Source organism: Oncorhynchus clarkii, chromosome 13 (assembly GCF_045791955.1).
Source record: "Oncorhynchus clarkii lewisi isolate Uvic-CL-2024 chromosome 13, UVic_Ocla_1.0, whole genome shotgun sequence".
Taxonomy (NCBI): Eukaryota; Metazoa; Chordata; class Actinopteri; order Salmoniformes; family Salmonidae; genus Oncorhynchus; species Oncorhynchus clarkii.
Window position 1 is genome coordinate 57793913 of NC_092159.1, and position 137086 is coordinate 57930998.

At 42.8% G+C, this 137086-nt stretch overlaps 3 protein-coding genes across 5 annotated transcripts in view; all 3 read right to left on the reverse strand.

The window, feature by feature from the left end:
• Positions 1-18034, reverse strand: part of LOC139423602 (cell surface glycoprotein 1-like) — a 29480-nt gene extending 11446 nt beyond the window's left edge. Inside the window, exons 1-2 of the mRNA XM_071175188.1 lie at positions 17961-18034; positions 11191-11332 (exon numbers count right to left, since the gene is read on the reverse strand). Of these exons, the coding sequence (XP_071031289.1) occupies positions 11191-11332; positions 17961-18034 (216 nt within the window). The remainder of the gene's footprint in view (positions 1-11190; positions 11333-17960) is intronic.
• Positions 18035-41214: 23180 nt separating this feature from the next.
• Positions 41215-106862, reverse strand: LOC139365161 (E3 ubiquitin-protein ligase rnf213-alpha-like). Its single transcript, XM_071102598.1, has 67 exons — positions 106731-106862; positions 105447-105568; positions 103057-103217; positions 101854-102750; positions 100472-100665; positions 98648-98818; positions 98252-98454; positions 97743-98032; positions 96889-97148; positions 96205-96414; positions 94441-94633; positions 93215-93270; positions 92942-93119; positions 92120-92287; positions 91910-92008; positions 91698-91820; positions 90052-90235; positions 87201-87374; positions 86779-86931; positions 86009-86628; positions 85360-85519; positions 84911-85128; positions 84652-84789; positions 84251-84415; positions 82795-84079; positions 82489-82670; positions 82197-82352; positions 78478-82095; positions 78117-78241; positions 77901-78014; positions 77683-77807; positions 77420-77542; positions 77236-77300; positions 76151-76304; positions 75672-75813; positions 75271-75462; positions 74851-74981; positions 73455-73612; positions 73033-73245; positions 72253-72440; positions 71854-71974; positions 69245-69345; positions 68733-68915; positions 67806-67975; positions 67618-67720; positions 67392-67506; positions 65836-66043; positions 65091-65287; positions 64662-64784; positions 63379-63489; positions 62375-62617; positions 61728-61803; positions 61583-61617; positions 61364-61464; positions 60916-61072; positions 59183-59357; positions 58837-58931; positions 58229-58480; positions 57656-57788; positions 57253-57336; positions 56906-57086; positions 56088-56289; positions 54895-54972; positions 54524-54721; positions 51995-52084; positions 51516-51694; positions 41215-42781 (listed from the first exon to the last, which is right to left on the reverse strand). Exons 2-67 carry the CDS (start codon positions 105547-105549, stop codon positions 42628-42630), a joined length of 15954 nt encoding a protein of 5317 aa, XP_070958699.1. The 5' UTR covers positions 105550-105568; positions 106731-106862; the 3' UTR covers positions 41215-42627.
• A 2807-nt stretch (positions 106863-109669) lies between these two features.
• On the reverse strand, positions 109670-116925 carry LOC139424071 (B-cell receptor CD22-like). 3 transcript variants are annotated; one of them, XR_011635901.1, is made up of 13 exons: positions 116572-116925; positions 114362-114724; positions 114011-114256; positions 113660-113926; positions 113253-113364; positions 113108-113153; positions 111912-112045; positions 111772-111816; positions 111630-111671; positions 111320-111379; positions 111163-111218; positions 110789-110978; positions 109893-110462 (listed from the first exon to the last, which is right to left on the reverse strand). XR_011635901.1 is itself a non-coding variant. In XM_071175764.1 (12 exons), the coding sequence occupies exons 1-11, from the start codon at positions 116633-116635 to the stop codon at positions 111203-111205; spliced, it is 1395 nt and encodes a 464-aa protein (XP_071031865.1). In that variant the 5' UTR covers positions 116636-116925; the 3' UTR covers positions 109891-110978; positions 111163-111202. The 3 variants fall into 3 exon arrangements, 2 of the variants coding, with proteins under 2 accessions (XP_071031866.1, XP_071031865.1); XM_071175764.1 differs by having other exon boundaries at positions 109891-110978; XM_071175765.1 differs by lacking the exon at positions 111163-111218 and having other exon boundaries at positions 109670-110978.
• Positions 116926-137086: the final 20161 nt, after the last annotated feature.

Sequence of the window (137086 nt, forward strand, 5' to 3'; positions counted from 1 at the left end):
CTACCTCTCTCGGTGCCTCACTACCTCTCTCAGTGCCTCACTACCTCTCTCAGTGCCTCTCTCAGTGCCTCACTACCTCTCTCGGTGCCTCACTACCACTACTCGGTGCCTCACTACCACTCTCGGTGCCTCACTACCTCTCTCGGTGCCTCTCTACCTCTCTCGGTGCCTCACTACCTCTCTCGGTGCCTCACTACCTCTCTCGGTGCCTCACTACCTCTCTCGGTGCCTCACTACCTCTCTCGGTGCCTCACTACCTCTCTCAGTGCCTCACTACCTCTCTCGGTACCTCACTACCTCTCTCAGTGCCTCTCTACCTCTCTCAGTGCCTCACAGCATCACCGCTTCTATGCTTACCTCAACGACTGCATCGCTGCGTCTCTGCCTGCCTCCTTCCGTGTCTCTCTCTCTCTCTACAGTACTTCCCTGTCTGCCTTACTGTCATGGAGGTGGGAGTGTTGAGGTAGAGCAGACAGAGGACTGGATCTAGATGTAATAACACGATACAGGGTCAGGGGATCAGGATGGACTCAGGAGGGGAACATATACATGTTTTGTGATAGCAGATAAGATAATTTCTGTGCAGTGAGAATATAATGCTAATAATAGAATGTAATAGAATATAACAGACAAGTGATGTCTGCTGGACAGAGATATGTTGTATCTAAACCCATTAAAACCTCACAGGGTGAATTGTGTTGCAGAGAGCAGATTGTTAATTTTCCCTGGTTATATTCCGTGGCTTGGGAGACCAGCAGAAGCCACTTCTGTTTCAGCACCTTATAAAAATATTACTCTGAGTCAACGGCCTTGAAACAGAGTGTTCCAAACTTTTCCCCTTCGCAAACAAAATACAATCCTGATGAATGTGCAATGGGGGGAGAATCAGAGGAAGAATGTTGGCCCCAACAATTATATCCAGTGACTGTGGGGTTCTTTCACAAAACAAGACAGAGCGAGAGAGGCGGCGGCTTCTCAAACGTTGTAAAATGTAACACCCCCTGACACAGCAACCCTGCGCTGCTCGGATGCTTCTTATTGTTATTTGGGAAATGCTAGACATATTTCTGCAGCTTCTCCTCTTACCATAACAAGGCCAATTCAATATGGTGCTATTATTGCCGTGTGGAGTGCAGGGCGGCAAGGGCCAGAGCTGTCTGCCGGTTGCAGACGGTCTGGTATTGAAATTCAGGTGTTCATAATGAAACTGGTGTGAAGTGGGGGTTAAGGTTTCATAGCCAGGGCTGGCCAGGGTTTAGGCAGCAAGCCCCTCCACCTGGCCTGTTTTGTAATTACACAACCACCGTAGACAGCAGCGAGCAGAGGGCTAAATGGGAGAAAGTCCTTGATCTGAAGGATATCATTTGTTTTTGATATACTGTTTATGGTTGTGTTACACTCCTCAGTCTTATCAGTGTTCTACCGTGCGCAGGCCATGCCAGGCCAGGCCAGGGCAGGGCAGGGCAGGCCAGGCCAGGCCAGGGCAGGGCAGGGCAGGGCAGGCCAGGGCAGGGCAGGGCAGGGCAGGGCAGGGCAGGGCAGGGCAGGCCAGGGCAGGGCAGGCCAGGCCAGGGCAGGGCAGGGCAGGCCAGGGCAGGGCAGGCCAGGGCAGGGCAGGGCAGGGCAGGCCAGGGCAGGTCAGGGCAGGCCAGGCCAGGGCAGGGCAGGGCAGGCCAGGGCAGGCCAGGCCAGGGCAGGGCAGGGCAGGGCAGGGCAGGCCAGGGCAGGGCAGGCCAGGGCAGGCCAGGCCAGGGCAGGGCAGGGCAGGGCAGGGCAGGCCAGGCAGGCCAGGGCAGGGCAGGGCAGGGCAGGGCAGGGCAGGGCAGGCCAGGGCAGGGCAGGGCAGGCAGGGCAGGGCAGGCAGGGCAGCATTGTGTGTTGACAAATGGTTATGGAGTAAGAAATAATTCAACAATATGTCAAATGTAATATTTGAACATTGATTTTGATCCCTTCATGGCCTAGGAGTTAGTTCAGAGGTACATGTCCTGTTGGCAATAACTTGATGAGACAACAGAGCACAATGCATCAGAACGTATTTGTAATACAGGCCTTTGTAACGACAATCATGACTTCCCAATCATTTTTACTTTTCGAGAGAACAATGGCAAAGAAAAGACAATCTACAAAGCAATATGAATTAAAGCAATCAATGCAGGGCTGGAATTGTTTTTCTTTTTTCCATGAAAAATGTACTCACTCTGAAACGCTGTGCCTCCCATAATCCATTATGGTATGTTCCCACTTAACTAGTAAATGCATTTTCTCATCCTATATCTAATAGAACAACATGGCAACGCGGCTCTTCATTTCTTCATTGTGCTTAGAGGGCAGCCCAAGTGTTGAGCGCTAAGGAGAAGTGCATAACCTTAAGCTAATATAATTCACAGATGTGGTGTATTGGCTTTTGGTGTGGTTTTAGTGCTCAGAGGCTAGAACATAATGCATGCTGGGAGACCTGAGAATCTTGACACCGCAACTAAAAGCAACCTCTCCCCTTACCGTCTCCTTACCTCACACCACCCTGACCTAGATACATTTCTGATGATGTCGTAATTAAAATACTCATTTGATAATAATGTAATAACAGAAGCACCCTGGAGGGTGTTTTTAAAGAAACATTTATCCAGACTGCCAGTAAAGCGTGTGTAATTCCCCATAGAGAATACAGTAGCTTATGTCGGTGTGTTTTTGGGGGGCTCCGGACCTTTTCAGGGGACGAATTTCATACGGTAATCATTCACATTTTCACTCCCCATTGGCAGGGCTGGCGTCGACCACCCAGTGGATGATATTGGATCCCTAAGGACATTGGTATTCGAAGGGTTAAGTTGGAAGCACTTCCCAGATCACTGAACTCAGTCCTGAAGTAGGCTATGGGTTGGTGTTTGTAAGGTTGAATTATATATATTTTTTTACAGGCCGTTCTTTTGAAGATTTAGAAGTGGTCTTTTGTTTTCATTGTCGAGGGGTGAGCTAACGGCAGCTCCACTAGCTTCAGGTAGGAGATGGCTCTGGTTAATGGGCATATAACCCTCTAATATATATGAAAGCGGAGCAATGTCGAAGGCAGGCTGATGACCAAGCTTGTAACCAACTTAAGTCATTTCTTATTTGCCCTGGAACACAAAAAGCAGCAGATGACATGTACATGACACTACTTAAAGGGATAGTTAACCCAAATTACAAAATGACACATTGGTTTCCTTACCATGTACACAGTCTATGGACGAGATATGGCAGAAATCCGTGCTCTGGTTTAGTTTCCCTGGCACTGGTTCCACACGCTAACGTTTTAGCATTTGTAGCACAAATCCCATTCAAGCCGTGGAACGGATAATAGGTTTTTCACGTATGTTCAAATCATCTACAGTATAAGAGACTTTGTTGAGCTTCACAATCAATTTCAGATACTTTTGGATGATTTGGACATGATGCGCGAAAATGTAATGCCAATATCGGTCCCATGACTTGAATGGGATTTGTGCCACTAATGCTAAAATGTTAGCATGTGGGAAAAGTAGTAGGGAAACTAAACCAAAGCATGAATTACTGTAATACGTTGTCCATAGACTGCTTACAGGGTAAGGACATTTGGGGTCACTATCACTTTAACGTCCATATGTTGGCCAATCCTTATTTTTGGGTGGGGGTACTGTCAGCTGAGTGAGCTTTGCTGTTAAAGCTGTTTTTGGAGCTGTTAAATCTCTATTCACAAACAATGTAAATGGGATGGGTTGTCATTGTCCTTGGCTTCTGTCTGTTTTCTCAGAGCGTGTGATGCTTGTGATGATCGGCTGATGTGACCCCAATAAACCAAGCCAAACCCATCTCATCAGACAAAGCTGAAGGACACTACTCTGATTGTTTTGTTCAGAGAAGGCTAATAGTGCCATCTAGTGGTCCCAACTCACCCTGCAGTTAGTTCACAGGGACAACAGTCTTCCTTTTGATATAGAAAAAAACATGTCATCATGAGAGGTTTGTGAGTAATGTGATTTCATGAGATTTACAAAATATCTATGCATGGATATAAAAATGACTGCCACACACTCATTGAGGGTTGTTCTTTTTCCATGAAAGAAGAGCTGGTGATGGTGGGCAGCTCAATGTTCTGTCTTGAACATTGGCAAGATAGAGACAGAGTCCCTTCACCCATGCCAGCTGTATCTCAATGATGCCAGTCCATTTTTTTTACCAAAGCATCAATCTTTACTCCGCGGTCACACACAACCGCTCCATCAATATCATTAGGTGCCCCCCGATTCCGTGTTGCATTTTCAGCCCTAATTTATTCTCATCAAGGGGACGAAGACAATGAAGCGCAGGGCATCCATTTTGTTTCCTTTGTTTGCAAATTGTTTCAGGCCTTTTGTGAGGATCCGTGCGGCCGCTCTGCTCTAAAGACCACAGAAGTGGAAGGGAGAGGGATTGAGCTTGTTCACTGAGCCTTGGTCATCAAGGCCTGAGCGCTGTAGATCACGCCTCACACACCATTGTGGGGGTGTTTGTTCCATGTGCTCCCTCAGCGGGGCTCGCTAATGAACATGGGGGGGCGGTGGCGAGGGTGGCGGGGAAAGATGTCGACCGAACTCACTGACAGGTTTGGCACACTGACAAGAACTGAACGGGGCAAGGCTGCATGCCTTTGCATGGGGCATCATGGACATCCTGCACTGTCTCTCTGTCATTCCACAAGTCATATAGAAAACCTTACAGCTGAATATTCATAACGGCGACTTTGTGAATAGTAGGCAGACTATAGACCCCCTGGCATGGACTATAAGACTATAGACCCCCTGGCATGGACTATAAGACTATAGACGGCCTGGCATGGACTATAAGACTATAGACGGCCTGGCATGGACTATAAGACTATAGACGGCCTGGCATGGACTATAAGACTATAGACCCCCTGGCATGGACTATAAGACTATAGACCCCCTGGCACGGACTATAAGACTATAGACGGCCTGGCATGGACTATATGACAATAGACATCCTGGCATGGACTATAAGACTATAGACCCCCTGGCATGGACTATATGACTATAGACAGCCTGGCATGGACTATAAGACTATAGACCCCCTGGCATGGACTATAAGACTATAGACCCCTGGCATGGACTATAAGACTATAGACGGCCTGGCATGGACTATATGACTATAGACAGCCTGGCATGGACTATAAGACTATAGACGGCCTGGCATGGACTATAAGACTATAGACGGCCTGGCATGGACTATAAGACTATAGACGGCCTGGCATGGACTATAAGACTATAGACCCCTAGCATGGACTATAAGACTATAGACCCCCTGGCATGGACTATATGACAATAGACATCCTGGCATGGACTATATGACAATAGACCCCCTGGCATGGACTATAAGACTATAGACCCCCTGGCATGGACTATATGACTATAGAGCCCCTGGCATGGACTATAAGACTATAGACAGCCTGGCATGGACTATAAGACTATAGACAGCCTGGCATGGACTATAAGACTATAGACAGCCTGGCATGGACTATAAGACTATAGACCCCTGGCATGGATTATATGACTATAGACCCCCTGGCATGGACTATATGACTATAGATCCCCTGGCATGGACTATAAGACTATAGACAGCCTGGCATGGACTATAAGACTATAGACAGCCTGGCATGGACTATATGACTATAGACAGCCTGGCATGGACTATAAGACTATAGACCCCCTGGCATGGACTATAAGACTATAGACAGCCTGGCATGGACTATATGACTATAGACCCCCTGGCATGGACTATATGACTATAGACCCCCTGGCATGGACTATAAGACTATAGACCCCCTGGCATGGACTATAAGACTATAGACAGCCTGGCATGGACTATAAGACTATAGACCCCCTGGCATGGACTATAAGACTATAGACCCCCTGGCATGGACTATAAGACTATAGACCCCCTGGCATGGACTATAAGACTATAGACAGCCTGGCATGGACTATAAGACTATAGACCCCCTGGCATGGACTATAAGACTATAGACAGCCTGGCATGGACTATAAGACTATAGACCCCCTGGCATGGACTATATGACTATAGACCCCCTGGCATGGACTATATGACTATAGACCCCCTGGCATGGACTATAAAACTATAGACAGCCTGGCATGGACTATATGACTATAGACCCCCTGGCATGGACTATATGACTATAGACCCCCTGGCATGGACTATATGACTATAGACCCCCTGGCATGGACTATATGACTATAGACCCCCTGGCATGGACTATATGACTATAGACCCCCTGGCATGGACTATAAAACTATAGACAGCCTGGCATGGACTATAAAACTATAGACAGCCTGGCATGGACTATAAGACTATAGACGGCCTGGCATGGACTATAAGACTATAGACGGCCTGGCATGGACTATAAGACTATAGACGGCCTGGCATGGACTATAAGACTATAGACCCCCTGGCATGGACTATAAGACTATAGAACGTCTGGCATGGAAAGTCCTGACCCTATGTTTTTTGCCATGATATAGACAAACCTCTATAGTGATGTTAACCCCCCACTGTTACAATGATATAATTAAACAGCCAAACCTCTATAGTGATGTTAACCCCCACTGTTACAATGATATAAACAGCCAAACCTCTATAGTGATGTTAACCCCCACTGTTACAATGATATAAACAGCCAAACCTCTATAGTGATGTTAACCCCCACTGTTACAATGATATAAACAGCCAAACCTCTATAGTGATGTTAACCCCCACTGTTACAATGATATAAACAGCCAAACCTCTATAGTGATGTTAAACCCCACTGTTACAATGATATAAACAGCCAAACCTCTATAGTGATGTTAACCCCCACTGTTACAATGATATAAACAGCCAAACCTCTATAGTGATGTTAACCCCCACTGTTACAATGATATAAACAGCCAAACCTCTATAGTGATGTTAACCCCCACTGTTACAATGATATAAACAGCCAAACCTCTATAGTGATGTTAACCCCCACTGTTACAATGATATAAACAGCCAAACCTCTATAGTGATGTTAACCCCCACTGTTACAATGATATAAACAGCCAAACCTCTATAGTGATGTTAACCCCCACTGTTACAATGATATAAACAGCCAAACCTCTATAGTGATGTTAACCCCCCACTGTTACAATGATATAAACAGCCAAACCTCTATAGTGATGTTAACCCCCACTGTTACAATGATATAAACAGCCAAACCTCTATAGTGATGTTAACCCCCACTGTTACAATGATATAAACAGCCAAACCTCTATAGTGATGTTAACCCCCACTGTTACAATGATATAAACAGCCAAACCTCTATAGTGATGTTAACCCCCACTGTTACAATGATATAAACAGCCAAACCTCTATAGTGATGTTAACCCCCACTGTTACAATGATATAAACAGCCAAACCTCTATAGTGATGTTAACCCCCACTGTTACAATGATATAAACAGCCAAACCTCTATAGTGATGTTAACCCCCACTGTTACAATGATATAAACAGCCAAACCTCTATAGTGATGTTAACCCCCACTGTTACAATGATATAATTAAACAGCCAAACCTCTATAGTGATGTTAACCCCCACTTTTACAATGATATAAACAGCCAAACCTCTATAGTGATGTTAACCCCCACTGTTACAATGATATAAACAGCCAAACCTCTATAGTGATGTTAACCCCCACTGTTACAATGATATAAACAGCCAAACCTCTATAGTGATGTTAACCCCCACTGTTACAATGATATAAACAGCCAAACCTCTATAGTGATGTTAACCCCCACTGTTACAATGATATAATTAAACAGCCAAACCTCTATAATGATGTTAACCCCCACTGTTACAATGATATAAACAGCCAAACCTCTATAGTGATGTTAACCCCCACTGTTACAATGATTTACACAGCAAAACCTATTTAGTGATGTTAACCCCCACTGTTACAATGATATAAACAGCCAAACCTCTATAGTGATGTTAACCCCCACTGTTACAATGATATAAACAGCCAAACCTCTATAGTGATGTTAACCCCCACTGTTACAATGATATAAACAGCCAAACCTCTATAGTGATGTTAACCCCCACTGTTACAATGATATAAACAGCCAAACCTCTATAGTGATGTTAACCCCCCACTGTTACAATGATATAAACAGCCAAACCTCTATAGTGATGTTAACCCCCACTGTTACAATGATATAAACAGCCAAACCTCTATAGTGATGTTAACCCCCACTGTTACAATGATATAAACAGCCAAACCTCTATAGTGATGTTAACCCCCACTGTTACAATGATATAAACAGCCAAACCTCTATAGTGATGTTTATCTCCCACTGTGTTAAATTCAACACCTTAAAGTGAAACCATCTGAAAAAGTAAAACATGTACACTTAACCCAACCAAGACCGTGGGTGTTGAACATGTACACTTAACCCAACCAAGACTGTGGGTGTTGAACATGTACACTTAACCCAACCAAGACTGTGGGTGTTGAACATGTACACTTAACCCAAACAAGACTGTGGGTGTTGAACATGTACACTTAACCCAACCAAGACTGTGGGTGTTGAACATGTACACTTAACCCAACCAAGACCATGGGTGTTGAAAATGTACACTTAACCCAACCAAGACCGTGGGTGTTGAACATGTACACTTAACCCAACCAAGACTGTGGGTGTTGAACATGTACACTTAACCCAACCAAGACTGTGGGTGTTGAACATGTACACTTAACCCAACCAAGACTGTGGGTGTTGAACATGTACACTTAACCCAACCAAGACTGTGGGTGTTGAACATGTACACTTAACCCAACCAAGACCGTGGGTGTTGAACATGTACACTTAACCCAACCAAGACTGTGGGTGTTGAACATGTACACTTAACCCAACCAAGACTGTGGGTGTTGAACATGTACACTTAACCCAACCAAGACCATGGGTGTTGAAAATGTACACTTAACCCAACCAAGACTGTGGGTGTTGAACATGTACACTTAACCCAACCAAGACCGTGGGTGTTGAACATGTACACTTAACCCAACCAAGACTGTGGGTGTTGAACATGTACACTTAACCCAACCAAGACCGTGGGTGTTGAACATGTACACTTAACCCAACCAAGACTGTGGGTGTTGAACATGTACACTTAACCCAACCAAGACCGTGGGTGTTGAACATGTACACTTAACCCAACCAAGACTGTGGGTGTTGAACATGTACACTTAACCCAACCAAGACTGTGGGTGTTGAACATGTAACACTTTAAAAGTGCCAGTCATTTAATCTAGAACACTGTAACTTATGTTTAAAGTGTAAGGCTCCTAAGGGGGTGTTTGGGGGTAGAAATTATGTTTGAGTATCATTATCCAATTGATTTATGCTTGATACACACAGGAAACTGTTGAGCGTGAAAAACCCAGCAATGTTGCAGTTCTTGACACACTCCAACCCGTGCGCCCTGCACCCACTACCATACCCGGTTCTGAATGGCACACATACTGTACACAATCCACGTCTTAATTGTCTCAAGACATAAAAATCGTTCTTTAACCTATCTAATACCCTTCATTGACACAGATTGAAGTGGATTTAACAAGTGACATCAATAAGAGATCATAGCTTTCACCTGGATTCACCTGATCAGTCGATGCCATGGAAAGATGTTTTGTACAATCTCTTATTGATGTCACTTGATTCAAATTGCTCCTCTTAAGCATACATTTTCCATATGCCTCAAGTCAAAACACAGGCAACATACTCTCTATTTATTTATTTTGAACACCGTCACACATTTTTACAAGTAAATACATTATATCTAGTCATGTTAATTTACATCATATTTGTTGAAGTAAAATATCTGTGCTCATAGGTCGAACTGAAGAATTTTAAATATGGAAAACAGAAATGGGCATGTAGACATGGTCAAATGTACCACAACCTGTTTGCATCTCAGACAGATGGTAAACAAAGGGAACAAACAGAAACCACAAAATGGAAGAAAGAAACTCATACCCTATGACTCATCTTGAGTGCAAGAGAAGGCAGTTTATCTAAGAGTAAGAGTTTTGTATTTTTCATTGGTGTTTCCTGTGGTCCTGCCTTCACTGTGTAATTACTTGTTCTTGTCATGTAGGGGGCTCCCTTGAAAAATATACCTTCTTCTCAATGGGACTCCCCGCCTAAATAAAATAAATCAAATCAAATATTATTCCTTAATGGTCCAATGCAGCCGTTTTTTAAATCTCAATATCAAATCATTTCTGGCTAAAAATGAAGTACCTTACCGTGATGGTTTTCAATTAAAATGATCAAAAAGAAAAAACTTCTCAATCAACAATTTTGCTAAATTAAATTAATGCTAAATTAAACTGTGATAGTGGAACTGGCACCTTCCCTCAAAATTCAGTTTAGCTCGACATGCCCTATGTTACAAAAATATAAACGCTAAAGGGATAGTTCACTCATATAAAAAAAACTTGGTTTCCTTCCCTTGTATTAATGAACAAGATAAGACCGCAATCCACACTTTGCTTACCTGGCAACTGTCTGTAAATGCTGTTTAGCATTTTAGTCCAAAGACCAATGCCAGTCCATAGCAGAGATAGTTACGTGTTTTGAGTCCAAATCTTCCCAAGAGTCTATAATGTATTGTGTGTAGTTGACTAAAGTTACTATAAGATAAGATGATTTGGACATAAACTGTGAAAAATGCTAATATCCAGGACTGTATTGGTTGTTGGACTGATGACCAGGTAAAAAACAAACAAATACAAGGTAAATAAGTTACAGAATGGATTACTGTCTTACCTTAACCATAGACTGCTTACAGGGTAGAGAAACCATTGTGCAATTGTGTAATTTGGGTGAACTATCCCTTTAACGTATCTTAATGACTATGTTTCGTATTTTGTTAACTTAGTATAATTCCTCATGGCTTCAATGATTTTACAGCCTGATGGGCATTGAGCCAAATATCAGCTGCCCTCTGTCGGAAAATAACCTGACCGATGCCCAGGTTTAAAGTGGTGCCGAACATGTAGAGAGAGATTACTGTGTACAAGGTTTTATCGTCAAAGTATGTTGAGGAAAGAACGTTGCTAAAGTAATGAATGAAAATCCACACTGCTGTAAAGAAGAAGAGAATTCCCTGCAGGATACCGGCGATGGTGACCCTCATCTGACTGTGCAGTCGGGGAGAGGAGAAGGGGCTGCCGATCTCTTTCATGCTCTTCATGTGTCTGTGCAGGTAGCACATCGTGGCACAGCTTGACCCCACCATCACACAGAGGCAAAAAAAGATGTAGATCATTTCCAAAAACAGACTTGCAGTCGATGTGTCAAGCAGGACATCTTTTAGAAAGGCAGCATCATCTTTTGTAGTGGCATAAGTTGATGTGAAACCTGTGCTATTAGTAGGCCCCTCTCCTGAGGAATAAAATTCTCCTGCAGCCCTCACAGCAAATTGAAACACAAAGAACATCCCGTCTCCAAATAGGCCCCAATAGATGATGCGTTTGATGTTCCTCTTCACCCGGGTGAAGAGAGCTCGCTGGGCAGGGACGATCTGGGTGTAGTAGAAGAAATTCAGCCATACAGATGTTGACATGCTGGTTGATGCCATGTACATCATTGTTAGATAAGAAGCAGAGTAAATCTCAGAACTGGCAGAGACCATCCACAAGCATTGTGCTGCAATGAGAGAGACCAGGTAGACAGTGGTACAGAATACCATAGATCCCAGCAGTAACTTCATGGGCTGTTTGAGTCCCTCTCTGCCATGCGGTGGACAGAGCATGCAGAAAGCAAAAAATATGTTTGCAAAGATGTTTAGTATGGTGAGTGGTCCGTTGACTATTTTCACAGACAAGTCGTCCATCGTTATACGTGTCATTTTTGAAGAGGTTTAAGTGTGCAGGGATTGCTTATCTTCTCTCAGCGTCTGGTGTTCAAATGCTGTACACCCCGTCCCAGCCAGTTGTCTGACACACCAGGAAAACAATCTCAAACATAGCACAACCTATTTACATTGCACATACCCATATGTAAATGATTACGGTGTACATCAACCCAAAAGGAAAACAATGGGTGACACTTTCAAATACGCAATAAATGCAATAAATGCCTTGTAAGTGCATTTATAATGCCTTATAATACACACTCTGTATAGCACCTTATAATATTATGTATTATAAGTATTTAAAGCATCCTCATAATACATTGCTGTAATGCATTATATGCCCGGAGGACTTAGCCGTCCTGATCAGAAAATGGGTCTGTCACAGGTTGCATAATGCTTATAAGGCACTATGCCACACGGGTATTATAAAGCGTCTTAATTTATGATGCTTTATGAAACATTATTCATGTGTTTCTGTTCGCATTAAATCCTGTTTGGGATAGGGGGCAGCATTTTCACGTTCGGATGAAAAGCGTGCCCAGAGTAAACTGCCTGCTACTGAGTCCCAGAAGTTAATATATGCATATTATTAGTAGATTTGGATAGAAAACACTCTGAAGATTCTAAAACCGTTTGAATGATGTCTGTGAGTATAACAGAACTCATATGGCAGGTGAAAATCTGAGAAGAATCCAACCAGGAAGTGGGAAATCTGAGGTTTGTAGTTTTTCAACTCATTGCCTATCAAATATACAGTGTCTTTAAAGTCATATTGCACTTCCTAAGGCTTCCACTCGATGTCAACAGGTTTTAGAACCTTGTTTCAGACTTCTACTGTGAAGGGGTAGTAAATGAGAGCTGTTTCAATCAGGTGTCTGGCAGAAGGACATGAGCTGATCACGCACGTGGCCGTGAGATCGACCTGCGTTCCATTGTATTTCTAAAGAAAAAATAATTGTCCGGTTGAAACATTATTGAAGATCTATGATAACATCCTAAAGATTGATGCTATACATCGTTTGATATGTTTCTACGAACTGTAATATAACTTTTTGGACTTTTCGTCTGAACTTTCGCCTGGACTTGCCCGCGCCTCGTGTGTTTGGATTTGTGAGCTAAACGCGCTAACAAAAGGAGGTATTTGGATATAAATGATGGGCTTTATCGAACAAAACAAACGTTTATTGTGGAACTGGGATTCCTGGGAGTGCATTCTGATGAAGATCATCAAAGGTAAGTGAATATTTATAATGCTATTTCTGACTTTTACTGACTCCACAACATGGTGGGTTTCTGTATGGCTTGTGTCTGACAGATTATTGCATGATTTTTTTAAATCTGACACAGCGGTTGCATTACGGACAAGTATATCTTTAATTCTGTGCATAACACTTGTATCTTTTTTCAAAGTGTATGATGAGTATTTCTGTAAATTGATGTGGCTCTCTGCAAATTCGCAGGATGTTTTTGAGGCACAACATTACTGAACATAACGCGCCAATGTAAACTGAGATTTTTTTTATATACATTTTTATCTCTATTTCTGCTTTTTGTGACTCCTCTCTTTGGCTGGAAAATGGCTGTATGTTTTTTTGTGTCTAGGCTCTGACCTAGCATAATCGTGTGGTGTGCTTTTGCTGTAAAGTATTTTTGAAATCGAACACGATGGGTAGATTAACAAGAATTTAAGCTATAATTTGGTGTGTTGCACTTGTGAATGTATGAAAGTTAAATATTTATTTAAAATGTTTTTTAATTTAGCGCTCTGCCTTTTCTGCGGATATTGTCGAGGGGTTCCGCTAGCCTTCACACATCCAGATGGCCGGACGGAGCCAGAGACAGCAGTGAGACAGCAGAACACAGTTCCACATTTGGATATAAACATATTTTTTTCTTCAAACAAACCTACACTACATTTTATCTCTGGGACCCTCAGGATGATACATCAGAGCAAGATTACTGAATGTAAGTACATTATTTACATTCAGAGGTGAATGTATCAAACCAGTTGCCGTGATAAAAGTGTTTTGTTGTTGTGCACTATCCTCAAACAATAGCATGGTTGTCACGCCCTGACCGTAGATTGCTTTGTATGTTTGTATTTTTTGTTTGGTCAGGGTGTGATGTGGGTGGGCATTCTATGTTTGTATGTATAGGTTTTGTATTTCTATGTTTTGGCCGGGTATGGTTCTCAATCAGGGACAGCTGTCTTTCGTTGTCTCTGATTGAGAACCATACTTAGGTAGCCTGTTTTCCCACTGTTAGTTGTGGGTGGTTATTTTCTGTTTAGTGTTTGTTGCACCTGTCAGAACTGTTTTGGCTATTCTTTTTGTTATTTTGTATTCAGTGTTCAGTCAGAATAAATAATATGAACACGTACCACGCTTCACCTTCTTCTAATGAATGCCGTTACAGAACCACCCACCTTTAGATTAACAGTCTAAAGCACTGACCAATTGCGCAAGCAGCATGGTAAGGAGGAGCAGCGCTATCTGGGGAAATGGACATGAGAGGAGATAGTGGAAGGCAAGGGACCCTAGGCATAGACTGGGGAGTATCGCCGTCCTCAGGAGGAACTGGAGGCAGTTCGGCAACACTATGAGGAGTTAGCCCGGCAGCGCACGAGAGGCAGCCCCCAACATTTTTGGGGGGAGGCACACGGGGAGATTGGCGGAGTCAGGCGAGAGACCTGAGCCAACTCCCTGTGCTTACCGGAAGCAGCGTGGTACTGGTCAGACCCAGTGTTATGCGATGAAGTGCACGGTGTCGCCAGTGAGCGCTCATAGCCCGGAAGGCTATATGCCAGTCCCCCGCAAGTGCCATGCGAGAGTTAGCATCCAGCCAGGGAGGATTGTGCCAGCTCAGCACGTTTGGTCTCCGGTGCGCCGTTTCGGTCCAGGGTATCCTGTGCCGGCTCTGCGTACTGTGTCTCCGGGGCGTTGGGAGGGTGCAGGTCGCCCTATGCCTGTGCTCTGCCCGTGCCGGGCGAATGTGGGCATTGAGCCTAAGGGAGAGGTGCGAGTGGTATGCACCCGATCTCCAGTGCTCCCCCACAGCCCGGTTCGACCTGTGCCTGCACTCTGGAGGGGCCGGGCTAAAGTGGTCATCCAGCCGGGATGAGTGGTGCCAAGGCTGCCCACCAGAGCTCCAGTGCTCCCCCACAGCCCGGTCCATCCGGTGCCTCCTCCACGCACCAGGCCTCCTGTAGGTCTCCCCAGCTTGGTGGGCCCTGTGGCAGCCCCACGCACCCGGCTGTCTCTCCGTCTCCTCCCTCCAGAGTCTCCCTCCTGTCCGGAGCTGCCAGAGTCTCCCTCCTGTCCGGAGCTGCCAGAGTTGCCTTCCTGTCCGGAGCTGCCAGAGCCGCCCTCCTGTCCGGAGCTGCCAGAGCTGCCCTTCTGTCCGGAGCTGCCAGAGCCGCCCTCCTGTCCGGAGCTGCCAGAGCCGCCCTCCTGTCCGGAGCTGCCAGAGCTGCCCTTCTGTCCGGAGCTGCCAGAGCCGCCCTCCTGTCCGGAGCTGCCAGAGCCGCCCTCCTGTCCGGAGCTGCCAGAGCCGCCCTCCTGTCCGGAGCTGCCAGAGCCGCCCTCCTGTCCGGAGCTGCCAGAGCCGCCCGTCAGTCCGGAGCTGCCAGAGTTGTGTTCAATCAGAATAAATAATATGAACACGTACCACCCTGCACCTTGGTCTTCACCTTCTTCTAATGAATGCCGTTACAATGGTATCTTTTTTGCTGTAATAGTTACTGTAAATTGAACACTGCAGTTATATTAACAATAATTTAAGCTTTCTGACCATGTAAGAATTGTCTATGTTTCCGGAAAGTTGGCTGTTGTTAACAATGTTTTCTAGTCACATATTTGCATATTGGGCAACAACTGTCTCAGTTTAGGGACACCGATCCCTTAAGTAAAGTGTGATCATTTCCACAATGGACAAAAAATTCGTTAGGGTTAGGGTTAGAGGGTTAGGGTTAGGGTTAGGGTTAGAGTTAGGGTTAGCTACCCTGTTAACATTTTATTTGACCGTGTCAAGTACAGGAATACAGGCAGTTTAACTGTATACAGGCAGTTTAAATGTGACATTCTTGTTTAGTCATATACACCCATAGCAGATCATGAGCACGAACAGCCCCACCAATGACTAGCTAGTAGATCACATTTCACATCACATTATAAGGGTGTGTTTGTCCCATGTGCTACCTCAGCAAGAGCGAGGCTGCCAGGGACGAGATGTCTGCCGATCTCACTGGCAGTTTTGGCACACTGACTGAACAGGCCAATGCTGCATGCCATTGCATGGGCCGTCATAGACATCCTGCACTGTCTGTCTGTCTTTCCACAGGTCATATAGAAAACTTTACAGGTGAATATTCATAAAGGCTACTTAATGTAGTAGGGAGACTATAGACCGCCTTGCATGAAAGTCCTGTGTCTACTGACCCTACTTTATGTACAAAGCCAAACCTCTTTAGTGATGTTTAACTCCCACTGTTACCATAATATACTCCCTGGATCCAGAGGTTCCGGAGCCTTCATCCCTGGGGGCTTCCGCTTCAAGATCAGATCTGGTGTTACCCGCGCCTTCGTCCTCTGTTCTGCCTCTTCAATGGCTTCTAACTCGGTTTCAGATCCTCCGAGCTCCCCCCTCATCTGACTGTGGGGGTGTCTGAGGCTGCCGCCTCTCCATCAACCATGGTGGATTCTACAGCTGGCTCGGGTCATTCGGGCCTCACTGCTCATCGATCCTCAGCAGGTCTGCGAGGCCACTCGAGGCGAAAGAGCAACCGCACGTCCTCAGCCTTTGCACCAGCTGTCGTCATCAGCAGCTCTATAGTGAAAAACATATCGGTTCCCAGGGTAAAAACCCTGTGCTATCCTGGGGCATGAGTACAGGACATTACAAGGCTGCTTCCAACCGTTCTACGACAAATGCCGGGGGCTGATGCTGTCGTAGTCCATGTAGGGTCTAACGACATTAGGAGGGCCAGCTCGGAACTGCTGAAAATTTATATTAAAGAACTGATTCCAGCTCTGAAAGATTCCAAAAGCAGCCAATTATTTCAGGCCTGGTACCATTGTTGGGCCGCAGCTGTGAAAGATTCAGCAGGCTTCTGGCATTACACCTGGCTAAAATATTATTGTAGCCCTGTTGGCATAACTTTTATAGATAACTTGGACACCTGGAAACAGAAGATGCTCTACAGGAATGACGAATTTCATCCAAATAATATTGGCTGCTGTACTCTGTCCACACATTAGAAGGCTGCATTGATACAATGATTTATCAATGACCCAAGCCCTGCTCAGATAATCCCTACCATTGTGTCACTGAGATGTCATAATGCTGCAGCACATGTGCACTGTCCCAGGACTGGGGAAGACAATATTGCCACTCCTATTTACCATTGTGTCGTTGTATCTGTCGAACTGCTTTGCTTTATCTTGGCCAGGTCGCAATTGTAAATGAGAACTTGTTCTCAACTTGCCTACCTGGTTAAATAAAGGTAAAATAAAAAAATAAAAAAATAAATCTCTTCAAATCAAATCAAATTGTATTTGTCACATGCGCCGAATACAACAGGTGTAGACCTTAGCATGTAATGCTTTCTTAGAAACCCTTAACCAACAATACAGTTTTAAGAAAATAGAGTTAGGAAAATATTTACTGAATAAAGTAAAGTAAATAATAACACAATAAAATAACAGTTATGAGGCTATATACAGGGGGTACCAGTACTGAGTGTGCGGGGGATAATAAACTGCGAGTAGCAGCAGTGTAAAAACAGGGGGCAGGGGGGTCAATGCAAATAGTCGTGCAGTACAGCTTGTCGTGCAGTAGCAGAGAGAACAGTCTATGCCTTGGGTGACTGGATTCGTGGACAATTCTTTGGGCCTTCCTCTGACACCTCTCAGTATATAGGTCCTGGATGGCAGGAAGTTTGGTCCCAATGATGTACTTGGCTGTACGCACTACCAACAGATGTCGAGCAGTTGCCATACCAGACCTTGATGCGACCGGGAAGGATGCTGTCGATGGTGCAGCTGTAAAACTTTTTGAGGATCTGGGGACCCATGCCAAGTCTTTTCAGTCTGCCCTCTTCATGACTTTCTTAGTGTGTTTGGACCATGATAGTTTGTTGGGTATGTGGACACCAAGGAAAATGAAACTTTCCATCAGCTCCACTACAGTTCCGTCGATGTGAATGGGGGTGTGTTCGGCCCTCATTTTCCTGTAGTCCACGATCATCTCTTCTGTCTTCCTCACGTTGAGGGAGAGGTTGTTGTCTCTGGACTCCTCTCTATAGGCTGTCTCATCGTTGTCAGTGATCAGGCCTACCACCGTTGTGTCATCAGCAAACTTGGTGTTGGAGTTTGTGTTGGAGTCTTGCTTGGCTACGCAGTTGTGGATGAATGGGGAGTACAGGAGGAGACTGAGCATGCACCGCTGAGGGGCCCCTGTGTTGCGGATCAGCGTGGCAGATGTGTTGTTGCCTAACCTTACCACCTGGGGGCGGCCCGTCAGGAAGTCCAAGATCCAGTTGCAGAGGGAGGTGTTTTGTCCCAGGGTCCTTAGCTTAGTGATGAGCTTTGTGGTGAGCTTTGTGTTGAACGCTGAGCTGTAGTCAATGAACAGCATTCTCACATAGGTGTTCCTTTTGTCCAGGTGGGAAATGGCAGTGTGGAGTGTGAAGACACTTGCTAGGTGGTCCACGCATGCTCTGAGTGCACGTTCTGGTAATCTGTCTAGCCCCTCGGCCTTGCGAATGTTGATCTGTTTAAAGGTCTTGCTCACATCATCTACGGAGAGCTTGATCGCACAGTCGTCTGGAACAGCTGGTGTGCTCATGCATTTTTCGGTGTTGCTTGCCTCGAAACGAGCATAAAAGGCAATTAGTCCATCTGGAAGGCTCGTGTCACTGGACAGCATGGTTGGGTTTCCCCACTGTTACCATGATATATACAACCAATCCTCTTTAGTGATGTTTAACTCCCACTGTTACCATGATATACACAACCAATCCTCTTTAGTGATGTTTAACTCCCACTGTTACCATGATATACACAACCAATCCTCTTTAATGACATTTAACTCTCACTGTGTTAAATTCAACACCTTTAAATGTATACATGGACCCATCTGAAATAGTTTTGAACGAACACTTAACTCTACACTTTAAAAGTGTCAGTCATTCAATCAAGAAATTGCAACTTATGTTTAAAGTGTAAGGCTCCCAGGGATTGTTGGAACATTTGAATATGTTTGAGTATCATCGTCCAATTGAATTACACTATGTGAAGAAAATATGTCCTCCATAGGCCCATACACTACAAGACCATTGTGCTTGCCTACAGAGCAGCAATAGGAAATGCTCTTCCCTACCTTCAGGCTATGCTCAAACCCTACACCCCAACCCGAGCACTCTGTTCTGCTACAGCTGGTCTGTTGGCCCTCCTACTCCTATGGTAGGGGAGCTACCGCTCAGCCCAGTCCAAGCTCTTCTTTGTCCTGGCACCCCAATGGTGGAACCAGCTTCCCCTGAATCTAGGACAGCAGAGTCCCTACCCATCTTCCAAAAGTGTCATAAACCCTACCTCTTCAAAGAGTATCTTAAATAACCGCCCATCTTTCTAGCTCTGACTTTGCTGATAGCTACTTTATTGAGGAAAAGTGTACTTACTATGCCAGTGATTTGTGGTTGTCCCACCTAGCTATCTTAAGATGAATGCACTAACTGTAAGTCGCTCTGGATAAGAGTGTCTGCTAAGTGACTTAAATGTAAAAAATTCAAATTGCTCTTCTTAAGCATAAATGTGCTTATAAGGAAGTCTCCATCAGACTAAAGTCAATATACAGGCAACATACTAGCTATTTCTTCAAGTACAGTGCCTTGCGAAAGTATTCGGCCGCCTTGAACTTTGCGACCTTTTGCCACATTTCAGGCTTCAAACATAAAGATATAAAACTGTATTTTTTTGTGAAGAATCAACAACAAGTGGGACACAATTATGAAGTGGAACGACATTTATTGGATATTTCAAACTTTTTTAACAAATCAAAAACTGAAAAATTGGGCGTGCAAAATTACCTATGATGATTACAGGCCTCTCTCATCTTTTTAAGTGGGAGAACTTGCACAATTGGTGGCTGACTAAATACTTTTTTGCCCCACTGTAAATGATTGAGGTATATATCAACCCAAAAGGAAAACCTTGGGTGACACTTTCTACGACGCAATGATATACAGTAGATGCCTTATAAGTGCATTTACTCTTCCTTAAAATACATGTATTATTCCTTATATACACTTATACTGTGCCTTATAATAACATAAATGCTCATAAGTAGTTACATAATTCTTATAATACATTTCTCTAATGCATTATATTCCCGGAGAACATAATGCTTTATAACCTTCCTGATCAGAAAATGATCTGTCACAGGCCTCAAATATAATGTTTGACATTTTAGTATTGTGCACATTCTAGGCAGAGATGGTAGAGGGACTCAAAACTCATAAATACATATTCTGTCTATGTAGAGTAAGATGATGGCAAAGAGCTTCAACTGTTAGGCATACACCACATGAATATTGATATTATTTTGGTTTTTCTTGAAGGTTGGGTGATTTTGAGAAATTAATTCTTATAACAAGAACATTTTCAAACACCCAGCACATGGAAAACATAGATCAGGGGTGGCCAACCCTCCTGGAGAGCAAGCAGGATTTTCTTCCAGACCTATTTTAAAGAGATAGTTCACCCAAATGACAAAATATAACATGTTTGGCCTTACCTTAAAAGCAGTCTATGGGCAAGGAGACCGCAATCTATGATTTGGTTTCCCAAAGTGCTCTTCACTGACGAGTCGCGGTTTTGTCTCACCAGGGATGATGGTCGGATTCACGTTTATCGTCGAAGGAATGAGCGTTACACCGAGGCCTGTTCTCTGGAGCGGGATCGATTTGGAGGTGGAGGGTCCATCATGGTCTGGGGCGGTGTGTCAAAGCATCATCAGACTGAGCTTGTTGTCATTGCATGCAATCTCAGCGCTGCGAGTTACAGGGATGACATCCTCCTCCCTCATGTGGTACCCTTCCTGCAGGCTCATCCTGACATGACCCTCCAGCATGACAATGCCACCAGCCATACTGCTCGTTCTGTGCGTGATTTCCTGTAAGACAGGAATGTCAGTGATCTGCCATGGCCAGCGAAGAGCCCGGATCTCAATCCCATTGAGCACGTCTGGGACCTGTGGCCACACCAGATACTGACTGTAACTTTTGATTTTGACCCCACCTTTGTTCAGGGACACATTATTCAATTTCTGTGGAACTTGTTCACATGTCTGTGGAACTGGTTCAGTTTACGTCTCAGTTGTTGAATCTTGTTATGGTCATACAAATATTTACACATGTTAAGTTCGCTGAAAATAAACGCAGTTGACAGTGAGAGGACGTTTCTTTTTTTGCTGAGTTTAGTATTTCCTATGCAGAGCCTTGATATAGTTCAAACACTCCCTGGCACATGTCATATGATCTTTCTACCTGAGACCAGAGTTCAAGCCCTGATTCTAACCTTTCTCCCATTTGCCTGTCTCCCCATTTCATTACTGTGTGAATAAAGTGTCAAACCACCTAAAAAAAAATATGTAAACAAAAATATTTGCATTCTTCAAATTTCATCCTCCAAAAATCTCAAAGTAACAATGTTATCACATTTTGAGTGTTAATTTAATATTCAAAGCATCCTGAATATGCCTGACTTGTGGTTCATGTCAAAATACGTAGAATTGCAGGAAATTAGCTTTAAAACAGTAAAAGATTCATGGGGGAGGACACCCAGACCCCTTGTATAGGGGTTGTGCCAGGTGGCAATGAAATTCACATAGCAAATCTCACTCCAAGCTTCCTTCAAATGTTGGCAGCACTGGAGTAAAATGCTATAATTACAACAATGGATATAACAATGAACAACAACACACACTTAGCTACCCTGGTAACATTTTATTTCATAGTGTCAAGTACATGGAAAGTGCCTGTTTAGCAAGCTAGGTGGTCACATGCATCCATAACATTCCCTTCCACAAGTCTGTAGCCGGTGTTCTAGCTAGCTCTGAGCTCTATCAAGTCTGCAGCCAGTATGCTAGCTAGCTCCCAGCTCTATCAAGTCTGCAGCCGGTCTGCTAGCTACTGGAGCTCCCAACTCTATCAAGTCTGTAGCCAGTCTGCTAGCTACTGTAGCTCCCAACTCTATCAAGTCTGCAGCCAGTCTGCTAGCTAGCCTCTTAAGGATCATACCATTGGGGCCTAAAATGACATACCCAAATCTAACTGCCTGTAGCGCAGAACCTGAAGCAAGGATATGCATATTCTTGATACCATTTGAAAGGAAACACTTTGACGTTTGTGGAAATATGAAATGTAGGAGATTAATGTAGGAGAATATAACACATCAGATCTGGTAAAAGATAATACAAACAAAAAACGCAGAGAAAGGCCATATAATCAGATAGGAGTTTAGACACAATTTAGATTTTGGTAACCAGATGGCAGCAGTGTGTATGCAACATTTCAAACTGATTCAGTGAAGCATTACTTTACTACACTATAGTCTGCCAGGAGTTTTTCCAAATGAGCCGTTATTCCACAGGAACTTTTGAATTCACCTAAAGTGCATTACAGTGGCTAATGATGGCAAAGTTGTTTTCTACAAATGATTTGCCTACTTTAGCACTGTGTAATTTAGATGAAACAGTCACTAGCGACCGTTCAGAATGACTGGGCATCAGTCATCAGTTGGACACAAATATGGCTGCAGCCTCTGAAGAAAGTTCATAATAATGTCAACGATGCAAACAAGCAACCCATGAATACCTATTATAGTGTTTTATAATTAACTGAATCCCTTTATTTAAAGTAAAGAAAACACATTAAGTGTTTCATAGAGCTTCATAATTAATTATGAAACTATGCTATAAGACACTTTATAATGCCGTCATGGCATAGTGCTTTTTAAGCATTATGCCACCTGTGACAGACCATTTTCTGATTAGTAGGGCTGTAATGCATTATATGTTTTACAATGGCTCAAGGATGCTATACAAGCAATTATCTTGTATAGTGAGTATTATAAGGCACTATAGCTGTATACACTTATAAGGCATTATATGTGTACACATCAAAGTGTTACTGAACATTACATAACATTCCTGCATGTGTAAAATGAGGTAATATGCTGTGGTTGGTGGCAGAGGGACTACATCAACATTTCTGAAAGTCTCTTCAGGTTGATTGCTTTTACGGAGGCATCTATCTTCTAAAACGGAAATAGTCTGTATGCCAGTATGAAAATGGGTTCAAATGTTCCATAACCTGTTTGCATATCAAAAACAGATGGAAATACCAACCAGCTTCCAATTGCTGGCGTGCCTCTGAAGCTAAGCAGGGTTGGGCCAGGCCAATCCAGGGGTGTATTCATTCTGTAGTAAAAAGGCTTCTTAAACAGAAGCAAACGTAATGAAACCAAGCGAGACCTACCTGAATTTGTCCAGTAGAAACTTTTGTTTTGCTCGGTTTGCTTCCATTTGGATCTTAAGCGATAAACTCTTTCCGTAAGGAATTTACCCCAGGTAAAATACTTCTGGAAGTGGTGTTGGAGGGCCAGTAGGGGGCACTATTCAAAAATTCCAATGCCCCAGGGCGGTGAATGGGAACCACTGCCCTGGGCTCGGTTTCCCAAAAGCATCTTCAGACTAAGTTCATATTAGAACAATAGAATCCTATGGTGCTAACGATGAACTTAGCCTTGTGGGAACAACATCCTATTCATAGAAGATGTTGTTCCCACTGTGACGATTAAAATGTATCCAAACAAAAAACTTTGGATAGAGCACAGCATTCACGTAAAACTGAAAGACATTTAACCATGGCAAGGTCACTGGGAACATGGACGTGTACAAACAGAACAGCTATGTAAGGCAATCAAACAAGCAAAACGACAGAACAGGGACAAAGTGGAGTTGCAATTCAACAGCTCAGACATGAGGCATATGTGGCAGCGACAATCTTGGATTATAAAGGAAAAGCTGGCCATGCCACCGATGCCTTGCTCCCGGACAAGCTAAACACCTTCTTCGCTAGCTTCAAGGAAAACACAATGCCGCCAATGCAGGCCACCGCCACTCACGATGATTGTGAGCTCTCGTTCTCCGTGGCCGACGTGAGTAAGACATTCAAGCGTGTTAACCCTCGCACGGCTGACAGCTCAGAGCATGCGCAGACCAGCTGGCTAGAGTGTTTAATGACATACTCAATCTCTCCCTATCCCACTTGCTTCAAGATGTCCACCATTGATTCTGTACCCAAGAAAGCAAAGGTAACAGAACTAAATTACTTCTGTCATCATGAAGTGCTTTGAGAGGCTAGTTAAGGATCACCTCCACCTTACCCAACACCCTAGACCCACAACAATGGGTACAGCCCGAAAACAGATCCACAGATGACCCAATCGCCGTCGCACTGTACACTGCCCTATCTCATCTGGAATAGAGGAATACCTATGTAAGAACGCTGTTCAACGACTACAGCTCAGCCTTCAACCCCATAGTGCCCTCCAAGCTCATCACTAAGCTTGGGGCCCTGGGTTTGAGCCCTGTCCTGTGAAACTGGATCATGTACCTCCTTCCGGGCCGACTACAGGTGGTGAAGGTAGGCAACAACACCGCAAGGGTGTGTGCTCAGCCCGCTCCTGTACTCCCTGTTCACCCATGACTTTGTGGCCATGCACATCTCCAACTCAATCATGAAGTTTGCAGATGACACATTAGTGGTAGACCTGATTACCAAGAACAACGAGAGCCCACATGGAGGAGGTGAGGGCCCTAGTGGAGTGGTGCCAGGAAAATAACCTCTCCCTCAACGTCAACAAAAAAGCAGAAACAGCAGAGATAGCACACCCCCATCCACATTGATGGGGGCGCAGTGGAGAGGGTGAAAAGCTACAAGTTCCTTGGCATGTATATCACTGACAACCTGAAATGATCCATCCACACAGACAGTGTGCTGCCTCCTCAACCTCATGAAGCTGAATAAATTTGGCTTGGCCCCTAAGACTTTCACAAACCTCTACAAATGCACCATACAAACTTCTACAAATGCACCATTGAGAGCATCCTGTCGGGCAGTATCACCGCCTGGTGTGGTAATTGCACCATCTGCAACCGCAGGGCTCTCCAGAGGGTTGTGCGATCAACCCAACACACCAGGGGCACACTGTCTGCCCTCCAGGACATCTACAGCACCCAGTGTCAAGGACCTCATCCACCCGAGCCATGGCCTGTTCACCCCACTACCATCTAGAGGGCGGAAACAGTACAGGTGCATCAAAGTTGGGACCGAGAGACTGAGAAACATCTTCTAACATATTCCAGGCCATCAGACTGTTAAATAGTCAACACTAGACAGCCTCCACCCAGTACCCTGCCCTGAACTTACTCACTATTACTAGCCGACTACCACTCGGTACTCTACCCTGCACCTTAAAGACTGCTTCCCTATGTAGATAGTCACTTTAATAATGTTTACTTACAGTTTTTACCCACTTCATATGTATACACTGTATTCTAATCAAGGCTCATCCTACATAAATACTGCTGTACACACCTTTTCTGTTCGTATACTGTCCATACTGTCTATACACACCATCATATACATATAATGTACAGTGCCTTGCGAAAGTATTCGGCCCCTTTGAACTTTGCAACCTTTTGCCACATTTCAGGCTTCAAACATAAAGACATAAAACTGTATTGTTTTGTGTAGAATCAACAACAAGTGGGACACAATCATGAAGTGGAACGACATTTATTGGATATTTCAAACTTTTTTAACAAATCAAAAACTGAAAAATTGGGCGTGCAAAATTATTCAGCCCCCTTAAGTTAATACTATGTAGCGCCACCTTTTGCTGCGATTACAGCTGTAAGTCGCTTGGGGTATGTCTCTATCAGTTTTGCACATCGAGAGACTGACATTTTTTCCCATTCCTCCTTGCAAAACAGCTCGAGCTCAGTGAGGTTGGATGGAGAGCATTTGTGAACAGCAGTTTTCAGTTCTTTCCACAGATTCTCGATTGGATTCAGGTCTGGACTTTGACTTGGCCATTCTAATACCTGGATATGTTTATTTTTGAACCATTCCATTGTAGATTTTGCTTTATGTTTTGGATCATTGTCTTGTTGGAAGACAAATCTCCGTCCCAGTCTCAGGTCTTTTGCAGACTCCATCAGGTTTTCTTCCAGAATGGTCCTGTATTTGGCTCCATCCATCTTCCCATCAATTTTAACCATCTTCCCTGTCCCTGCTGAAGAAAAGCAGGCCCAAACCATGATGCTGCCACCACCATGTTTGACAGTGGGGATGGTGTGTTCAGCTGTGTTGCTTTTACGCCAAACATAACGTTTTGCATTGTTGCCAAAAAGTTCAATTTTGGTTTCATCTGACCAGAGCACCTTCTTCCACATGTTTGGTGTGTCTCCCAGGTGGCTTGTGGCAAACTTTAAACAACACTTTTTATGGATATCTTTAAGAAATGGCTTTCTTCTTGCCACTCTTCCATAAAGGCCAGATTTGTGCAATATACGACTGATTGTTGTCCTATGGACAGAGTCTCCCACCTCAGCTGTAGATCTCTGCAGTTCATCCAGAGTGATCATGGGCCTCTTGGCTGCATCTCTGATCAGTCTTCTCCTTGTATGAGCTGAAAGTTTAGAGGGACGGCCAGGTCTTGGTAGATTTGCAGTGGTCTGATGCTCCTTCCATTTCAATATTATCGCTTGCACAGTGCTCCTTGGGATGTTTAAAGCTTGGGAAATCTTTTTGTATCCAAATCCGGCTTTAAACTTCTTCACAACAGTATCTCGGACCTGTCTGGTGTGTTCCTTGTTCTTCATGATGCTCTCTGCGCTTTTAACGGACCTCTGAGACTATCACAGTGCAGGTGCATTTATACGGAGACTTGATTACACACAGGTGGATTGTATTTATCATCATTAGTCATTTAGGTCAACATTGGATCATTCAGAGATCCTCACGGAACTTCTGGAGAGAGTTTGCTGCACTGAAAGTAAAGGGGCTGAATAATTTTGCACGCCCAATTTTTCAGTTTTTGATTTGTTAAAAAAGTTTGAAATATCCAATAAATGTCATTCCACTTCATGATTGTGTGCCACTTGTTGTTGATTCTTCACAAAAAAATACAGTTTTATATCTTTATGTTTGAAGCCTGAAATGTGGCAAAAGGTCGCAAAGTTCAAGGGGGCCGAATACTTTCGCAAGGTACTGTATATATAACAAATTAAGTACACCTTCATAATGTTGAGTTTAAATATTGTCCCTCAGAACAGCCTCAATTCTTTGGGGCATGGAATCTACAAGGTGTCGAAAGCGTTCCACAGGGATGCTGGCCCAAGTTGACTCCAAGGCTTCCCACAGCTGCATTGTTAGGTGTTGTTAGGCCCAAGACGAAGTCTATGTGACAACTGGAGATCAACTTTTAATATTGAAACAATGTTGCAAATGTCAGAGAGACAGACAATGTTTATTCAAATCTCCACTGTTGAAAACTAAATGTTAGTCTAAAAGAAATGTGAGATAACGTCTAGATGCTTTTTATAGTGGAGATCAAGTAGATAAATTGTTTGGCTGGGCTGATGAGACAGTGGATTGCACAGTCAGATGGAACAGAGTAAATAGGTGTCATAGATTTAGCCGGTGGTAACTTGTGGAATAGACAACAGTGGTAATGAGGTTTTAACCAATCAGCATCCAGGATTAGACCCATCCGTTGTATAATTCTTGATTCACACTGAAAACCCACCAGCATTGCAGTTCTTGACAAAAAACAGTGTGCCTGGCACCTACTACCATACCCTGTTCAAAGGCACTTAAATATTTAGTCTTGCCCATTCACCCTCTGAATGGCACACATACACAATCTATGTCTCAATTCTCTCAAGGCTTAAAAATCCTTCTTTAACCTGTCTCCTCCCCTTCATCTATACTGACTGAAGTGGATTTAACAAGTGACATCAATAAGGGATCATATCTTTCACCTGGATTCACCTGGTCAGCAGGTGTTCTTAATGTTTTGTCCACTCTGTATATATTTATATTCCTGACTGACTCGTTCTGATATTTCTTCATTTCTTTCTTTACATTTTTGGGGAATTTGTGTGTATTGTTAGGTTTACTGCACGGTTGGAGCTAGAAACATAATATTTTTGCTGCGCTTCCAAAAACATCTACAAAATATGTGTACGTGACAAAGCATTTACAAATTGCTTTTACAGTCTGAGTTAAGTTGAATCCATCTCTACCACTAATGATAGGATAAATTATGCTAATGATGCAGGTGACTTATGCAATAGTCACTTTTTGTGTTGACGTTACACCTCAATCATTTGCATGTATCTGCAATGTAAATAGGTTACGCTACATTTGAGTTTGTTTTCCTGATGTCTCAGACACCAGACTGGGATTGGGTGTCCAGTATTTGAACACCAGACACTGACAGAGAAGATAGGCTACAAAAACCACTTCAAAAATTACACGTATCATGATGGACAACTTGTCATTCACAATAGTCAACGGACCGCTCACCTTTCTCAACATATTTGCAAACATATTTTTCATCTTCTGCATGCTCTGTCCACCGCGTGGCAGAGAGGGACTCAAACAGCCCATGAAGTTACTGCTGGGATCTATGATATTCTGTACCACTGTCTACCTGGTCTCTCTCATTGCAGCACAATGCTTGTGGATGGTCTCTGCCAGTTCTGAGATTTACTCTGCTTCTTATCTAATAATGATGTACATGGCAGCAACCAGCATGTCAACATCTGTATGGCTGAATTTCTTCTACTACACCCAGATCGTCCCTGCCCAGCGAGCTCTCTTCACCCGGGTGAAGAGGAACATCAAAAGCATCATCTATTGGGGCCTATTTGGAGACAGGATGTTTGTTATTTTTCAATTTGCTGTGAGGGCTGCAGGAGAATTTTATTCCTCAGGAAAAGGACCTACAAATAGCACAGGTTTCACATCAACGAATGGCACTGCTAATGTCTCTCCCAAAAAGGTGCCGATAAATAACACAACCACATTAGCCAACGCCACTGATGCTGCCTCTCTAACAGTCCTGCTTCACACACTGATAGCAAGTCAGTCGTTGAAAATTATCTATGTGCTTTTTGGCCTCTGTGTGATGGTGGGGTCAAGCTGTGCCACGGTGTGCTACCTGCACAGACACATGAAGAGCATGAAAGAGAGCGGCAGCCCCTTCTCCTCTCCCCGACTGCACAGTCAGATGAGGGTCACCATCGCCGGTATCCTGCAGGGAATTCTCTTCCTCTTTACCGCACTGTGGATTTTCATTCATTACTCAAGCAAGGTTCTTTCTTCTACATCCTTTGACGATAATATCTTGTACACAGTAATCTCTCTATACAAGTTCGGCACCACTTTCAACCTGGGCATCGGTCAGGCTGTTTTCAGACAGAGGGCAGCTGATATTTGTCTCAAAGCCAAACAGGCACTGAAGCTGTGACCTGAGATGATGCTACAATAAGTAAATATAAGTGCTTTAGTAATACGAAATTAATGTTTGTCATTTTATTAACATTTGACATTTCATGCTAAACTCAATTGTGAGATACAGGACCAGTTTAACCATCTCAGGTTCTCTGGCAGGAATGTGAATGCTTGTTATGCCATTTTAGAACTGGATATTGATTTAATGTGGCCTTGTGAAACCAGCCCATAATGTTTCATCAAATTTGTTGGTATTCAAAATAAAGGTCGCAACGCCTAGTGGAGTCAGGGTTGCGAGGGAAATACAGTGGGGTCCCCACCTACAAATAAAATAACAAACAAGAATTTAGATTATTGTATGGGACAATATGAAAATCATTTGAAAAATAACATCTTGCATAACCAATCCCAAAATAGCCTACTCAAAGTACTGCAAGATGTTTTTTTACACTTAACTTTTGAAATCGGTAGCTAGCCAAATGAGAATGTTTAGTTAGCATGTCATAGCTGAATGCAGAGTTTCAACACACTAATTTCCCACAATGACACAATGACTAATCAGAAAAGGACTTCCATTCCATGTACTTTTTGTTGTAGTTCTCAGGACATTTAAGCAAACAATCCCAATTCTAGTACAGTAGCAGCACAGTTTCTAAACCAGAGGCCCAACTGCCAGACCTGACAGGAATGTGTGTCACTTTATTTAGTTGATTAAATTGACAGTGTATTTTGTGTTATTTACATTGTTGTTTTTTGGGAGGGGGGGGGATTAATCGTAAAAGTTCTAATATTTATTGGTTCTCTTAATTTTTTATAAGAAATTAAATGGAATGAATTTAATATTGGTTGATGTAAAATTGAACATTTACAGATTTTTTAAAGTGTACGTATAACCAGAGTAAACGGCCTTCTCCTGTTCATAATGAGGCTTATGGATTTAGTACTTTTTTCATTTTTTGTGTTTCCCATTTCTTCCTTTTCCATTATATTCTACTTATTTTTACATTTTTGTTGTAATGTTGAGGTCAACCTGCAAGTAAGCATTTCATTGTACTGTCACGTTCTGACCTTTATTTCCTTTGTTTTGTATTTAGTTAGTATGGTCAGGGAGTGAGTTGGGGTGGGCAGTCTATGTTTGTTTTTCTATGATTTGGGTATTTCTATGTTTCGGCCTAGAATGGTTCTCAATCAGAGGCAGGTGGCAATAGTTGTCTCTGATTGAGAATCATACTTAGGTAGCCTGGGTTGCACTGTGTGTTTGTGGGTGATTGTTCCTGTCTCTGTGTTTTGCACCAGATAGGGCTGTTTTTGGTTTTCCCACGTTTATTGTTTTGTAGTGTTCGTGTTTATCTTTTTTTATTAAACATGAATCAATATAACCACGCTGCGTTTTGGTCCGCCTCTACTTCACCACAAGAAAACCGTTACATGTACTGTGTACACACCATGTATCCTGTGCATATAACAAATAATCTTTGATTTTAGATTTGACTTCAACTATCATAATCTAATAAATATAATTTATATTTGTCCAAATGTGTGACTGCTCTGTGTGCTAAGTAAAGAAACAGAACAGAGTTTGTTGCCTGCATTTAGACTTTGGGCTGATGGAGACCACCTGGTCAGTAAAATAATGATGCTTGTTTTATCTTCTTTTCACTTATATGTTACACATCACAAACAGATACATTTGATTATGACTCTCATATGGGACAGTCACTTTAAATGTTAATTTGCTACACCCACAGTCCTGAACCGAACGCTGTTCTTTGATCAAATGACTGTCATTTTTAACAGTCTTCAGTGGCGGCAAGAAAGACCATAAATTGTCAACAAAAAAAGATTTGCTGAGAAGCAAACTATTTATTTTGTTTCAACATAATAATCACTGCATGTCACACTCTTCAGCAATGAAATGAAACACAGAAACAACGTTTGGTCCAACTTTAAGTTCAACAAGTGGAACTTAAAGTACAAAATACAATGAGCATGGTTTATTCTGTAAGGCAGTGATTCTCTAAGGGGAAACTGTCATGCCATTTCTGACTAGATGATTGAAGATGAGTCCGTTATGAAAGGACAAAACATATCACTTGAGGCAAAGCCATGTAAATAGATATCTACGGTGGCCCTAACGGACAAAGTGAATTATAAAACCTAATTTTCCATTGGGGACACCGTAGATATTAATAACAAGGTAGCTTCAGAAATGTGCAAATTCATTTCCCTCATTAGAAAACATCACCTATGATAAATCTTTATTTTCTTGATTGCTGTTTGGTTGAGATAAAAATGGCAGACCCCAGACATCACCGACAACGACGAAACAGCCTATAGGGAGGAGGTCAGAGACCTGTGTCTCCATAGCCAACGTCTCCTCTTGGGACAATGGGTACACGTGACTCTTGGGAAGCACAGCGTTTACCTGGAGATCTATCGTACAATCCCCTCCCGGTCGATGAGGTGGTAAATTAGTCGCTTTCTTTTTACTGAAAGCGATTGCCAAATCGGCATACTCGGGGGGAATGCACACCGTGGAACCCTGGTCTGGACTCTCCATGGATGTGGCACCGATGGAAACTCCCAGACACCTTCCAGAACACTCCTCTGACCACCCCTGGAGAACCCCCTGTCTCCACGAAATCTTAGGATTGTGACGGGCCAGCCAGGGAATCCCTAGCCCCACTGGAAACGCAGGCGAATCAATAATATAGAGACTGATATGCTCCCTATGATTCCCCCGCGTCACCATGTCCAGTGGGACCGTGGTCTCCCTGACCATCCCTGACCCTAATGGCCGGCTATCTAGGGAGTGCACGGGAAAGGGAGAATCTATCGGCATGAACGGAACACCTAACTTAAGGGCGAGTCCGCGATCCATAAAGTTCCCAGCTGCACCAGAATCGACTAGCGCCCTATGCTGGGAAGAGGGGAAAAATTTAAGGAAAAAAATCAAGACAAACATGTGACCAACAGGGGGTTCTTGGTGAGTTTGGTGCTGAGTTTAGTGCATTTACTATTCCTTAAAATACATATAATACAATTATTCCTTATATGCACTTATACTGTGCCTTATAATAAAATAAATGCTCATAAGTATTTACATAATTATTTTTAATTCTGAAAGCTTAGGACACTAAAGAGGCCTTTCTACTGACTCTGAAAAACACCAAAAGAAAGATGCCCAGGGTTCCTGCTCATCTACGTGAATGTGCCTTAGGCATGCTGCAAGGAGGCATGAGGACTGCAGATGTTGCCAGGGCAATGAATTGCAATGTCCGTACTGTGAGACGCATAAGACAGCGCTACAGGGAGACAGGATGGACAGCTGATTGTCCTCGCAGTGGCAGACCACGTGTAACAACCTGCACAGGATCGGTACATCCGAACATCACACCTGCGGGACAGGTACAGGGTGGCAACAGCAACTGCCCGTGTTACACCAGGAATGCACAATCCCTCCATCAGTGCTCAGACTGTCGGCAATAGGCTGAGATAGGCTGGACTGAGGGATTGTAGGCCTGTTGTAAAGCAGGTCCTCACCAGACATCACCGGCAACAATGTCGCCTACAGTCACAAACCCACCGTCGCTGGACCAGAACGGACTGGCAAAAAGTGCTCTTCACTGACGAGTCGCGGTTTTGTCTCACCAGGGATGATGGTCGGATTCACGTTTATTGTCAAAGGAATGAGCGTTACACCGAGGCCTGTTCTCTGGAGCGGGATCGATTTGGAGGTGGAGGGTCCATCATGGTCTGGGGCAGTGTGTCAAAGCATCATCAGACTGAGCTTGTTGTCATTGCAGGCAATCTCAGCGCTGTGCGTTACAGGGATGACATCCTCCTCCCTCATGTGGTACCCTTCCTGCAGGCTCATCCTGACATGACCCTCCAGCATGACAATGCCACCAGCCATACTGCTCGTTCTGTGCGTGATTTCCTGCAAGACAGGACTGTCAGTGTTCTGCCATGGCCAACAAAGAGCCCGGATCTCAATCCCATTGAGCACGTCTGGGACCTGTGGCCACACCAGATACTGACTTACTTTTGATTTTGATCCCCCCTTTGTCCAAGGACACATTATTCAATTTCTGTGGAACTTGTTCTCATGTCTGTGGAACTTGTTCAGTTTATGTCTCAGTTGTTGAATCTTGTTATGGTCATACAAATACTGACAGGACGATTTTTTGTTGTTGTTGCTGAGGTTAGTATTTCCTATGCAGAGCCTTGATGTAGTTCAAACACTCCCTGGCACATGTCACATACAGCTTTCTACCTTAGACCAGAGTTCAAGCCCTGATTCTAACCTTTCTCCCATTTGCCTGTCTCCCCATTTCATTGCTGTCTGAATAAAGTGTCAAACCACCTAAAAAAAATATGTAAACAAAATATTTGCAATCTTCAAATTTCATCCCCCCAAAAAGTAACAAAGTTATCACATTTTGAGTGTTAATTTAATATTCAAAGCATCCTGAATATGCCTGACTTGTGGTTCATGTCAAAATATGTAGAACTGCAGGAAAATAGCTTTAAAACAGTGAAAGATTCATGGGGGAGGACACCCAGACCCATTGTCTAGGGGGTGTGCCAGGTGGAAATGAAATTCACATAGCAAATCTCACTCCAAGCTTTCTTCAAAAGTTGGCAGCACTGTAGTAAAATGCGATAATTTCAACAATGGATATATCAATGAACAATAACACACACTTAGCTACCCTGGTAACATTTTATTTCACAGTGTCAAGTACATGGAAAGTGCCTGTTTAGCAAGCTAGGTGGTCACCTGCATCCATGACATTCCGTTCCACAAGTCTTTAGCCGATCTTCTAGCTAGCTCTGAGCTCTACCAAGTCTACAGCCAATCTGCTAGCTAGCTCTGAGCACTATCAAGTCTGCAGCCAGTCTGCTAGCTAGCATCCAGCTCTATAAAGTCTGCAGCCAGTCTGCTAGCTAGGATGCTTTTGTTGAAACCGAGCCCGGGGCAGTGGTTCCCAGTCACCACCCCGGGGCATTGGGACTTTCAAATAGTGCCCCCTACTGGCCCTCCAACACCACTTCCATAAGCATTTTACCTGGGGTATATTCATTACGGAAACAGTTTATCACTTAAGAACCAAATGGAAGCAAACCGAGCAAAACCAAAGTTTCTATTGGTTAAATTCAGGTAGGTCCCACTCTATTTTATTATGTTTGCTTCTGTTTAAGAAACCTTTGCTTCTGTTTAAGAAACCTACTACAGAATGAATACACTGCTGGATTGACCTGGCCCAACCCTGCTTAGCTTCAGAGGCACGCCAGCAATTGGAAGCTGGTTGGTATTTCCATCTGTTTTTGATATGCAAACAGGTTATGAAACATTTGAACCCATTTTCATACTGGCATACAGACTATTTCCGTTTTAGAAGATAGATGCCTCGTAAAAGCAATCAACCTGAGATTTCAAGAGCCTTTCAGAAATGTTGATGTAGTCCCTCTGCCACCAACCACAGAATATTACCTAATTTTACACATGCAGGAATGTTATGCAATGTTCGGTAACACTTTGATGTGTACACATATAATGCCTTATAAGTGTATACAGCTATAGTGCCTTATAATACTCACTATACAAGATAATTGCTTGTATAGCATCCTTGAGCCATTGTAAAACATATAATGCATTACAGCCCTACTAATGACTGATGCCCAGTCATTCTGAACGGTTGCTAGTGACTGTTTCATCTAAATTACACAGTGCTAAAGTAGGCAAATCATTTGTAGAAAACAACTTTGCCATCATTAGCCACTGTAAAGCACTTTTGGTGAATTCAAAAGTTCATTTGGAAAAACGTCTCATTTGGAAATGGCAGACTATAGTGTAGTAAAATAATGCTTCACTGAATCAGTTTGCTGCCATCTGGTTAACAAAATCTAAATTGTGTCTAAATTCATTTCTGATTATATGGCCTTAATCTGCAGTTTTCATTATCTTTTACCAGATCTAATGTGTTATATTCTCCAACATTAATTTCATATTTCCACAAACGTCAAAGTGTTTCCTTTCAAATGGTATCAAGAATATGCATATCCTTGCTTCAGGTCCTGAGCCTCGGGCAGTTAGATTTGGTTATGTCATTTTAGGCCCCAATGGTAAGATCCTTAAGAGGTTTTAAGGCTAAGTTCATCTTAGAACCATAGGATCCTATGGTGCTAACGATGAACTTACCCTTGTGGGAATAACATCGCCTTCATAGAAGATGTTATTCCCACTGTGACAATTAAAACTTTGGATAGAGCGCAGCATTCATACAAAACTGAAATACATTAAACCATGGCAAGGTGACTTTGAACATGGACGTGTACAAACAGACCAGCTATGCCCTCCGTAAGGCAATCAAACAAGCAAAACGACAGAACAGGGACAAAGTGGAGTCTCAATTCAACAGCTCAGACATGAGGCATATATGGCATCGACAATCATGGATTCTAAAGGGAAAGCTGGCCATGCCACCGATGCCTTGCTCCCGGACAAGCTAAACACCTTCTTCGCCTGCTTCAAGGAAAACACAATGCCGCCAATGCAGGCCACCGCCACTCACGATGATTGTGAGCTCTCGTTCTCCGTGGCCGACGTGAGTAAGACATTCAAGCGTGTTAACCCTCGCACGGCTGACAGCTCAGAGCATGCGCAGACCAGCTGGCTAGAGTGTTTAATGACATACTCAATCTCTCCCTATCCCACTTGCTTCAAGATGTCCATCATTGATTCTGTACCCAAGAAAGCAAAGGTAACAGAACTAAATTACTTCTGCCATCATGAAGTGCTTTGAGAGGCTAGTTAAGGATCACCTCCACCTTACCCGACACCCTAGACCCACTACAATTTGCATTCCAACCGAACAGATCCACAGATGACCAAATCACCATCGCACTGTACACTGCCCTATCACATCTGGACAAGAGGAATACCTATGTAAGAATGCTGTTCATCGACTACAGCTCAGCCTTCAACCCCATAGTGCCCTCCAAGCTCATCACTAAGCTCGGGGCCCTGGGTCTGAGCCCTGTCCTGTGAAACTGGATCCTGTACCTCCTTCCGGGCCGACTCCAGGTGGTGAAGGTAGGCAACAACACCGACGCTACACTGATCCTCAACACAGAGGCTCCACAAGGACGTGTGCTCAGCCCCCTCCTGTACTCCCTGTTCACCCATGACTTTGTGGCCATGCACATCTCCAACTCAATCATGAAGTTTGCAGACGACACATTAGTGGTAGGCCTGATTACCAAGAACAACGAGAGCCCACATGGAGGAGGTGAGGGCCCTGGTGGAGTGGTGCCAGGAAAATAACCTCTCCCTCAACGTCAACAAAAAAGCAGAAACAGCAGAGATAGCACACCCCCATCCACATTGACGGGGGCGCAGTGGAGAGGGTGAAAAGCTACAAGTTCCTTGGCATGTATATCACAGACAACCTGAAATGATCCATCCACACAGACAGTGTGCTGCCTCCTCAACCTCATGAAGCTGAATAAATTTGGCTTAGCCCCTAAGACTGTCACAAACCTCTACAAATGCACCATACAAACTTCTACAAATGCACCATTGAGAGCATCCTGTCGGGCTGTATCACCACCTGGTACGGCAATTGCACCATCCGCAATCGCAGGGCTCTCCAGAGGGTTGTGCGATCAGCCCAACGTATCAACAGGTGCACACTGCCTGCCCTCCAGGACATCTACAGCACCCACTGTCAAGGACCTCATCCACCCGAGCCATGGCCTGTTCACCCCACTACCATCTTTATGGTGGAAACAGTACAGGTGCATCAAAGTTGGGACCGAGAGACTGAGAAACATCTTCTAACATCTTCCAGGCCATCCGACTGTTAAATAGTCAACACTAGACAGCCTCCACCCAGTACCCTGCCCTGAACTTACTCACTATTACTAGCCGACTACCACTCGGTACTCTACCCTGCACCTTAAAGACTGCTTCCCTATGTAGATAGTCACTTTAATAATGTTTACATACAGTTTTACCCACTTCATATGTATACACTGTATTCTAACCAAGGCTCATCCTACATAAATACTGCTGTACACACCTTTTCTGTTCGTATACTGTCCATACTGTCTATACATACCATCATATACATATCATGTATATATAACAAATTAAGTACACCTTCATAATGTTGAGTTTAAATATTGTCCCTCAGAACAGCCTCAATTCTTTGGGGCATGGAATCTACAAGGTGTCGAAAGCGTTCCACAGGGATGCTGGCCCAAGTTGACTCCAAGGCTTCCCACAGCTGCATTGTTAGGTGTTGTTAGGCCCAAGATGAAGTCTATGTGACAACTGGAGATCAACTTTTAATATTGAAACAACGTTGCAAATGTCAGACAGACAGACAAGGTTTATACAAATCTTCACTGCTGAAAACTAAATGTTAGTCTACAAGAAATGTGAGATAACGTCTAGATGCTTTTTATAGTGGAGATCAAGTAGATAAATTGTTTGGCTGGGCTGATGAGACAGTGGATTGCAGATGGAACAGAGTAAATAGGTGTCATAGATTTAGTCGGTGGTAACTTGTGGAATAGACAACAGTGGTAATGAGGTTTTAACCAATCAGCATCCAGGATTAGACCCATCCGTTGTATAATTCTTGATACACACTGGAAACTGTTGCGTGAAAAACCCACCAGCGTTGCAGTTCTTGACAAAAAACAGCGTACCTGGCACCTACTACCATACCCTGTTCAAAGGCACTTAAATATTTAGTCTTGCCCATTCACCCTCTGAATGGCACACATACATAATCTATGTCTCAATTCTCTCAAGGCTTAAAAATCCTTCTTTAACCTGTCTCCTCCCCTTCATCTATACTGACTGAAGTGGATTTAACAAGTGACATCAATAAGGGATCATATCTTTCACCTGGATTCACCTGGTCAGCAGGTGTTCTTAATGTTTTGTCCACTCTGTATATATTTATATTCCTGACTGACTCGTTCTGATATTTCTTCATTTCTTTCTTTACATTTTTGGGGAATTTGTGTGTATTGTTAGGTTTACTGCACGGTTGGAGCTAGAAACATAATATTTTTGCTGCGCTTGCAATAACATCTACAAAATACGTGTACGTGACAAAGTATTTATGAATTGTTGTTATAGTCCAGGTTAAGTTGAATCCATCTCTACCACTAATGGTAGGATAAATTATGCTAATGATCCAGGTGACTTATGCAATAGTTACTTTTTGTGTTGACGTTACACCTCAATCATTTGCATATATCTACAATGTAAACAGGTTACGCTACATTTGAGTTTGTTTTCCTGATGTCTCAGACACCAGACTGGGATTGGGTGTCCAGTATTTGAACACCAGACACTGACAGAGAAGATAGGCTACCCCTGCAAAGAAAATCCTCTTCAAAAATGACACGTATCATGATGGACGACTTGTCATTCACAATAGTCAACGGACCGCTCACCTTTCTCAACATCTTTGCAAACATATTTTTCATCTTCTGCATGCTCTGTCCACCGCGTGGCAGAGAGGGACTCAAACAGCCCATGAAGTTACTGCTGGGATCTATGATATTCTGTACCACTGTCTACCTGGTCTCTCTCATTGCAGCACAATGCTTGTGGATGGTCTCTGCCAGTTCTGAGTTTTACTCTGCTTCTTATCTAATAATGTTGTACATGGCATCAACCAGCATGTCAACATCTGTATGGCTGAATTTCTTCTACTACACCCAGATCGTCCCTGCCCAGCGAGCTCTCTTCACCCGGGTGAAGAGGAACATCAAAAGCATCATCTATTGGGGCCTATTTGGAGACAGGATGTTCTTTGTGTTTCAATTTGCTGTGAGGGCTACAGGAGAATTCTATTCCTCAGGAAAAGGACCTACTAATAGCACAGGTTTCACATCAACGAATGGCACTGCTAATGTCTCTCCCAAAAAGGTGCCGATAAATAACACAACCACATTAGCCAACGCCACTGATGCTGCCTCTCTAACAGTCCTGCTTCACACACTGACAGCAAGTGAGTGTTTGAAAATTATCTACGTCTTTTTTTGCCTCTGTGTGATGTTGGGGTCAAGCTGTGCCACAGTGTGCTACCTGCACAGACACATGAAGAGCATGAAAGAGATCGGCAGCCCCTTCTCCTCTCCCCGACTGCACAGTCAGATGAGGGTCACCATCGCCGGTATCCTGCAGGGAATTCTCTTCCTCTTTACCGCACTGTGGATTTTCATTCATTACTCAAGCAAGGTTTTTTCCTCTACATCCTTTGACGATAATATCTTGTACACAGTAATCTCTCTCTACAAGTTCGGCACCACTTTAAACCTGGGCATCGGTCAGGCTGTTTTCAGACAGAGGGCAGCTGATATTTGTCTCAAAGCCAAACAGGCACTGAAGCTGTGACCTGAGATGATGCTACAATAAGTAAATATAAGTGCTTTAGTAATACGAAATTAATGTTTGTCATTTTATTAACATTTGACATGTCATGCTAAACTCAATTGTGAGATACAGGACCAGTTTAACCATCTCAGGTTCTCTGTCAGGAATGTGAATGCTTGTTATGCCATTTTAGAACTGGATATTGATTTAATGTGGCCTTGTGAAACCAGCCCATAATGTTTCAGCTAATTTGTTGGTGTTCAAAGTAAAGGTCGCAACGCCTAGTGGAGTCAGGGTTGCGAGGGAAAAACAGTGGGGTCCCCACCTACAAATAAAATAACAAACAATAATATAGATTATTGTATGGGACAATATGAAAATCTCAATCTCAAAATAGCCTACTCAAAGTACTGCAAGATGTTTTTTTACACTTAACTTGACAGGAATGTGTGTCACTTTATTTAGTTGATTAAATTGAGTGTATTTTGTGTTATTTACATTGTTGTTTTTTGGGAGGTGGGGGGGGGGTTAATCGTAAAAGTTCTAATATTTATTGGTTCTCTTAATTTTTTATAAGAAATTAAATGGAATGAATTCGATATTGGTTGATGTAAAATTGAACATTTACAGATTTTTTAAAGTGGGGTTCCTACTTAACAAGATTGAATAACACTGATCTAATGTACGTATAACCAGAGTAAACTGCCTTCTCCTGTTCATAATGAGGCTTATGGATTTAGTTCTAATTTCCTTTTTTGTGTTTCCCATTTCTTCCTTTTCCATTATATTCTACTTATTTTTAAATTTTTGTTGTAATGTTGAGGTCAACCTGCAAGTAAGGATTTCATTGTACCTTGTACACACCATGTATCCTGTGCATATAACAAATAATCTTTGATTTTAGATTTGACTTCAACTATCATAATCTAATAAATATCATTTATATTTGTCCAAATGTGTGACTGCTTTGTGTGCTAAATAAAGAAATAGAACAGTTTGTTGCCTGCATTTAGACTTTGGGCTGATGGAGACCACCTGGTCAGTAAAATAATGATGCTTGTTTTATCTTCTTTTCACTTATATGTTACACATCACAAACAGATACATTTGATTATGACTCTCATATGGGACAGTCACTTTAAATGTTAATTTGCTACACCCACAGTCCTGAACCGAACGCTGTTCTTTGATCAAATGACTGTCATTTTTAACAGTCTTCAGTGGCGGCAAGAAAGACCATAAATTGACCACAATAAAATGACAACAAAGAAAGATTTGCTGAGAGACAAACAATTTATTTTGTTTCAACATAATAATCACTGCATGTCACGCTCTTCAGCAATGAAATGAAACACAGAAACAACGTTTGGTCCAACTTTAAGTTCAACAAGAGGAACTTAAAGTGCAAAATACAATGAGCATGGTTTATTCTGTAAGGCAGTGATTCTCTAAGGGGAAACTGTCATGCCATTTCTGACTAGATGATTGAAGATGAGTCCGTTATGAAAGGACAAAACATATCACTTGAGGCAAAGCCATGTAAATAGATATCTACAGTGGTCCTAACGGACAAAGTGAATTATAAAACCTAATTTTCCATTGGGGACACCATAGATATTAATAACAAGGTAGCTTCAGAAATGTGCAAATTCATTTCCCTCATTAGAAAACATCACCTATGATAAATCTTGATTATTTTCTTGATTGCTGTTTGGTTGAGATAAAAATGTCAGACCCCAGAGTTATAGTCCAACATCTCACCTAGTTGCATCCCTGAGTCTAAGACCAAAAGTCTAGGTATTTAGACTTCAGTCTTTCCCTCCACTACCACCACTACGTGACCGAGAAATTCACATTGGAAAAGTGCACAAAAGATCATCAGCAATCAAACATTTTGTACATCACAGGAGGTTGGTGGAACCTGAATTGGGGAGGAAGGGCTTGTGATAATGGCTGGAGAGGAATAGGTGGAATGGTACCAAATACATCAAACACACAGTTTCCAATGTGTTTGATGCCATTCCATTCGCTCCGTTCCAGACATTATGAGCCTTCCTCCCCTCAGCAGCCTCCACTGGATTTGCATATTTATCAACTAATAAAACAAATATTTGCTAACTACAACTTTCGTAACTTCCTCCCCTTCACTCATTGTACTCTTAGTACAAATCACAGTTGACTTTTTAGATACCAGAATTAAACAGTTTATAGGTATTGTACATGAGTAGAACCTGTCTGCTGGCACTTTGAAAGTGCATTTCCAAAAAGGCACTCATTTCATGTTCTCCTGTGTAAAACATATGCATCTATATCACATACGTGTATTCTATAAACCTGATTGTAAACATATCTGTGGCCCTTACATACACTATACAGGGACTATAAAGTCTGTACAAAGTCTACATCTGAAATTGCACCCCAACCTGGTTGGTCAAAAGTAGTGCACTACATTGGCGGAGTCTGGGGGTTGGAGCTTTGGCTATGCTCCCTTCCGACTTGTCATTCCTCCAACATAGTCTGTCCCCCTGACTTCATACTGTCCTGTCTAAAAACCAATAAAAGTATGAAATTATGTTTGACTCTTCAGGAAGAAAAAGCAGTGCACTATGTAGGGAATAGGGAGCCATGTGGGATGCAAACAAAGGCAGAGTAGAATCAGTTGTCGGTGGTTGAGCTATCTCTGGCTGCGCTCCTGTTTGAAGGCCACGGTGAACTTCCAGGCTTCTATGTACTGAGCCAGACTGATCTCTCCGGGGAACAACTCATCCACGTCGTGGGGAACGTCAAGGTCTTTCCGCTCCATGTAGGACACCAGGGTGTCTTTCAGGCTGCAGGACAATGGAGGAGAGGATAATGGACACACGTTCCACTTTCCTGTGTGTGTGTGTGTAAGTTTTGCAGTGTATGTGATTTTTCCTTTCATCAAACATGCCTCAAAAAGAGATGTTTGTGGCCCTTATGAAACACGCACAGTACCAGTCAAAAGTGTTAGTACACCTACTAATTTCAAGGGTTTTTCTTTATTTTTACTATTTCAACATTGTTTAATAATAGTGTAGACGTCAAAATTAGGAAATAACACATATGGAATCATACAGTAAACAAAAAAAGGTGTTAAACTAATCAAAATATATTTTATAGCAGACACCCTTTGCAATGACAGCTTTGCACACTCTTGGCATTCTCTCAACCAGCTTCACGAGGTAGTCAACTGGAATTAATTTCAATTAACATGTGTGCCTTGTTAACAGTTAATTTGTGGAATTTAATTCCTTCTTAATGCGTTTGAGCCAATCAGTTGTGACAAGGTAGGGGTGGTATACAGAAGATAGCCCTATTTGGTTAAAGACCAAGTCCATATTATGAAACATCATTCAAATAAAGATTTTATTACAGTGAAATGCTTACTTATGAGCCCCTGACCAACAATGCAGTTTAAAAAAAAAAATAGGGATAAGAATAAGAAATAAAAGTAATTAAAGAGCAGCAGTAAAATAACAATAGCGAGACTATGTTTTTACAGGGATATACAGGGGGGAACCGGTACAGAGTCAATGTGCAGGGGCACAGGTTAGTTGAGGTAATATGTAGGTAGAGTTATTAAAGTGATTACGTATAGGTGACAACAACGGAGGGTAGCAGCAGTGTAGAAGAGGGGACGGGGGGGGGGGATGCAGATAGTCTGGGTAGCCACTTCATTAGATGTTTGGGAGTCTTATGGCTTGGGGGTATAAGCTGTTTAGAAGAGGGAACAGTCTATGACTAGGGTGGCTGGTGTCTTTGACAATTTTTAGGGCCTTCCTCTGACACCGGCTGGTATAGAGGTCCTGGATGGCAGGAAGCTTGGCCCCAGTGATGTACTGGGCCATTTGCACTACCCCCTGTACTGTCTTGCGGTCGGAGACCGAGCAGTTGCCATACCAGGCAGTGATGCAACCGATGGTGCTCTCGATGGTGCAGCTGTAGAACCTTTTGATGATCTGAGGACCCATGCAAAATCTTTTCAGTCTCCTGAGGGGGATTAGGTTATGTCGTGCCCTCTTCGCAACTGTCTTGTTGTGCTTGGACCATGTTAGTTTGCTGGTGATGTGGACACCACCCAATCTGCTCCATAACAGCCCCGTCAATGAGAATGGGGGTGTGCTGCTCAGTCCTATTTTTACTGTAGTCCACAATCAACTCCTTTGTCTTGATCACATTGAGGGAGTTGTTAACCTGGCACCACATGTCCAGGTCTCTGACCTCCTCCCTATAAGCTGTCTCGTCAATGTCGGTGATCAGGCCTACCACGGTTCTGTCACCGGAAAACTTAAAGATGGTATTGGAGTCGCACAGTCATGAGTGAACAGGGAGTACAGGAGGAGACTGAGCAAGTATCCCTGAGGGGCCCGTGTTGAGGATCAGCGTGGCGGATGTGTTGTTACCTACCCTTACTACCTGGGGGGGGGGGGGCCCGTCTGGCAGTCCAGGATCCATTCGCAGAGGGAGTGGTTTAGTCCCAGGGTCATTAGCTTATTGATGAGCTTTGAGGGCACTATGATGTTGAACGCTGAGCTGTAGTCAATGAATAGCATTCTCACATAGGTGTTCCTTTGGTCCAGGTGGGAAAGGGCAGTGTGGAGTGCAATAGAGATTGCATCATCTGTGGATCTGTTGGGGCAGTATGCAAATTGTAGTGGGTCTAGGGTTTCTTGGGTAATGGTGTTGATGTGAGTCATGACCAGCCTTTCAAAGCACTTCATGGCTACAGACGTGAGTGCTACGGGTCGGTAGTCATTTAGGCAGGTTACCTTAGTGTTCTTGGGCACAGGGACCATGGTGGTCTGCTTAAAACATGGTGGTATTACAGAATCGGACAGGGAGAGGTTGGAAATGTCAGTGAAGACACATGCCAGTTGGTCAGCGCATGCTCGCAGTACACGTCCTGGTAATCCATCTGGCCCTGCGGCCTTGTGAATGTTGACCTGTTTAAAAGGTCTTACTCACATCGGCTGCGGAGATCGTGATCACGCAATCTTCTGGAACAGCTGGTGCCCTCATGCATGTTTCAGTGTTATTTACATCGAAACAAGCATAGAAGTTGTTTAGATCGTCTGGTAGGCTCGTGTCACTGGGCAGCTACAGTGCCTTGCGAAAGTATTCGGCCCCCTTGAACTTTGCGACCTTTTGCCACATTTCAGGCTTCAAACATAAAGATATAAAACTGTATTTTTTTGTGAAGAATCAACAACAAGTGGGACACAATCATGAAGTGGAACGACATTTATTGGATATTTCAAACTTTTTGAACAAATCAAAAACTGAAAAATTGGGCGTGCAAAATTATTCAGCCCCCTTAAGTTAATACTTTGTAGCGCCACCTTTTGCTGCGATTACAGCTGTAAGTCGCTTGGGGTATGTCTCTATCAGTTTTGCACATCGAGAGTGTTCCTTCCTCCTTGCAAAACAGCTCAAGCTCAGTGAGGTTGGATGGAGAGCATTTGTGAACAGCAGTTTTCAGTTCTTTCCACAGATTCTCGATTGGATTCAGGTCTGGACTTTGACTTGGCCATTCTAACACCTGGATATGTTTATTTTTGAACCATTCCATTGTAGATTTTGCTTTATGTTTTGGATCATTGTCTTGTTGGAAGACAAATCTCCGTCCCAGTCTCAGGTCTTTTGCAGACTCCATCAGGTTTTCTTCCAGAATGGTCCTGTATTTGGCTCCATCCATCTTCCCAGTCAATTTTAACCATCTTCCCTGTCCCTGCTCAGACCCAAACCATGATGCTGCCGCCACCATGTTTGACAGTGGGGATGGTGTGTTCAGCTGTGTTGCTTTTACGCCAAACATAACGTTTTGCATTGTTGCCAAAAAGTACAATTTTGGTTTCATCTGACCAGAGCACCTTCTTCCACATGTTTGGTGTGTCTCCCAGGTGGCTTGTGGCAAACTTTAAACTACACTTTTTATGGATATCTTTAAGAAATGGCTTTCTTCTTGCCACTCTTCCATAAAGGCCAGATTTGTGCAATATACGACTGATTGTTGTCCTAAAAGTTTCAGCTGTAGATCTCTGCAGTTCATCCAGAGTGATCATGGGCCTCTTGGCTGCATCTCTGTCATTTCTCCTTGTATGAGCTGACAGTTTAGAGGGACGGCCAGGTCTTGGTAGATTTGCAGTGGTCTGATACTCCTTCCATTTCAATATTATCGCTTGCACAGTGCTCCTTGGGATGTTTAAAGCATGGGAAATCTTTTTGTATCCAAATCCGTCTTTAAAATTCTTCACAACAGTATCTATGGTGTGTTCCTTGTTCTTCATGATGCTCTCTGCGCTTTTAACGGACCTCTGAGACTATCACAGTGCAGGTGCATTTATACGGAGACTTGATTACACACAGGTGGATTGTATTTATCATCATTAGTCATTTAGGTCAACATTGGATCATTCAGAGATCCTCACTGAACTTCTGGAGAGAGTTTGCTGCACTGAAAGTAAAGGGGCTGAATAATTTTGCACGCCCAATTTTTCAGTTTTTGATTTGTTCAAAAAGTTTGAAATATCCAATAAATGTCATTCCACTTCACACTTGTTGTTGATTCTTCACAAAAAAATACAGTTTTATATCTTTATGTTTGAAGCCTGTTCAAGGGGGCCGAATACTTTCGCAAGGCACTGTATCAGCTGTGCTTCCCTTTGTAGTTTGTAATGGTTTGCAAGCCCTGCCACATCTGACGAGCATCATAACCAGTGTAGTACGATTAGATCTTAGTCCTGTATTTACGCTTAGCCTGTTTGATGGTTCGTTGGAGGGCATAGCAAGATTTCTTGTATGCTTCCGAGTTAGAGTCCCGCTCCTTGAAAGCGGCAGATCTCGCCTTTAGCTCAGTGTGGTTGTTGCCCGTAATCCATGGCTTCTGGTTGAGGTATGTACTGTGGGGACGAAGTCATTGATTAACTTATTGATGACTGATGTGGTGTACTCATCAATGCCATTGAAGGAATACCAGAACATATTCCAGTCTGTGCTAGCAAAATAGTCATGTAGCTTAGCATCTGCTTCATCTGACCACGTTTTTATTGATCTAGTCACTGGTGCTTCCTGCTTGTAAGCAGGAATTAGGAGTATAGAAGTATTACTAAGACATGAAGGCCAGTCAATCCGGACAATTTCTTCAAGTGGAGTCACAAAAAAACATCTAGCGCTTTTGAAACTGTCTCTCAAGGAAGACCCAGAGTTACCTCTGCTGCAGAGGATAAGTTCATTACAGTTAACTGCATCTCAGAATGGAGACCAAATAAATGCTTCAGAGTTCAAATAACAGACACAGCTCAAAATCAACTGTTCAGAGGAGACTGTGTGAATCTGGCTTTCATGGTCGAATTCCTGCAAAGAAACCACTACTAAAGGATTCCAATAATAAGAAGAGACGTGCTTGGGCCAAGAAACACAAGCAATGGACATTAATTAGACCGGTGGAAATCTGTCCTTTGGTCTGAGGAGTCCAAATTTTAGATTTTTGGTTCCAATCGCTGTGTCTTTGTGAGACGCAGAGTAGGTGAACAGATGATCTCCACATGTGTGGTTCCCACCGTGAAGCATGGAGGAGGAGATGTGATGGTGTGGGGGTGCTTTGCTGGTGACACTGTCTGTGATTTACTTAGAATTCAAGGCACACTTAACCAGCATGGCTACCACAGCAATCTGCAGCGATACGCCATCCCATCTGGTTTGCGCTTAGTGGGACAATCATTTGTTTTTCAACAGAACAATGACCCAACACACCTCCAGGCTGTGTAAGGGCTATTTGACCAAGGAGGAGAGTGATGGAGTGCTGCATCAGATGACCTGGCCTCAACATTCACCCAACCTCAACCTTATTGAGATGGTTTGGGATGAGTTGGACAGCAGACTCTTTTTATGTTTTATTTCTTACACTGGTAACCTAGGAAATCTTAAGTCTTATTACATACAGCCGAGAATAACTATTGGATATAAGAGCAACGTCAACTTACCAACATTACGGCCAGGAATACGACTTTCCCGAAGCAGATCCTCTGTTTAGACCACCACCAGGACAATGGATCGGATCCTAGTAGGCGACCCAACACAACGATGCCGCAGAAGTGCAGACGGAGCGGTCTTCTGGTCAGGCTCCGTAGACGGGCACATCGCTCACCGCTCCCGAGTATACTACTCGCCAATGTCCAGTCTCAAGGTAGACAAAATCCGAGCAATGGTTGCCTTCCAGAGGGACATCAGAGATTGAAACATTCTCTGTTTCACAGAAACATGGCTCACTCGGAATACGTTATCAGAGTCGGTACAGCCACCTGGTTTCTTCACGCATCACGCCGACAGAAACAAACATCTCTCTGGTAAGAAGAAGGGCGGAGGTGTATGCCTTATGATTAACAAATCGTGGTGTGATCATAACAACATACAGGAACTCAAGTCCTTTTGTTCACCTGACCTAGAATTACAATCAAATGCCGACCGCATTATCTACCAAGAGAATTCTCTTCGATTATAATCACACCTGTGCATATCCCCCCTAAGCAGACACCTCGACGGCCCTGAAAGAACTTCATTGGACTCTATGTAAACTGGAAACCACATATCCTGAGGCTGCATTTGTTGTAGCTGCGGATTTGAACAAGGTTAATCTGAAAACAAGGCTCCCTAAATTTTATCAGCATATCGAATGTGCGACCTGGGCTGGCAAAATTCTGGATCATTGCTACTCTAACTTGCTACTCTAACTTCCGCAACGCATGAAAAGCCCTACCTCGCCCTTCTTTCGGCAAATCTGACCACGACTTCATTTTGTTGCTCCCAGCCTATAGACAGAAACAAAAGCAGGAAACGCCCGTGCTCAGGTCTCTTCAACACTGGTCCGAACAATCTGATTCCACAATTCAAGATTACTTTGATCCCGTGGACTGGGATATGTTCCGGATAGCCTCAGACAACAACATTGATGTATACGCTGATTCGGTGAGCGAGTTCATTAGCAAGTGCATTGGTGATGTTGTACCCACGGTGACTATTAAAATCTTCCCCAACCAGAAACCATGGATTGATGGCAGCATTCGCACAAAACTGAAAGCGCAAACCACGGCTTTTAATCATGACAAGGCTACCGGAAACATGACCTAATACAAACAGTGTAGCTATTACCTCCGCAAGGCAATCAAACAAGCTAAGAGTCAGTATAGAAAAAGTAGAGTCGCAATTCATAGGCTCAGACACGAGACCTATGTGGCAGGGTCTATAGTCAATCACAGATTACAAAAAGAAAACCAGCCCCGTCGGGCACAACGACGTCTTGCTCCCAGACAAATTAAACAACTTTGAGGACAATACAGTGCCACTGACACGGCCCACTACCAAAACCTTCGGGCTCTCCTTCATCGCAGCCATCGTGAGTAAACCATTTAAACGTGTTAACCCTCGCAAGGCTGCAGGCCCAGACGGCATCCCTAGCCGCTTCCTCAGAGCATGCACAGACCAGCTGGCTGATATGTTTACGGACATATTCAATCAATCCCCATCCCAGTCTGCTGTTCCCACATGCTTCAAGAAGGCCACCATTGTTCCTGTTATCAAGAACGGTAAGGTATCTGAGCTAAATGACTAACGCCCGGTAGCATTCACTTCCGTCATCATGAAGTGCTTTGAGAGACTAGACTATATCGCCTCCACCCTAACTGATACCCTAGACCCACTCCAATTTGCTTACAGCCCCAATAGGTCCACAGACGACGCAATCGCAATCACACTGCCCTAACCCATTGGAACAAGAGGAATACCTATGTAAGAATGCTGTTCATCGATTACAGCTCAGCATTTAACACCATAGTACCCTCCATACTCGTCATTAAGACCCTGGGTCTCGACCCTACCCTGTGCAACTGGGTCCTGGACTTTCTGACGGGCCGCCCCCAGGTGATGAGGGTAGGAAACATCTCCATCCCACTGATCCTCAACACCCGGGCCCCACAATGGTGCGTTCTCAGCCCTCTCTTGTACTCCCTGTTCACCCACGACTGCGTGGCCATGCACACCTCCAACTCAATCATCAAGTTTGTAGACAACACTACAGTGGTAGGCTTGATTACCAACAACGACGAGACGGCCTACAGGGAGGAGGTGAGTTCCCTCGGAGTGTGGTGTCAGGAAAATAACCTCTCACTCAACGTCAACCAAACAAAGAAGATGATCGTGGACTTCAGGAAACAGCAGAGGGAGCACCCCCTTATCCACATCGTCAGGATAGTAATGGAGAAGGTGGAAAGTTAAGTTCCTCGGCTTACACATTATGAACAAACTGAAATGGTCCACCCACACAGACAGCGTGGTGAAGAAGGCGCAACAGTGCCTCTTCAACCTCAGGAGGCTGAAGAAATTCGGCTTGTCACCAAAAACACCCACAAACTTTTACAGATGCACAATCGATAGCATCCTGTCGGGCTGTATCACAGCCTGGTACGGCAACTGCTCCGCCCACAACCGTAATGTTCTACAGAGGGTACTGAGGTCTGCACAACGCATCACCGGGGGCAAACTACCTGCCCTCCAGGACACCTACACCACCCGATGTCACAGGCAGGCCAAAAAGATCATCAAGGACAACAACCACCCGAGCACTGCCTGTTCACCCCGCTATCATCCAGAAGGCGAGGTCAGTACAGGTACATCAAAGCTGGGACCGAGAGACTGAAAAACAGCTTCTATCTCAAGGCCATCAGACTGTTAAACAGTCATCACTAACAGTGAGTGGCTGCTGCCAACATACTGACTCATCTCTCTAGCCACTTTAGTAATTAAAAATAGGATGTAAGAAATGTATCACTAGTCACTTTAAACAATGCTACTTTATATAATGTTTACATACCCTACATTACTCATCTCATATGTATACTGTACTCTATACCATCTACTGCATCTTGCCTATGCTGTTGAGGCCATCGCTCATCCATATATTTATATGTACATATTCTTATTCATTCCTTACACTTGTGTGTATAAGGTAGTTGATGTGAAATTGTTAGATTACTTGATAGATATTACTGCACGGTCGGAACTAGAAGCACAAGCATTTCGCTACACTCGCATTAACCACTGCTAACCATGTGTATGTGACCAACAAAATTTGATTTGACTGAAGGAAAAGCAGCCAACAAGTGCTCAGCATATGTGGGAACTCCTTCAAGACAGTTGGAAAAGCATTCCAGATGTAGATGGTTGAGAGAACACCAAGAGTGTGCAAACCAGTCATCAAGTCAAAGGGTGGATACTTTGAAAAATCTAAAAAATATTTGAATTAGTTTGACACTTTGTTTTGGTTACTACGTGATTCCATATGTGTTATTTCATAGTTGTGTTGTAGAATGGAGAAAAAAAAAATAATAATAAAAACCCTTGAATGAATAGGTGTGTCCAAACTTTTGACTAGTACTTAAGACATGATGTTCATGTGACGTAAACATTACTACAATATCAAAAATGGAACCGCTAAGAGTGTCAAGAGAGACTACACCATGCCAGCTAGCTGTTATCCCCTTGGCTTACCCCCAGTCAGGCCTGTATGTGTCGGGGGCATGGGGGCTCTTCAGGACCAGCAGCAGAAACTCGTGCATCTCCAGCAGGAACGAGTCAGCGCTGCTCTTGGTGAAGAACGTAGTGAGTAGCCTCCGGTCTTCATCTCCCAGGGGATTCCTGTATTCCTCTGAGACCCCCACAAACGGGTCCTGAGGATGGGGAGGGTTAGAGAAGCTTTAATATACACTAGGGTGTAACATGACATTATGATCATTTTCTATTTATCACATTATGTAAGTTAGTGTAACTAAGGTTAGTTTCAATTAATGTTGTAAGTTAGTACAACTTAAGTCACAATGTTATAACTTATGTTGTAAGTAATACAAGCACATCTCACCCATACAAACAGTAATCCAGACAAAACTTCATAACCAGTATAAAAAAACATGACCCTAACAAAATCATGTGAAGACTTGTCTGGGTGAATGTGTGGTGTCTCGTCGTCTTACCCTCTTGAGGCGCAGCATGTTCTCCGACTTGAGTGAGGTGAGGAGCTGCCACAGGGCCACACAGTGTTTCAGACTACACCTGCTCAGGGCCTGCATGAGGACAACAGGACAACACAGTGTTTCAGACTACACCTGCTCAGGGCTTGCATGAGGACAACAGGACAACACAGTGACTCAGACTACACCTGCTCAGGGCCTGCATGAGGACAACAGGACAACACAGTGATTCAGACTACACCTGCTCAGGGCCTGCATGAGGACAACAGGACAACACAGTGACTCAGACTACACCTGCTCAGGGCCTGCATGAGGACAACAGGACAACACAGTGACTCAGACTACACCTGCTCAGGGCCTGCATGAGGACAACAGGACAACACAGTGACTCAGACTACACCTGCTCAGGGCCTGCATGAGGACAACAGGACAACACAGTGACTCAGACTACACCTGCTCAGGGCAACATTGCACTGGATTTGTGCTAAAAAGGTTAGCATTTGAAACAGTGGCCAGGTAAACAAAACCAAATAATGCATTCCTGTCTTACCTTGTCAATAGACTGCGTTATAATAGACAGGGTCAGGAAACCAACATGTCCTTTTGTAATTTGGGTGAACTATACCTTAGTTTAATATAACCTCTAATCACATCAGAAAACATGAAATCACTGCTAATTCTCTTGAAAGAGCTCACCTTACCGAGGGATGTGTTGTATTAACTTTCGGCTACAATTAATACCAAATTAGGCAAGACTGACTGATAATATGCTAGCTACAGTTGAAGTCGGAAGGTTACATACACATAGGTTGGAGTCATTAAATCTCGTTTTTCAACCACTCCACAAATGTCTTGTTAACAAACTATAGTTTTGGCAAGTTGGTTAGGACATCTACTCTGTGCATGACACAAGTCATTTTACCAACAATTGTTTCCTGACAGATTATTTCACTTATAATTCACTGTATCACAATTCCAGTGGGTCAGAAGTTTACATACACTAAGTTGACTGTGCCTTTAAACAGCTTGGACAATTCCAGAAAATTATGTCATGGCTTTAGAAGCTTCTGATAGCCGACTTGACATCATTTGAGTCAATTAGAGGTGTACCTATGGATGTATTTCAAGGCCTACCTTCAAACTCAATGCCAAGACCTGGAGAAAAAAATTGTGGACCTCCACAAGTCTAGTTCATCCTTGGGAGACATTTCCAAATGCCTGAAGGTACCACGTTCATCTGTACAAACAATAGTACGCAAGTGTAAACACCATGGAACCATGCAGCCGTCATACCGCTCAGGAAGGAGACTCATTCTGTCTGCTAGAGATGAGCGTACTTTGGTGCGAAAAGTGCAAATCAATCCCAGAACAGCAGCAAAGGACCTTGTGAAGATGCTGGAGGAAACAGGTACAGAAGTATCTATATCCACAGTAAAACGAGTCCTATATCGACATAACCGGAAGGGCTGCTCAGCAAGGAAGAAGCCACTGCTCCAAAACCGCCATAAAAAAGCCAGACTACGGTTTGAAACTGCACATGGAAACAAATATCTTAAATTTTGGAGAAATGTCCTCTGGTCTGATGAAACAAAAATAGTACTGTTTGGCCATAATGACCAACTTTGGATGTTTGGAGGAAAAAGGGGGAGGCATGCAAGCCAAAGAACACCATCCCAATGGTGAAGCACGGTTTTGTGCACTTCACAAAATAAATGGCATGATGAGATAGGAAAATTATATGGATATATTGAAGCAACATCTCAAGACATCAGTCAACAAGTTAAAGCTTGGTCGCAAATGGGTCTTCCAAATGGACAATGACCTCAAGCATACTTCCAAAGGACAACAAAGTCAAGTTATTGGAGTGGCCATCACACAACCCTGACCTCAATCCCATAGAAAATTTGTGGGCAGAACTGAAAAAAGCGTGTGCGAGCAAAGAGGCCTACAAACCTGACTCAGTTACACCAGCTCTGTCAGGAGGAATGGGCAAAAATGCACCCAACTTACTGTGGGAAGCTTGTGGAAAGCTACCCGAAACGTTTGACCCAAGTTAAACTATTTAAAGGCAATGCTACGAAATACTAATTGAGTGTATGTAAACTTCTGACCCACTGGCAATGTGATGAATTAAATAAAAGCTGAAATAAATCATTCTCTACTATTATTCTGACATTTCACATCCTTAAAATAAAGTGGTGATCCTAACTGACCTAAAACAGGGAATTTTTACTGGGACTAAATGTCAGGAATTGTGAAAAACAGAGTTTAAATGTATTTGGCTAAGGTGTATGTAAACTTCCGACTTCAACTATACAACAAAATGCTGACGACAACAAGACATCAAATTAAGTCACTATGTTTCTCTTAAGGGTATCCATCTGTTTACTGGTTCCTGTAAGGAAGCCAATGAGGAGCCAGCTAGATGGAGAGAGCAGTGAAACAATCAGGCTTTAGGCTCTCAGCTAGCTGAGGTATGTTACTGCTGCACCCGGACAGTCTGTGGGCTCCTGACGGAGGAAGGGGACTGACCTTTAGGATGTGTGGGCCAGTCTGGTCTCCCATCTGCAGAACCTCCTCCAGGTAGCGCTCCAACTGCAGCTGGGGCTCGCCTCCCGTCATGGCCAGGAAGCCCAGAGCCACCTCCACGGTGGAGAGCGCCTCACACACCTCACTGTATGACTGCAGCTCCCCGGCCAGCGCCGACAGGGTCAGGATGGGCAGGGGCTCCTGGGGACACAAAGGGAAATGACAGAGACGTGGACAAGGCATAGAACAGGGTCAACTCAACCTCATGCCAGGGTTGTGTTCCAAAATTGGATGTAGTGTATCAATACCAGATTTCCCCGTTCATATCATACTGTACCATGTGACAACATGTCACCAGAGTTATTGTGACTTACCTGTTGAACCTTTCCTTTCACATCCTTGAGGATGTTTTCATAATTGCGGTCGTGTCTGTTCACCAGGGTTGGGATTCCCTGTATGAGGTGGTAAGCAACACATCAAAACCTGTCTAATACACAGTCATATAGTAACTCTTGTCTTTACCTCAATTTGGCTGCATTTTACTCTAATTCGTCTTTTGACCAATCACATGAGATCTTTTTCAGAGCTGATATGACTGGTCAAAAGAACAATTAGTGAAAAAAAGATCAGAATGTGAAAACGCAGCTTGTGACAGCTAAGTGTTTCTGTAAAAAGGGAAATCTAGACAGTTCTGGTCTAACCTCTACCCCACACTAACTTCAGTAAAACATATGTTTATACGTGAACGTAGTTGCACCATTTAAGAGAATATTTCAAAAATGTATTTCATTGCATTTGTTATTGTTAGACGATTGCTAATGAACTTGGCGTTACCCTACGAGAGAGTTTGTCACAATAACAATGTACCCTGTGTGAATTTAAGTATACTCCTTCTAATTCTCTCTCTCGGAGGAGGACCTGAGCCCTAGGACCATGCCTCAGGACTACCTGGGCTGATGACTCCTTGCGTGTCCCTAGTCCACCTGGTCATGCTGCTGCTCCAGTTTTAACTGTTCTGCCTGCGGCTATGGAACCCTGACACTGGACGTGTTACCTTGTCCAGGACCTGCTGTTTTGGACTCTCTCTCTCTCTACCGCACCTGTTGTCTCTAACTGAATGATCGGCTATGAAAAGCCAGCAGATATTTACTCAGAGGTGCTGACCTGTTGCACCCTCTACAACCACTGTGATTATTATTATTTGACCCTGCTGGTCATTTATGAACGTTTGAACATTTTGGCCATGTTCTGTTATAATCTCCACCCGATAAAACCAGAAGAGGACTGGCCACCCCTCATAGCCTGGTTCCTCTCTAGGTTTCTTCCTAGGTTCCGGCCTTTCTAGGGAGTTTTTCCTAGCCACAGTGCTTCTACATCTGCATTGCTTGCTGTTTGGGGTTTTAGGCTGGGTTTCTGTATAGCACTTTGACATCGGCTGATGTAAAAAAAGTGCTTTATAAATACATTTGAATGATTGATTGACCTTGCTGCAGCACAGGCATTTAGTAACTTTGTCGATGCCGAGAACTGTACATTTGACTGACCGAGTGCTGACAGACAGACTCACGTTGAGAGTGATGAGAGGCTTTCCCTGCAGGAAGCGGGCCAGGATCTGCTGCTGGATCTTGGGCAGGTCGTACTCGTGCAGGGCCTCCTGGCCACGCTCCACACTGTACTGGCAGTTGGACAGAACCAAGGGTAGCAGATCCCTCTCCGGCTCGTAGCGGATCACGTGCAGGTCGCTCAGGTCCGCCGGGCTCACCGTGTAGCTGGGGGAGAGAAAGGGGAGGAGTGAACTAATCTGATGATATCAACCATGTCTGCTTCTGCTTTCTATCAGTTCAGCAGGGATTCAGGGGTTCCCCAACCAGGGGTACTTGGGAAGACTCAAGAGAAAATGCACGAGGGGGTACTCTGGGCAGAGTAAAATTCAGTTGGTGGTATAGTAACCGAAAAAGGTTGGGAACCACTGGCCTTGCAGTTAAAAATGTCGCTGGTTTGAATCCCCGAGCCGGCAAGGTGGAAAAATCTGCAGTTTTGCCCTTGAGCAAGGCAGTTAACCCCTAACAACAACTGCTCCCCGGGCGCCGATGACTTGGACGTTGATTAAGGCAGCCCCCCACACATCTCTCGGTTAAATGCAGAAGATACGTTTCAGTTGAATGCATTAAGTTGTACAACTGACTAGGTATCCCTTCTCAGACCTACAATGCATACAGCATTTTTTCTAACAAGCCTAATGAGACCAGGGGCCATATGTATCAGAGTAGGAGCGCTGGTCCCGGATCAGCCCCCCTCCCATCCACGTGATCTTATTGTGATCCTAAAGGAAAAATGATCCTGAATCAGCACTCCTACTCTGAGATAGGACAACAGCACCCTCACCTGGTCTCCTCTCCAGTGTGCTTGTCCACGCAGTAGACCAGTTCGTTGTGCAGGGCGATGAGGTAGCTGACCAGCGCCGTGGAACACAGGCCGGGACCCTGTCGCCGTGGCAACAGAACCAGGAAGTCACTGGTCAGGTCCAGGTCCTCCAGGCAGAACTCGCCCGGGATTTTAATCTCACCTGGAGCAGAGCCAAAACACACAGATTATAAATCACAAAAGAGCAGATTAAGAAATCATGCATGAATGCCCCTCCAAAGAGCATATTTAAAAAATATTGTATATATTTCTATTATTCATTTATTAATAGAGCCCTAGAGTTGTGCTACGATCATCTGTGCTCATACCGTTGGTTGCCAGGGAGACCCGGAGCTGATTCCATGTTGTCAGGAAGATTTTGACCCGTTTCTCGTACCAGGCTGTGAGGGAGGCTGTGACAACAAACATAATAATCCACATGGAAGCCTATATTGTAAACCAACTGGAATATCCTTTTGACACTAGTGTTCTGGCCTGAACTGTACTGAGCCGACTCTTCTATTTTATTTTCCAGCCTGTATGGTGGAAACATCACCAGGCCACTACACTACAGTACAGTACACTACAGCTTAGCTCGGCTGGCCTCAGTAGAGTGAAACTAATGACATATCTGCTCGCTGTACCATGCCAATAACACAAACAATACCACTGATTGTTTTCAGTTGGACATACAGTATGTGACTAACCCAGAAGTATAGTTTAAACTAGTACCTGCTTTCTGGCTGTGAAGGAAGTCAGCGATGGTATGGCAGGTGAGGTCAGTCACGTTCTGGAACCTCTTCACCAAATCTCTCTGCAGTGCCAGGATGTCAGGAAGGAACTTCACCAACCGCAGCTCTGCCTCCTGTCACCAGACCAATCAGAGGGGGGGGGGTGTTACCGCGACCAATCACAGGGTATGGTAAAACAAACAAACTGCCAATCACACCGCATAGAACGAAGGTCTGACCAACATTGTGACTGTCAATGAGACTGTAAACATGTTTATTATTAACATTATAATGATTATTTTGGTTGTGTTTCAGATTATTCTGTGCCCAATAGAAATCAAATGGTAAATAATGTAATGTGTCATTTTGGAGTCACTTTTATTGTAAATAAGAATAGAATATGTTTCTAAACATTTTTACATTAATGTGAATGCTACCATGATTACCGGAAACAAGGAGAGACTACAAAAACCTGTCCAATAAGAATCGCTTGCTTCCATCGCAAAACATTTTGCTACGCTGTGCACTAATGAATAAGACCAAGGTTTCCGTTCAGCGATGCCTCAGCTCATACCCTCTGCAGGAACCGCCAGAGCATGGGCAGGGTGTCCCTGCCGTTGTGCTGCTCCACGATGTGGGTGAGGCTGAGTAGAGACACCCGCTCCCTGCAGCTCCACACAGCCGAACTGTGGATCAGAGACTCCCGGGGCAGAGAGGCAAGGAAGAGGCGCGGGTCCCCGAACACCAGCCTCATCACAGGGTTGGAGGAGACCCGCAAGTCGGCCCGGACAAAGGCGTTCACTTCCTTCAGCCGCCTGTCCAGGTGCTGGAGACGGGATGGGACGAGGGGAGAGAGAGACAGAGGGGAAGAAAGGGTATCATTTAGATCATGTTTCTGTTGTTCAGGGCGGTGTTCATTAAACACTAAACAGAAGAAAACGAATTCAAAAGAGAGAGGGACTACCTAGAATTGTCCAATAAGAAAACGCAAAATGTTTTTCTTTTCCATTGCAAACATTTTAAAACGTTTTCCATTGGGTGCTCTAATGAACACGACAGTTATAGATGGACCACCGAACAAATACAAATGTTGTTGACTGTATTAAAAAAGGTACTAAAGTCATTTATTCATCTAGAGATGATGAACTGAGTCAAATGGTGACTGATGTAATCAGTTGGTACCTTCAGCTGAGGTGTGATGATGTCATTGCTGACGGTGGTCTCCCAGCCGTTTCGGGCCTCCTTGGTGGAGAGCAGGTTGTCATAGGGAACAGGCCCTGGAGAGAGAAGCAGACAAGAGTCAAGGAAACGTTCAGTGTCTGATATCATTCACAGACAATGATTCAATAACAATAATGGTAAAGAATGTACATATGATTCTAAAACTTCAATAAGGAATGGCTAATTTAATAGCACCATTAGCATGCTTAGTTGGCTTGTAATCAGACAGCATTAGTGGCCTAAGGTGATGCTTGTTTTTAGTGATTGTAAACCTATTGAGGACATGGAGGTGTTTCTGGTCCCTTACACTGGCCAGGCTGGTGGGGCCCCAGAAGGCTGCTGATGACCAGGTGGACGGTGTTGACCGTGTCGTCAGACCCCTTCCCCAGCGACCTGGTCACCTGCTCCATGTCCTTCAACAGATGGGCCCACAGGAACGCACCGGGGTCGGGCACTGGGGGCTTGATGATGGCACCGATGACCTACAGAGAGAGAAAGAGGGGGAGGGTAGAGGGAGTGAGAAAGGGAGGGAGTGGGGGTGAAAGAGAGCGAGAGTGAGCAGAGAGAGAGACGGAAACAGAGAGAGAATGAGGGGGAGGGTAGAGGGAGTGAGAAAGGGAGGGAGGCGGGTGAAAGAGAGCGAGAGTGAGCAGAGAGAGAGACGGACAGAGAGAGAAAGAGGGAGAGGGTAGAGGGAGTGAGAAAGGGAGGGAGTGGGGGTGAAAGAGAGCGAGAGTGAGCAGAGAGTGAGACGGAGACAGAGAGAAAAAGAGGGAGATCAAGAGACTCCGTTGAGGCAAGTGTCCTTCAAGAGATGTAACGGTCACCACTGGACAACAGTCAAACCAATAACCCCATCCATCCATGTACAGCAGGTACCTCTAGTGCAGTGCTTTTCAACCTCCTCAGACATTCAACACTTTAGTTGTTGTGGCCCTGAACTAATTCTAATTCACCTTATCAAAAAAAGTAAAAGTAAGTAAAACATTTAACCTTTATTTAACTAGGCAAGTCACTGAGATGCAGTGCCTTAGAGCGCTGCGCCACTCGAGAGCCCTAAATGCTTGATGATTCGTTGATCAGTTGAATCAGGTGTGTTAACTCTGGAATAGTTCCAACACATGGAACAGCTGTGTGATCACGAGGAGATGTTTGAAAACCCCTGCTCTAGTGTACTTACCTGGGGGTGACTGCTGGCCCCTAGCAGCATGGCCATGTGTGTGATCACGAGGAGATGTTTGAAAACCCCTGCTCTAGTGTACTTACCTGGGGGTGACTGCTGGCCCCTAGCAGCATGGCCATGTGTGTGATCACGAGGAGATGTTTGAAAACCCCTGCTCTAGTGTACTTACCTGGGGGTGACTGCTGGCCCCTAGCAGCATGGCCATGTGTGTGATCACGAGGAGATGTTTGAAAACCCCTGCTCTAGTGTACTTACCTGGGGGTGACTGCTGGCCCCTAGCAGCATGGCCATGTGTGTGATCACGAGGAGATGTTTGAAAACCCCTGCTCTAGTGTACTTACCTGGGGGTGACTGCTGGCCCCTAGCAGCATGGCCATGTGTGTGATCACGAGGAGATGTTTGAAAACCCCTGCTCTAGTGTACTTACCTGGGGGTGACTGCTGGCCCCTAGCAGCATGGCCATGTGTGTGATCACGAGGAGATGTTTGAAAACCCCTGCTCTAGTGTACTTACCTGGGGGTGACTGCTGGCCCCTAGCAGCATGGCCATGTGTGTGATCACGAGGAGATGTTTGAAAACCCCTGCTCTAGTGTACTTACCTGGGGGTGACTGCTGGCCCCTAGCAGCATGGCCATGTGTGTGATCACGAGGAGATGTTTGAAAACCCCTGCTCTAGTGTACTTACCTGGGGGTGACTGCTGGCCCCTAGCAGCATGGCCATGTGTGTGATCACGAGGAGATGTTTGAAAACCCCTGCTCTAGTGTACTTACCTGGGGGTGACTGCTGGCCCCTAGCAGCATGGCCATGTGTGTGATCACGAGGAGATGTTTGAAAACCCCTGCTCTAGTGTACTTACCTGGGGGTGACTGCTGGCCCCTAGCAGCATGGCCATGTGTGTGACCAGGCGCAGCAGGTTAAAGGGCACTGGGGACATGTTCTTGGTGTCCTGCATGTCCAGGTTGTCTCTCCGTCTGGGCTCTCCCAGGATGTGGCCGGTCTGGGTGCGGTCACCCCTATGAAGAAGGGAAAAACAACATGTGTTTGTCTCCATGTCTCCATTCTCCGGTGCCGTCATGATAGCAGACCTGGGTTCAAATAGTATGAGCCTGCTTGGATGGCCAGATGGCCAGCGTTTGTACTTTGGGGGCTATTCCATTGGTTCCATTGTGCCAGGTCAGCTCAATCAAGCACAGCTAAACAATTTGAAATAAAATAAAATTCTGTTTGAACCGAAGTCTGTACAGTGCAGCACCTGCTCAAGTCATTATCAACGGTCTTAGAAATTCCATAAAAATCCCACTCACTGAATCTGAACGGCTTGGAAGCCAGGGACAGCTATGTGGTTGTCCCCTCCAATCTCGAGGCCACAGTCCAGGCAGCGACTCCTCTCCATGGGCTGGCCACACTGTGGTTAGAGGGGTCAGACAGAGGGGTAGGAGAGTGAGAGATTCTGAGAAACAGTACTTAACTGAAAGTTAGGGCCAAAGATAAGATTATTCAGAATAAACTCAAACGTTACGTACCTCACCGATGGTGCACGGGTGATTGTTGGGACAAACTGTGTAAGAGCAGAAGAAAAGCTTGGATGACTTCACATTTTAGACAGTTAAATCTGCTAAATCTTTCAAAATTCACACATCCTTTTGTTGTGGCTGTTACTATACTTACAGTACCACTGCAGCTGCCCCATAGCTTTGTGAGCCACTGCTAGCATGTCCTCTGGCATGGTGGGGAGGAAGGCTCTCTATAGATGCACAAGAACAAACATCAACGTTAGCTGGACTATACATGAACAGAACGGGATACTAGGACCACCCTGGAGATAAGTCACTGGCTTTAATGTGTTGAACGCTGTTGTTTTCCATGGACTGTACTGACTGATACTTCACTGATGTGGTGGATATGCCTTTTCAAGTATTTCAATAATTCATCAACCAACCATTTTCAGACTACAGGGCAGAGCCAAACCATACTGCACTGGCATTGATATTTATTTTCACAGGTTACCTTTTCAGCATTCTATTAAATGTTGAATGCATACCAGGCCAGCCCAGTACAGCTTGGCTCGGCTTTGTTGTGTGAAAAGGGTTTAGCCTGGATTCCTTCCAGACCAGGGGTGTCAAACTAAATTCCTGGAGGGCCGTGTGGAAGATGTTTTTTGTGATTTCCTTTCTATTCATGTCAAATGAAGACCTAGGTAACCAGGTGAGGGGAGTTCTTAACTAGTCCTTACCCTATGGGCCATGGTCAAAACTAAAGTAGTGCACTACGTAGGAAACAGTGTGCCATTGGGCACGCAGCTACATTGTTCCCACCTGCATGTTGGCAGGCAGTAGGGCCAGCTGCTGGAGGGGCGTCAGTACACCCTGGTTCCCACAGAGCAGCACTGCAGCCAGGTGGATGCTCAGCTCCACCACCACACACTGGGCCCCAGAGGCCCCGGGACGGACTTCCAGGGGCCCCAGCCGGTTGGCCACCAGGGCCTGGGCGAAGGCCCTCACCTCTGGGCTGACCAACACCTTGGAGGCCTGGATGAACGCCAACAGGGCCTGGCATTGCTGGGGGGATACAGTGTTAGCTTTAGGTGTAAAGACACTGTTAAAGAGACAGGTGAAGTATGGAAGCTGAGGAGACAGTTGATACAGTGTTAGCTTTAGGTGTAAAGACAGGTGAAGTATGGAAGCTGAGGAGACAGTTGATACAGTGTTAGCTTTAGGTGTAAAGACACTGTTAAAGAGACAGGTGAAGTATGGAAGCTGAGGAGACAGTTGATACAGTGTTAGCTTTAGGTGCAAAGACAGGCGAAGTATGGAAGCTGAGGAGACAGTTGATACAGTGTTAGCTTTAGGTGTAAAGACAGGTGAAGTATGGAAGCTGAGGAGACAGTTGATACAGTGTTAGCTTTAGGTGTAAAGACAGGTGAAGTATGGAAGCTGAGGAGACAGTTGATACACAGTGTTAGCTTTAGGTGTAAAGACAGGTGAAGTATGGAAGCTGAGGAGACAGTTGATACACAGTGTTAGCTTTAGGTGTAAAGACAGGTGAAGTATGGAAGCTGAGGAGACAGTTGATACACAGTGTTAGCTTTAGGTGTAAAGACAGGTGAAGTATGGAAGCTGAGGAGACTGACAATAATATTCCTTTCTCTTGACATTTGCACTCATTCACTACTAAAAGCATTTGATTGGTGGTGACATGGACTAGTAGGAGTTTCCACCATATGTCTTATGTCAGTAATTTTCTTTCAAATCAGTGAAGGGTAGGAAGGAGAGAATTGGGACTACATCACAGTATCTTGTCTTTGTATAAGGACTCTTACCACAGGTTTAGGATGGAAGCTGTCATTGGCTGATCTGTAGAGAGAGGTGACTTCTCTGAACAGGGCCAGGAGCAGGTAGACTGCTTTCTTCTGTGGAGGACATTTACAGCCCTGCACACACACACACACACACACACACACACACACACACACCCAATGGAGTGTTTTTCCCCCAATATCGAAATCATTTATTGGTAATAATTAAGTACCTTACTATGATTGTTTTAAAAAGAAACAATAGCTTCTTAACAAAGAGCAATTTCTCAAGAAAGAGTTTTGCTAGGACTGTCTGGGAGTGGTCTGTCTGGGAGTGGACTGTCTGGGAGTGGTCTGTCTGGGAGTGGTCTGTCTGGGAGTGGACTGTCTGGGAGTGGACTGTCTGGGAGTGGACTGTCTGGGAGTGGACTGTCTGGGAGTGGACTGTCTGGGAGTGGACTGTCTGGGAGTGGACTGTCTGGGAGTGGACTGTCTGGGAGTGGACTGTCTGGGAGTGGACTGTCTGGGAGTGGTCTGTCTGGGAGTGGTCTGTCTGGGAGTGGTCTGTCTGGGAGTGGTCTGTCTGGGAGTGGTCTGTCTGGGAGTGGTCTGTCTGGGAGTGGTCTGTCTGGGAGTGGTCTGTCTGGGAGTGGACTGTCTGGGAGTGGACTGTCTGGGAGTGGACTGTCTGGGAGTGGTCTGTCTGGGAGTGGACTGTCTGGGAGTGGACTGTCTGGGAGTGGTCTGTCTGGGAGTGGTCTGTCTGGGAGTGGTCTGTCTGGGAGTGGACTGTCTGGGAGTGGTCTGTCTGGGAGTGGACTGTCTGGGAGTGGACTGTCTGGGAGTGGACTGTCTGGGAGTGGACTGTCTGGGAGTGGACTGTGTGGGAGTGGACTGTGTGGGAGTGGACTGTCTGGGAGTAGACTGTGTGGGGATGGAAAAACTGGAAACGTGCTGTTATTGGCAGAGATTTGGAACTCTTTCTTATTGGTCTATTAACTAATTTACTGCATGGTGATGTCACCATGGAAGGCCAAAACTCCATCCCACCAAAACAGGATGAAAAACAGCTCTCACACTAATAGGGCCTTATCATCACTTTCACAGTATTGTTCCAACCTCAGTGTGGAAATATACATACAACACAGGAAAAATCATGTTTTGACTGCACTGGGCCTTTAACACTTTAAAAACAGAATATCTGATAGAAAGAACATACACATGAACAAGCAAAATCAAATCACAAGCTTATGCAAAATGTTCTGCAGGTGTTTCAGTTATGAAGTAAAGTAGAACTACAACAATACCTCACAAGCGTTGTCCAATCCCTCGATTTTGCCTTCCATCATTGCCTTGGCAACAGCATCTCGGATTGTCTTGTAATCCTCTCCACACACAAGATATTGGTCTATCTGGCTGCCATCTTCATTCTGAAGGACAACAGAAGAGAGAAAGAGTGGTTAAAATGGTATGAAATATGGTTTATATCATCACATCAATACAGGAATACTTAGTAAAAATAAAAAAAAATCGCTACATACTCCAAAAATGCTAGCCATGAGATTCTAGATATTAAATACCCATTTAACAAATACAAACTTAAAAACATTTTGTATGAAATAAGAACACCCGAAGCTAAAAGATTGACTATCCCTGTCCCATTTCCAGCTTGGTACGGACATCGTATTGCTCCCTACATTACTCTCCCATAAAGAAAGACAAAATGGCCACAATACCTGCTGCAGAACTTCAGCAGGGAACAACCACCGGATGTCAGCCACCTTCAGGAGTTTCTGAACAAACTCCACGCCGCGCTGGCTGCAGATCTTACGGATGAGGTAGACCCGGTACCAGTCGTTCCCGCTGCGTCTACACAGTTCTACCACGCTGGTCAGGAAGGCCGCAACGCCGTTAGGAGACTCCTCCTGCGATCCTATTGGACCATAATGGGAGAGGGAAGCGTCACATGAACACATACGATTGATTGAGAGGAGGACTAGGATAATTAGGCAAACGTATACTATTTTTTTTATTTTTAAATAGATAGGTTTTATAGTCACATACACCGGGTAGGTGAAGTTAGATATGTTGTTTTACAGAGTCAGCCATAGTAGTATGGCGCCCATTGAGCAAATGAAGGTTAAGTGCCTTGCTCAAGAGCACATCGACAGATTTTCCACCTTGTCGGCTCGGTATTCAAACCAGCAAACTTTCAGTTACTGACCCAATAATCTAACCGCTAGGCTACCTGCCGTCCTACTGTTTTAATTAAATCATTGAATAGTCTATCAAATCAATCATATATATTATACGACAGTTGACCTACACCCACAAGTATCATTTTGAAACACAAGGGTCGTGTTCAACAGGCACAAAATGGAAGAAAAAAACGTTATTAAATGGAGTGATACAGGCAGACTATTTGAAATGACCCAATGCTAGTTGTACCCAACTGAACAGGATCCAGGATGACGTACGTACCTGTGGCAGCAGCAGACAGCATGTGGACCAGCAGGTCTGCAGCTCTGTCCAGCCCCATGCGCACCCTGGCCACCTGCTGCAGGTACTCTACGGTGGCTGCGTGGCCGGCATCCAACTGCAGGAAGTCCCCCAGGAAGACCCTCTCATCCTGCATGCAGGCCAGCTGCTCCGCCACCGTGTGGCACTGCATCCGCTCAAACATGGAATCCTGGGATGGAGAGGAGGGTGTGACAATGATGTCACTGAAAAAGCATGTCACTGAAAGATACTACGTGTAGAATGTGTCACCCATGTAGAAGCTTGGTGAACTGCAACTACAGTTAGGCTCAATATAAACAATTCCCTCCCCCGCATGCCATTTCCCCGCAACACGGTGGAGAGGTTAGTGCCATCTGACTTCCCAAGGATCCTGGATAGCAAGACTATTTTACTTTCAGTTACGTCCATCAACTTCAAAACAGCCGTAAAAACAATATTTTTGGTAATTGAAAACCTATTTCACAGTGATTTAGATGGTCAAATGATTCCCTACACTATTCAGTGCTTGTTTTCTCAAATATACTGAAATTGAGCATGGAATTTCAGTAACCAGGAAATGACAAAGCGATTTCTACATTGGCCGCTTGTCCCAGTCTGCCATTGTCCGTTGTGCACGATGAGGAGATGACCACGCCTTTTAGTGACGTCGATGTAAGAGGGAGGGTGCAGTTTTCCCATCTGGCTTTCATTGTCAAATAGCAAGTCTGCATTTTAGAATGCTATTTTGTATTGGCCCAAAATAAATAAATATGTGTAAAACACTATCATTCCACTATTACTGCAGATAGATTATTATGGACATTTTCTGAAATTACAATGCAAACACTCTACATGTAGTTGCTTGAAATAGCATTATTCACTGAAATCGCACGAGTCACTGAAATAGCATTATTCACTGAAATCGCACGCGTCACTGAAATCGCACGCGTCACTGAAATAGCACACTTCACTGAAATAGCACACTTCACTGAAATAGCACACTTCACTGAAATAGCACACTTCACTGAAATAGCACGTGTCACTGAAATAGCACACTTCACTGAAATAGCACGTGTCACTGAAACAGCATTATTCACTGAAATAGCACATGCAGCCATTGACATAACTAAATCCACAGCAGTAAAGACTGAGTTTCAAGCATGACACTATGTATTACTTTTAAGGCTAGGATTTTGCATCAACTCCAAACAGTCAAATCAATGTACTTAGCCGATATCTCTTCACACCAACAATTACTGATGCATAACTCTTTATATACACCAACCACATAAATGCTACTGTAGATTTAAATGGGTCATACATACACCTACCTCCGTTCAATGGGCCATATGTACACCTACCTCCATTCAATGGGCCATATGTACACCTACCTCCAGACAGATGATTCAATGGGCCATATGTACACCTACCTCCAGACAGATGATTCAATGGGCCATATGTACACCTACCTCCAGACAGATGATTCAATGGGCCATATGTACATCTACCTCCATTCAATGGGCCATATGTACACCTACCTCCAGACAGTTGATATACAGAGAATACAGTTCATTCTTGTCTGATTCCTCCAAGATGTTGCTCTGTTCAACTGCTGTCAGGTGCTGCTGCAGGTAGTCTTTCACATCATCAAAGCTTCAAAAACAAACATGAATTTAATCAAACAGTGAGGGGCATTTGAAAAATGTTGATATATTTAAAATCATGAATGAAAGAGTAGTCTAGCAGTACTAGTCACATAATCACCTGTATTTGAGCAGGAGTTTGAGAACAACCGACCGAACTACTGGGTTTTTGTCAACAGAATCGTCAAAGGGAGAGAGGGCCTTGGTCAGAATCTGACGATGAGCTAGCAAAGAGGAAGAGGATTGTGAGGACAACAACACACAACAAGACAAACACAGTGGCCCACACCCCCATCTCCACCCACTCACCACCTCTGATGATGGGCACAGAGTGGACCTCCACCATGAGGAAGGAGAGCAGGTGGAGGATGATGGCCCTGCAGGGGGGAGAGTTGTCCTTGAAGCACACTGTTGAGACCAGGTCTATGAAGAAGGCGTTGCACTGCTTCCTGAAGCGGGCGCTCTGGTTGATGAGAACTCTGTATAATAATATGATTGACACAATCGTGACCAACAATTAAATTCCGTTACAGTATTGATGGGTTCTGACTCTAAACTTGAAATGGTGTGAATTATCAGGTATCCTATTGAAATATTGAGTGCCATAGTCTGGTTTCTACACCAGAAGTTAATGGGTATATGTAGGAGGAATGTATATGGTGGAGGCAATTCAGTTTGGAATGTATTGAGTAAATGGAAGGCAATCACATGTTTGCATGACGGTGGAGAGATGTGGTTTAGTGAGGAAGGGGGTCGAGGTCAGGTCAGGTCACATTTAGGGAGAAGGAACAGTTTATAGCCTGCATCACTTAACTTCCTGCCTAGCAATAAAGAGAAAGAGGAGACTTCACCCAAACTGGGGTATATATACTACCACTGGTGGAAATATGTCTGTCTTATGCAGCTGTAAACTTGGTTTGAGCTTTACTAATCTTCCATGAGTGTTTACAAGGTTCATTTAGAACCTAACAGTATGAAAGCACTTAAAACTGGTGAGCCTAAAATGCATACACAAAAACGGTATTAGGTAATTAATGAATGGCAGTGAAACTAATGAATGGCAGGGAAATGAATGAATGAATTGAAGCTTAAACAACAATAAAACATTCAAATAAGATTAAATCACAATAAAGTCAGAGTTATTTCCATGAGGTTATCTTCTTCAGATAACAGAGCCATCAGTATGTCTAATAACCTTAGTCATGTACTAATCAATATGAGAGGGTCCGCCCTCACCTTATGTCTTCAGAGGGCCTGAGAGCGAAGTCGTCTGGCACAGCCTGCATGCAGAGAGGACAGAACATCTGACCTGGGACCAGCCACTGTCTGATGCAGGCCAGGCAGTAGATGTGGTCACACGGCAGGCTCAGGGGGTCATGGGGGTCGCTCATACACACAGGGCACGGCTGGAGGCCAAACCTGGACACGGACAAGATATTGGTATGCAAGTAAAGCATACAGCATGCAGGGCGTTAAGTTAGTTAAAATTATAGAGCTAGACACTAGTTATACACTATAATGAAGGCCCTGAGTTTTTCTTTGTTATGTGAATGTGACCAGGAAAAACTCCAGGTCCTTGTATATACCCACTATAAGTAAGGCACTGAGGTTTTAGTGGTCAGAGTCTAATCATGATCCAGCCATATGCTTCCTTTGTGGTATAATACCAGCCAATCTCTGCTTTGCTGGATCAGGATTCTAATAGAAACATACTTCCAGACAGATGCGGAAGGAAAGGGAATCCGTACCTGAAAATGCGCTCCATTGCTCCGTCTTTGCAGGCTTTCAGTATACCGATCACCGCCTCAAACGGCTTCTTCATTTTCAGGTCAGAGTCCTTCTCCAGGATCTTGATAGAACAAAGACAACAAATGCCATTTTGAAAGGAAAGGAAAAATGACACTGAGCAAAAAGATAAACTCAACATGTAAAGTGTTGGTCCCATGTTTCATGAACTCAAATAAAAGATTGCAGACATATCCCATATGCACAAAAAGCGTATGTCTCTCAAATTTTGGGCACAAATTTGTTTGCATCCCTGTTAGTGAGCATTTATCCTTTACCAAGATAATCCATCCACCTGACAGATGTGGCATATCAAGAAGCTGATTAAACAGCATGATCATTACACAGGTACACCTTGTGCTGGGGACAATAAACCTGCACATTTTAGAGCGGCCTTTTGTCATACAACACAATGGCACATATGTCTACAATTTTGAGGGAGCGTGCAATTGGCATGCTGATTGCAGGAATGTCCACCAGAGCTGTTGCCAGAAAATGTCATGTTCATTTCTCTACCACAAGCCTCCTCCAAACTTGTTTTAGAGAATTTGGCAGTACATTCAAAAATCGGCCTCACAACTGCAGACCACATGTATGGTATCGTGTGGGTGAGCGGTTTACTGATGTCAACGTTGTGAATAGTGCTCAATTCGTTTGTGAAGCATCATAGCACAGTTGAAAAATATATGGCAAATAGAAATCCAAAAAGGATGACGTTGAGAGATAGATGGGAGAGGTTGAATGTTCAGGTTGAATTTTTTTATTTCACCTTTATTTAACCAGGTAGGCTAGTTAAGAACAAGTTCTCATTTACAACTGCGACCTGGCCAAGATAAAGCATAGCAGTGTTAACAGACAACAACACAAAGTTACACATGGAGTAAACAATAAACAAGTCAATAACACAGTAGGAAAAAAAAAAGAGTCTATATACATTGTGTGCAAAAGGCATGAGGAGGTAGGCGAATAATTACAATTTTGCAGATTAACACTGGAGTGATAAATGATCAAATGGTCATGTGCAGGTAGAGATACTGGTGTGCAAAAGAGCCGAATAGTAAATAAATGAAAACAGTATGGGGATGAGGTAGGTAAATTGGGTGGGCTATTTAACGATGGACTATGTACAGCTGCAGCAATCGGTTAGCTGCTCAGATAGCAGATGTTTGAAGTTGGTGAGGGAGATAAAAGTCTCCAACTTCAGCGAATTTTGCAATTCGTTCCAGTCACAGGCAGCAGAGAACTGGAAGGAAAGGCGGCCAAATTAGGTGTTGGCTTTAGGGATGGCTTTACTTAAAAATCAAACAATGTGATTTTCTGGATTTTTGTTTTAGATTCCGTCTGTCACAGTTGAAGTGTACCTATGAAAAAATTACAGACCTCTACATGCTTTGTAAGTTGGAAAACCTGCAAAATCGGCAGCGTATCAAATACTTGTTCTCCCCACTGTATATATTTACCCCAAAAATATATGGGGGATTGGAAATGATGCAGACAATTACATTGATGGAACCAATATTCTTTCCTCAATATTAAGCAGATCCACCCCTTTAAAAAGGCATAAGCTACGGACAATGTACACAATTGCATTTTATCAATGTACAGAGATACCGTGACGAGATCCTGAGGCACATTGTCATGCCATTCATCCGCCGCCTTCGCCTCATGTGTCAGCATGATAATGTATGGCCCCATGTCATAAGGATCTGCACACAATTCCTGGAAGCTGAAAATGTCCCATTTATTCCATGGCCTGCATAATCACCAGACATGTCACCCATTAAGCATGTTTGGGATGCCCTGGATCAATGGGTACAACAGCGTGTTCCAGTTCCCGCCAATATCCAGCAACTTCACACAGTCATTGAAGAGGACTGGGACAACATTCCACAATCAACAGCCTGATCAACTCTATGCAAAGAAGTCTCGCCGCATGAGGCAAATGGTGGTCACACCAGATACTGACTGGTTTTCTGATCCCCACATTTTTTTACGGTGTCTGTGATCAAGAGATTCATATCTGTATTCCCAGTCATGTGAAATCCATAGATGAAATGAATTGAATTTCAATAGACAGATTTCCTTATGTGAACTGAAACTCAGTCAAATCTTACAAATTGTTGCATATTGCGTTTATATTTTAGTTCAGTATATTATTCTGATATTAGCCCAGGCAAATCAGAGGAGTGGTGTGGTTACCTGTTACACTGACTAAAATAGACCACTGAAGGGCACCATTTTATTTAACTAGGCAAGTCAGTTAAGAACAAATTCTTATTTACAATGACGGCCTACACTGGTCAAACCTGGGCCAATTGTGCGCCGCCCTATGGGACTTCCAATCACGGCTGGTTGTGATACAGCCTGGATTCGAACCAGGGTGTGTGAAGTGAAGCCTCTAGCACGGAGATGCAGTGCCTTTGACCGCTGTGCCACTATACAGTACTATACATACACTAAAAGGAGGTTTCCCAGACACAGATTAAGCCCAATCCTGGATTTAAATCATTTTTGATGGAGATTCTCAATTGACATCAGCATTCCTATAGATATGACCCCAGACCACACTGACCTGGCACAACCCTCTGGTGTGCTCCAAGACCAGAGGGTTCAGCTTCTTCTCCACCGCCTCGATGCCCAGTAACATGTGCTCCACAAACAGAGACAGGGTGACGACGCGGTTCCACCCAGTCCTACAGAAACCACAGAAAAAACAAGTCACAAAAAAAATACAACTGGCATTCTGTTGTTCTAAAGTTTTAGCAGCTACCAAATAATACAAAACTGCCCTTCAGATGACTGGACAGCTTTACACTTCTTTTAAATCAAAATTAAATAAAGGGACAATGCAACAAACAGAAAATAACAGTTGATAAATAGAGTCAGTTTATATACTGGCCATGTCAATGTCACTGTGTCAACCTTGCCATTCAAGTTCCAGGTCATTGAGATTGAATCCCTGTTAACTCACTGAACTCTGTGGACCATGGCCACGCTCCTGTCCTTATAGTGTCTCAGATTCTCCTCGGAGCAGACCAGCTCGATGGGAACCTGGAGCCTCTTGACCTGTCTGAGCCAGACCAGCCGCTGGCCGTCCGTGTCCAGAGTCTGGGGCTCCAGGTACTCTACACAGGCCACGGCCGCATACACGTCCAGCACCTGGGGAGGTAACGCATGCTTTGAGGGGTAACGCAGTCTCATGTAGCTAGACATAGCATTATCACATTGGCTCTGCATCCTGGCAGAGGAGAACATAGATGCCAGGCACACAAGGCTATGGTCAATGCAAAATGACACAATGCAGAGGAATCTACTTAAGATATCCTTGTTCCTGAAAATGTTTTATATGAACACAAGTATTCGTGCCAATACAACACAAGCCACACCGCATAAAGGAGTGATATTACAGCAAGCATCTCCCCTACGCTTGAGCTAAAACACAAATATTTACCCTCCATTTCATCTCTACCAGCATTCAAAAGACTGGAAGAAAACAAATGTATCATTGCTTGAAATAAAATGAAGAATCCCTTTAACGCTGAACTGGCCTGCTATACTAGACTTCGGTGGAGGCTGCTGAGTGGAGGACGGCTCATTATAATGTGTGCTGCTCCTGGTTTTAATTTCAAGATCTTCACACCTAGAAGCCTCGCGCTCTGCTTGCGCTGGCCCACAGTTAGGACTCCAGTGCAGCTGGTATAGAACATAGTGTTTTCCCAACGCCCCAGTGGAGCTTCCCAGTAATACTGACCAGTTCATCCCCCTCTCTGGCATGTGTGTTCCCCCGGAGGACCTGGGCCAACTGGGGCTCCATGCTGATCATCCTGGACAGGTTCTGCAGGCGGTTCTTAAACTCATGGTAGGCAGCGTGGACCCAGGGCAGCGAGGTCACTTCCTTCCCCATGACGTCATCGTGACGCAGCCGCAGCTCGTTCACACAACAGGTCAAGGCACCGCAAAGGAGCTGGATGGTTGGTTAGGATGTATGGATGCGTACACACACACAAACTAATAATTAACACCTTGAAATAACAATTCAATTAATCTTTATTTAGGCAGGACTCTCCAGTCAGAAACAGACATCCATGTTTTCCAATGATTGCTGGGATCCATAAAAACAGACTAATGACATAATTTTATAAATGTTGAAAGTAAAATAATGAAACTCATTACCTGCAGATCCTCTTGACAGGTCACATTCATGGTCATGGAGATGAAATCCTGCAGGTACCTGTGGAAGAACTCAGCCTGCATCTCCGGGTCTGCCTCTGAGATGTAGCGGCCCAGTGGGGTCTTCCTAAAGAACTCCTCAAACTGGCCCTGAGTGTGACCTGAACATCCCAGAAACACCATAACTAGGTTAAATGAAGAGAAAATAACATCATTCCTAGATAGAGACCTAGTACTGAAGAATTATTGAACACAACACATAGACTACAACCAGGGATGTAGCAGTAAAACGATGCTGAACGTTGGTCAAAACGTAATGCCCTATTCACTAAATAAATTAACGATCCTCCAATATCACCCCTGGCTACAACATAACAGGGTTGCCAAACTAGCAGTAAAACAATGCTGAACGTTGGTCAAAACGTAATGCCCTATTCACTAAATAAATTAACGATCCTCCAATACAACCCCTGGTTACAACATAACAGGGTTCCCAAACTAGCAGTAAAACAATGCTGAACGTTGGTCAAAACGTAATGCCCTATTCACTAAATAAATTAACGATCCTCCAATACAACCCCTGGTTACAACATAACAGGGTTCCCAAACTAGCAGTAAAACAATGCTGAACGTTGGTCAAAACGTAATGCCCTATTCATTAAATAAATTAACGATCCTCCAATATCACCCCTGGTTACAACATAACAGGGTTCCCAAACTAGCAGTAAAACAATGCTGAACGTTGGTCAAAACGTAATGCCCTATTCATTAAATAAATTAACGATCCTCCAATACAACCCCTGGTTACAACATAACAGGGTTCCCAAACTAGCAGTAAAACAATGCTGAACGTTGGTCAAAACGTAATGCCCTATTCACTAAATAAATTAACGATCCTCCAATATCACCCCTGGTTACAACATTACAGGGTTCCCAAACTAGCAGTAAAACAATGCTGAACGTTGGTCAAAACGTAATGCCCTATTCATTAAATAAATTAACGATCCTCCAATACAACCCCTGGTTACAACATAACAGGGTTCCCAAACTGGAGGCCTTAAGGTTTTCTGATAAAAAAATAGAATACTTTTTTATTTTCGTTGTTGGACATAAGACTGTAAAAACACCAGGAAATCAGCTCCAAGTGATTTAAATGTAAGAAATCTGTTCCAAAGTATTCCCACGCATAACAGAGAGAGACGTGATTGTATACCAATGTAAGCAAGGTTTGAAATGATTATGTTTTAGTTAAACATATCTGTTTGGGCTTCTTGCAGTCTACAAATAACTTGAAATTATGTTCCGGCCCCCCAACAAAAAAATAAAATGGGCCCTCGGCTGAATCTGATGATCCCTGACATATAAGTTAGACATATGAGGTATTGTCATAACCCACTACCTTCATGCTGGAGAGCATGGACCCAGAGTTCATCCAAGTAGTCCCTGATCCTCCAGCTGAAGGGCATGATACAGCCGATGTTCTTGTCCAGCCCAATGTAGTTCTGGACCAGGATGGTCTTTGACTCTGAACTGGGACAGGAAGGGAGGGGTTAATATAGAGATAGGGAGTTGTTGATTCACTGACATTCTAGAATCAGAGCTGACAGAAGACAGCATCTCTAGTCTTGAACACAGAAATATAATTACTAGAAGGGACAAAGCCCCTCAGACCATGGTAATTTGACTGTAATACTCAATATGGCCGCCGGTCCACCCATTGTAGAACAACAACTTGATTAGAAATGGCTGTTCTTGTCATTTTATTTCTATGCTCTCTAGTCCAACAACATAACCATTGCTGTGACAGTACAGTACTTACTTGCGGTCCAGTTTTGTGTAGGGAACCTCGAGTAGTTTGTCGTTCCCAAAGATGTCCAACCAGAGTTTCTTAACCGCCTCTCCAGAGTTGGAGTCCAGCAGAATGTCCAGGTTGCGGTCGCGGTCGATGACAGAGACCAGCTGGGCCAAGAAGGGAATAACCACAGCCTGCACCCTTTTCCATAGGGTGTGTCTGGTACAAAAAAGTAGAAAATCAGTTTAGCAGAGCCGTTTATGGGCAATATGGTACAAGGCAAAATGTATGGTTATTTGGCCAATCAAAAATATCTTATGTCCCTTTTAAAAAGTTAGTTAAAAAAAAGTTATCTTTAAAGTCCCTTTGAATTTACAATGAGAATTTGTACTGGCATAAGAGGTTTTGAAATCATAGTGGTCACTCACCTGAATGTCCCTCCTTCCTGCAGTGCGTCAATGTTGGACGCCTCCTTGATGACCCAGTTATTTGAGGACAGTTTGAGCGTGTTGTCATCATGGGTCGACAGCAACGAGTGAAGACGTCTCTTCACGGTCCTCAGAAATTCAGCTGTTCAAGAACATTCATAGTCTGAGTATTATCATTGAGAATGGAATGCATGTCAATGATGACCCAGTGTTGTGCTGTATCCATGCAAGCTTGGATATGGTAATGCCAGAGAAGTATGGAGGTCGCTTGTAGAGTCTCTCAGTTTTCAAACTTCTCCGGCGCTAGCACGCACTACTGCTTAGATTTAGCACGCCAATGGGTAAACAGTTATTAAGAATTGGCCTAAACAGCAATAATAACACATTTATTTTATATAGCACTTATTACTACAAGAAGAATCTCCAAGTCGCTTTAAAAATCTAAAAATAAACAATTAGTACTATAGTAGTTATCCTACCTCTTATTTGTTGGTTGTCAGTCAGGAGTGTGAGCAGGATCTCCACTCTCCTGGTACTACGGACTCCGCCCTCCAGCTGGTCTCTGAGCATGCCCACTGCGCTCTGCACACAGCTACGTACCAGCGCCGTGGTGTCCACAACACTCCCCCAGCTCTGCAGTAGGAACATGGTCAAGACACATGAAACACGAGGAAGGTGTTCCAAAACAACATGGTTTATGTACAGTAAAACAACATGGGTTATGTACAGTAAAACAACATGGGTTATGTACAGTAAAACAACATGGGTTATGTACAGTAAAACAACATGGGTTATGTACAGTTAAACAACATGGGTTATGTACAGTAAAACAACATGGGTTATGTACAGTAAAACAACATGGGTTATGTACAGTAAAACAACATGGGTTATGTACAGTAAAACAACATGGGTTATGTACAGTAAAACAACATGGGTTATGTACAGTTAAACAACATGGGTTATGTACAGTTAAACAACATGGGTTATGTACAGTAAAACAACATGGTTTATGTACAGTAAAACAACATGGGTTATGTACAGTAAAACAACATGGTTTATGTACAGTAAAACAACATGGGTTATGTACACATGATATTTAAATGGTGCTACAAACAGGATTGTTTGAATTTTTGCAGTATTACTGTAATTTTTACAAGAGGAAGTTCATCATACAGAATGCCAAAACAATATTGTAGCAAATAATAACACCTAAATATTAAAATGTTAAAGTCTAACATCCAAAAGTGCATCCTCTTTTAAAGCATTAGATTGTATCTCAGTTTATAATGCTAAATAGTGTAGACGTGTCATATAGGACCTTTCAACCAAAACTCTGATGATTTCTACACTGTTTGTGCAATTTCAGTGCCTGTTTTGTCACAAACTGAAATTGAGTGTGGAATTTTAGCAACCAGGAAATTACATTTGCACTAAATAACACAGCCACGAAGTCAGAACGGCAATCCCATTTTGACAACGGATGCCCCTCTGGCGAAGAGAAATCAATAGACAAATATCACAGACAATCACAACACTGGCGGGTAAGTAATGGTGTAAAACTCACTGTTTGGTCTTCATGTTCCAATTCCTGTTGCTCTGTCTCAGTGTACATGTCATCTACCTCCATCGCTGTGCATAAACATACAAGGCTCTTTTAACGATTTCAACAGGTCATTTTTTCTGAAGAAGTGTATCAGTACGAAGACATTTTGTCATGATCATCAATACGAGTCTTAAAGGTCATTCACCTTCAGGCTCATCCTTTTTCTCCTCAAACAGTTGACTGATGGTAAGGTTTCTCAAGGCTTTGATATCTGACACAATATCTTTCGATCTTCTGAGGTCATCAATATGAACCGACCTCCAGGGGTCTATATTGGATTTCGAAAAAAGAATAACTTCATAAATTGTTTTTTTACAAAAGTTTTCAATCTCAGATTATCTTTTGAGCACGTATCTCATTTCAACATATTCTAAAGTTGTAAAATGTTTGAACCAATGATAACTTCACCTCCATGAAATCCGACATAGGATGTCCCTCCTTCCATTCTTGGCAATTTAGTAATGAAGTAGACAAAGACCTTGCCTCCCATCTCCACTTGTCTTGATTTGTTGATTTCATTGATGGCAGAATATCTGAAATGAATTAGATAAATTAGATAAATCATAATCAGATTTCGTTTTTTAAAATGTATTTATTTAATGACATGTATTCCAGACTTCACTTACTTGGCGGAGGCAATGAGATTTGCACTGTGCGACGCTTCATCAAAATCTGACTGAATGATCAGGATTTTGTTGCCAGATGTATTCTCTCTCCCATTTCCAGATGTGAGGAAATGACTAAGAAGAGAGCAATGTTTTTAACCTGACCAAAAGGTTTCAACTCAACGGCTAATGGACAATCAGTTAAGCATGATGAGGATGAACTAAAAGGTGTCAAACCTGATCTTCTTGAGGAAGGAGTGCTCAGTGTCAAACTGCTGAAGAGAGAGAAGCTCGACATTGTTCACGACCTCTTCCAGTGGCCCAACATCTGATGCTGTTAAAAGTCTGGAAAAGGTAGTCACCTTGGAAAGTAAAAAAAAAAAAAAAATAGGACTATATAAACAAACGTTTAATAAGAGTTATATAATGTCATGTCCTAAAGTTGCCAGAGTTTTCAGATATCCTGGTTGGAGAATTCCCTCCTGATAACAGGAATCCCCCAATCAAGATTTCTGAAAAAACTAAGAATTATTGGAATATTGAAAGCCTACATTTGATTGTGGTAATTTAAAAAAAAATATATATAACAAATTGTTACCTCTGTGAAGGAGGAATGGCACTGCTCGTCCTGTTGAGTGTGAGAGAAGATGAAGTCGGCCAAAGAGCTGTGCTTCTGGTCCTCAAAGTAGATCCTGGCCAGATGTTCACTCTCCACCCTGGGGAGAACAGTGCAGTCCAGCCGAACCACCGAGTCTGGAGTGGCACAGTTCAGAAGGATCAGTTTGGCCTCGTCCAGGACTCTTCTTTGGGGGTCGGAAATGTCTGTCTCTCCCCTTTGCTTCTCTGTCATTTGGAGGACCACCGAAGCACACGTGTCGGAATGGTAGCCAATGAAAACGTCAGGAGGTAGGTACTTGTATGTCTGGGGGGCCATGGTGTGTTGGTTATTGAGGGCCACAAACTGCCCAACCCATTTCTCCAACTCCACAACAACTTCTCTTTGTTCCTCCTTGAGAACTGTATGGATGTCCAGATAGTGCTTCTCAAGCCTGTTGATGAGAGGGATTGGAAACTGTTTGTAGACCACCTCTTTCTCCTCAATGACAATGAGCCTGAAGTCTTTGTGTACTCTGCATTTCACACGATGTGTCCCCAGTCCCAGGTCAACGTACTTCTGTCCTCCCAAGCAGACGTAGTACTGGTTTAGAGCATCGTAGAGACTTTCGTAGAGGTTCTGCAAGTTCAGGAGCACGACGGTTCGACCGGTTTCCATGCAGATCTTGACTCGGTTGATGTTGCGGCAGATCTGGGTGTACTCTTGGTCCTTGGGGAAGCTAGACCCGAAGATAATCTCTGGCTGGCAGCTCTCGGAGAAGAAAGTCTGCTGCAGGATCTGTAGTGCTGCATAGTTCTTGGTCAGAACTAGCAAGTAGCGGCACTCATCCTCCTGGCCAATCGCAGAAATGTTTTGTCTGACAAGATCGATGGTGCTGATGCTCTCCAGGTTCAGGTTGATCTGTATCTTCTGGAGCCTTTGGGTGAAGACTGTGACTGCATCCACGTCGTCCCTGCCACTGAAGTTCCTGAGGACCGCCTTCACAATCTTCTCTGCACTAGGCCTCTGTTCGGAAGCCTTGGTCACTGCGAAAACCATCTTGATCAAGCTGTAGTAGTCACGCAAACCAAAGAAACCTTTCCCTTGTTTACGGCAGATGTTTAGGTAGGCCCTGGCAAAGGGTTGGAAGAAATCCCTGACCTTCTCCAAAATCATTGTGTCAGACGAGCATATGCCTTTAGCGCTCTCAATCAGCTCTTTCTCGTCGGGGTCACAACGTGAGACGAAAATGCCTCTATTCATCTTCGCAGGATCCAAAGCCCAGTTGGAGATGCCGATGAATCCAACCTTTTTGTGCGGTAGCGGCTCATCATCGATGCATCCCTCTTCTAGCAGAGGATGGAGGGTTTTCAGGGGCATTTTGGGAGAATCCTCAGCCAAGCCAATCTCATCCAGCACCACCACAGATATATACTCGTTCAGGTTCTTCCCCTCCTGGAAGCGACCACATTGCTTGAATGTGTTGATGATACCCTCCGGTGTGGAGTGAGGGCTGCACTGGAAGGACACCAGGTGAATCTGCTTAAGCCTTTTGTAGAGGTCAGAGTGTGCGGCTTGGCCCTGCATGGCGTCTGCCACCAAGGTTTTAGACAGAGATTTTGAACTCCCAGGTTTCCCCACCAAGAAGAGGGGGATTCTCAGCTCTATACAGACCACCATCATGAAGACATTCTCTTTCAACGCGTTGTTTCGTGCAATAGTTTCGCCCAAGGGCACTCCGCTCAGAAGGAGATCCTGCATGAGGGAGATCTCTTGCATCACTTTGAATGGGGTGTAGGTTTCAGTGAGGTATTTGCAGATTCTCTGTCTGTACTTGTCCTTGTTTTCCAAACAGGCATGGTAGCATATTCCCAGAGCCATCACTACAGACCACAAGACTGGGTCTCTTGCTTCTGGCTCCCTCTGGTTCCTCTCACTCCTCTCTGCGTTTTGATTTCTCTGATACTGATTTAGCTCAGCAAGCAGCATCGCATGGTTTTTGTAGAACCACACAAAGGCTTGCATGCAACGTTCTACATCCCTCAGACTTACGAAGCTACATTCGTCTTTCCTTGTCCGCATGTACCTCTGCGAAGCAGACAGGACATCCGCGATCAACCTGGTGTATACTATATCAATTGTGTTGGTCTCAACCACCCTCTGGACAATCTGCTGGATGTACATTTTTTCAGTGTGATCATTGAGCTGGCCAAAGTCCCACACCAGAGGTATCATGCTGGGGGGCAAGGCCTGGACTCTGTACACCAACTGGCGGAGAGGGATGGAGCCCAGCTTCTCATCAGTCTCTTCAGCTCGGACTCGATATCCCAGTCCAGCAGATTCCAACCTCTGAATCATCTCATCAGTGTGTTTTCTGTAAGGGTTGCATGCGGCGATGATCTGCAAGCCGCAATGGGGCACCAAACACTCTCCCTCCACTGTATTATCACAGAGGACTTCCTTGATACTGCTGATGGCTTCCGTGGTGTTGGCTTCGTCAAAGAAGAGGACAGAGTCAAAGCTGTAGTCTTGTTTGTTGGTGAACGCAATGGCTTCTGCTTCCCGGATTTTGGTGTAGATCATGTCTGAGCTGGTCCCACCATGAACTTTGACTAGCTTCATGTTCTCCGTGGCCACTCCGCTCCTCCTAAGCTCACATAGGAATTTAATGAGCCTTGTCTTCCCACAGCCTGTCTCCCCCATGATGATGACTGGGATGCCACACCTGAAACGCATGTGGATGGCCAGCATCTTCAGTATATTGTCAGTGGTGAGCTCATATGTTTCATCAGGATCAAGAGGCCACTGGATTCCCAAAACATTGCAAAGGCGTTCAATCTTCTCCCCTCTGGGCAGTTGGTCAAAGTCGATATTGAAAGGGACTCTCTGTAGCTTTAGACCCTCATACAGCTCTCTGGTCATGATGTCTCTTTTGATCACCCTTCTTGTGGATGGATCGATGGCGTCAACAGAGTTCTGTTCGTTGGGCTGAAGATGGAAGCCAATGAAGGTCATGGACACATGGTCATCGTTGAAGAAGATGTATGGATGTGGTTCTGACTCCCATCTCTTCCTGATCCGGAAGGGTGCCAAGTCTTCATCGCTGACCCCAGTCAGGTCCATTTGCTGCCTCCCGGGGCTCTGGTCAGAGATGCTGAGGGACGGTGTGGCAAAGTCCTTGGCCATCAGTATCATGAAGTCCACCACAAAGTTCTTGAATCCCTGGAGGGTGTCCCCGGTGAAAGAGGCATCACAAAAGACTGACGTCTCACAGTCTCGTAGTTGAAGGTTTAGGAACCATGCGAAATTCCTTAACTCGGCCCACGATGGGTCCATTATGCCACAGAACATAAAGAGCATCTGTAGACATTCTACATAAGTGCCTTCCACCCCATTGTACATGAAGGTGTCCAGGTCGATTTGATTATGGAAACGGGTCAGATACTGGTAGGGTCGTTGGTATGCTTCACTCCTGAACTCTTTGTCATCCATGAATGGGTCTTCAAGCTTTACAAAGGAGGGGTCCTCCCGCATCCTCATTTCCAGATCTAGAACCTCTTTTGGTGGGCGGCAAAAGACATTTGGGAACACATCCAGGAATGTGGAGTTGGCACGTGCATTCTGTATATAAATAAAGTGTGAGGAACGAAAGTGTGAGTGTTCTTTTTCTCTTATCACAATGAAAATGTATGGGATTTAACACCAAGAGACTAAATATTTACCGTTCTTGGGCCATTTCTGGGCAAGTTTACTGTTGACTGTAGGATCTCAATGACATAAAGCTGTTTGTTGCTGCATTTCCACATCCTTCCCTCAGAATCCATCAAATATCCCAAGACCAACAGTTTAAAGAGAAACTCATAGAGGCCTTTCCGCACCTGTTGATAAAACATGTTTAAAAAATAATTTAATCAAAATATCACTAAATTAATCTAATTGGTAAACATTCTATCAAAAAATAGTTAAACTATCACTACACATATTATAATGACCAATAGGCTACAGTATATTTACCGAAGATGTGACATCGAAGTGGAAGATGATGAGCTCTTTCGACTTGGGGGTATTCAGCAGAGACTGAAGAATAACATTCTCATCAACCCTTGGCTCGATCAAGCGGATGCATTTCAGCAGTGACGGCTTCTTGGTGGAGTGTTTCAGTTTTTCATACAGCCTCTTGATGTAAAGGGACTTACCTGAAAGTGTGAAGATCATGTCATTATTTTAAGCATAAATCCAGCGGATAAGTAGGATATATCAAACCACCAATTCAATGATCAACACAGGAGTTTACATAAACTGAAGGCCAAATATACTCACCAACTCCAGCTCTACTGGACGACACAACTCCAACAAACATCCTGTCCTTGAACACAGCAGCAGCACTGCTCTGATCTGACGGGACCGTGTAGTGTTTGTTGAGGTACCTCTGGATGCTGCTCAGGGGTTCCTGGGGCACCATGTGTAACCTGTACTGGCTGAAGGCTGAGGGAAGGTAGGCATGCTCTCTGTCCGAGCTGCAGATGATCACGAGCCTGTAGTCCTTCCTGCTCTGCATTTTAATTCGCTGGAAAAAGCGCTCCACCTTGGAGCTGACTTCGTAGCTAAGCTGATCGCCGTAGAGCATGGTGTAAATCTTCTCTCCTCTGTAGCCGGCAGTGAGGCAGCGTCTGAGGAACAGCTCCACCTGCTCGTAAGGCGTGGAGGAGTTGCACAGTAGGACCTCATCGCATGTGGGCAGCGGCTCGTGTTTGCTGCTCATGTAAATGGAGATGCAAGACGTCAGGATCTCGTCGTGTGGGGAAACTATGAGGTTTGGACTTCCGATAGCCAGGCCCTTGGGCATCAATCTTTCAATGCTTTTGTATTTCTTCTCATCAGTCATGTCTCCTTCATTCTCATCACCTATGTTGGCCAGAATTTCTAGCAGTTTTCCTAAGCTTCGGACGTCGAGAGTGTCTGGGAGGAAAGAATTCATGTCTCTCATGTAGGCGTTCCACATCAAGTCCAACTTTCCTGAGCCGCTAATGTGCTCCACAAGACTTGGAAGATTGTCTGAAGAGAGATTCAACTCTCCAATGAAATCCAGACCTCCCTGTACACCGCTCGGCACCTCAACAAAAGTCTGGAAGTCAATGTCCTCATTTTGCACAGGTGGGTTAGTGAGGATCTCGTATTGCAGTGTGTGCCAGGTTTGCCTAAGATCAGAAGCTGTGCAGTTGGGTTTGACAAAGGAGAGCATCATGAGAACTTGGTCCTCCAAATTCGACACATTCTGCTGAGTCAGCTTACTGCACAGGTACACAATCTGCTCGGCGGTGTAGTAGTTCAGGTAGTAATTGTGGGATCTCTGTTTGTCCATGAAGTCGTTCCAGTACTTCAGACACTTCTCCATCTTCCTGCACAGCTCAGGAAGCTGCTCCACGATGCTGCCCTCCACCATAATCACACTGACAACGCTGCCAAGGTTGAAGTCCATGATGATGCCGGTGTCTTGGCTGAGGGAACTACAGTTGATGTTGGCCTCCCAGTGTCTGAACAGGGGGTTCCCTGCCGTGAACAGGGCAATGAATGCCACAGCTAGCCTCTGGACACTGGCGAAAACCTGAGGAAAAGAACACAAAGTGAATCCTTGTTTAGAACATCCCATACCAAATGCTCCTCTCTTCTATAACTATATGACTACCAAGCTCACCCTGAAGAAGAGGCTTCAACCTTAACTGACATGCATGGTTAAATAAAAGTTTAAATTAAAGAAAGAAAAATACTACAGTACCTCTGCAAACTGGTCCACCTCACACTGGCCCTGGTCCCCTTTCCCAGACATGAGCATGAGTTTGTTCTGCAGTTCCCTCAGGTCCTCCAGGGAGTAACGGCGCATCTCATGGCCCTCGTCGTGCTCCTCTGGGATCTGCAGTTTCAGGGCCGTGTCCAGGCTCAACTGGAAGGACAAAAAGACAAAAATGATGCTGAAGCATGGCACTGTAGAACAAATATTCTACTCCACTGAAGTATCATTCTACACACTGGAGTGGTAAACGTTTTAACCGAACTTCAAAGTGTCGGTAAGCAGTTGGAACAAAGTTCTGGCTAAAATGAACATGAGTAACAGATGATAATTCTAAAGATGGTTGAAACTAACAACTGTATATTCTATGGATTGATGTTCAGGCCTACCTTCTTTTGGTTCTGGGCACTGATGATGTAGATTCCTTTACTGTTGATGGCTGATGCTAAGGAGAGAGAGGATAGTTCCACAGATCCATGGCTGTCCTTCACAGTCTTCAACCACTCCAGGTGGCGTGCTGTGTCACGCTGCAATAAGGACATTCACATTCAGGTAGTTTTCCACGTTTAAAGGGATAGTTATCTTTTTGAACTTTTGGCTTATTTAAGGTAGGTTGAAAGTAAGTTAAATATCCTAAAACGTCCTCACCAGCTTCTTTGGGAGGTTGTTGTCATTGTCCAATGCCCTCCACAGCTTCTTCAGCACCTCCTTGAAGGCCTGGAAACCGGAGTCTGGCTTCAATTCGTACAGCATCGGAGAGTAACCCAGGACAGCATCATGGAAGCAGGCCACGCGGTCCACGTCGAGGTCATTCTCTCCAGCAGAGATGGAAGCCAGGTCAACAAACACTTTAAGCTCGTTGATATCTGGAATAGAGCACAACATACTGATTAATCCAATAGCACTACATTTATCCCACAATGGGTAATTGTGCAGACAAGCAGTTCAGATACAGTATAACAAATAACATGAGACCTCATGATAATCACATGAAATATAACTACACAAAACATGACTGTCTATTTTCAATAGATATAGTTAGTGACTGATTACTGACAGGTTACTCTCTTGAAGGTAAAGATGATCACCCCGTGTACCTTCAAGAGCCTCTTTAACCCAGATGACAAAGTTTTTCCTGAGGCCGAGCTCCTGGAGACACAGTCTGCGGGGCTCTGTGATGTCCACCAGAACCAGCTTTGTCTGCATCAGGTCATTGTCAATACGATCCAGGTGCTCCCTCTTAAAGTCCTCATGCGTCTGACAACAGAGATATACAGAATTTGTTTGAGTATTGTTTGACCTACCAGTACTTGGCTGAATACTTGTTTCTGATTGGCTGAAAGGTTTAATACACAGTTTAGTTCCATGCAGAAAAACGCCACGGGTGTCAGCTCAAATGTAAATTACCTTTTTAAATTCAAGTGTAGCGCGACATCCGCGCGATGCAGTTTGTTAGCTAGCTCGCATTCATTTGTAAAACCAACTTTTAACGAGCACTGTCATTTTCAGCAGTGGTGGCCAGGACAGTGGTGGCTAGAAAGCTGATACAATGTTGCCTAGTGGCAAAAGCAAACTTGCTAACATTTTCTATGTTTGAGCGGTAGCTTAGGACAGTTGGTTGGCTAGAATAAGTTTATTACCAAGGTAACTAGCTAGCTAGCAACGTCAGTGAATGTGCACAAAACAGGATGACATTTGTTTTAAACCTGTGATAAATAAATGAAATGGCAATTCACACCAACTCACAACTTCTAGCAGTGTCTGCAGGACTTGGAAGTTGCCTTGAAGGTTGAGCGTCTGCTTGACCAACATGATGACCTGAGCAGACTCCACAGCCAGGTGAAGCTCGTGGTACTGCTCAATCTGGTGCACCCTTCTCTGGATCCACTGTTTGTTATCCGACTTGTCGTTTCTGCACATGATATCCAAGTCCTGCGCCAGCTCTTCGTACTTGCCCCTGTAGGCCTTGAAGAGAGTATCGACCTCTTCGAGCCGAAGGCTGCCGTTCTTCAGGCATTTGTAGATCTTATCGTACTTCGCGTAGCAAGGAAGAAAAATATCGCTGTGTATCTCGACTGGTCCTACAAAGTAGTCAACCGATTCCTCAGGGTCATAGTCTTCATCATATGCATCTCTTCTGGCAAGGTCTCGGGCCTGTTTCTCCCAGCACAACTTGAAGATGTAGCTGTCTTTAAATATGTGCAGAACCTCTGCCATCTCTCTCACGTCGTCCTCAAGTTCGAAGAAGGTGACTACACCGGCCGTTGGAGAAGAGAGTTGGTCAAATGGATGGACCTCCATGAATTGGTCAAGGGTCATTGCTTCGATGTTGGTCTGTAGTCTTGCTTCCAAGCCTTCAAATTGAACTGCAACAGAGGGATAAAGCATGAAAACGATTAGGACCACTGATCAGACTGGCCAAACGCAACCTTCCCTGGAAAGATTTTACTTTCATTCACCCATTTGACTTCTCTGGGCCTTTGACTGAATACACACACACACACAAACACACCTACCTACGACATGTTCCTGTAGTTTGCGGCTCATGGTAAGCAGGACTTCCACCAGCTCCTTCTCATGGTAGACAGCTTTCACCTCCTCCTGCCTACACATTAGCAGCCTTTTCATGGGGGCGCTGTCCTTGTAGCGCTCATTCTCCGAAAGACAGTCTGCATTTAGATCAAAAACACACATTTCATAAGCAAACAGCACTAAGACTAATAAAAGAAGACAGCCTTTATCAACATTATGAAATCCTTTCATATGAACAAAGAACTTGGGTTGCAAAATTATGGAAATGTTCCAAAAGTTTATTTTTTATTTATTTTTGAATCCCGGTTGAGGAATTCTCAGAGGAAAGAATCTTCCAACCAGGATTTCTGAAAAGATGGACATGAACTGGACGTTTTCCACCCTAAAAAACACAACCTTTCATTACCGATTTTCAGCAGCTCTGTGAAAGTATCCCTCTTCTCCAAGACGGAGTTGAGCAGTTTGATCCGGATGTTTCCGTGGACCAGCTGGTTGGAGATGGCAGTGAAGGATGAGATAGCTATGGCCATCCTGTCCCTGGCTTCTTCAGAGAGCTGCTCAATCAGCTTTTCATCTGCACCTAAAACCACATATGATTTACATTACAATACGGGGTAAAAGCAGCTGGATACTGAAACAAGATGGGTTAAATGCTTGAGACAGTTACAGGACTCTCAATGTGAAAACAGAAAAGTCTCACTGAGATCACAAAAACTATTAAACACCACATACAATTGAACTCCAAAAACATCACCAGAGTTGGGACACAGTGATGGCCAAAGACGGCCAGAAGAGAGTCTTTCAGGACCATACGGCAGCCAAAATCATCAAGAAATCAGACCATACACTAAAACAGGTAAATAGGCTGATTAAAGAACAGTAAATAGACTGATGGAAGTACAGTAAATAGACTGATGGAAGAACAGTAAATAGACTGATGGAAGAACAGTAAATAGACTGATGGAAGAACAGTAAATAGACAGATGGAAGAACAGTAAATAGACAGATGGAAGAACAGTAAATAGACTGATGGAAGAATAATAAATAGACAGATGGAAGAACAGTAAATAGACTGATGGAAGAACAGTAAATAGACTGATGGAAGAACAGTAAATAGACTGATTAAAGAACAGTAAATAGACTGATGGAAGAACAGTAAATAGACTGATGGAAGAACAGTAAATAGACTGATGGAAGAACAGTAAATAGACTTATTAAAGAACAGTAAATAGACTGATTAAAGAACAGTAAATAGACTGATGGAAGTACAGTAAATAGACTGATGGAAGAACAGTAAATAGACTGATGGAAGAACAGTAAATAGACTGATGGAAGAACAGTAAATAGACTGATGGAAGTACAGTAAATAGACTGATGGAAGTACAGTAAATAGACTGATGGAAGAACAGTAAATAGACTGATGGAAGAACAGTAAATAGACAGATGGAAGAACAGTAAATAGACTGATTAAAGAACAGTAAATAGACTGATAGAAGAACAGTAAATAGACAGATGGAAGAACAGTAAATAGACTGATTAAAGAACAGTAAATAGACTGATGGAAGTACAGTAAATAGACTGATTAAAGAACAGTAAATAGACTGATGGAAGAACAGTAAATAGACTGATTAAAGAACAGTAAATAGACTGATTAAAGAACAGTAAATAGACAGATGGAAGAACAGTAAATAGACTGATTAAAGAACAGTAAATAGACTGATGGAAGTACAGTAAATAGACTGATGGAAGAACAGTAAATAGACTGATGGAAGAACAGTAAATAGACTGATTAAAGAACAGTAAATAGACTGATGGAAGAACAGTAAAGAACAGTAAATAGACTGATGGAAGAACAGTAAATAGACTGATGGAAGAACAGTAAATAGACTGATTAAAGAACAGTAAATAGACTGATGGAAGAACAGTAAATAGACTGATTAAAGAACAGTAAATAGACTGATGGAAGAACAGTAAATAGACAGATGGAAGAACAGTAAATAGACTGATGGAAGAACAGTAAATAGACTGATGGAAGAACAGTAAATAGACTGATTAAAGAACAGTAAATAGACTGATAGAAGAACAGTAAATAGACTGATGGAAGAACAGTAAATAGACTGATGGAAGAACAGTAAATAGACTGATGGAAGAACAGTAAATAGACTGATGGAAGAACAGTAAATAGACTGATGGAAGAACAGTAAATAGACTGATGGAAGAACAGTAAATAGACTGATTAAAGAACAGTAAATAGACTGATGGAAGAACAGTAAATAGACTGATGGAAGAACAGTAAATAGACTGATGGAAGAACAGTAAATAGACTGATGGAAGAACAGTAAATAGACAGATGGAAGAACAGTAAATAGACTGATGGAAGAACAGTAAATAGACTGATGGAAGAACAGTAAATAGACTGATGGAAGAACAGTAAATAGACTGATGGAAGAACAGTAAATAGACTGATGGAAGAACAGTAAATAGACTGATGGAAGAACAGTAAATAGACTGATAGAAGAACAGTAAATAGACTGATGGAAGAACAGTAAATAGACTGATGGAAGAACAGTAAATAGACTGATTAAAGAACAGTAAATAGACTGATGGAAGAACAGTAAATAGACTGATGGAAGAACAGTAAATAGACAGATGGAAGAACAGTAAATAGACTGATGGAAGAACAGTAAATAGACTGATGGAAGAACAGTAAATAGACTGATGGAAGAACAGTAAATAGACTGATGGAAGAACAGTAAATAGACTGATGGAAGTACAGTAAATAGACTGATGGAAGAACAGTAAATAGACTGATGGAAGAACAGTAAATAGACTGATGGAAGAACAGTAAATAGACTGATGGAAGAACAGTAAATAGACTGATGGAAGAACAGTAAATAGACTGATGGAAGAACAGTAAATAGACAGATGGAAGAACAGTAAATAGACTGATGGAAGAACAGTAAATAGACTGATTAAAGAACAGTAAATAGACTGATGGAAGAATAATAAATAGAAAGATGGAAGAACAGTAAATAGACTGATGGAAGAACAGTACATAGAAAGATGGAAGAACAGTAAATAGACTGATGGAAGAACAGTAAATAGACAGATGGAAGAACAGTAAATAGACTGATGGAAGAACAGTAAATAGAAAGATGGAAGAACAGTAAATAGACTGATGGAAGAACAGTAAATAGACTGATGGAAGTACAGTAAATAGACTGATTAAAGAACAGTAAATAGACTGATGGAAGTACCGTGTAGCTGGAAGATGTTCTTGGCGGCTGTCCAGGAGAGCAGGTGTTGAAAGACCACGTCGTCGTCTTCGTGGTAATCACCACGCTCATCTCTCGGCCAGGACTTCTGGATGATGGTTGAGATGAGTTTGCCAAACTTATAGTTGATCTTCAACCGGTCAAAGAGTTTACCCTCGGACTTGCTCTGTGTGAGAAGAAAAAAAACATTGAAGAGATTGAGATTTGTACAGGATATGAATTACTAAAATAAGAGATTAGGTTTATGTCTTAGCCAACTTCTTCATCAAGGTTTATTTTCCATTTAATTCAGAAGCGGATGAGTTTAATATGGGCTCATACCTGCTTATAAAAGATAAAAAGTTTGGACACACCTACTCATTCATTTTTCTTACATTGTAAAATAATAGTGAAGACATCAAAACTATGAAATAACATATAGAATCATGTAGTAACCAAAAAAAGTGTTAAACAAATCAAAATATATTTTAAAGTAGAGATTCTTCAAAGTAGCCACCCTTTGCCTTGATGACAGCTTTGCACACTCTTGACATTCTCTCAACCAGCTTTTGAAACCAGCAGTTGAAAAACAAATGATCGCTGCAGAATGCTGTGGTAGCCATGCTGGTTAAGTGTGCCTTGAATTCTAAATAAATCACAGACAGTGTCACCAGCAAAGCACCCCCACACCTCCACCTCCATGCTCATGGTGGTAACCACACATGCGGAGATCAAACATTCACCTACTCTGCGTCTCAAAAAGACACGGCGGTTGGAACCAAAAATCTCAAATTTGGACTCATCAGACCGAAGGACAGATTTCCACCAGTCTAATGTCCATTGCTCGTGTTTCTTGGACCAAGCAAGTCTGTTCTTCTTACTGGTGTCCTTTAGTAGTGGTTTCTTTGCAACAATTCTATCATGAAGGCCTGATTCCCGCAGTCTCCTCTGAACAGTTGGTGTTGAGATGTGTCTGTTACTGGAACTATGTGAAGCATTTATTTGGGTTGCAATCGGAGGTGCAGTTAACTGTAATGAACTTGTCCTCTGCAGCAGAGGTAACTCTGGGTCTTCCTTTCCTGTGGCGGTCCTCATGAGAGCCAGTTTCATCATAGCGCTTGATGGTTTTCCGGATTGACTGACCTTTGTGTCTTAAAGTAATGATGGACTGTCATTTCTCTTTGCTTATTTGAGCAGTTCTTGTCAAATATGGACTTGGAATTTGACCAAATAGGGCTATCTTCTATATACCCCCCTACCTTGTCACAACACAACTGATTGGCTTAAACGCATTAAGGAAAGAAATTCCACAAATTAACTTTTATCAAGGCACACCTGTTAATTGAAATGCATTCCAGGTGACTACCTCATGAAGCTGGTTGAGAGAATGCCAAGAGTGTGCAAAGCTGTCATCAAGGCAAAGGGTTGCTACTTTGAAGAATCCCCAAAATATTTTGATTTGTTTGACACGTTTATGGTTAATACATGATTCCATGTGTTATTTCATAGTTTTGATGTCTTCACTATTATTCTACACTGTAGAAAATATTGCAAATAAAGAAAGACCCTGGAATGAGTAGTTTTGTCCAAACTTGACTGGTACTGTATATTGAATCTGTATTTAAGTCAAGTGTAACCAGTCTACTTACCTGGCACAGTGAGGTGACAGCTTCTAGAGCACATTTCTCGATAGTCTTGGCTACGTGAGGGTGAGATTCATTCAGGACCTCAATCTTGGAACAGTATATCTCTATCTGATCCAGAGGAGACTCCTAGAAGTGCAGAAAAGGTATTTCAGTCATTTCACCAATGGATATTTCAGTCTGGTCTCAATTCTACTGTATGTGTGGAAGTTTCATACCTGTTTCAGTTTGCCCTCCAAGTCCCTAGTGAACGTTTGTCTCCATTCTTTTGTGAAATCGTCATTGGCGAACTTGAGAGAGATTATGTTGTTCCACATCTGGCAAATAAAAAAAGAGCAGTCAGTAAAAAAACAAACAATATAGAACTACACATGAAAAAATAAAAATCAAGGTCACGATTTGCACAACAAAAATGAATATTTTCTCACCTCTATCTCTGTGGTGACATTTACACTGAGGTACAAGGTGGTCACACTCCTGGCTAGCAACCGGTCTCTGAAGGTTGTGCCGATCCAGGATCTGACGATCACCATCGCCTCGGATAGCAGATCCAGCTCCTTGGCATGCATATGCTCTCTTTCCACATCCTTAGTTGCCTTGAAAGGAATGATAAGTTATTTCCATCCTTTTTCGGAAATGTCTCAACCATAGAAATACAACTACTAGAATGGACAAAGACCCTCAAACCACAGCAATTTGTCTGGACCACTCATGGGTACACTCAATATGGCCACCGGTCCACCCATGACAGAAAATTGACTTAAATGGGAATGTCCGTTCTAGTAAATATTTTTCTATGGTCTGAACTAGTCAGCTGTACCTGCACCAAAACTCTGGTATTTCTCCTTTTAGAGCTTGTTCTCCATCTTCTTTTTAAATAGTGAACCAACATGTTTTGAAACTATTATTTCCCCGACTTGATCAAGTCATTTTTCTCATGCTCTCTCTTATCGCTCTGCAGCAGACATATAGTGAGCAATATGTTTGTAACATAGAATCGCAATAAAGAATCATGATACATATCGTATCGGCACCTATGTATTATGATAATATAGTATTGTGACATCCCTGAAAATTCCCTGAAATACAAGATAGTGGTCAGATTCAAAGACGTCTTTCTTAATGTATTTTCTGTTCAATAAATAACCTTGTTATCTAGAGAGTCAGTACATACATACTGTTGGCCAACCGCTTATCTTGGGCAAAGTCTAAATGAGTCATCAGACATTTTCTACTTGAACTCCACATACCTGTGACTCAAAGGCCCGGGCAAACTCAGATATTGAGACAACCATGTTCATGCATGCCACAGGGATGTCTGTGAAGTTCTGCGTGTAGGTTGAAGTGGATCGGACTCCTTTGCAGATCTTCTCAAAAAGCTTCACTGCCGTTGCCAAGCACTCTCTGCCATACGCCTCACTAAAACAACTGCAACCACAAAAAACAGTGGATGTTGTACAATAACTATCATCAAAGATCAAAAGGAAACGAGTGAACCAAATGAGTTACAGTAAGTCAGTCACCTGTATTTCTCCTCAATGAGATTGCTTTGAATATGTGAGAGAGTGTCCGACACATACTGCAGGCCAGAAAAAAAACACATTGTTAAAAAACAAGTTGATTTGAAACTTTCAATGCTCTATAATATTTTTTTAAACATTCTGGGTTTATTGGATAGAGATAGAGGAGAGAGTATGCTGAAAAAGCTGTGGGCCGGATTCAAACCCATGCTGCAGGAGTAATGATATGTACTCCTATATATACACTCCTCTGTTCTGGAGGCAGCGGCTAAGACCGCTAAACTACCATAGCCCACTCCTACAGGGTATTACTTCTTCAACTAGTTATAAAAACAACTGATTGGATTTAGCTATATGGCACACTTACCAGTAGCTCAATGCGCTTTGCATACTGTGCCTTAAGAAAGTATTTACACCTGACTTGACTTTTTCCACGTTTTGTTGTGTTACAGCCTGAATTTAAATTATGATTACATTCAGATTGTCACTGGCCTAAACAGAATACCCCATAATATCAAAGTGGAATTATGTTTTTCAAATGTTTCACTAATTAATTAAAAATACAAAGCTGAAATATCTTGAGTCAATAAGTACAACCTTTTTGTTATGGCAAGCCTAAATAAATGAGAGTAATAATTTGCTTAACAAGACACATAACCAATCAGTTGAAATAATCCGCTGAAATGGAATGGAGGTAAGCATCCTAGATTAAAAACTTGTTCAGTCTACTTTCCACCAGACACTGGTAGATGAATTCACCTTTCAGCAGGACAACAACCTAAAACACAAGGCCAAATCTACACTGGAGTTGCTTACCAAGAAGACAGTGAATGTTCCGGAGTGGCCAAGTTACAGTTTTGACTTAAATCTACTTTAAAATCAATGGCAAGACCAGAAAATGGTCGTCTAGCAATGATCAACAACACATTTGACAGAGCTTGAAGAGATTTGAAAAGAATAAATGGGCAAATGTTGCACAATCCAGGTGTGAAAAACTCCCAGAAAGACTCACAGTTGTAATTGCTGCCAACATGTATTGACTCTTGGGGTTTAATACTTTAATATATTTTTTTATACAAAATGTTAGAATATTTTGTGTAGATCGTTAACAAGTAAAGTAAATCCATTTTAATCCCACTTCGCAACACAACAAAATGTGGAGTAAATCAAGGGGTGTGAATACTTTCTGTAGGCACTGTAGTCAGGGGGGAAACTAGTGTCCAGCTCACCTGCTTGTTGCTATAGGTGACATCTTGAGGGGCCTTCAGAGTGAAGACTTGGAGCAGGTCCAGCAGTTCCACGTTGATGAGTACGCTGCATTCCACCAAGTCCTCTATGGTCAGCAGACACATCCAGGACCGAGACACTAGTCTGTCCATCTCAACCAGATGGCCATTGTTTTTCATGAGATTCAACATCGCTCTAAAAAAAAGGAAGGAAAAAAGATGGGATATCATCAATAAAAAATCTAAATGATACACAGTGTCTTCAGAAAGTATTCAGACCCTTTCACTAGTTCCACATTCTGTTACATTACAGCTTTATTCAAAAATTAAAACTACTCAGCAGTCAACACACAATAACCCATAATGACAAAGCGAAAACAGGTTTAGATTCTTTTTACAAATGTATTAAAAATAAAAAACAGAAATACCTTATTTATATAAGTATTCAGACCCTTTGCTATGAGACCAGAAAATTGAGCTCAGGTGCATCCTGTTTCTGTTGATCATCCTTGAGATGTTTCTACAACTTGATTGGAGTCCACATGTGGTAAATTAAATTGATTGGACATGATTTGGAAAGGCACACACTTGTCTATACAAGGTCCCACAGTTGACAGTGCATGTCAGAGCAAAAACCAAGCCATGAGTTTTTTTTAAATCCTCAGCAATCTACACACAATACCCCATAATGACAAAGCGAAAACATGTTTTTAGAATTTTTGCAAATGTACAACTAAAAAACACACTACTGTTCAAAAGTTTGGGGTCACTTAGAAATGTCCTTGTTTTTGAAAGAAAAGCACCATTTTTGTCCATTAAAATAACATCAAATTGATCAGAAATACAGTGTAGACATTGTTAATGTTGTAAATGACTATTGTAGCTGGAAACCGCAGATTTTTAATAGAATACCTACATACAGACGGACATTATCAGCAACCATCACTCCTGTGTTCTAATCCAAGTTTATCATTTTAAAAGGCTAATTGATCATTAGGAAACCATTTTGCAATTATGTTAGCACAGATGAAAATTAAATAGTACCTGACAAAAAAAAGTGTTTTTCTTTCAAAAACAAGGAAATGTCTAAGTGTCCCCAAACTTTTGAACAGTAGTGTGTTTTTTTGTTGTACATTTGCAAAATTCAAAAAGGCACTGGCACATCTGAGCAATCTAATTTGCAGGTGCATGGCAACAGTTGAACAACAGGAAGGAAAAGGGAAACACACTGCTCTTGATAGTATCACCTCTTGATAGTATCACTGATATTTAATAAACTTACGTATCGGCCTCACGAGCTTTTGTAAAAAAATAAAAAATGTGCACCCTTATGTAGACCTGGCCCCACCCACATCCGTTCCACACATCGAATGGGGTTGCAGGCAAAGGAAAAACAAATAAGTGCTACCAAATATACCAATATGCATTTGTACATTTGCAAAAATTCTAAAAACCTGTTTTCGCTTTGCCATTATGGGGTATTGTGTGTAGATTTCTGAGGATTTTTAAAAACATTTTAGCAATTTTAGAGTAAGGCTGTAACGTAACAAAATGAGGAAAAAGTGAAGGGGTCTGAATACTTACCCGACGGCAATATGTATAATATATATATATAATTTTTGGGAATTTCTACAGGGTATTTAATTTCTTTGTTTGTTTACCAAAAAAGGAACAGGACATAGTTACGAAAGGCCAAACCTTTAGCGTAATCTAGTGAGACAATAAGAATGATTTTCTAATACAACCGGGAGAATAGAAGGACTGTACCTCCTGTCCTGGCTGTTGTGTGTCATGTAGTCTGCTTTGAGGCCTTGGAGGCCCGCCCAGGACTGCTCGTACTTGGGGGTGACTGTGGTAGATATGGGTGTGAACGGTTTGGAGGATCCCTTGAGGAGGTGGAGCAGGGGGAGCACCAAAATCCACCGGGGCCCTTCAGTCTTCACACTGTTGATCAGAGCCACCAACATGTCTGGCAGGCTAGTGCAGAGAAAAATACAACAGGTTGATTTCCACACAAAAAGAAATGCATCAGCGTTAACTCATCCGTCAACTCATCCACTAACTCATCCATCAACTCATCCACTAACTCAGCATCAACTCATCCACTAACTCATCCATCAACTCATCCACTAACTCAGCATCAACTCATCCACTAACTCAGCATCAACTCATCCACTAACTCAGCATCAACTCATCCACTAACTCAGCATCAACTCATCCACTAACTCAGCATCAACTCATCCACTAACTCATCCATCAACTCATCCACTAAATCAGCATCAACTCATCCACTAACAAGCACTTTGTTAGAAACTGTTTTGAGAAGATGTGTATAAAATATATTACTCAGTTTGACTAATACAAATGATTACATCTTGTATAAAAATAAACAATAATCATAATGTCTGCAATAGGCACAAAATAAGCAGAAATCCTGACGCCAAAACCCACTTTTTGAGACCGGAGACGGCTTGGGCGAAGTCGGTCCAGTACTGCAGAAAGGAGTCTTTGGGCAGCTTGGGCAAGCACAGGGCGCTGCAGAGCCGGGTGGACTCTCCGTGGTCCAGCTTGAGGCCGAACTGCTTCCACACGTACAGCATGACCACAGCTGCCCTCATGGGGTCCTGGATGAAGCAGCTCTTCCCCTCACCCTCCTTCTGCAGCTGAGGAACAACGTTATCCAGCATGAACTGCTTCAGCAGCTTCCTGACCTTGGGGAGGCAGAACAAACAGTGAATGTTAACAGATTTGTTTTGGGGACGGTTGCACACTGCAACTCAACACTCATCCATTTGCTTTTCCTTTCCACATACAAAAGAAACGTACAATAAGACAACCAAATGAAAAATACGTGTGAAAAAACAACATCAATCATTATAGAAATGATCATTCCCACACACAATATTACCTCTATACATTTACAGCATTGTGCAGCGTCCGCACGTTTATTGGGCAGAGTTAAAATCATATGAGTGGTTGTCATCTTTTCTACAAGTCAAGCAAATAGACACAGTGAAATGCTTGCTCTCATTTCACTTCTAACAGCAACAAAATAACTGGGATAAATCAGAAGAGGGGAGGCAGGGCAGGAGACAGCAAAACAAGCAAAAGCCAAACAGCTAGGGGGCGGGGGGTAACATCAGTGCATGCATTAGCATTCAGGTAGGTGGGGGTGGGGGTACATCTAGGCCAGGGTGAAGCAGTGGGTCTTTAGGCAGCACTGGAAGATGGAGAGGGATTCGGAGTTTCGGATAGGTGGAAGGAGAGAGCTCCAGAGCCGGTGTGACATTAACAATTTCACTTACATCTTTTTCATCGTAGTCTAAGGAGTACCATTTCTTATGTGTCTCCTCATAGACAAACGGGTTCCCGTAGATCTGGTAAAACTGATTCAGCTGATTGAGGAAACTCTTGAAGTTAATGTCAGTCCAGCTCCTGAGGAGGTCAAATATACTCTCCAGCATAACTTTCCCTGCAATTTCTCGGCCTTCGATGACACTTTTCCTTTGTTCCGGCCATAAAGCGTCTTTTAGCCGCTTGAGCACGTTCTTGGATGGCTCCACACAGATGATGTCATCATACTGATGCCAGTCCCCTGAAACCAAACAAAATCATTGCTTAATATATTTGCGTACATTTTAAACAATTTCCTCACATGTAAGACAGTGTGAGCATAAATAGACGAGCAATACCAAATAGATGTATGATAAAAACCAACAAGGTTTTGAACTTCCATGAAGAAAATTGAACATTTTAAAATCAGTGACTTACAATAAAGAACTGCTATAGAAGTTGTTATAGCAACTGCACCCACCTTCTTCATTAAGCAGATGGGATTTGACAAAAAGACATCTGTTGGTGGTGGGGTAGTTAGAATCCAGTTTGTATATGTACTCATACTCGTACTTTTGCTTTTTAAGCTTGTAGACGAGGTACTTGTATGGTATGGACACAGTTGCATTAGATTTGCTTGTGATCAAGCTCCCTTCGACTAGGAACCCATGCTCTCCAAGATCCCTGTAGGAGGTAATGCATTGGTTTATCCTCTGTTACACATCATATACATTTAACCCCCCCCACGAGTCGGTTGTTTTCTATGTGAGATAGATGGGAACAACGTTGAACATTATAAGCAGGTTCCTAATGAATAAATATTCAACATATTTGGCTAAACTGTCTTGACGGCTGATACATGTATATAAAAACCTACTTAGACACAGTGAGCTCAACGGAATCGGTTTTCCAGTTCCCAATGTTCCCCCCAGCCCTGATGAAGATGCGATCCTCGTCCGGGTTCAGCTTGAAATCCTTCGAGAGGACAGCGTGGAAATAGATTGTGAGTCTCTCCCTTGCAGAGAGCTGTTTTTTCCCTGGAGGAATCCTGCAATTGGACCAAACAAAATGAATCAGAGTATAATCATGAGTATTGTATTAGCCAAGTGGCAGTGTGATCGGTACTGATAAAAGGGATTTAAAATGTGCTGATCCATGGTGGAATGTGTAACACTCCCGGGCACAAGCACCTCCCCCACCGGAGACTGGGGTTCAATCCCCATCTCCACCCTTCCTCATACAGGGCACTCAGAAAGTATTCACTACCTTTTCCACATTGGGTTGTGTTACAGCCCAAATTTAAAATGGATTCAATTGAGATTATGTCACTGATCCACACACACACACACACACACCACACACAATGTCAAAGTGGAATTTTGTTTGTAGAAAATAATAAAAAATATAAAGCTGAAATGTCTTGAGTCAGTAAGTATTCAAACCTTTTGTTATGGAAAGCCTAATTAAATTCAGGAGTAAAAAATATGCTTAAATTGCATGTACTCATTCCATGTTCAATAATAGTGGTGATCATGATTTCTGTACCACACAATTGAGTACTGAATTTCAAACACAGATTCAACCACAAAGACTTGGGAGGTTTTTCAATGCACAGTGGTGGAAGCATCATGTTATGGGTATGCTTGTCATCGGCAAGTACTAGGGAGTTTTTTGGGATAAAAATAAACAGTCCAAGGCACTGCATCGCAGTGCTAGCTGTGACACCAGAGACTCTGCGTTCGAGCACAGGCTCTGTCGCAGCCGACCGCGACCGGGAGGTCCATGGGTCCTTGGGTTGTGTTTCGGAGGACATGGCTCTCGACCTTTGCCTCTCCCAAGTCCGTATGGGAGTTGCAGCAATGAGACAAGACTGTAACTACTACCAATTGGATACCATGAAATTGGGGTGAAAAAAGGGGAATAACATTATATTTTTTTTAAAGGAACAGAATACAGCTATAAGTGCAGGCAAAATCCTAGAGGAAAATCTTTCAGAGACAAATTCACCTTTCAGCAAGACAATAACCTAAAACACAAGGCCAAATATACACTGGGAGTTGCTTCCCAAGACGCCATTGAATGTTCCTGAGTGACCTTGTTACAGTTCGCTAAAATCATCTTTAAAATGTATGGCAAGCCTTGAAAATGGCTGTCTAGCAAGTAACGATCAACTCGACAGAGCTTGACGAGTGAAATGCTCTTAGAGACTTACCCAAAAAGATTCACAGCTAAAATCGCCACCAACAGCGATTTCTACAAAGTATTAACTTAGGGGTGTGAATAATTATGTAAATGAAATATTTCTGTATTTACTTTTCAATCAATTTGCAAAAATTCTAAAAACATTATTACGTCATTATGGGTTTGTTTGTAGATTGTTGAGACAAATACATGTATTTAAACCATTTTGAATTCAGGCTGGAAGACAACAACATGTAGAATAAGTCAAGGAGTATGAATACTTACTTTGCTTCTGTACCTGCAGAGTGGATTTCCTCTCTCAGAAACGTGTTTGGAAATAAACACAACATTGTGTACACAGACAACAGTGGATAGTAGCGCTGTGCGAGTCTGTGGGTGTTTTTGAAAGTGCTTTTGTGCACCTATAGATGTTGATCAATGCAAGAAAAGTGTGCCTTTTAGGTTCTTCATGTTATAATTGTGTGATTTCTGTTATGAACAACACAAGACTTGTAAATACCTTTTTGGCGGTGGAACATCCTGACCCTTGGCTTCAGAGTCATCGCTTTTGTTGTCTTTCTGTTTCTCTTTCTTGACGCCTGGGCTCTGTGGTGTAGGGGAGGAGGCATCTCCCCCCCCACGGGAAGGCTGCTGCTGGACCTCCATGTTCTCCACCTTCCCCTGTGGGTCCACACTGGAGCCTCTGCTCTCCACCTGGCATGAGGGGAAACAGATAGTTTGAGGATCAGTCTGCTCTCCACCTGGCCAGAGGTCAACCAAGGTGCTCTTTAAAGAGATGGGTCTCTCAGTACCTTGGTTGACCTCCCTGGCACCCTACACCTAGGGCAAAAAACAGAACACCTTACTACTCTACTCATCTTTCTCGTGTGCATACTGGAACTTATATTTTCTTACTAGCACGGATTTCACTGATACCTGCTTTTATGAGGAAGGTTTCACTTGAAATGACTCTGATATGTGCTTGTTATACCAATCTTAATTGAATGTGCTGATTGTAAGTCAAATGTTAAAATGTAAATAGTGTGTTTGAGCGGATGAGTTTCAGCAGGGTGAAGCACAGAATATAATTACTCAAGACTAAAATTAAAGGTGATTTGTAGATCAGTGGTTCTGCGCAGTCTGACGACAATGTAGTTGATCTCAAACACACACCACGTCAGGGAAGGAAACAAGCTCCCCCCACACCCTTAGACAAAACAAACTCCATCAGCCATAATAACCTAGTCTAAGCAGTATTTTTGACAAATCTAGTTAATTAGCACACATGGTGGCAAATGTTGCCATAATACAGGTTTATAATACGGGCTATATTAAGTTAGGGTTACCTTATGGAAATAAATACTAGCCCGTATCATAGCAACACAAATATATTTTATTGAAAAAGAAAACCTGCTTCTCCTGAGTGGCACAGCGGTCTAAGACACTGCATCGCAGACCCGGGTTCATATTCCGGGCTGCGCCACAACCAGCCGTGGCCTGGAGTCCCATAGAACGGCGCACAATTGGACCAGTGTACAAAACATTAGGAATACCTTATATTGTGCCCTTAGAACAGCCTCAATTTGTCGGGGCATGGACTCCACAAGGTGTTAAAATGTCCAGCAGCATTGCAGTTCTAGACACAGTCAAAACCGATGCTCCTGGCACCTACTACTATACCCAGTTCAAAGGCACTTCAATATTTTGTCTTGCCCATTCACCCTCTGAACGGCACACATACACACTCCATGTCTCAATTGTCTCAAGGCTTGAAGTGGATTTAACAAGTGAAGTCAATAAGGAATCATAGCTTTCACATGGATTCACCTGGTCAGTCTATGTCATGGAAAGAGCATGTTTAGTACCCTCAGTGTATTTTGTAATGTCAAGCAGCTACATTACCTCTGATTTCTTCTGAGTGCCAAACACCATCTTATTACCAGCGGTGGTTTGCTTCGAATCCTGGTTCTGCTGATCATCTGTCCCTTTCTGTTTGTCTTGTCTGGTCTGGTTCTGCTTAGCATTCTGGTTCACGTTCGCATTCTGGTTCAGGTTCGTCTGCTTTGAGTTGGCCACGTCTTTCTTGTTCTTAGTGCTCTTTACGTCAGCATCCTTTGGAGATTTCTGTTCAGCGGTCTTTGAGTCAGCATCCTTTGGAGCTTTCTGGTCAGCGGTCTTTACGTCAGCATCCTTTGGAGCTTTCTGGTCAGCGATCTTTGAGTCAGCATCCTTTGGAGATTTCTGTTCAGTGGTCTTTGCGTCAGCATCCTTTGGAGCTTTCTGGTCAGTGGTCTTCGCCGATACCACTGAGGCTGACTGAAGAGGAGGGATGGTGGTGGTGGTGGATTTGCCAGCCGAGTCGGTGAGAGAGGCAGGAGTGTCATTCGGAGCCGACTTGGAGGTCTGTTTTGTAGGTGACTGAGATCGGTCTTTCTCTTCACTGCGCTGTTGATCTTTCCCTTCGGCAGAATGGCTCTCTGCGCTGGCCTCAGGCTGTGACGAGGTAGTGCTTGGAGGATCTTTATTGTCAGACGTGTTCTCAGATGGACTGATTGTACTGGGTGCTGCTGATGATGCACTGGCTGGTTTCTCCACTAAGGCAGAAGTGTCATGAAGTGAGTTGGGTGTCTCGTCCATGGCGCTGGCATCGCTGTCAGAGGACTCTGCAATGTCCTGTTTCCTGCTATTCCCATGGCTGTCCATAAGGGAGATGTCAGACAAGTCAGAGGTCAGCTGGTCAGAGTCCAATGACGCAGGGCTGCCGTCCTTCTTCTTCTTGGTCCTCTTCCTCTTTTTTCTCTGATTGAGCCAAAGGTTGAAAAAAGAGAACAAACCTTAGTATATCCACTCTTCCGTCAATCAACATTACTTACATTTTGTGTCTTATTAGGATTCCTATTAGCTGTTGCAGGAGCAGCAGCTACTCTTCCTGGGGGCCTACAAGCTAGGTGATCAGTTTCTATACCTGGACAGTATTATTGACACAGTTTAGTGACTGATAAAACAACATCTTCAGATAAAAATATTTTCAAACACAGAATACATTTAAAAAATCAGAAATTAGAACGAGGAAGTTCTCAAAAACATGTTGGTTTTAATATCCACCTTTTTCTTAGGGTTGCTGTTGGGCTCTTCATTGGGCCGCTTCGGAGAAGTGTTAGTTTCCCGGTTATTCAGGGTTGACACATCACTCTCCATTTCCGTCTTCTCATTCACACTCTCCAGTGATGGATCTAACGGTTTAGGTGAACTTCCAGAAGTGTTGTCTGCATTTGAAAAACAAAAAAAAAATCATCAGTTGCATTAGTGCTTGTGAATTACATTGTCAACTTGATCAGAATTCCCTCGGTTGTCTGTCTGGTGTAGGCCAATGTTCACTCAAAACATTTTCGGCACTGAGCAAATTTCAGGTCTAGTGAGCACAAACTTGAACATTGGTGCGCGTTTACTGTGAACACTGAGGCTTTACTGCTTTAAGTTACAGTTAACAATTGAGAAAAATGCATCCCATAACATTTTAACATGGAAATAGCTGTTCTATCATTCAGACTACAGAAGCAGCAAATGTGTGGTGTTCAATGTAGACCTACATTACATGAGACTGAAAAACAACATGCAGGGCTTGACATTAACCTGTCTATCCACTTGTCCTTCAGACAAGGAGGTGCCTGAAAATGTTGTGGTGTTTGATGCAAGAAACCACTTAAAATAAAACTCATTATTATTCCCATTCCATTTATTACAGAGAATCAGACAAAATATGCTACACTCTGCCTACTTGGCTTATTCATGACCATTTCAAAATACAACACTGCCCCTTTAAGACATCAAAAAAAATATCTTTACATGACTTGATTTTCAAAGATGGCTAGAAATGCACACATTTTGTGCTCTTGTAGGAAGCAACCACTCCCCATTGTTGACTAGAAATTAGCTATAACTGGGCTAATAACTCACTAACTAGAAAAGAATATGAACAAATGTGCACAGGTGGCTACATGCAGCTCTCGCTTTGATTTCAAAACAAGCATATCTACTCAAGATAGCAGATGTTGTCCAGTTCTGGGTGAATTGCACAGATCCATATATGTCAAAGGCTATTTGCATTTAGGCCTACTACAGAGCTGATTGGTTATGACACACTGGTCTGTGTAGAGTAAGGGCCTAAGTTCTGCATGTCAATGTAATCAAATCCTTCTCCAATGTGCACTGCCTAAAAGAAAATCTCTCGCACTAACTCTTGCACAGTTCATTTTGTTTCGGTATGTTACATTGAAAGTGTCTAATATAGTGTTGATTTGAGCACAAGTCCCACAGCAGAGTGACACGTTGATAGTGTTAACTAAAGAGGGAAACTCTTTAGAAAGTTGAGTGAAGTTCAATCTCATGCTTCTCTGTGCGCACTGGTATTTCATCTGCATGGCAGTAAGAGGGGAGCTGCGCACAGCTTAGAAGGAACATTGGTGTAGGCTATTGGGGCTCCCGAGTGGCGCAGAGGTTTAAGGCACTGCATGTCAGTGCTAGAGGCGTCACTACAGACACCCTGGTTCGAATGCAGGCTGTATCACATCCGGCCGTGATTGGGAGTCCCATAGTGCTAGCTAGCTAGCTAGCTAAATTGCCATAAATGTTTAATGCTTTTCAACCTGTCCCCAAATTAATATAGTTGGTTCAGAGTTTGTTTTGATATTTTAACCTGCATGTCGTGATCGCGTTTGGTGTAGGGGGACAAAATCAATTTATACAAGATAACAATGACGGCCTACCCCGGCCAAACCCAAATGATGCTGGGTCAATTGTGCAACACCCTATGGGACTCCCAATCACAGCCGGATGTGATACGGCTTGGAGTCGAACCAGGGACTGCGCCGAGATGCAGTTCCGTAGACCACTGCGCCACTTGGGAGACCTTAACTGACTAGCCTAGTTAAATAAAAGGTTCAATTTAAAATATATCCCCCTCTTTCTTCATTCACCATTACAGTTGTAAAATAAATCATATTTTGATAGAAGTGTGTATTATTTGTATACTGCATCCTGATTGGCCATATGTTAATGAGGGCCTGTGGGAATGTAGGGGTTCATGAGGAAAGCATCTCTCTCTCTCATGTGGCTTGCAAGTTAGCAATAAATGTGCCTTCATAAAGATACAGTTAGTAGTTATTTTACTCACGTACAGACAAGTTTGATTACATGACAGGAGGGTCGGAGTCAGATTATTATTTTTTTAATATTTTATATATATATATATATATATATTTTTTTAATGAGGACTGTATACAGGCAATTCCACGGTAACTGAGTGACAATGACAGATTTTTCAGTTTAAAATGTATGTCAAACAAAAAACCAAAGTAAAACAACCCATACAACTCTATGCACAAGGATTAGTTTTAACAATTTCCAGACATTTTTACAAAACCCCATTTACTTTCTTCAAGTAAAACAGTAAGAACATTTATTTATATAACATAACATTACAGGGCAGTACTGACCAGGCTCCTTGGTGACTGGTGGTGCAGCTAGTTGATGGCCACACTGGCTGCAGAATCTAGCAGTTTTCTCAAACGCAACATGGCCACAACCTGTGCACTTCATCTTGAAGTTTCAATGGCGTCTGTATTTCAGAGGGAACACTGTATGACAGAGCTCGGGACAAAATATATCTTTCACTTAAACGTTCTTGAAGTTCAATGAAATATGAGAAACAACTAGCCAGCTAAAGGTATAGCCACTTCCTTAAACTAAAGCCAGTCAAATATATTCTACGATCTGTTTTGTGGCAGACTATAATAACTGCCCCAAAACCATACATACAGTAAGTTATCTTCAGTCCAGGCTATATCTTCTGTTAACGTTATGGCTCTACCCCCAAACACATTTTTTTCATGTAGCTAAGTGAACTAGAAATTGTTTTTCCTTCCTAAATATTTTTTCAAAGTAATTATAATATATAACATTGCAACCGAGCTAGCTCCTGTTTACCTTGGGAAAAGCGGAAAGTTGTCAGTACAGTGTTGGTGTTCCTGAATGCGCAACTCTGCCCACGCCCACCCAGCGATTGATACATTATCCAGTCCCAAACGAATCCTCTGCTACCCAGCCGATAGCCACTTCCTCTTTCGTTTCTAGAGAACTACACAACAGCCTAGTGCCTGGATAATTAACTAGCCAACTGTATTACAATTTGACGAATGCAAAAGCTCCTCGGAAATGACGATGAAATGCACTGACATTATCAATAGCAAGCTTTGTAGCTAGCCTGGCGCGGCTCTGTTCAGCTATTGCTACAATCCACTCGACAAAGAGTGGAATTCTAGCTGAAACGACTGGTACTCAGATAGCGGCTAACTAGCTAAACAAAAGCCCGGCCACAGATCAATTTTAACATATAGCTAGCTATCTCCCATATAACGTTAAACGATTGCAAATTAATGCCAAAACCCCGTCACCGACATGACAACGTACAGCAGTTTGTTCTGTATTGCTATCTGACATTTAGATCATTATTATGACATGACACCAACCCTTCACTGCCTCGATTCAAGCAGTTACCATCCAACTAGTTTGGAAAATAGCCTACACTGTTGTTAGCTACGTAGTACACCGTGACCTAGCTAGCTAGCTATATTGAGTTGCCCGGCAAAGCCGTCCACACCATCTGACCTCAGTGCTAGTCTCTTGGCTCCGGGAATGTGGACAGGTCTCTCGGAGCGAAAAGGCTACCTCAGTGCTAACGGTTGGTAATTGAAAATAGCTTTGCTACTGTATACATTTACCTGTGTTAATCACACGAGGATCTGTTGTTTTACCATTCCACGAAATGGGTGAAGTAGAATTACACTTTCGTTTTGTGAGAAATGGGCGTCAACAAGCTAATCCGTGTCCACTGTCCAACTATTTTATTCAGTGAGTTCCCAATTTATCACATGCATGGCAAGCGAGGGCAGCTACATGGTGGGGGTTTTCCGAATGACATGGCATGTTCTTGCCCTTAAACTGTCCAACTGTAAAGGTCATATAATGTTTTGCCATTCTTCTTTCCCCCAAGTGAATCAATAAAGGTTCATTGATTAATCAAGAACTGATAGCAGTTGCTGTATGTTTGGGTCCCGTGCCCATTAATTAAAGCAAACTTTTCTGGTTATTTGTCATCAACTTGCATGCCAAGTTAAATGTGCAATGCTTTAACCACCTTTGACATTTGCTTTTTTGTGCAATTATTTAATCATAGAATTTGAATGAGATTCAAAGTAATATGATATCTGACTTAATTGCATTAACATTATAATAACAATGTATTTTTTAGGCACAAGTCCTCCTCTACTGTAATGGTGAGGGTGAACACTGAGCAGCATCCACTTATGACAGTGGATCTCACAGATCAGGTTTCTAGCCCAGGGATTTCCCCATACACCCTGCGTGGATGGGGGTACTCTGTGTACAGCTCCCCCAGACGTTTTCTCTACAATCACTGTGACTCAGCTGTCTCTACACCACCCTAGTAGGCTACTACTACTGCTGTACCTCCAGCCAAGTGGCCAGAGCAGGCTCTAAAGTGAGAACTTTATACAATGCTGGCATCATATTACAGTAAGTCTAGAATACAGCTTGGCTGCTCGTCGACTGAGGGTTGGCAATGATGGGAAGTGAAGAGGAGTTTTTGCAACGAATAGACATTGATTTATTAATGTACCTATTACTAGTAAGGAAATCTGAAGGGTGACTGATCATTGCATCTTAATTGTGGGCAATTCCATGATAACAGAGTGACGCTGAGACTCCGATTTTTCCCCTTAAAATGTTTGTCAAGCAGAAACCAATGATTGAAAAGTTAAACAACCCGTACAACTCTATGCACAAGGACTACTTTTAACAATTTCCACTGAATATTTTACAAAAATACATTTACTTTAAGAACAGTGGAGATGCAAAGTTTGCTAACATAATTGCTGTTTGTGCTGTCATTCTTTTACTGTCATTCGAGTACAAGAATGATGAGGGTGGGGGACAAGGGGGAACTAATCTAGCTTTGTGTTCCTCTTATAAACCACATGATGAGTTATCGAAAGAAGAGGTTGACCAGGTTCTTTGCCCTGACATTCAGCTGGACAGCCGGGCCGTGGAGAAGATGGCGTCCAATCTGCTCGTCTTGAATGGAGGTTTGGTGGTCCAGCTAGACGCCATCCTGCAGTGTCACGAGGACACAGGTAAGCATGTGTTATTGACTGGGGTTCGAACTATATCCTAGGCATTCATCTTCAGGGCCGGTATTTATAAAGCATGTTAGAGTGCTAGTGCTGGTCTAGGATCAGTTTTATCTTGGATCATAATGAGTAAGACTATATGGACAGGGAGGGATCTGATTTCTAGATCAGCACTCCTCTGAGGCGCTTTATGAATACAGGTCCTGGTCTTAGGCAAGGTCATCACGAGTTCACCAAGCGTAGTTCACCAAACCACCTCCATTACTCATGTATGCAAGGGGAAAACGGGCACAATCAACAGAGCACAACATTCAGAACGTGACAGTGTCTTGTACCCAATTGAAAATATCCTCTCTCCTTGGTTCAGCATGATGTCATGATTCATAATGTTGAGTCAAGTCCATTCCAAACATTTGCATTTTATATATTTTTTCAGAATGTGAGACTGGCAAATTTCTGTGAATTGGAATAGTAGACTACACAAGACTCAATTACAAAATGTGTTTGTGCATCAGCAGTTCTACTCTTATGTCAGTCACAGATAGTCGATTAGCCCATGTCAGCTAACATTCTTTACATTGCTAAGTTAGGGATTGGAAAGTTAGGGATTGGAAAGTTAGGGATTGGAACGTTAGGGATTGGAAAGTGAGGGATTGGAAAGTGAGGGATTGGAAAGTGAGGGATTGGAAAGTGGGGGATTGGAAAGTGGGGGATTGGAAAGTGGGGGATTGGAAAGGCTTTTGCAGCAGCGTTCGCCAAGAGGAAGTAGGTGGACTGTAAGAGGCAGGAGGTACATTCGAGGCCCTCAGAAGGAATGGATAGAACAGCAGGAAGTGGGGAATGGTCTCTATGGACGCCAAAAGGAAGAGAGCAAGGTGGTTCAAAAAAAGAGTTGAAAAAGACAAGAGTAGGTCCAGAAAAGAGAGACATAGAGAAAGAAAAGAAGTATCAAAAATAAAGAGGGAGGTAGAACAAGAAAAAGGGGATGAGCCAGACACTCAGGAGAACACTACTGCAAGGCTGAGGAAAGGGAACTCAGGACTCTGCCACAATGGGAACATTCAGCCCTACCTCTCTCAGTAGCACCCTGGTAAGATTGGGCTGTAAATGGACTGTGACCAGGGTCACCTCTCCTTCTTCTCTGTGTCCAGAGCCAGGGTCTTCCGCAGTTTCGAGAAGGTGCCTTCCTATCCCCTGCACCCGGCCGTCTCGCTCAGGGAGCCGGAGAGCAGGATGACCTTCAGATGATGAGGTCATGGGTCAAGGGGCTATGCCATGGTGATGCTTCAGCTCAGAAAATGGAGAGTAGTCCTGGAAGTGGAATTATTAGAAAGAACATTCCATTCAAGTCGTATGTTCTGTGATGGATCTATTTCTATGAGGAAATCTGTCATTTAACAGGGTTTCAGAGGAGAGTTTCTATGTCATCCCCTGTAGGTCACAGAAGGAGTGCACATGGAGAGGTGATGGATTTGCATAAACAAATAAAAGCTAAATAAATTAGATTGATACGCTTCATGTATTTATTTACATTTTTACTTAAGACTGTAAAGTATAATGGCTAAGGATAGCTATAAAGTACATACAATGAAATTAAAGTACTTTTTTCTGCAGTGGGCTAAATCAGGGCCACAGTGTTTCTTGGTAGTCTTAAACAAATCTACTTTGAAACAGAAGTATATACATCACACACATGGCTATGGGCTTAAAAAAAGAAGACACCTGTACCATGTCACATAGAGTTTAAATTTATTCAATTTTGCATCCCAAGTTGACACTTTATATACATCATAGAAGACTGAAATATAACCAAATCGTCTTTAAATAGAACACCGGATATAATGTTTAAAATTATGAAATTAGAAAAAATATTTACATTCTCATTCTACCAATGAGGGTGCTTTTGGTCGTTTGACTGCAGGAAAGGGTTTTCAAAATAAATGTCAAATGCATTGCCAGATGCATATGACTAGGTGAAATACATTGAAAAAGTAAAACAAAAGAAACAATGTCTCTAAATATTGGAGTCTTTATTCTTATGGAATATTTAAATGATTGGACTGCAGATATCCAAGGTGGCCATCTGCATTGTCTCAGGTGTACTGCAGATATCATACTCTCTTCCTCTGTTCACAGCTGTGAGTTCATTCATCATGCAAAGGCTCTGTTCTGACCTCTAGTGGAGTCTAATAGATCCTCAGGGTCCATTGTGTGAGGTTCACCATCTCAACTTGCCTGACGACACAAGGTAACTGAAATCTTCAGCCGTTCTGTTTGCTACGTACTTCAGTCAGACAGACGCAGCTGAAGTCAGAATTAGGTCATCAGCAATTGGATAATCTCTAACCAATCAGAGTATCAAAGCCAATGAAGAATTTTAAAAGCGCCTTTGAGGGCTTCCACCATTTTAATGTAATCAACTGGATGGGACTTCCAACATTTATTGGCTGATCCCTCCTGGTGGCCATGTTGGAGTCATGTCCAACCGGGTCATCAGGAGGGATCAGCCAACCTGAAGAAGAAAATTAACTACTTCAAAATGAAGATAGCCTAAATGGTGCTGCACATGCTGTCACAGACGCTATGTCACAGATAAAAAGATGAGTCCTCTATCAATGCGCTTTACCCACGTGTGTACTGGCTCTGGCCCAACCCATCAGTTTCTGGGACCAATCCGAGTGGTTAGAATGTGTTTGCATTCTAGAAATTGTCAGGAAGGTACTCCGATCCAGACTCGGAAGACACTAACATCTGTGGGCGTGGCATAGCGGTTGGCCGGAGCAAGGAGTTTGGTTAGCCAGGCAACATCTCAACTACTGCCTGAAACCAAAATAAAGTCTTAAACAAAGCTCAAAGAGAGTATGAATGGGTCAATGTACACTGTAAAACACAGATTAGATTTTTACTTCTGAAAATATCTGCCTTACGTTTATGGTAATAGAACTGCATGATCATAATGTTTTGTTTTATTTTAAAACACCAAGGCAATAAAGACTATGCTTACACAGGCAGCCCAATTCTGATCTTTTCACATCAGATCTTTTTCAGAGCTGATCTGATCTGCTTGGTAAAAAAAATAAAATGAGTGAAGAAATCAGAATTTCAGGCTGCCTGTCTAAACGCAGCCAAAGTGGCACAAAGTCTTAGTTGAGATGTGTTACCTGAACACAGTGCTGTAGATGACTGGGTCATCCTGGGCCTGTTTCCCCCTAGGAGTGGGTCTACAAACAGGAACACAGTCATTATCATGGTTGTGGAATTCTATTGTTGTTACCATTATCTTTTACATTCTAATTGTTATTATTCAAATCATTGTTGATAAAGACTGGTTTATACTAGGTCTAAAAACATGGCTGTAGACCGTTAGAATATGAAGAAGTGTCGTTGGTAAAACTACATTCCCTTTATACGCAGGCCTGTCATTGCGACGGTCATTGTCCTTGTTGCAGAGAGGATATAACTGGTTGGTACCTGGATACTACACTGTAGAGGTCCTCCTTGGCTTGTTGCTCCCTGAACATGTGGAAACAGAAACATATTGTTATTGGTTATCACAAAAAAATCAAAATAAAATATTCATATTAAGTGTATTTCTTTAAAGTAGCTGTCTTACCATATAGAGCTGTAGATGGCCGTAGTTTCCTCGTTCTGCTGTTCTCTAACAGAGGACGTGAACACAAACACAGTGCAGTTGGTTAAGGTAACATCACCCATTGATTTGTGTATTGTTTAATCAATTATCACTTTACTTACATGTTTGCCCTTTGCTTGGTGTTGGTGTGCACTGTTGTATAGCTGACATCTTCCTGTTGCGATGGTTCCTCCTCTCTCCACTCTTCTGTCAGACTACAGTCTGATGTGAGGCTGGTTACATGCGCTTCTGTGGTCTAGACACAGTGAGATAGAGACAGAGAAAATACTGGCAGTGAACAGCAGAACTTTCTGCACAATAGTTAAAAAATATCTGGGCAAAACAAAGTTCAGCTACGATATTTCCACTTCCTTATTGTAAATGATCACACTTTCACATCAATTTCCTCTGTGAATCTGCCAGTACACTTGCTCCTACCCACACACAGACATATACAATTACAGTCTATACTGGTTGCAGGATTTTCTGCTTGTGTCTCACCACGAACATTGTGGGTGTTTTTGTGGTGAAGACTGCATAAATAGTGACTGCCTGCATTTTGTTCTGTACATGTGATAGCTGTGGCACACTGTGCTGCAACTGCATTGGGTTCAAACATTGACCCTGCATGACTATCATCACAATTAGTTTGAGGATAAGGATGTAAGAATTATTGTTTGGTTGCAACACAAAAGCACAAATATGACATACGTGCATAGCCCAAAACAAATAGCTGGAACAAATAGCTGGGAACAAATAGCTGGGAACACATGGCTGGGAACACATGGCTGGTAACAAATAGTTGGTAACAAATAGCTGGGAGCAAATATTTTGAAACAAATAGCTGGTAACAAATAACTAGGAACAAATAACAAACACATAGCTGGTAACAAATAGTTGGGAACAAATAGCTGGGAACACATGGCTGGTAACAAATAGCTGGGAACAAATAGCTGGGAGCAAATATTTTGAAACAAATAGCTGGTAACACATAGCTGGGAACAAATAGTTGGGAACAAATAGCTGGGAACAAATAGTTGGGAACAAATAGTTGGGAACAAATAGCTGGGAACAAATAGCTGGGAACAAATAGCTGGGAACAAATAGCCGGGAACAAATAGCCGGGAACAAATAGCTGGTAACAAATAACTGGGAACAAATAACAAACACATAGCTGGTAACAAATAGTTGGGAACAAATAGCTGGGAACAAATAGTTGGGAACAAATAGCTGGGAACAAATAGCTGGGAACAAATAGCCGGGAACAAATAGCTGGGAACACATAGTTGGTAACAAATGGTTTAAAACATATTGTCACCTGTGTGTTCTCTTCTGTGTGTGGTTTTGGTGCTGTAGTCTTTTTCCTGGGGACACACAAATAGGCAGCATGATTTTGACTCATTTAGAATGCATAGTAAATCAGCTAAAAAAATTAGTTTGAGGAAATAGTGGGTAAAACGTACCTGTGAGCAACAAGATGCCAAGCAACCATAGGCACAATGATAATCATTGGCACAACAGCAAGAACTGCAATAAGTATCGTGAGTGTCACAGCTACCATCCCCTTTGCATGATCTGCATATGAACACAAAAGCATTATCATTTAAAATACATTTAAATAATTTAGCAGACGCTCTTGTCCAAAGTGACTTACAATCAGTGCATTCATCTTAAGATATCTAGGTGAGACAACCACATATCACAGTCATAGTAAACACATTTTTCCTCAATAAAGAAGTTATAAGAAAAGTCAGTGCTATTAGGAAAAGACAAGTGCATTTGTTTTTGCATTTAAGTTGTTCAGATTTCTGATTGTTGGAATTGTTACTCTTTGTAACCCGTTGTGATTACAACATGTTATTGTACTTACCTTTGACTTTCAGTGATAGAATAGTGGAATTCTGTCTTCCATGCTTATTGCTGACGACACAGAAGTATTTCCCACTATTACCAGTGAGAGTAACATTAAACTGTAGCTCAGCCTGATATACCATTTCCAGACAACTGTCTCCATCTATTTTAAACCAAGTGTAGTTCAATGTTGGGTTAGCATTGCTGCTGCAGGTCAAAGTAACATCACTACCCTCCAAAACTTCAGACGACGGCCAGACTGAGACTGAGGTATTCCTAGGGCCATCTGAAAGAGATCAGACAGGTATTCCTCCATCAGTGACTTTTTAGAAAACAGTGTTACTTGTTGATAAAACCTTCCTTTACTCACATTCAACATTGACCCTGATAACCCCAGAAAGTGGTCTGTTGTAATGCTTTGGCGAACATGAGTAGTTTCCAGAGTCTTGAAAGGATATGTCACGGAGGTAAAGAGTTGAGGACTCCTCTTGCAGGGGTTTTCTGTTCTTGAACCACATAAGTGCAGATGAACAGTTGTACATACAGGTCAGATTCACACAATCCCCTTCTTTTATTGGTTCGCCTACTTTGGGTGTTGTCATCGAAATGAACAACTCTAAAAGTGGAGAAAAAACAACTGGAAATGTCCTAATCTATTGACAATGCAATGGTGACCTAAGAACATTTCACTTTTGAAGCAAAGGATGGAAAACAGACTTACCAGAAACATTCACGTTTGTAGCGTTCTTTCCCGTCCAGTTGCCGTTGTTAGTTTCAAATCTGAATGCATGTTCTCCACTGTCTCTCTGCTCTACTTGGTGGATTTGCAAAGAACAATTATGAACTTTGTTACCAACGTACTCAAATTTGGTGCTGGAATGAGTTCTATTATTACTCTCAGTGATGAAAGGGCCATCAAAAAACTGTTTCCTCCCTTGACTCCACATGACTTTTTCCACTGTTAGGTTCTTGTTATCAAGCTTCTCAGGATAGTGAAATGTGCATGAAATGACAACAGAAAAGCCTCTTACTGCACAGATCTCTTTCGGTTGATATGCCACAAGCCAGTCGGTGCACAAAACCCCTGAAACAAAGATCTATGTTTTATTGATTTACACTCCCCTATGTATTTATGGCATCTTGCCAAATTATTCATACTCCTTGAATTGCTTCACTTTTTTTTTGTGCTACAAAGTGGGATGAAAATTGATTTAATTGTCACTTTTTGGTCAACAATATACTCAAAGAAATGGAAGAAAAATTCAATCATTTTTTAAAGATGAATAAAAATGTCATAACTAAAATATAATTGTTGCATAAGTATTCCGCCCCTTTGTTTAAGTTCAGATTGAGTAAAATTTGGCTAAACAAATCACGTAATAAGTTACATGGACTCACTCTGAGTGAAAAAATAGGGGTTGACATGGTTTTTGAATGACTAACCCTTCCTCTGTCCCAATGCATACAACATCTGTAAGGTCAATCAGTCAAGTATTGAATTTCAAGCACAGATTCAGCTACAAAGACCAGGGAGCCTTTGGAAAGCCTCATAAAGAATGGCAGTGATTGGTAACAATAAATCAGACATTGAATATATCTTTAAGCATGGTCAAGTTAATCATTATGCTGTGGATGATGTTATAAACCACCCAGACACAACAAAGATAGAGTCGTCCTTCTGAACTGAGCTGCAGGACAGGAAGGAAACTTTTCAGGGATGTTACCATGAGGCCATTTTTTATTTATTTATTATTTTACCTTTATTTAGCTAGGCAAGTCAGTTAAGAACAAGTTCTTATTTTCAATGACGGCCTAGGAACAGTGGGTTAACTGCCTGTTCAGGGCAGAACGACAGAACAACAGCTCGGAGATTTGAACTTCTGGTTACTAGTCCAACGCTCTAACCACTAGGCTACCCTGCCGCCCCATTGGTGACAGTTACAGAACTTGCAGAATTAGGAAAATAATAATTGGCTAATATTTCACAATCCAGGTGGCTAAAGCTCTGAGAGACTGACCCAAGAAGACACATAGTTGTAATTACTGTCAAACGTGTTTATAACATGTATTGACTCAAGGAGATGAACACTTATGCAACAACTATATTTGTTATTTAATTTATATGAATAAAATAAATTCCACTTTGACATTACATGTTATTTTGTTTAGATTGTTGACAAAAAAAGGTTCAATAAAATAAATGTAAATCCCGCTTTGTAATACCAATCCAAGGGGTATGAATACTTTTTCAAGGCACTGTATTTAGACAGTGAAGCTCTATACCAGCATTTGGGTTTGAGATCAAATGTTTTATGTTTTATGTGAGGTGACAATACAGAATGTCACCTTTCATCTGAAGGTATTTTCCTATATATATTTTACCATTTAGAAATGAATGCACTTCATGTATCTAGTCCCCCCGTTTTAAGGTGTCAAGTATTTGGACAAATGAACTTATAGTGCAATATTGTATAATTTTGTAGTCACTTTTTCTTATCTAGACTTTTATTGTAAATAAGAATAGACTATGTTTCTGAACACTTCTACATAAATGTGGATACTACCATGATTATGGAGAGTCCTGAATGAATTGTGAATAATGATGAGTGAGAAAGTTACAAGTGCACAAATATCATACCCCCAAGACATGCTAACCCTTACAATAACCGGGAAGGTTAGCATTTTTGGAGTGGTATGATATTTGTGTCTGTAACTGTCTCACTCATCATTATTCACGATTCTTTCAGGACTATCCGTAATCCTGGTAGCATCCACATTAATGTAGACGTGTTTAGAAACATATTCTATTCTTATGTTACAATAAAAGTGACTCCAACATGACACAATACATTGTATACCACTAATTATACATGATACATATAATACATTACTTCCTAGTGTTTATTTTTTTATTTCCTTTGTCGTTCTTACCTGGCAAAATGAGTAGAGCCAGAGCTATTTCCATACAGATGGGTTGTGTCAGCCCAACACTCATCTCTGTAGCCAAACAGCAATCTCTCTAAGGTCCTTCACTTGAGTCGGAGTTCTTAATATAGCAGTCAGAAATGCAGAGTGAACCTCAGTCATCTAGTTTAAAACACAGACGTTTTGTGTCAATTCATTTTGGGGCTTGGAGTTACTCATCAGAAGCTGGCCTGCAAAAAGGCAAACTGTCTTTGCAAGTGTCATCAAAACGTCTGTGTGTATCAGCAAGCTAATGAGCTGAGTGAGAGTCCTGTTGACATCAGAGACACTCTCTGCAACCAAATCAGGTCATTTTACCACAGGCACAACGGAAAGTATTCATACCCCTTGACTTCTTACACATTTTGTTTTGTTACAGCTTGAATTCAAAATGGATTCAATTAGATTGTTTAGTCACCCATCTACACACAATAACCTATAATGACAAAGTGAAAACATTTATTTAGAAATTGTTGCTAATTTATTGTAAATTAAATACAGAAATGTCTAATTAACATAAGTATTCACACCCCATAGTCAATACATGTTAGAATCACCTACAGCTGTGAGTCTTTCTGGTAAGTCTCTAAGAGTTTGCACACCTGAATTGCACAACATTTGCACATTATTCTTTTAAAAATTATTCAAGCTCTGTCAAAATTGGTTGTTGATCATTGCTAGACAGCAGTTTTCAAGTCTTGTCACAGATTTTCAAGCCGAGTTAAGTCAAAACTGTAGCTAGGCCACTCAGGAACATTCAATGTTATCTTGGTACGCAATAATGGTGTATCTTTGGCCTTGTGTTTAGGTTGTTGTCCTGCTGAAAGGTGAATTTGTCTCCCAGTGTCTGTTGGAAAGCAGACTCAACCAGGTTTTCCTCTAGGATTTTGCCTATTCTGGTTATTTTTATCCTAACAAAATCCCTAGTCCTTGCCGATGACAAACATATCCATAACATGATGCAGCTACCACCATGCTCGAATATGAAGAGTGTTACTCAGTGATGTGTTGTATTGGATTTGTCCCAAACATAACATTTTGTATGCAGGACATAACGTTAATTTCTTCGGCACATTTGTTGCAGTTGTACTTTAGTGCCGTGTTGCAAACGGGATGCATGTTTTGGAATATTTGTATTCTGTACAGACTTCCTTCTTTTCACTCTGTCATTTATGTGAGTATTGTGGAGGAAGTACAATGTTGTTGATCCATCCTCAGTTTTCTCCTATCGCAGTCATTGAACTCTGTAACTTTTATTTAGGAAGGATGCCTGTATCTTTGTAGTGACTGGGTGTATTGATACACCACCCAAAGTGTAATTAATAACTTCACCGTGCTCAAAGGGATATTCAATGTCTACTTATTTTTTGTGCCCTTATGTGCCCTTCTCTGGGAGGCATTGGAAAACCTTGCTGTTCTTTGTGGTTGAATCTGTTTTGAAATTCACTGCTCAACTAAGGGACCTTACAGATGTATGTATGTGTGGGGTAGTCATAAAATAAATAACGTTAAACATTATTATTGCAGAGTGAGTCCATGCAACAGAAGGCTTGCCATACAAAAGGAGTTGAATAATTATTGAAACAAGACATTTGAGCTTTTAATTTGTAATTCATTTGTAATTAACTTTGAGATGATGGGGTATTGTGTGTAGGCTAGTGACACAAAACCTCAGTCGATTTAACACAACAAGATGTGGAAAAAGTCAAGCGGTGTGAATACTTTCTGAAGGCACTGTAAGTCATTTCCACTTATACTATATGTTAGCCATGAACAGAGACCTGTGGAGGTTGAGGGCGTTGACCCAGATTGTACCCTCAGCTCAGTGCAAAAAAGTAGGCCTGCCAATCACAACTTCTGCTGCGGTCCAGACCAAATAAGGAGAATATTGTTACACTGAAGTGATTGTGTGTGGTGTTGTACATTGTCCACATGGTGGCAGACTACTGTGTTTGACTCACATTTCCAGAAGTAAATTATTCCCAAATATATGCGTTATTCCACACAGAAGATGTATAGAATAAACCAACTATATGAACATGCACCATACATTTGTGAAACCTAAAATTAATATTAGTCAAAACAGAGAATAGTCTATACTACAATGGAAAAAACTCAAACTGAGAAATCTATTTTTTTTTAAGGTTTACTGTAGGCTAGGTAGGCTATATGCTAAACTTCACAGTGGGTTTCCAATAAAATAAAAACATAACATTAATAAAATCACAGCTCAAAAAAATAAAGGGAACACTTAAACAACACAACGTAACTCTAAGTCAATCACCCTTCTGTGAAATCAAACACTGATTGACAATAAATTTCACATGCTGTTGTGCAAATGGAATAGACAACAGGTGGAAATTATAGGCATTTAGCAAGACACCCCCAATAAAGGAGTGGTTCTGCAGGTGGGGACCACTGACCACTTCTTAGTTCCTATGCTTCCTGGCTGATGTTTTGGTCACTTTTGAATGCTGGCGGTGCTTTCACTCTAGTGGTAGCATGAGACATAGTCTACAACCCACACAAGTGGCTCAGGTAGTGCAGCTTATCCAGGATGGCACATCAATGCGAGATGTGGCAAGAAGGTTTGCTGTGTCTGTCAGCGTAGTGTCCAGAGCATGGAGGCTCTACCAGGAGACAGGCCAGTACATCAGGAGACGTGGAGGAGGCCGTAGGAGGGTAACAACCCAGCAGCAGGACCGCTACCTCCGCCTTTGTGCAAGGAGGAGCACTGCCAGAGCCCTGCAAAATGACCTCCAGCAGGCCACAAATGTGCATGTGTCTGCTCAAACGGTCAGAAACAGACTCCATGGGGGTGGTATGAGGGCCCGACGTCCACAGGTGGGGGTTGTGCTTACAGCCCAACACCGTGCAGGACATTTGGCATTTGCCAGAGAACACCAAGATTGGCAAATTCGCCACTGGCGCCCTGTGCTCTTCACAGATGAAAGCAGGTTCACACTGAGCACATGTGACAGTCTGGAGACGCTGTGGAGAACGTTCTGCTGCCTGCAACATCCTCCAGCATGACCGGTTTGGCGGTGGGTCAGTCATGGTGTGGGTTGGCATTTCTTTGGGGGGCCGCACAGCCTTCCATGTGCTCGCCAGAGGTAGCCTGACTGCATTAGGTACCGAGATGAGATCCTCAGACCCCTTGTGAGACCATATGCTGGTGCGGTTGGCCCTGGGTTCCTCCTAATGCGAGACTATGCTAGACCTCATGTGGCTGGAGTGTGTCAGCAGTTCCTGCAAAGAGGAAGGCATTGATGAAATGGACTGGCCCGCCCGTTCCCCAGACCTGAATCCAATTGAGCACATCTGGGACATCATGTCTCGCTCCATCCACCAATGCCACGTTGCACCACAGACGGTCCACGAGTTGGCGGATGCTTTAGTCCAGGTCTGGGAGGAGATCCCTCAGGAGACTATACGCCACCTCATCAGGAGCATGCCCAGGCGTTGTAGGGAGGTCATACAGGCACGTGGAGGCCACACACACTACTGAGCCTCATTTTGACTTGTTTTAAGGACATTACATCAAAGTTGGATCAGCCTGTAGTGTGGTTTTCCACTTTAATTTTGAGTGTGACTCCAAATCCAGACCTCCATGGGTTGATACATTTGATTTCCATTGATAATTTTTGTGTGATTTTGTTGTCAGCACATTCAACTATGTAAAGAAAAACGTATTTAATAAGAATATTTCAATCATTCAGATCTAGGATGTGTTATTTTAGTGTTCCCTTTATTTTTTTGAGCAGTGTATATAGGAAACTTGAGCAGCATTGTGAATTGTAAACCTTGTAAATCGTCAGAAAATTAAAGTGGTTAAAGTGTTTTGATGTGTGCAGAACCTGACGTTACTACTCTTCAGCAGTTTTATAAACAAATAGATTCGCTTAATCTAAATTAAACGTCAGATCATGTCTGACACCATACCCCCCTTCAGACTCCACAAGCCTACGTCCCTGGCTCTCCAACGCGTAAAACGGATCAATCCACACAAGATTCTATCAAGCGGAATATGAATCACCCACTCTATCGTAGCCTAGTTGACGAAATGTAAATACGATCACGAGGTCACTATATAAGAGAGGACAGTAAGAAAAAAACATATACCAAGTTGTCATTGGGGTGAAGTTATAGGGAGAAAGGAGCGCAAGAACGAGAACTTCACACAGTGTTCGACATGGAGATGTCCGTTAAACTTGCTTTAGTAATTGTAGCTATTTCCATGCTGGTTTCTTGCAACCCAACCGAAGCATGGTACAAGCAAGTTTCCGGCCCAAGCTACTACTCGGTGGGCAGAGCATCGGGTTTGCTGTCCGGGATCCGGAGATCACCATATGTTAGGAGGTCCGAGACCGATTCGGTGGCGGACAGCGGAGAGTCTACGGTGAACAGCCTCCTCTCGGAACCGAGCAGTCGACTGAATTCGGTCCTTAAATCTATGGTAAGAGGCTATATTTTACATTACTTATGTCCAATTGAGCAATGCGCACCAATGCGTAAAAGTGCTTAAAGGTGCGTAAAAGTTAAACATTGCTCAGGGCACAAGAATAAAAGTAGTGCAATTATGTTTTTTTTGGTAGACTACTTTTATATTTCAAACAGTTTTGACACCCTGAAACTGGGTCATCATGAAGGAGCTGTCCATTCAGAACCAGCGCACCACCAAGTAGCCTACAGCCTCATTATACAGTCAAGTTTGGACTAGATTAGAAAAGGACATATTATAATCAGTTTAAAGTCAAATTGTTATTTTCAAAATCCACATTTTGGGGAGATGAATCTCAAACAGCCACAGGTCTTGAACATCAACGAACTTTCTCGTTAATGTTGCATTATGTTGATTAAAATGTATTGTTTTTTTCCAGGCTATTTGTATCAAAGATATCACACCGAATCTGCAGAGCTGCGAACTTGTTCAGGATGGCTCAAGGTTATTTCAATGTAAAGCAGACGTGTTCGTATCGCTCGACTCATTGGACTGTGTGGAAGCATGATCAGCACCGCGAACGTGGATGGACTGATAATGTTCGATGGAACCGAATGTTTCTTATTTTCACAAATATGGCACAAATGTTGTGAGAATGTCTGTTTTAGCATACTGCCATGCGCAGTCTGACTACTACTTCCCCTAACGGGTAATACCCGTCTGTTAAATCATATTATGTAATGCATAGCAATGTACATATGTATTAATTTCTTTGTTGAATGAATAAATACATCTTATATTGCACTCAAATGATTTTTCCTTATAGGTCTAAATTAATCCTGCTTCACACATTTGTACAATTCTCACCCAGACACCTATTTGTATGTAAATGTTTTAAGACATTTTAGTTAGGTCATAATGCAAACCACTCAAGCTTGGCATACATCTGCCACTATCTTAAAATAATTACCAAAGACAAGTAAGGCCTGTACATTATTTTATTGAATTAAAACACAATGTCAACACCAACATGATTATTGAAAAAAATTCAAAATGAGGAATGTCCATCCATATTAGTAAATATTACCTATATTAAATTATATAAAAACAAATATCCATCAATAAAATCTAGAAAGTGTCTTTAAGGCACTGATGCAGTCAAATGCACCCAGGTCAGGTCTTATAGCAACGAGACCGCCTCCAAGTTCTCCTTGACGATGGTGTCCATGACGACGTGGAAGACCACCCGTACGTTGTGTGTGTCCGTGGCGGTGGTGTAGTGGTGGAAGACAAGCTTGTTGGGGGTCCTGTTGCAGGCCACAAACATGGCAGTGATGTGACGCGAGGCAGCATCCACGTCCCTGTCGGCTCCTGTATAAGGGGACGTAGCAGAGAAGTCCCCTCAGTTGAGTGACATATACCCAATTGAGTTAAGTATACAAGTTGAATTTCAAGTTCAATCTCCCACAACTGCCTGATGGGCTGGCCCATGTTTAAGTGAATTTAGTTTTTTGTGCTGTGATCATTTGGCTAATGAAGGGGGCCTCAAAAAAATTAAAAGCTGGTGTTACAAATTCTCTGGCAAATATATTTTCTCAGTCCACCCCTGTCCATCTCCATAGGCTTGTAGCTTATTCCATATCATCATCAACTCCATCACACGATTACAAAGACTGACTCTGGTACAAGAGTGCTGTAAGGAAACATGTTTAGTAGCAATCATGCGTCAATGGGGTTTGCCGTCCTAAAAATGAAAAACGGAGCCTTGCTCCTAGATTATAAAAAATGTAAAGCACTGACAGTATTAGTTAGGTGTGTACATGTTTCAAAATCATGGACAAATTTAAAGGTTTGAAAAAATCCAGTGTCTGGAGATAAACGTCTCATTTAGGCATGATGAACTGAAACTCAGTGAACAAGTGAAATTATGTTCCGTGACAAGTTCACGCAAAACAACTTGGTTCTTATAGAGTGGAAAAACAGAGAGAGAACAACCCCTGCAGCTCAACTGAATCACCTCCATTTTAATTACCACACCTCCAGTTCTGAGGGATGAGAGTGAAATATATAAGACTGTTACTGAGCCCTGAGGACCAGAGAGGCTGTGTATAAGTGAGGTGTTATCGGTCTGCCATGATAACCACCCTGGCAAGACATTCTGGCTCCTGAGTGGCTGTGTCTGAAATGGTGCCGTATAGACCTCTGGTCAGAAGTAGTGCACCATGTAGAGAATAGGGTGCACTTTAAACCCCAGCCATTGTCTTGTACCTTGATACTCCCATTGGGAATGCTATGAGTAGGAGTCCCCTCATGCTGCAGGGGAAAGTGCAGTAGTTCCAGTCTAAAGAATGTGGCAGCGTAAACTGGAATGTGGATACTGGATGTATGTTGGAGGGGGATTCCCATAGAAAACACAGTAACGCATGCAAAGAAGGGATTCTCCATATGGAGAAACCAGTCCCAGCTTTAAAATGACATGCAGCTTATAGCCTTTCTAAACACTATATAAATGTAGAACGTATGTCATGCTCTATAAAGGGTTCATACAAGTGGCATAACTGTGTGACAACCACCAATGTCAAATATGCCATAACCCACTGTTAAATATGACAAACCTGTGCTTTATAAAAGGGTGGCATAAGCACAGCTTAATAAATCATTCAATTGAGGCTTCACAAAGCATTTATAACCTTGTCATGCATCTTGGTAGAGCATTGCAATGTCAGGATAGTGGGTTTGATTCCCAGGACCAGCCATATGTTCAAATGTATGCACGCATGACTAAGTCGCTTTGGATAAAAACGTCTCAATGGCAAAATTATTATATTTCACTAAAACACTTCTAGGACGGCCCAACCGTTTTCCCTCTTCGGTGCATAGCCGATATTGACCTCGACATTCCGCAAAATGACACAGGCTCTAAAGTCCTGTCATGCACAGAAAATGTTAGTAAAGCTTTTTAAAACCATTTCAAATTTGCCTAATTATGATTTTTTTTGTCTTTCCAAATTCCGCAATTTTTTCCAGGGTTTTCCCCTTGTTTTCTTCTCACACTTTAATACAAAACACTGAACTGCTTAAAACAATGCTTAAACCGAATCAGGGGGTACATTTTGAGCTCTAAAATATATAATCATTAAACCAGACATATACAGTGCCTTCGGAAAGTATTCAGACCCCTCGACTTTCCACATTTTGGTAGGTTACATCTTTATTCAAAAATGTATTCAAGTGTTTTTCCCCCCTGATCAATACACACAGACAAACCAAAACAGGATTTTATAAATGTTTGCTAACACTCCCACTGTCTGCCAAATTCTTTTCTCTTGTTTTATTTAATAGGGTTTTGGCACCTCTCAACACTCCTCATTATCACCTTCTATGCAAGCATCCAATCACACACACACACACCCCATTGTTACTTAGATATATTACTTTATTTAATAAATATATGTTCGTTATTTCTGTCATGACGTTGGCCTGTTGGGGGAGATTTATGACCCCAATAAATACCTTTCCCCTTTTTCCCCTCTCTACCGATGTGACTATTGAAAATCCCTTTGTTAACAGAGTCTGGGAACATCAAATGGTGGGAAACGGAACCCTATTTGGGTAATCTAACCAGTTGAAAATATGCGTTGGTACTTAATGAATATGATGTCAGATCAGTTGGCGTCAGACATTATTACTGATGATAATCTGATAGGACGACAAACTCGCATGGAATTGTTGTGCAATTTAAATGTTTAAATATGAAATGTAATTTTAGCTCCTAAGTGAGAGAAATGATTTTCATGAGTGAACTATGCTCAACTCAGTGGCCCATGTGAACAGACATCGGTTGTCAACTATGAAACACGGCCCTCTCCCCCAACCCTATATAAGCCCCTTTACGAAAATGTAACTTCCTGTTCCAAGGACGTGGACTTGTGGTCCCCGCGTTAAAAAGGTCACCTACAGAACTAAGCCAACATCAGCGTGAGCTCTGGTTGAACGACAAGAACATAACGAAATTAGCATCGAATTTCAACGTGAAGATGACGGTCAACACACCGAAAGGATGAAATTCGACTATACCAGCCAGAATATAGCATGAGCTTAAAAGTATGGCAACTTGGTATGAACTTTGAACTCTTATTCACTAGAGAAGTGATACCCTCTCCGTCCGCTAAACGTGGGCTAGGAGAGGATGGACAGAGTATCCATTCACCACTAGACATTCTTCAGAGGATCAGAGAACCATGCTGGACCACCCCGCCTTCTATCTACGACCAATCTACCGAAGCACAGCTCAGAGTAAATATTGATTGCATTTTCCTTTTTCAAATGGGTGGTTATTTAGAATGCATAAGACACTGTATTTACGATAGCATAGCTGCCTACGGCCCGATAGAGACATAGCTTCTCCCTTTGTTCTTTAGTCTTCCCGCTCTTTCACTCAAACCCAACCCCCTTTCTTTGTGTAACCAGCCGTTGTATCCGTTCCTTCCGCTAGGGACGTTTTCCTTGATGACAATTTGCAATCAATGTATGATCAATTCTGTGTAGATGTAATTCTGTGTGATTTAGGTATTTAGTAAATAAATAATTAAACCAAATGTTGTATTGCTGATTCAACTTGTTAGCCAGGGTTCGTGAAGATAACCAATCATTTACAACTTTCAGATTAGACTAAATAAAGTGACAATTAAATTGACTGCTATTGAGGTAAAAGATTACCAGGTCTTTAAGAGTTTATTCGGAAGATAACAGCTCTAAACATTATTTCTTGGTGCCCCGATATTCTAGTTAATTACATTTACCTGATTAGCTTAATCAGGTAATATTAATTACAGAGAAATTATTTTATAGAATAGCATGTCAATATCACTTAATCCGGCATAGCCAAAGACACAACATTTCTTTATCTCCCCATCGTCTCCCTCTGTTACAGGGTACGAGCCAGTTCGTAACAGGTGTGACGCGACAAGCTTGGCACACCTGTATTTGGGATGTTGCTCCCACTCTTCTCTGCAGATCCTCTTCAGCTCTGTCGGGTTGGATGGGGAGCTTTGCTACACAGCTATTTTCAGATCTCTCCAGAGATGTTCGATGGGATTCAAGTCTGGGCTTTGGCTGTGCAACTCAAGGACATTGAGACTTGTCTCGAAGCCATTACTGCATTGTCTTGGCTGTGTGCTTAGGCTCGTTGGAAGGTGAACCTTGGCCCAAGTCTGAGGTCCTGAGCGCTCTGGAGAAGGATTTCACTAAGGATCTCTGTACTTTGCTCCATTCATCCATGCCTCGATCCTGACTAGTTTCCCAGTCCCTGCCGCTGATAAACAATCCCACAGTATGACGCTGCCACCACCATGCTTCACCGTAGGGATAGTGCCAGGTTTCCTCCAGACGTGACGCTTGGCATTCAGGCCAAAGAGTTCAATATTTGTTTCAGAGAATCTTGTTTCTCATGCCTTTTGGCTAACTCCCAAGTGATTTTTACTGAGGAGTGGCTGCCACTGGTGGTTGGTGGTTGTCCTTCTGGAATCTTCTCCCATCTCCACAGAGTAACTCTGGAGCAACTCTGGAGCTCTGTCAGTGTGACCATCGGGTTCTTGGTCACCTCCCTGGCCAAGGCCCTTCTCCCGATTGCTCAGTTTGGCCGGGCAGTCAGTTTTAGAAAGAGTCTTGGTGGTTCAAAAAATGTTCCATTTAAAAAAAATGGAGACCACTGTGCTCTTGGGGACCTTTAAATGGTGCAGAAATGTTTTGGTTCCCTTCCCCAGATCTGTGCCGCGACGCAATCCTGTCTTAGAGCTCTACGAACAAGTCCTTCAACCTCATGGCTAGGATTTGCTCTGACATGAACTGTCAACTGTGGGACCTTATATAGACAGGTGTGTGCCTTTAACTCATGTCCAATGAATTTAATTTACTGGTCTACAATCAAGTTGTAGAAACATCAAGGATGATCAATGGAAACAGGATGGACCTGAGCTCAATTTCAAGTCTCATAGTAAAGGATCTGAACATTTGTGTAAATAGTTATATTCATTTTTAAAAGAATGTGCAAACATTTCTAAAAACCTGTTTTGCTTTGTCATTATGGGGTATTGTGTGTGGATTGATGAGGAATATATTTATTTTAATCCAGTTTAGAATAAGGCTGTAACATAAAATGTGGAATAAGTCTACTTTCAAATGCACTGAATAGCCACCAGGATCCATATTGACCATACAGTTGAAGTCGGAAGTTTACATACACTTAGGTTGAAGTCATTAAAACTCATTTTTCAACCACTCCACAAATTTCTTGTTAATTAACAAACTATAGTTTTGGCAAGTCGGTTAGGACATCTACTTCGTGCATGACAAGTAATTTTTCCAACAATTGTATACAGACAGGTTATTTCGCTGTGTCACAATTAAAGTGGGTCACACTAGGTTGACTGTGCCTTTAAACAGCTTGGAAAATTCCCCGAAATGATGTCATGGCTTTAGAAGCTTCGGACAGGCTAATTGACATCATTTGAGTCAATTGGAGGTGTACCTGTGGATGTATTTCAAGGCCTACCTTCAAACTCAGTGCCTCTTTGCTTGACATCATGGGAAAATCAAAAGAAATCAGCCAAGACCTCAAAAATACCTGAAGTTACCACGTTCATTTGTACAAACAATAGTATGCAAGTATAATCACCATGGGACCACGCAGCCGTCATAACGCTCAGGAAGGCGACGCATTCTGTCTCCTAGAGATGAACGTTCTTTGGTGCGAAAAGTGCAAATTAATCCCAGAACAGCAAAGGACCTTGTGAAGATGCTGGAGGAAACGGGTACAAAAGCATCTATATCCACAGTAAAATGAGTCCTATATCACCATAACCTAGAAGGCCACTCAGCAAGGAAGAAGCCACTGCTCCAAAACCGCCATAAAAAAGCCAGACTACGGTTTGCAACTGCACACGAGAACAGAGATCGTACTTTTTGGAGAAATGTCCTCTGGTCTGATGAAACAAAAATAGAACTGTTTGGCCATAATGACCCTCGTTATGTTTGAAGGAAAAAGGGGGAGGCTTGCAAGCCGAAGAACACCATCCCAACCGTGAAGCATGGGGGTGGCAGCATCATGTTGTGGGAGTGCTTTGCTGCAGGAGGGACTCTTGCACTTCACAAAATAGATGGCATCATGACGAAGAAAAAATGTGGATATATTGAAGCAAGACATCAGTCAGGAAGTTAAAGCTTGGTCGCAAATGGGTCTTCCAAATGGACAATGACCCCAAGCATACTTCCAAAGTTGTGGCAAAATGGCTTAAGGACAACAAAGTCAAGGTATTGGAGATGCCATCACAAAGCCCTGACCTCAATCCAATAGAAATGTGTGGGCAGAACTGAAAAAGTGTGTGCGAGCAAGGAGGCCTACAAACCTGACTCAGTTACACCAGCTCTGTCAGGAGGAATGGGCCAAAATTCACCCAACTTATCGTGGGAATCTTGTTGAAGGCTACCCGAAGCGTTTGACCCAAGTTAAACAATTTAAAGGCAATACTACCAAATACTAATTGAGTGTATGTAAACTTCTGACCCACTGGGAATGTGATATAAGAAAAAAAGCTGAAATAAATAATTATATTGTTATTCTGACATTTCACATTCTTAAAATAAAGTGGTGATCCTAACTGACCTAAGACAGGGAATTTTTACCAGGATTAAATGTCAGGAATTGTGAAAACTGAGTTTAAATGTATTTGGCTAAGGTGTATGCAAACTTCAACTGTACCCGAAGAATACACACGTGAAGAGAGGTCATTTTATTCTCTTCACAGCTTATCTAAAAGCAATGGTGTTCGCTAAATCAGCATAGGAATAAAACAGATTTGCATTATTCCTAAAATAATCAGGCATAATTTTTGACAAGTACAATTCCACATGTTTTTGGATTGACTGACTTGGACAACAGCAAAAACTAACTAGAATTGATACCAATATTATTATTTTACCTTTGTAACTAGGGAAGTAGAGTCGCAAATGCCTTCCTGAGTTTAAGATCTTCTCCTGGAAGAGGTCACTTTTGTTCATTAACAGAATCTGAAAAAGATTTGATGACAATACAAAAACATATCATTCTGACAGACTAGAGCTTAATTGCACAAGCATAAATGGCTAAATCAATGTCAACATTTGAAAAATGTCTGAGGACAAAGATAGTAAAATCAATAAAGCTGCATTTCTAAAAGTAAACCTTTTAACACTATCCCATACATTCCTTCTACTGTGTCACTCCTGACCTATACCAACTCACACTATCCCATACATTCCTTCTACTGTGTCACTCCTGACCTATACCAACTCACACTATCCCATACATTCCTTCTACTGTGTCACTCCTGACCTATACCAACTCACACTATCCCATACATTCCTTCTACTGTGTCACTCCTGACCTATACCAACTCACACTATCCCATACATTCCTTCTACTGTGTCACTCCTGACCTATACCAACTCACACTATCCCATACATTCCTTCTACTGTGTCACTCCTGACCTATACCAACTCACACTATCCCATACATTCCTTCTACTGTGTCACTCCTGACCTATACCAACACATGACACACAATATCTTCCTAGAAGAGAACCAAAAACACTGATATAGTTTTTCAATTCAGGGTCCACAGCTGGTGCCAAACCTGTGAAAAGCACAGTAACAAATAAACAGTGCATTCAGAAAGTATTCAGACCTCTTCCCCTTTTCCACCGTTACGTTAAAGCCTTATTCTAAAAGGATTTGAAAAAGGTTTTATCCTCCATCTACACACTACCCCATAATGACAAACTGAACAGGTTTAGAAATGTTTACATATTTATTTTTAAAAAAACAAGATATATTAAAGTATTCAGAGCCTTTGCTATGAGACTCGAAATTGAGCTCAGGTGCATCCTGTTTCCATTGATCATCCTTGAGGTGTTTCTACAACTTGATTGGAGTCCACCTGTGGTAAATTCAATTGATTGGACATGATTTGGAAAGGCACACATCTGTCTTTATAAAAAGTCCCACAGTTGACAGTTCAAGTCAGAGCAAAAGCCAAGCCATGAGGTCGAAGACAGAATTGTGTTGAGGTACAGATCTAGGGAAGGGTACCAAAACATTTCTGCAGCATTGAAGGTCCCCAAGAACAGTGGCCTCCATCATTCTTAAATGGAAGAAGTTAGGAACCACCAAGACTGTTCCTAGAGCTGGCCGCCCGGCCAAACTGAGCAATCAGGCGAGGAGGGCCTTGGTCAGGGAGGTGACCGAGAACCCGTTGGTCATTCTGACAGAGCTCCAGAGTTCCTTTGTGGAGATGGGAGAACCTTCCAGAAGAGCAATCATCTCTGCACCACTCCGCAATCAGGCCTTTATGGTAGAGTGGCCAGCCGGAAGCCACTCCTCAGTGAAAGATCCTCTGGTCTGATGAACTAAGATTGAACTATTTGGCCTGAATACCAAGCATCATGTCTGGAGAAAACCTAGCACCATCCCTACGTGAAGCATGGTTGTGGCAGAATCATGCTGTGAGGATGTTTTTCAGTGGCAGGGACTGTGAGACTAGTCAGGATTGAGGGAAAGATGAACAGATCAAAGTACAGAGATCCTTGATCAAATCCTGAGCGCTCTGGAGCAGGTTCTCAGACTGGGGCCAAGGTTCACCTTTCAACAGGACAACGAGCCTAAGCACACAGCCAAGACAACGCATGAGTGGCTTCGGGACAAGTCTGAATGTTCTTGAGTGGCCCAGCCAGAGCCTGGACTTGAACCCGATCGAACATCTCTGGAAAGACCTGAAAATAGCTGTGCAGCGACGCTCCCCATCCAACCTGACAGCTTGAGAGGATCTGCAGAGAATAAAATGGGAGAAACTCCCCAAATACAGGTGTGCAAAGCTTGCAGAGTCATACACAAGAAGATTGGAGGCTGTGATCACTGCCAAAGGTGCTTAAACAAAGTCCTGAGTAAAGGGTCTGAATACTTATGTAAATGTGATTTCAGTTTATTTTTAATACATTTGAAAAAATGTATAAAAACAGTTTTTGCTTTCTCATTATGGGGTAGTGTGTGTTGATTGATGTGGGGGAAAAACAACAATTGAATCAATTTTAGAGTAAGGCTGTAATGTAACAAAATGTGGAAAAAGGGGACTGAATACTTTCCAAATGCACATCATTAGCTTGTAAGAGAGAAAGAGAGACCAGTAACATAACCTAAAAAGGTGAAAGACAAGAGAAATTAGTTGGGAGGCTGTCTGTTGTAGGGCATGGCCAGACACCAAAAATAAGACTTTACTGAGTTACAGTTCATAAGGAAATCAGTCAATTGAAAAGCCTTCATTAGGCCCAAATCTATGGATTTCACATGTGCATCTGTTGGTCACAGATACCATAAACAAATGTGGGCGTGGATCAGAAAACCAGTCAGTATCTGGTGTGAGCACCATTTGCCTCAAGCAGAGTTACAAATCTCCTATACATAGAGTGGATCAGGCTGTTGATTGCAGCTTGTGGAATGTTGTCCCACTCCTCTTCAATGGCTGTGTAAAGTTGCTGGATATTGGCGGGAACTGGAACACGCTGATGTACACATCAATCCACAGCATCCCAAACATGCTTAATGGGTGACATGTTTGAGTATGCAGGCCATGGAAGAACTGGGACATTTTCAGCTTCCAGGAATTTTGTACAGATCCTTGCAACATGGGGCCGCGCATCATCATGCAAACATGAGGTGAAACATGAGTTGATGGCGGCAGATGAATGGCACGACAATGGGCCTCAGGATCTCGTCATGGTATCTGTGCATTCAAATTGCCATCGATAAAATGCAATTTTCTTTGTTGTCTATAGCTTTTGCCTGCTCATACCATAAACCCACCACCACCATAGGGCACTGTTCACAACATTGACATCAGCAAAACGCTCGCCCACACAATGCCATACACGTGGTTTGCAGTTGTGAGGCTGGTTGGACGCACTGCCAAATTCTCTATAACGTTGGCGTTGGCTTGTGGTAGAAAAATGAACATTCAATACTCTGGCAACAGCTCTGGTGGACATTCCTGCCGTCAGCATGCCAATTGCACACTTGATCAAAACTTGAGACATCTGTGGCATCACGTTGTGTGACAAAACTGCACTTTTTAGAGTGGCCTTTTATTGTCCACAGCACAAGATGCACCTGTATAAAGATCATGCTGTTTAATCAGCTTCTTGGATATGCCACACCCGTAGATGGATTATCTTGGTAAAGGAGAAATACTCACTGTAAATACATTTGTACACAACATGAGAGAAAAGCTTTTTGTGCACATGGAACATTTCTGGGATTTTTTATTTCAGTTCATGAAACTTGGGACCAACACTTTACATGTTGCGTTTATATTTTTGTTGAGTGTAATTAACGACAGAAAACTGATTATGACTCACACATCCACAGTCCAAACGTCTTTTAAAACCTTTTACAGTCTAAACGAGACAAATTAAAACAAGCTCGTTACACGCTTTTTATAAACAGTCCTCCCGGCCTCAGAGCTGAACTGAGATCACCTCAATTATGACCCTTGTGTGGTAATTGCCTGTGTCTGAGGCAATTAGAGGCAGTTGTGCCGCCTGCGGCTGGCTGGGCAGAGGTGGTTAGCAGGAGGCACTCTGGGGACTCCATGGGCTTTAATTACATCCACTGGGTTGCCCTCAGCAGGTCACAGCGTTGTGCTTTTATTTAACCTTTATTTATACAGCTCAGTCAATTAAACACCATGATGCGATGGCGACATGTTTGAACGCTGTGGAAAGTTCAGAAGGAGCCGTGTCATGTGGAACAGAAAGGCCTCTCGGACGTGTAGAATAAGGAATCATGTCAGCTCCATATGTGATATGCCTGAACGTGGCCCTGGGCTCTGCCACACCGCATAGACAGCCCCAACATCAAGCACGTGACATTGGGAGTACAGGAAGAGGTTTCCTCTAAAACCACATCATTTCTCCCCATAATTGAAATAAGGTTAGAATTGGGTGGTAGGCTAATCTGATGCTAGATCTGTCAACAAGGGCAATTTCTACCTGCAGCTGAATGTGGGTAACTGGAAGTGGCCAGAGGAGAAACCATCACCTTGATTGAGTGTGTAATGGTTTTACTTAAGAGTGACAATGTTTGGGAAAGGCAATCTGTTCGGAGGACTGTGTTATGGCAGACATTTGTTAAGTAGGTGTTGTCAGACAATCTCCATGTGAAAACTTACCAATGAGGTACTTCTGAAAACTATGTTGGTGCAGATGGAGGTAAAGAGTTCAAGGCTCTCTTGTAGCCGGTTCTAAGAGGGAGAAAGAGAGAACAGAGAGAGATTTGAACAGAGCGAGCGAGACAGATAAAAGGGGGGGATGAAGAAAATCAATGATACTGGACATAAAAGATCTAAACAAAGTTTCACTCAATCTGTCAGCTTCAAATATTAGATGATACCATACACAGCTTTAGGCCATTCTACTGGTTTGATACATTGTTCTGACGTAGAGAAGGTACTGTAGGGTACACAACATCCCCCTCTACTTTTTAATCAAAGCTGAGACTGAACAGCTCCAACTCCCTTACCTTCTGCTAAATGGTATCTACTATCTATTACCATAGAGCGGTCCTCCGTCAAGGTCATGTCGTAGTCACTGAGCGCCACAACAAACAGCACGGCCCGGACACAGTCAAAGTAGCTGAGCCACTTCCTCCTCTTGGTCCGCTGGCCGCCCACATCATACATCCTGTAGGTAGGCAGACAGACAACTTTATTCACAACTTACAGACATGAGGTGACAACACAAATTAACAGGCTACAGCTTCTGGTGTCAATCATTTAATTTACAAAGACTTGTAAAATATGTACATCACCCTCCACGGGGGATATTGTAAGTTTGAGGTTGAAAAGGTTGAAAGCACTGAAGCAAAACACCATAAATAGTGTATGAACAATGGACAGACTTCATGTAACTGATGTAAAGCTGAAGAAAGATTTGACAGATTGGTACAGTCACTTGGGGAGAGAGTTATTGGCAGCAGTGGCCAGATGCAACATGTGGTAAGAAAAACAATATGTATTTAATGTCGTTAACAGAACTTCAATGTCACTAATTATATCCTGTGTCATCTTGAAATGTGATCAACATCAATGAAGCAAAATAACTTTTAGAGCCATTCAAATGCATGAAAATAGTTCAGAATGTTGAACATAATTGACTGGAAAAATAAACAATAACTTCACACCCGCCCATCACAAATGTTTCCAACTTCCACATTTCATTGATTTGTCCTTCTGTCCACACAAGGTGTCAGGCACAAGGGAAATTAGTTCCAAAATCAATGGGATTCTGGAAGACGCTGTCGTACACGTCAATCCAAAGCATCCCAAACATGCTCAATGGATGACATGTCTGGTGAGTATGCAGGCCATGGAAGAACTGGGACATTTCTCATCTTCCAGGAATTGTGTACAGATGCTTGTGACATGGGGCTGTGCATTATCATGGCGAAACATGAGGTGGAGTTATGGCAAGACAATATCAGGATCTCGTCACAGTATCTCTGTACATTCAAATTGCCATCAATAAAATGCAATTGTGTTCGTTATCCGTAGCTTATGTCTGCCCATACCATAAACCCACCACCACAGGGCACTATTCACAACGATGACATCAGCAAACCGCTCGCCCACATGACGCCATACATTTGGTCTGCGGTTGTGAGGCTGGCTGGACGTACTGCCAAATTCTCTAAAATGATGTTGGAGGCAGCTTATGGTAGAGAAATTAACATTGAATTATCTGACAACAGCTCTGGGTGGACATTCCTGCAGTGAGCATGCCAATTGCACCCTTCCTCAAATGTTGAGACATCAGTGCCATTGAATTGTGACAAAACTGTACATTTTAAAGTGGCCTTTTATTGTCCCCAGCACAAGGTGGACCTGTGTAATGATCATTCTGTTTAATCAGCTTCTTGATATACCACACCTGTCAGGTGGATGGATTCTTTTGGCAAAGGAGAAACACTCACTAACAGGGATGTAAACAAATATGTGCACTCAATGAGAAATAAGCTTTTTGTGCATATGGAACATTTCTGTGATCTATTTTTGTTCAGACTATATTACACCCAGCACCACCAGCAAACACTGAAGCACAGGAATAGGCCTACTGTACTCCAGTCTCTAGGGATTAACAAGATAGTAGCAGTCTGGTCCCTTATTGTACGTGCTGTAACCAACAACTGAGTATTGTCTAAAGCACATGGAGTAGGAGTAGAGCATTCTGGGTAAAACATTTAAACTCTCGAACTGGAAAAGTAGTATTCCATGTTGAATCCCTATGAAACTCAGGGTCTTGGTGACACAGGTCATTGTGATAGTGACCAACCTGCATCTGATGGTCGCCAGGAGTGTGATTACACTACCCTTGTCAGATACTTTGTGTCTTTGGGGTCACATTTTGTTTTAAAACCGGGCAGTGCAAAGATAGCCTGGTCCCATACGGCATACAACTCTTCCATTGGTGTCATGTCATACAATGAACAAACACACAACACAGAGAGGAGTTAGCTAATTACTAGACTACCAGGCTACAGCAGCAATCCCTGAGATAACAGTCATTGAGGTAGAGTATTTTTGGAACCATTACAAGACTGCTACATGACTGGGTCTCTGTCGTGATGAGAAAAAATAAAAGTTGACATTTAATGTTGCTGAAGTTCTGTTTCACAACCAACTGTATCCACGTCTAATACCTGGTAGTGTCATTGATCATGGTTCTACGTGGAATACACAAGAGTGGAGCTGAAGCATGATGCCATGACGTGTTCAGCAGGCTGGAGCACAATACAAGGAGAATCAGCACAATGAGAATCAGCACAATGAGAATCAGTACAATGAGAATCACAAGGAGAATCAGCACAATGAGAATCAGCACAAGGAGAATCAGCACAAGGAGAATCAGCACAAGGAGAATCAGCACAAGGAGAATCAGCACAAGGAGAATCAGCACAAGGAGAATCAGCACAAGGAGAATCAGCACAAGGAGAATCAGCACAAGGAGAATCAGTACAAGGAGAATCAGCACAAGGAGAATCAATACAAGGAGAATCAGCACAAGGAGAATCAGCACAAGGAGAATCAGCACAAGGAGAATCAGCACAAGGAGAATCAGCACAAGGAGAATCAGCACAAGGAGAATCAGCACAAGGAGAATCAGCACAAGGAGAATCAGCACAAGGAGAATCAGCAAGGAGAGAAGGGGTGTGGAGGGGATTTTGTGGCCATTAGGAGGAAACCTCTTGCTATTCCTTCTCTCTCAGAAGCACAGAGAGAGCGAGCGCATGAGCGAGGGACATCAATATCTCATAGGTCTGATTCATTCCTCAGTATGCCGCCTCCCTTGCAGCTGTGAGGGGGTGTCTGCTAGCACTCCTCAGGCACCCCTTGCTAAGTCGTGAGAAGGGCCAGATGGGGCCACCATGGGACATTAGAGCCCAGAGAGTAGGGAAATCAGCAGGGCTGGTTTATAACCCAACCCCTTCCCACCCTGGAGATCAGCATGCTCTTTTTGTGTACCAAGACACTTTGGGAAAAGTGCAGTCCAACAAATGATTTTGATAATCAGAAGGCATACTCAACTGTTTACTACACTGAAACACTACATTTGTTTTTCAGTCAAACAGAAGCCCTGCTCTTGGTTTGCTATAAAGCTGAAGGATAGAGCTGGTGAAATGTAACCACTCAAGTTCATAGATGGAACTTGAGCTGCACAAATCCATCCCCACGTTTTTGTGAAATTGTTTTTCAATGGGCACACTCATTTTGCAAGCGGGGAATAATATATTTCACCCCCGGCTCTACAGTACTCATTACAATGGCAAACTCCACCTTCACTGCCCACGTAGTTTGGCATCCCCTGGCTATTGTGAAACATTTGGCCACATTCATCATTCAATAAGACCAATTGAATAAGACAGAAAAACATTTGACTGTGAAGTTAGAGGCATTGATA

Bases quoted from the DNA above. Each gene is read 5' to 3' on its own strand.
- LOC139365161 (XM_071102598.1), bottom strand. From the start codon at position 105,549: ATGAAGTGCACAGGTTGTGGCCATGTTGCGTTTGAGAAAACTGCTAGA. The intron at 98,033-98,251 runs GTGGGTGCAGTT...GTTTGGTTTCAG, and splicing joins CCATCTGCTTAATGAAGAAG to GGGACTGGCATCAGTATGAT. The intron at 52,085-54,523 runs GTCAGTCCCCTT...GTCCTCATGCAG, and splicing joins CTGGCCCACACATCCTAAAG to GCCCTGAGCAGGTGTAGTCT.
- LOC139424071 (XM_071175764.1), bottom strand. From the start codon at position 116,635: ATGAGTGTTGGGCTGACACAACCCATCTGTATGGAAATAGCTCTGGCT. The intron at 113,365-113,659 runs GTAAGTACAATA...GTTCATATGCAG, and splicing joins TCTATCACTGAAAGTCAAAG to ATCATGCAAAGGGGATGGTA. The intron at 111,380-111,629 runs GTACCAACCAGT...TCCTGTTTGTAG, and splicing joins CTCTACAGTGTAGTATCCAG to ACCCACTCCTAGGGGGAAAC.